The sequence below is a fragment of the Triturus cristatus genome, chromosome 7 (genome assembly GCF_964204655.1).
Source record: "Triturus cristatus chromosome 7, aTriCri1.1, whole genome shotgun sequence".
NCBI lineage: Eukaryota > Metazoa > Chordata > Amphibia > Caudata > Salamandridae > Triturus > Triturus cristatus.
This window is the reverse complement of record NC_140590.1, coordinates 1,173,365,391-1,173,509,569: the sequence shown is the minus strand read 5'-3', so window position 1 is coordinate 1,173,509,569 and position 144,179 is coordinate 1,173,365,391. Positions and strand designations below refer to the sequence as shown.

At 47.4% G+C, this 144,179-nt stretch overlaps 1 protein-coding gene across 2 annotated transcripts; it reads left to right on the top strand.

Moving 5' to 3' along the window:
• The first annotated feature begins 35,684 nt into the window (after positions 1-35,684).
• LOC146811362 (uncharacterized) lies at positions 35,685-106,478 on the top strand. 2 transcript variants are annotated; one of them, XM_085618478.1, is made up of 5 exons: positions 35,685-35,813; positions 62,165-62,226; positions 102,520-102,537; positions 105,123-105,281; positions 106,171-106,478. In XM_085618478.1, the coding sequence occupies exons 2-5, from the start codon at positions 62,178-62,180 to the stop codon at positions 106,269-106,271; spliced, it is 327 nt and encodes a 108-aa protein (XP_085474604.1). In that variant the 5' UTR covers positions 35,685-35,813; positions 62,165-62,177; the 3' UTR covers positions 106,272-106,478. The 2 variants fall into 2 exon arrangements, with proteins under 2 accessions (XP_085474604.1, XP_085474603.1); XM_085618477.1 differs by having other exon boundaries at positions 102,520-102,546.
• Positions 106,479-144,179: the final 37,701 nt, after the last annotated feature.

Sequence of the window (144,179 nt, the reverse complement as noted above, 5' to 3'; positions counted from 1 at the left end):
TAAGGAAGATACAGAAATACTTATAGTTTGCTAGGAAATCTGACATTTACGAGACACACATAAATGAAACTTGACGTGAAAGCCTAGAGCCCGGTGTTAGCAATTTGAAGTAGAAAGCCTCACTTTGCATGACAATTTGTTTTGGTTACGAGAAAGAGGTGTGGCGCAGGGGCCAGGGCGACTGACTCCCGGGCACGAGGCTCCCGGTTCGATCGCCGGCGACATCTCAGCCCAGCAGACTGTGACTCCGGGCAATAACTTGTTTAATTTAGAGAGGAGTACCACTGGAAGAACAGTGGGTGTGTGCATAAAATAATAGCTGCCATTAATGTGTGGATGGCTTCCAAGCGCTCAAGCGGACAATCTCATAGAGTGGTCTTCTAGCAGCTAGCTGGTCTTAATGGTTTTGTGCAAGCCTAGCATAATGTATAGGTGATTTTATTGCCTGCCGCTGGGCAGCAACGAGTGCAGATGAGGGCTGGCCTTCGGAGATGAATTGTCAGTTGGTTTGGGTGTCTGGGTGTCTGGGTGTCTGGGTGTCTGGGTGTCTGGATGCCCCCCCCCCCCCCCCCAGCTTGGGTGTGTTGCAGCGTCGCTTACAATGTTGGTTGCCTGGTTGCAGGCAGGCACCGAGCCGTTCCGGAATCTGGGGCCCGCACTGGGCAGAGAATGGGCGTGGACGCAGAACAGTCTTTGGTGCTCGTGGGGAGGCCTCACTGACGCTGTCCCTGCTGTGAGGGGTCTCGCACCAGGGTCTATTGCTGTTGACAGGGTGGCATGGTAAATTTTCTGTGCACCATGCCATGTTTTGAACGCCGGAACTAGAGGCCAACCTCCCTACTCGCGTTTCTTTTGCCACTGCCAATCCAGACGCTGCTCTCTTGATCTTCATAGTAGTGAACAAAGTAACAGCAGCGTGCGGATTGGCTTGGGCAGAAAAACCAAGCACTCCTTAGGAGACTGGGGGGCTGCTGTTCTGATTCCCGGCTCCTAACAGTGTGCAGATAGGAGAGGCCTGAAATGCGCATGTCAGGCTGGATACAGGACGGTACTCGCCCAACCATACGTGGGCACTTCAAGACTAGATGTCTTATGTCAATCATTTAAGCCCCACCTCCGCCCTCATGCAGAGAGGCACCAAGTCTGCCATTTAAAAGCAATGCAGACAGAAAAAAACATTAATGTAATTTAATATGGGGGCAAAAAATACAGAGGGGTAACACAACAACGCTCCAATAAAGGAACCCCCCCTGGTGACATTGTGCTGTAGCTTTTGTGCAGGTAAGTGCAGATGTATTAATCCCTACGCAAATGATGGACTGAGAACACCTCAGAAGGCCCATGTTCAATGTCTCTTATTTTGCTTTACGAAAAAAGAGGGTGTCCAAGTGCACACCAGTCTTCCAGTTTTCTTTTTCAGCAAAAGTTTATCCTTTTAATCCTTATGCGTGCAGCCCGGACCATGCTCTGTCCTGCTACCACGTGTTACGAAACATCATCAAAAGCTGGAGTGGACTCCAGTGCTGGACACACAGCTGAGCGCCAAAATCATTCAAGATTTTAAACACATTTATCTTCTTTCAGTTAATTTTATTCTTAGTATTCCACATTGATATATTCCACTTCTTCAATTTTTGTCCTGTCACATGAAAGATAATCTGTATTATATATCTAATGCTGCAGATATGCCACTCCAGGCCTTTTTCTGCAGCAAGACTGAATGCAAGTAGTCATCATGATAAGTGTAATTCCCAATGCATTTTGGGCTACAATACCGCCCTTCCTCAGGGGTACACTACAGATTGAAAAAACATCAACTTTAGTTGGTGTGTTCAGGTCATAATGCAAGTTCAACATTACCAGTGCATCGCTTAGTGCGTACCTCATTTTTAGAAAAAACAACCCCCGTACTTGACGTGTTCCCTCTAAGAACGTGATTTGACACTAACAACAGGGTGCCCAAACAAGCTTCTCATCACCATTCTGGTCTTCCCACAATTTAACTACACCTTTCGTTAATCCCTCATCCAGAACATTCCATCAAGAACATTCCCCATTAAGTATGTTTAAATTTAACAGAACGTCACTGACTACCTCCCGCCTTGAACCATTTGGCGACATACTCTCCCTTTGCGCCCGCCAGTAACCCTCTTGCCAGCACCCATGTCCCCTCTGTGACTCATCACCCCCTTTCTTCGGTCCAATCAACCCTGTTAAACTCTCTCCATCCTCTGTATTTGACAACTCGTTAATTTTGCTTTGCCAGAGCTCGGTCCTGCAAGCCCAGGCCACATTAGAGCCCTGCTTCAGCCTCGGACAACTGATAGTAACAGTTGGGCAAACCAGGGCTGGATAAGCCAGCCTTATCCGCTTAGGCCCTGATCTCCAGCTCACAGAGTCCAAACACATGAATGGCACACGAAAATATGCCTTTTCACTGACTGATGAGTTTGTATTGGGAACCGTCTACATACATTGGTGGGTGAATGTGAGAATGAACCAATTGTTGGATAGTTGGGTGAAAGAAAGTATGTGTGAGTGTGTGAATGGATGCATTAGTGACTGACTGTCTAACAGACAAATGGAAGAATGTGAGAGTGCCTAGCTGAATAAATGGATATGTGAGGGAAGGCATGGATGGATGATGAGGGGAAACATTGTTTACAACGCATGCGATACATCGCATGCCATTACAATGCGGTCATTACAACAACCGCGTTGTTACATCGCAAACCATTACAACGCAAGTGATTTTAAATCCAACACCTTCCCTACTGTTGCACAGACTGGAGTTGGAATAGTAAATGATACTATTCCAAAATCCAGCATGCCTCCTGCAGCAATTCGTTGTAACGACTTGCGTCGTAATGGTATGCGATGTAACATCGCGGTCGTTGTAATGACCACATTGTAATGGCATGCGATATAACGTGGCCTATTCATGATGAATCAACAGATGAGTGATGCATGATTGATAGAGTGCATGGATAGATGAACGGGATATCCATCCTTACGTACCCAAGCATTCCTCTTCTAATCGTTGATCCACTCACTCCACATGCTCATTCCTCCATCCCTGGCTTTTTAATCAAGAGCAAACTCCCAGCATGCAAAGTGTTGCAGGTAAAGGAGTCTGAGCTAGCCCAAAGGCTTACTTAGGACATTGATCCTCTTGCCGGCTGTGCATGTGTATCCACATCATACAATTTTTTCTGACACAAATTTTGCTAGGGTTCTTCTTTTTTTATAAATCAAATTCCTGCCCTTCTATCAAATTAACCTTGATTAAATAGTGTGTTTGCCTTCATTTTTTCCAAGGCACGCATGAGTGGCTGACCCAGCTTGGGCATCCCTTTTGAATTCTGTGACTGTCTGTTCCGTTATCTGCTTTTGCAAATGTATATTCACCTTAGATCTCCATCCCCTGGGGGTGGGCAGTGCCTCAGAGATCGTCTCATGCACATTGCTGGAGTGGTGCTACGGCTGCAGAGGCAGCTCCGGTTCTGTGTAGATGCTGTGTTGCTACCTGACAAAAACTGCCCCTAGGATGAAGAACTGAAGTTGTGTTTGCAGGACCCAGAGACAACAGCTTGGCAACCGCCAGTGTAGTGCTCCTGCCTCGGGTTCTCTAGCGGCGGCTCCTCCGCACCTCCCGCCAACAGCCACAAAACTCGAAAATAAAACAATAATAACACGCTTTTTTTTACACGTCTTGGGGGCGAGGCCAGATGATGACAGGCTAGAGGGGAAGTGTCAATGCGCGTGTTGGTTTTGCCGGCCGTGTCAGGACGGCCAAGCCGACATGTCTCCAACCCGAGGTGCATTGCCTGGTTGGAAACATGCAGGCACAGACACCCAGTCTCTCTTGGCTACAAATTCGAGGGCACCCAAGCCAATCCTGATGCTACTGTCATGCATGAGAGCAGGGAAATCTAGCAGCCCATGCAGTGCAGCAGAAGAGTACCGAGTTGGCGATGCGGCAAGCACAAGGTAAGCGGTTTTCTTTTCTTTTTTTTGTCTCGCCATCGTCAGTCATCGTCCTCCCCTCCGCCCCTCTGACCTGAAACCAGCTGCCACTGAGGTTATCACCAACATATTGTAGCTGGAATATCATTTGACATAAAGTTTGTGTACTAAATATGGTCAACAAAAAATAGCAAACAATTTGAATTAATATCACAAAATTGGCACCAAATGGGATGATATTTTTGTAAATTATATTTTGACATACTGCCCCCACCAGTATGACGTGAGACCTGCCTTTCGTGGATAGTATCACCACAGTTACACAACTTCAGAGCCTGCTGTCCTCCGACCTCAACAGAAGATCAGCCTCAGTTGTACTCACGGTTGGGGCAGGTGGCATTGAATATTACATTCCATCGGCATCAGCGCTTCCCACTTTCCTGCCACTACAGGGGTGGCAGGTCTTGGTTACACTATTGCATCAAGCTCCTACCTGAATGATGGAGAAAAACAATGAGTCTCTCTCTAAACAAGCATGCTCAACTTGAAATTGCTCTGGCAAGACTCCATGAATCATGAATAGGGCTCCCAGTTTTATGGTATTTATTTTTGTAACATTTGCATCTGTATTTACCCATATTTATTTTCTGGGCATTTTATTGCTATTTATCTATATTTATTTTATGTTTTGACAATAAATGGTGTCATAAAATGGCTTATTTCTAAGTCTGGGAGGTGAACTCTGCTCTGCTCGCAGAGTTTGCGGAGTTTTACGCACTCTGCATTATGCGGTGCTCGCAGAGTTCCACAAAACTTATTTACTCGCTGGCGTTCATCAACATCATGTTGGCGAGTGCGAGCGAGGAAAATCCACCACCCGGCGAGATTTGTCCTCGTTCGCGATCGTCATTATCAATGCGGAGCTCGCAGAGTTCCAAAAACCGTATTTACTCGCTCGCGTTCGTCAACATCATGTTGGCAAGTGCGAGCGAGGAAAATCAACCTCCCGGCGAGATTTCTCAGCACGGGCAGCCAAATTTCTCATTGCGAGTGGGTCACGTATGCTCGCGACAGCTTGCGTTGAGAAACCGTCCATTCGCGTTGAGAAAGCTCCGCTCGAGTAAAAATCTACTTGAGCGGCAGAAAGGAAGCAGCGCTCACTTACGCTGTGCATGGTGCCGTTTGCAATTATTTCACAGTGCGGACAAGCACCTGACACTGAAAATCACTGCAAACTGGCATTTATCTAATGCACTCCCCTGCTCGCGGAGCTCCGTGTAGCGTGGCGGACTTTTTTTTGCACTTCGCTGAGTTCCGCATAGCAGAACTCCGCAAACTACGCCCAAGCTTACTTATTTCCACATTTATTTAAGTGAGCAGCATGCACTCATACCTTGATGCCAGTGGCATTTTAGCAAATTAGGCAGTCAGATTTAATAAAACACTACACTGAGAAGTAAATATTAGCATTATCTAAAATATATGTTAACATATGCCTCTATTTAAGGGAATCTCATCCTGTTTTTAAATGTCCATTGTGTCTATCTGCTCAGCAGTTGGTCTGGAATTCATGAAGGACAAAAAGGAAAGTCGATCACAAGAAACACAATTTTCTGTATTTTTCTACTTTTATTATTATAACATGAAATACATTGTTTTCTGTCTGTGTTTATTTGTAAAAATCAGTAAAAATGGAAAACTGGAAGCCCTAATCATGAATGACTGTCACTATCAACCCATGTCTGACTAACATGAGCTTTGTATGAATTACCTTTTGTTCCTTACAAAGCTGCCTCTCGCCAGACCGGAAATTCAAGGCAAGTCCATCATTTCAGCCTCTAGTGTGATTCAGAGAGACACAATAGAAACTCTACTATCTAGCCCAGTTCAGCAGTTTAGCAGGCCATGCCCTCCAAGGAGCGGCTTGACAGGTGTGCTGACCGCCGGAGGCACAGTAACTGCATTAAGGGTCTTCTAATTCGAAGAATAGACATTATGAAGCAGCAGTGGGCCAGCAATTATTTTATCTTGAGTGCCCTCAGGTAACACTGGTAAGAGATGCATAGAAAGTGGTGGAAAGGAGAAGTGCAGAAAAGAGGTGGAGCAGAGACAAGAAAAAAAGAGGGTGCAAGGAGAGTTGGACTGGGACAGAAAATAGACCCAGGCATCAAAAGTAAAGTGGTCCTCATTGGTGAATTAGATAGCTTGAAAAATGGCCCACGTTTGCAAATCAGGGCAGCTCTGACCATGTAAAGATACGCTGTATAGGTATTTTGCAAGGTATGGGAGACTACATGCATTGGTGCTTGCTGCAGGCAATGTTTGTGATTATATAAGGGAAACCAATAGTAAGAACCGTCCCCACCAGACCATACAATTGGTCCACAAACAGCCGAAAAACAACTTATATACAGATCTATCAGCCTTTGGGCACTGCCAGATTGCTGTTTAGGCCAGTCCGATCCTGGGTGCAAGGGGGATGCAGCCGATGGAAACTCTGAGGTGAGAGGTGTGAGAGGGAGATGCAGGGGATACGAACAGGAGAGAAGTCTAGAGATAACAGTGGTGGCAAAGAAAGATAGAGAAAGTGCAAGGGAGTGAAGACAGCAGGTGTGAAGTGGGAGGGGCTCATAAATTACATGAGAAGAGGAACAGAATGGATGCACTTGAAGGAAACACAGAGGGACAGAGCAGGTAAAGTAAGATGGACATCGGCGGCTCCTCCGCTAAGGCAAAGGAGCATCGCTCCATTTCTTTTCAACAGTAAAAAATGAAAAATAAATGATAATAATGATTATTATAATTTTATTGTTCCTTGCCGGCAGCCAACCTGAGAGTGGGGCAGTGCCGTCCATTCTGACACGACACAGCTGCAGGAAGGAGGAGGAGTGGTGGCACTGCTTCAAGTGCGCATGACAGTTTGGCCAGCTGTCTAAGGCCGGCCAAGCCATCATGGCCACCCGAGCTATGCTGTACAGCCAGGTGGAGAGCAAGCACAGGTTCGTAGTCCTTTAGTGAGTGCCTAACTAGGGCACTCACACCAATCACTGCGCTGCTCCCATGTTGGTAATACCAGCATGAGACCAACATCTGGATTGACATAGGGGAGCCTGTGGCGTGCCGGGAATCGAGGAGCAGAGGCCAGAAGAGCACCGACACAGCAGATGGCAGGTAAGCATTTTTTTCCCGCACGCTGACCCTGTGCTGCCTCCCCCACGCTGCTCACCACTTTAATGCCCCAGCAGCCACCACCGAAGATGGAGATGAGTGATGCCAAGAAAGGGAGCAATCCGCATTCAGGTTATGTCATCTATTCGGGGAACTGGGTTCTGAGTCGCCCTGAGAAAATTGTACTTGTTGTGTCAGTGTGTGGAAGAAAGAACACCTGCACTAACATAAATGTGCATTGTGTATGCTTCACCAGGTAAACAACAGCCTATAGTGTGTCAGGCGGCTCAGTTTCCTCATTCACCTTCTAAAGCCTCACTTCATGGACAATCACTAATCCTTTCACCTGAATTTGGTACCCGGTTGGTAGTAGTTGGAGGTCTTCCCTCCAGCCACACTCAGCAGCCTAACAAGGAAACTAAACGTGTCGTGTTACAAGATCGGAAGATGTAAACTCAAATTTGAAAGTGTTCTATGTAAACATCTGATACATCTATGTATCTCTTATTACATTTATAATAACCTCATATAAGACATAATTAACAATGTTTTTGGCACTGGGTAATTACAGTTTGTTACTATTCAATAGAAGGTTTAACAAACTTACAATAATGAATGATTGCCAATCCAATCCAATCCAAAAAAGCTTTATTCGACAATTGTCATAAAAGCGATACAAAACAAGTGCACAGTCCATAATAGGAATATAAAATGGTATACACTTAAATTGATTACTTAAATAGAATTAAAAACTAGGCTCTAAAATTTATAAAAAGAAACATATTTCAACATACTCAAGAATAATACAGGTACACATCAGAATCAGCTAGGACATCACTCTCTAATGTTCCGGTTTCTTATTATCCACGCCCAGCCTAAGAATTTTGCCACAGCCACAACAATGACTGGTTCTGTACTAGTACACAGAATCCTTATCGCCTCGCCACTATGTCTAGTACCCAATAGTTGACAAATTGGTCTCAGCCAGACATGCCTCGGAGATAAGTAGGGAGGACATACAAAAAACATGGGAGTTATCGTTTCTTCATGGGATTTGCAAAAAGGGCATAGATTATTTACATTATTAGACCACCGGGCAGTGAATGAATTCAAGGGCAATGATCCCACCCATAGCTGGAAGTACAATTTCCTCTCTAATGGTTTAGTGATAAGGTCCCAAAAAGGCTCAAGCCTTGGGACAGATTTTATATTAAAAAAACCATCCGTTAGGGAAAGGGTGTTACAATCGGTCATTGTCTTTATATTGGTCCACTCCCAGTAATTTTCTTTTAGCAGGTTTTTTGATGGAAAGGAAGCACCCAAGGGCTTCATCCCTAGATCGCTCAGACCTAGAGCCTCAAAAGTTTTTCGAAGATCTTTAAACCACCCAATTTTGTGGGATCCCGCCATAGACAAAACGTCCAGGAACCCCGCTGCATACTGAGCTAATTCCGGGGTTGACCACAATCTCCGCCAATATAGAATTGGACGTAGTCTAGCTATATCTGCAATAGAACTCTTTCCCAGATCATACCTAAGGGGAACTAAGGGCGTACTCTGAGGCAATGATGTGATGCCTCGAAAGAACTTGTGCTCAGAAACAGTAAGGGAGGACAAGTTCTCGAAGCCCCACAATTCAGCTCCATACAATTCTGTACTCACAGCTTTAGCACTATAGACCTGGAGCACAGGTTTGATTGGTTTTGTTAGAGATTTCTTGAATTCACCACTTATAACTCCAGTGAGCTGTCTATGTTTTAAAGCTGCCAGTTCTTTCTGGTGCGTTCACTTAAGGTTATTTTGTATAATAACCCCTAGATAAGTAAAAGCCTGTACTTGTTCAAGGGATTGGTTAAACAATAAAAACTTATTTTTAAAATGTCTATGAGTGTTAAAAGCCATGAACTTTGTTTTCTTTACATTTACTTCAAGTCCACGGTCCGTACAAAAAATCTCAAAAATGCCTAATGCCCGCTGTAAACCGCTAGGAGTCTTGGCAATTAGAAGCGTGTCATCCGCGAACATTAGGATCGGGACTTTCACGCCTGCAAGGGAGGGGGCATCAGTGCTTACTTCTAAAAGACGTTCGGCTATTCCATTAATGTAAAGGGAAAATAAAGTGGGGGCCATTCCACAACCCTGGCGAACACCCCGTTCTACCGGGAAGGCCTCGGTTGTCTCGCCCTGCCCTCCCAATCTGATTCTGGTGGTATTATCATCGTGGAGCCTCTGTATTAAGGACAATAGCCCTTGGTGCAGTCCCAGATCCTTCAGCACCCTCCATAGTTTAGGACGAGGGACTAAATCAAAGTCTGCCCTTAGGTCCACAAAGACCGCATAAAGACTCCCTTTACTCAATGTCACAAATTTCCAATATAGAAGGACAAAGCTGAATACCTGATCAACCGTGCTGATATGCTGACGAAATCCCGCCTGAAATGGAGACAAAATGCTTTTTGAGGCTGACCACAGAAGGACACGATTTAAGATCAGCCTACCTATGATTTTCTGGGTAGCGTCGATCAAACTAATGGGCCTGTAGTTTTCCGGAAGCGACCGGTCCCCCTTTTTGAATACCGGAATTATCTCAGCCAATTGCCACGTGCCGGGGATAGGGGCACCACGCGCCAGGGCATTAGCAACCAATTGAATGTATCTCCCCATTTAACCTTATCACTCAAAAGGAGGTCCACTGGAACCCCATCAGCGCCAGGAATTATTGAATTAAGACCATCAAGGATTCAAACTTTTGTATTGCATGTTACAAGTAGCTGCTTGCTGCAGGTTCATGACTGAATTGTATATTCTGACGTGCAGTTTACACAAGGGCTCTTGTTTGAAATGGTAGTCTCTAGTTGGCAGTGGTTTGCACCTTTGTCCAAGTAGGGACCCTTGCTTCTAGTCAGGGTAAGGGAGTTATGCCCTAGACAACCCCTGCTCACTCCCTTGGTAGCTTGGCATGAGCAGACTGGCTTATCTCAGAGGCAGTGTAAAGCATTTGTACATAACACACAGTAACACAGTGACAACAATACAAATGGACACCACACAAGTTTAGAACAATAGGAAATCTTTATCTAAACAAAACAAGACCAAAATGACAAAAATCCACCATACATATATCAAGATATCCCCAAAAATATGTTATTCATAAAAATAAAGCTTGTAGCAATAAATAGCTCCAACGGGGGCTATTACGACATCGTAACAGATAGAGATCCCAAAGTACGGTGCCGTCTGAAAGGTGTGCGGTGTCCGGCCTGGAGTCACACGGACCCCCAAAGCACCGTACCATGGCAAACAATGAAAATAAAGATGTGCACAGCATCTGGAAGGTCATGTTGGTGCCGGGTGGCGTTGGTTCCTTATGATCACAGGGGAGGTGAAACATTGGTTCCTTACTGCGATGCAGGGGAGGTGAAGAATAGGTTCCTTACTGTTGCCAGGGAGGTGACGTCACGATGGCATCAAGACGTGGGTTCCTTACGACGAGGCAGGCTAAATGAATTCACGAGGTCACCCATGTCAGGTATTTTCTCTGCGAGGATGAGGCACCGGCGTCGATGAGATCGAGGCTGTGATGCGAGTTGGGGCAGTGTGTCGTGTGTGTCACGAGAGGTGCCCTCGGCTCCGGTGCAGGCAGCGGCTTCGGTGACGGTGTCAGAGTCGGTACGGTGCAATCAGCAGGCATCAAGGCTACAGTGTAAGTCGGGGCAGTGCGTTGTGCACTTCACGAATAGTGCACACAGCTTTGTTGTAGGTCGCTGCATCGCTCGCTGGAGTCCCTTTTTTCTTCTTACGCAGCTGATACAGCCGTTCCAGGTGGAGGAGGACAGAGGGAATTAAGTCTTAGTTCCCTGAAACTTCAGAATAGGAGGCAAGCTGTGGACCAAGCCCTTGGAGATCTTCTTCAAGCAGGATACACAGCACAGTTCAGTCTTTGTCCTCTCCGTGGCAGAAACAGCCACTGCAAGCGAACCCCACACAGCCCAGAGGCAGTTCTTCTCATTCAGCTTTCCCAGCTTTTCTCCTTGGCATAGGTTCCTCTTTAGTCCAGAAGTAATCTAATGTTCTGGGTCTGTGCCCCAATATTTATACCACATTTTCCTTTGGTCTCTTGTGGCAAAGTGTCTCTTAGATCAGTCCAAACCAGTTCTGCCCTCTCTGGTCCAGCTTCCTGGCAGGAGGTGGAGACACCATTGTACACAGGAGACAGGGCCCATTCAGGTGCAGTGGCATCTCCTCCCACAACTCTAAATGCAGACCAGGTCTATTCAGCTCAGCTCTGAGTCATCCAGGGAAGGCAGGAACCACCTCAACCCCCCCCCCCCAACTCCATTTCTCTATCTTGTCCCAATTGAAAGTTATACTTGTCAGATGTAACAAATAAACTCCCATGTTACCCTATGGGACAGATAGACTTTCCATTGTGAAAACCAAAATGCACAGCATTTCACTATCAGGAAATGTCACACACCCAGTACATGTCCTACCTTTCACATACACTGCACCCTGCCCATGTGAGTACCTTGGGCCTACCTTAAGGGTGTCTTACATGTAAGAAAAGCGAACGCTAGGGGCTGGCAAATCTGTGCTCTCGCCAGGTCGACATTGTAGTTTAAAAACTGCACACAGACACCGCAGTGGCAGGTCTGAGAACCCTTTGAAATGCGGCTTGTGTGGTTGGCACAATCAGTGCTGGAGGCCCACAAGCAGCATTTGAATTACAGGCCCAAGGCACACACAGTTCACTGTACTAGAGACTTATCAGCAAATCAGATAGGCCAATCATGGAAACACCAATCCATAAACACAATTTACATAAGGAGCACTTTCATTTTGGCACTGATCAGCAGTGGCAAAGTGCCCAAAGCATCTAGTTCAGCAAAAAGGAAATCCAGCACACAGCAAAAATACAGGAGGCAGAGACAAAAAGACAGGGGAAACCACACCAAGGATGCCAAGTATAACAGTTCTCAACAGAAAAACATTACACCACTAAACAATAGTACCTACAATCCAAATGTATGCCATACATATTGCACAAGGCACACTGAAGCAATCCCATTTAACCCACTGAGCTATTTTATGAGGATTCAAAACTGGGAGCAGAAATCACACACAGGTGTCTCCAGGAATGAAGCTAACCACTTGAGTTATTTTACCAATATAGCCTGAAAGTTACTGAATATTCATGGGCCTTTTCTGGGGGTGCCTTAAACACAAAACTACCTTACAGTGTAGTCTGTTTCTGACCTATTGTGCAAACAAGAATATCTTTACTGCTGCATTCTTTTTCATGTTGCTAATTTGTATGCGGGAAGAGCATGTAAATACATGTTTTTACATAGTAACGCTTAGGCAGACAGTCGTGGATTTTGCTCCGCAGGACTTCACCTACAATGACGTGGTCCCCTCTGACTCCTAATTTGTGCGTAAACCAAGTATTTTTTGTTTTCATTTTTAACGCAGAGGGGGATAAAATAACAAAAACTTGGAAGAAAAGGCTGGCTCACCAAGTTAGAGAAGCAGCACACATGCACTGCCAGAAATGGGGGAAAGACAAAGATTAAAATTAAACATACGCAGTCCTGCCAATTTAAGAATCATTTTCACTATGTGAATGTACAGGGGAGAGCTGAGCGTGGCCTTGATGTGAGGGCTGGACTATGACAAATGGCGTTTAGACCCTCCATTTCTGTATAAATAGCCCCCTCCCCTTTGAACAACAACAATAAGTAACTCATCTGGCACCACCTCCCGAGTCTTGGGGAATTTTAACTGCAGCCCAGTTGTGTGGAGCGTTTATACCTGGACTGGAAACCCCTTCTGTGCAAGGGTTTCCAGCTCATTGTTAGAATGCGTCTCTTAACCAAGTGGCCCTGTGATGTGGTATGATTAAAGTGCTTTAAATGGGCCGGTACTGTCTAGTACAGAGTACCGGCACTTTTTAGGTCGAGCCTAGAACAGCGCATGCGCTGTTGCTCGACTTTTAGTAAGGGGATTTTCATAGTGCTGCCAGCCGCTGGCCTCAAGCTTGCGTGCATGTGCACGTAAAAGCACGCAGCCGCCATCTGTCTTTTCTTCGTCACGGGTAATGCTTTTCGTTTTTTTTTTACTTCACACATCCTTACTAAGGAACTAACTTGCATTCCCTTTCTATTCGATCGCTTTACCTTTTCAGGCCAGCAAGAACGCAAGCATGCCTAATGTTTAGAAGCATCATGTTGTGAATGTTTTAATTTCAACTTCGCCCTCCTGTGGCCCCTGTACAAAAAAAATATGTTTCTCGGACATATTACGACTAGGGCGTATTTCCCCCCTTCTTTTACACGTTTAGAGTGAAGAGATATGTATGGCAAAAAAAACTACAGTATGGAATACCTAACACAGAGTTTCTTCAGCAAAGCAATACATTAATCTGCAGCCAGGCTGTACCTCTGTGTTTTACTCTACAATATGCGTCTCGTATGCAGAGGAGCAGGCCCAGCTCTGTTCATATTTTATTTACAGCCGGACAGAATCCTCAAGGATCTCTCTGACAAGCGGAATTACAGTGTGCTGTATTTGTGGGCTTTGGTGTGTTTTCCCCGGACGTGCAGTTCCCAGCTCTACGCCTGTGTCCAGAGGGTTATACAACTCTGTTTTACACGCCAGATGTGTCCTAAGGGAGGCAGGGGTAGCATGAGCTTCTTCTGTGAATGCAGTCACGGGCAAACCCTGACATTGGACATGCAAGCAGAACATGTGGGCTTCGTATCACCAAGTGAATATAAAAAGATCAATAAAGACACAGGGGTCTTCCTCATATTACTGGCTACTGCTGTAGCAATACAGTCACTCACATCACACTGCACACACTGTTTTACATTAAAACCTGCGCAGTGCTAGTGCGGCTGCAGCAGCCCCTAGAACTTGTTAATTTCTACTATCATGTTTTTCATGACGTCAGGTCGTTTTTCGGCGATGGGGCTGCAGCTACAATACTGTGTTCTTTCTGCCGCACACGTCTGTGCTCTTGTTATCAGGGAGTTCCGTTTTCCATTTTTGTTTCAATTGACATAATATAAGATGCAGAACTGATATTTATATATCTAACTTGTCAGTGTTCACTATCGTTTATCTTCCCAGCTCAACCCCAGGCCCACTTTGTTCGTCGAAGGCCAGGCTTTTGTTTATAGGTTCCAGGGATGCTGTCGAGATTTAATGCCATGCCTGGTCAGCCTGAGTTGTTTTTGATCTGTCGGGTGGTTTCTCATCTGGCGTTTTCTGTGCTGTTCCTCTCGTGAACAAGTGCTGTATCTGTGACTTTCGGTGAATAAATATTAAATACAGATATTTCACAAAAATCTCTGTTTATGTGATTCTTTTCGCCAGCTTTGCTGTCCTGGGCAATATTTATGATCAGTTGATCAGATATATAATGAATAAATTGGTTGTTCAGAAACATAATAATACATTTTTAGGTAGCTGCCCGTTACCATAATTGCCTTATAATGGTTAAGATAAGCTCTTTAAGAGAGCTTATAAATTTCACTTCAAAGGACATTTCACTGCAACGGCGTTTAACCTTTGACTTGGGAAAGAATATGTAGCCAAGAACTGCTTGTATATTGTTTTAGTGTGGAATAAATGAGCTGTTTACAGTTAAAATAGGACCTTGTTCAGAAACTGACACAGAAAGATAGTTAATGCATTTGTAAGTACATTTTCTGTGTATTTAGTAACCAACAACACTCAGATAAGAAAATACAAAAATCACATCCCTTGTTATAGGCCCTTGCCTCTCGCTCAGAGTTGGAACACTACAGCAAGTCTTTAACGTCGGATGTAGATCTTTACAGCGGACTGTAATATTTTTTTCCAATAAAAACAGGAATGACAAACGAGTAAAAGCGGTTCTCAAAAGAAACTTTTTTCTGTTTTTTTGTTAACGATTTTACCGTTTTTATTGTCAAACATATCTAAAATAAAGACGAATTCCATTTTGGACACATTATTTTTTCTGCAATTTTGGCTGATGAGAACTTGATTTTTTTTTTGCTTGATTACTGGGCTCACCCAGACTAATAACTTTATGGTTGAGTAAAAAGTGAAGGCACAGTGGCAAAACAGGGATCTGAGTATTCTTCTCACTCTGGAGAACAGATTATGGTACAATGGCTTGAGGAAGTATTGCTTCCTACTAGGGTGCAGATGACATGGAGGCCCACTTGCCCTCGTACCGGCATCTTTTGGCAGCATTAAACTCTGGGTGCCATGCTTTCTGATGCCTATGCATCCCTAAGGTGCTGGAGTAGGATTTTCTGTACTGCGGCGGAAGGTTTTCTTGCATAAGTTGCAAGGCGCAGTCTTGGCCAGTACCTTGTTATCTCAATCTCCGACACAGAATGACTGCCACACAATGGACTTCTATAGCCCCCTTGTTTCCTCCTGTGTCTCCTCATGCTATTGCTTCTCACTCCCTGAGTCAGTTTTTTTAGGCTTTGCCCACAAAACCAAACAAGCATTGGCATAGCCAAATAGGTCTCGCCTTTGGGACCTTATTAGGGTTTAGCCATGCCACAGTTGATGTTGTTGCACCAAGGATATTGTGTTGCATAACTAAATACTTATAAGGTCCCAAAAGAGAGACCTTTTGGCTATGCCAATGCTTGTTTATTTTGAGAGGGAGAGTACCAGCACTTCTCAGGAGAAATGTAATAGTTTTAATTGGAAAGTACCGGCACTTCTCAGAAAGAAGCAGGTGCTCTGGTACAAGGTACCTGCTGTTTTATTTTTCAATCTCAAGCACTGGGTATGAAAACCGTGTGTGTCACACAGCCACACGTAGGAGTTGACAGGCCTGCACACGGTACATCAGGGAACAACCCTCCTCCGCTGTCACGTGACAGGATTCCCCAGGGGGTTGTAACATACTAATCGCTCTGATGTCGACAGTTGAGGGATTATTTTTCTTAATTTTCTTGACAGAACAACGCCTCGGAAAAAAAACAAGAAACATGGAAGCCAAAGCCATTTACACAGCAGGCGTGCCTCACTCTCCCACGGCCTCACATGCAGCGCAGATATGGGCTCACGCGTTCACCTGCGGCCTACTTTGTGTGTCGAGCTCCTCAGGTATGAAACACGCTCGGTTACACGCAGCAGAGTGCACGCTGGCACGCGCACGCTCACAACGGTTTCAGGCAGGCCCGGTTCTTGCGGGTTATTGGGGGGGGGGGGGGCGGGGCGGTCAGCGCGCAACGCCAAAGGGCTTCAACACCCCCCCCGTCCCCCACCCTCCCACCTCCCGTCATGCCTGTCAGCCGGGCTGAGACAGCTTCCTGGGCTCTCACACAGACGCACCCGAGTACTTCACAGGTCTTTAAAGGACCATTTACTTGGATCACTCATTCTGGAGATTAGTCCGGTTGTTTGCCACTAGAGTTACTGGCAGCGGTGGTGCAGAATGATTGAATCCCTGACAGTCCCCTTAGAGATAAGAAATTATCTGCAGAGTCTGAAATACTGCACCCAAATCCCCTGGTTGGTCCTCATTTCCTTCCTTTATTTCACAGGCAGTTTTCTACTGCTCTTAGCGGTGCTCCCACAGATCTTACATTCGAGATGGGTCCGAAATTGCTGGTAACGGCCCCTTCGAAATTAAGAGGCACTCATAATGCGGCCCTTAATGATTTGTCTCCAGGAGTGCAGCCATCCATTTAATCAGCTTTGGGATCCAGCAACCACAACCCTTAGACTCGAAGGCTGAAGGTGGCTGACATTTTCGAACTTCAACCATATGAAGAAGTCAATTAAGGCATGAGAATCCATGCCTCATGCTTTTGAAAGAAAATGGAGGATATCCCTGGCTTGCTGCCCCATAACATAAGAAACAAGCATTGGCATATCCAATAGGTCTCGCTTTTGGGACCATATAAGTATTTAGTTATGCAGCACAATATCCTTGGTGCAACAACATCAGCTGTTGCAGGGCTAAACACTGATAAGATCCCAAAGGCGAGACCTATTGGCTATGCCAATGCTTGTTTGTTACGGTTGGCGATTTTATCTGAATAGCCTATTTTCAATGAGGTTAGATGTGAATGTATGCATTTTCAGAAAGTTTATCAGTAAGAGTCTTTGTCAAAGACGTCTGCCTCGCTTGTGGAAAAGCAGCACGTAGTCACGGCTGGCCTCTGGGAGCACAGTTCTAGTCATTGATTGAAATGCCATACTTTTGAAATGTCACCTGTTGCTATGACTGATCCATGCACAGCATGCCACTGAGCGTTCCTAGCCTTGTATCCTCAAATTGCAAATGTCTAGTTATTTCTTTAGCGCTTCAGGCATTAGTCAGTTTTGATATATTTTTACATTTTGACAGATAGGTTGATGTGCTTAGGATCCCACCACGTGTCACATGTAGAAATCATGGATGATATGTGACTCACCTTGTAGTCTTCTGGCTTATGTAACATTTCCTATACACTGATTTACACACATATGATTGATTAATGTGTGTGTGATGTAAAGTGCTCCGACATCCTAAACTGGTATAAGTGGATCTATATAACTAATCAAACACATTTGCTAGAGAGAGTGGTTATGGAGACTTGAGGGGGCACTGTTAAAGGGTGGTAGTGAGGGAGTCTGTGGGGGGCGCCAACAAACATTGTCGCATAGGGCGCCACCAGTGCTAAAGCCGGCCCTGCCTGGCGCTACACAATGTCAATTGCCAGATCTAATGGCAGCCCTTCTGGAGGGAAGAAAGGAATGCTCACACCTCGTTCAGACAACTTCCACCAGTCCATCGCCCCTGTATGGTATTTTCGAGATAAGAAAGCCCGGCTTCTGTGTACGCGCCAAGCAGCTGGTGTGTTTTCAAGAGCCCCGTACAGCTGCTCCCAGCCTGCAAGGCTTCACCTGCCAGTCTGGCCATGTGTGGCTCGGATCCTGCCTCCGGGGCTCAGGTAGCAGCAGGGATGTGATTGTGAAAAACGGACTCCCGAACTGCTCTGGAAATTACAGTCACAAAAGAAACGCCTTAACATGCGAAAGCACCAAGTGGGACCAAAAAAACAAAAAGCATGCAAGCTTTCCTGAAGGCATTGAACCAAAACTCAAGCAGATGTAGAATATGAGGGAACAAAGGCATGCGCTCGGAAGGTGCTGCTCACCTCGAATCATGTGCAGCAGAAACGAGCACTAATCGTAGGGAAAGGGCATTGAGGAAAGAGCGCTGGGGGGGGCGGGTGGGGGGGCAGGGAGAGGCAAGTCATTCAGTAAGTTGGGGGGGCGGTGGGGTTTTTTCTTTTAAATACACGGCTACCGTTTCTGTTAAATATTATTCGGCACCACGTTTGCCTGATACCAGACATAACGAGGATCGAGTGTTCAGGGAAAGGAAACAGAGGTAAATGTCATTAGTTTGGTCATTCCCTTTGACTAGGGCGGGGGCAGTATGACACTGGCTGCAATCCAATGGTATCCAAGGGTATAGAGCTCAACCTTGTGCACAGCGTGAGTCACACATCACAAGACAGGGCAGCTACAAGCGGGGAGAGCTCTTCGAGGTTTCCACTCTTCCGCTCGAAATTCCCAAGCTATGTATGTGCCTAAGCGAGGCGCTTGGGAGAGCGAGGCTGACCAGGAGGGAGGGGGGAAAGGGAGGTGGTAGTGCAAGCAGAGGAGCCTGATTACAGCAATAAAAAGACAGATGGCAGCTGTGCACGTGTACGCTCTCGTGAACACAAGTTGCAGGCCAGCCAAAGCCTCTGGTGGCACTTTTAAATGAGACTTAATAACAAGCATTGGCATAGCCAATAGGTCTCGCTTTTGGGACCTTTTAAGTGTTTAGCCATGCAACAGTTGGTGTTGTTGCACCAAGGATATTCTGATGCATAACTAAATACTTATAAGGTGTTTCTTATGTTATGGGGCAGCAAGCCAGGGATATCTTCCATTTTCTTAGTTATACGGTCCAAAAAGCGAGACCTATTGGCTATGCCAATGCTTGTTGATAATATTCACCGTCACATAGCCAGCTGTTTTCACCAACAGCACTTTGGATTTTTGGTTTTGTAGGTTTGCTTTTCTTATTGCAACGCTAAAGTGCATTGCATGATGTCTGCGGTGGTAACGTGCAGCACAACGCATGACTATGTCGGTCCCTTGAAAGTAAATAAAACCAATCCATGCATTGCGGTGCTGGAAGGGGTGAGGGTTTTTTTGGTTTTTAATCTGACTTCAGTTGCTTGTTTGTTTTCTGTTTACTTATAAGCATTATAGGCAATGTGGGGATGGCATGCCACAGTGCTTCAAGGTTAGCTGGAACAAATATAACACCGGACATATCACACTGGCCGAAATTGAAGGCAGTGTGAATATTCATTCACAGCAACGACTTGTGAGCAGAAATTAGCGATGCTGTGAAAAATTTACCAAAGTGATACGCAAGATACAATTAAAACAGTGCGATGAAATCTTAAGAACTCCACATAAAAAAAGACTGCCCGACACGATTAGAAGGAGTAAGCAAACAATGACCTAGAGGCAGGACAGGCTGAAAGGAAATGCTGAGATTACGCAATTCGGCAGTAGGGCTGGGGCACAGCCAATCAATCAAGTCCTCACTCATTGCCGGTCTCTGAAAGCTGAGGGGGCACTTTCCCCAAACATATTTGTCGCTCTGTAACAATTGCAAAACAAGCATTGGCCGCGCGGCCGTGAAATTAACGCCGCGCGGCCATGAAAGAGAAAGTGAGCCACACGGATAACATGGAAGGGGGGGGGGGCGGTGAGTGCTAAAGCAACACAGGGAAGGCTGGCATATGGTGAGCACTTTCGCGGCCGCTTTGATGTTCTCAGTGGCCGCGCGGCTCACTGAGAACATCAAAGCGGCCGTGAAAGTGATCAGCAGGCTGACAAATGGTGCGCGCACCCACCGCACATGCACTGTATTTGGAGGCCTGAAAAGCACTAGTTTGCACTTCCAAATCACCTGTTTACTAATCCTATCGCCAGAGCGCTGGCTCAGGCGAGACCTAAAAACAGGGTTCTTTGTCGAAGGCATAATGGGAGAGGGATGTTGTGACAGAATGTACACTGCGCCGTCTGTCAAGTTTGCCATATTAATGTATTAAACTTGAGAATTCTTTCTAGTAAAGACCCAGAGAATAGGAATATACACTGACGAATTCCCCTAAACTACTACTTTAGAAGCCGTTATACAGTCTACTAAATCTTTTTCTGGTGCATTATGAATTACTCTATCTGATCCTTTGAGCATGAGCATTTAAGTCAAGGGCCCCAGGAATAATTAGAGAACCAGGAATGGCTGTACTCAAAGGTTTTGCACTTTGATGTTTGAAACACAGTAAACTCTTGAGAAATCTATTTCGCTGTAATGCATAAAAGGGTACTGATGTCTCCTTAGGAGTCAGTTTGCTTGTCTTTGGACCCGTATTCTGTCTGGACACCAATACCCCTGTCCATCCGCTCGTCTTTGCCTACTGCCACATCTGTTGTATTGTTTGCCTATTTCACATCCCTGTTTGTCTGTTTACCTGACTGTTCTGACAACACTTGTGTGTCCATGTGTTAGCGTCTGCTTATGTAATTGGGTGTTTGTTAGTAGTAATTTTGTATCTGTTTTTGTCACCACTTCGCCTTAGGTTCTGAAGAGAGCATGCATAGGGGACGGTGTGCTCACCCACATTTTGTGTGCCTGAGATAATGTGTACATAAACAGCATAGTCCAAATAACTGACTAACATGTCCAGCACTTAAATTACTTTCAGATTTCACTATACTAATTCAACACTAATCCTTTATGGGTTACGGAGTAGCTTGCTACTCGCCGAAAAAGCGCTTCGACGCCTCGTCGGGGGTAGTAAGCGCTATATAAATGCAATTACAATACAATACAATTTACTTGCCTACGAAGCTTTGTTGTGTTTTCACCCCTTCTTAGAGCCCCTGCATCTCCACTCTGCATAATACTGGAGGAATTAGCCCCCCTCCCGAAATCTTTGGTAGCCCCCGAAATCTGGCTCTAGTTGCGCCTCTGGGGGGGGGGGTAGGAGCATTATTTACCATGTTTTGCCCTTCGTCAGCCAGGATCCATTCCTATCTTACACTTAAAACTCAGAAACTCTCCAGTGACAGTAAGTCGTGCATGTGCAATGCCCGGTCTCCCAACGATTTCTCTCAGGCTTTGCTGAAGTGAAGTATTCTACCATTTTAGATTTAATGCCAAGTTGATGTTATTGGGCACATTCAGAGGTCATCCAAGCAGCCTGGATGCAGCAGAGATTCCTCTGCTGTTTAAAATGCGGGAGGCAGTTGTTTACCCACATTCGGTGAGGACATTTTCCTCAAGGTGGGAAGTGGCATCTTTTCAGTAGATGCTTAAGATCTTCACAAGGATTTTCCTTTAATTACGAACCGTGGTTTGTGCCCACTCTGCTGTAGCAAATGCTCAGCTCTTAATGACGTTTAAACAGACTTGCTTTATTTAATTTCAGCCAATCACTCGGTGAAAAGTGGAATAGTCTGTGATCTGCGTGTGGAAACCAAAACTGAATGTGCTCTCCTTGTGTACTGTAACTGGTGCTCAGGCAAAGCACTCGAATAATATGGCAACATTAAACGTGAAATGTGGCAGACAGCGCCTTATAAATCAGATCACTCAAGATTCCAGGCACCGGTCCTTTGGATCGAGTCGCACCAGCAGCGCTATGTGTTTATGCCAGAATTGAGAGCTCTGGAGCGGAGACTGAGGGCACTGCACGTTTCTCATAGTGCCTGCAGTCAGTCAAAAATGTGTTCGGAATACATGGCCATCCATCCTTGGCCTCTCGGCAGAGAGCACAAAGTGGTCACCTACTCCTGTTGTAATTATGATTCTGTTGAAATGGGTGTGATGGGACCCTTTTGATGGGGCTAAAAAGTCTTCAAAATAATAAGGCTAAAGTGGAGTAAAAGAAAATGCAGTGCTCGCTTGCTACTTAAGTCATCCCTAACTTTACAACCTCACCACTATCAAATGTCACTAGCCGCCACTGGCAGCGACATTAAGAAGGCCAACAGAAAATGGCCACTGAAATTTAAAACATTCCTCTGAACGTTATTTTTCTTCTTCTAGGAGTTGCGTGCTTGGCCCTGGGCTCTTTCTCATAGCCCCCTCAATCACACATCTCATTTTAGAAAGGTGGACTGTGCCCCCACCCACTCGTGCAGGTAGTATAGGGGCATGGCGAAGGGATAAATCCTTTCTTTGACACGAATGCAAGACAACAGTAAAAATGTCCAGATAACTCTGGTGATTAATTATTCTGCTGGAGAGCAATCCGTTGTCTGTTGGTAGTTTTGAAATGCAGATAAACTGTAGTTTATGTAGACAGCACAGTGGGTTACTGCCTTGCTTACAGAGATTCTTTTGTTACTTGCAGTTCAGAAGTTACAATCCTAACAGGACAGTGACCTATGAACTGTCATCAAAGAGCCGCATACAAACCTGAAAGGTATAATTAGAACTTCTTTTTTTGTGTAGTTAATATTACCCCGGTCTTTCATTATTCTAATGTTGCTATAAAGAGTTTGTAAGGGCAGATATACATTTTAATCAGTAAAGCCCCCCCCCCCCACACCACCACTGTGGTATGCTTTAAATCCTATGTTTGTGCTTCTCCAGACCAAACTCTCCTAAAACATACTGCCCACCAGTATGGATGACATGTGATTCCTACTATTGGTAATCCTCATTGGCTCATGTGACATTCCTTATAGGCTGATTTACATACTTGTATGATTCATTGTCTCATAATGTGGGCACGATGTAAAGTACTGTAACACCCTACACTATGAGTAGCGCTATACAACCAATGAAGTGCATATGAGAGAGGGGCTACAGAGATATGAAGGGCACTGGTGGAGGGTGGTAGTTAGGGAGTCTGAGGAGTAGGTCATGAGTTGGAAGGGCTATGGAGAGATGAGGGGCACTGGTGGAGCGTGGCAGTGAGGGCATCCGAGGAGGAGTTAATGGGGGGAGGGGCCATCGAGCGGTAAGGAGCACTGGTGGAGGGTGGCTATGACGGAATCCAAGGAGTTGGTCTTGGGGTGTAGTGGGGCTACAGAGAGATGAGGGGCACTGATGGAGGGTGGTAGTGAGGGAGTCTGAAGAGGAGGCCATGAGGGGGAGAGGCAACATAGAGATGTGGGGCACTGTTGGAGAGTGGCAGTGAGGACATTCGAGGAGGAGGGCATGAGCGGGAGGGGCTATGGAGAGATGAAGGGCACTGCTATAGGGTGGTAGTAAAAGTATCTACGGAGAAAGAGGTCAGTGGTGGGGCACCAATAAAGACTTTTGCACCAGTGGTAAAGCCACTAAAGCCGGCCCTGTCATAGCCTTTCTGTTTTTGTTTATTTAATTAGCAGTTGGGTCATTAGGGCCACTGTGGAATATATTTAAAAGTGTGTGCTAATTTTTTTTCCTGCTATATATTCAACGATTTAAGTTTGAGGGTCATTTTCCTAATGTTTTTTACCGAGAATAATGAAAGTGGAGTCGGATGGTGGCTGATATGGGACTGGGGCCCAAGGTTAGCTGTGAGCTAAGGTGCACAGGAGATGGATGGTAGAAAATGGATAATCAGGCCGGGAAGGGAGTGTGCTGCAGAGTCCGGGGTCTCTGCAGGTAGTAATGAAGAGAGAGTTTCTCTGAAGACTGGCAATGAGGGAGGCTGAGTAGTGTTACTTGCCTTATACTCCCACCTCAGAAACCACCTCTTCCCATCAAAGGGACCGTACATGGGATACATTTCAAAAAGAAAAAGCAAACGTTTGATGAATTTTTAAGAGCAGGCAGTGGTCTGTGGGACCACTGCCTGCTCTTAAAAAATATTTTAGCATCCATTCACAAAGAGGAAGGGGTCCCCTGGCAACTCCTTCCTCTTTACGAGCGGGTCACCGCCTACTTGAAGTAGGTTGTAAACTGCGAGTGTTTTGCAGCTGCAATTGCGGTTGCAAAACAATGGTACAAACAACAGCGGCTCGCTATTAGGAAGGGACGCCCTTGGAACACCCCTTCCTAATACAGTCTTGCACAATAGCGTTTGTACATACCAACACCCTTTTTTGCAGTCGCAAATGGGCCAATTTCCGGTTTGCGACTGCAAAAAATGGTTGTACATCTGGCCCTTACTAAGCTAAAAGGCAAGTCTGTTGTTATGTGCGCCTTACTTCGGGCTGAGATTCTTAGTGCAGATGAAGCACTATTATAGTAGACTAAATCAAACAGAAAATGTGTTTTTAAATAAACTCCGTGTTGGGTGATATGGCCCTGTGTGGTGTTGGTGCTCACTCTTAGCGGTATTATCCTAATTCGTAAATAGTTGCTATAGTGCTCAAGGGAGGGGGGAAACCCCCACACCCCTGATATGTGACCCCTAGGGATCTACCTTACAAGTGAGAACAAGCCCGAGCACTCATACATGAAATGATGTAAAAGGGGTCGGGCTTGTTCTCACAGAAAATGTGTTTTGTACAGTGTACATCTAGAACACATGTATTTGAAGTTGCCCTCTTATGTGATGATGAATAAAGGAGGCTCAAGGAAATAAGGGTTTGGCTAGGATCACACAATTTGGTCAAGCATGGAAGCCAGGATTGATCCCAGGATTTCTAGTTTCATATTGTGCAAGTCAGCAACTAGATGGGTGTCTCATTCTCCTGTTTTGCATTACAGATTAATGCTTTATCTTTCATAATTTGACTATTTTAGCACATGAGAAAGGAGCTCACCGAAACCTATGTATGGATGAGTTTATAAGGGAGTCTCCAAAGAATAATAGAAGGTTAGACTGGACTGGACTGCTAGTTTTGAAATGGTCGATGTGAAAACTGCTGGCAGTTTTTATAAAATACTCCTTTCTCTTTTTTCAAATGCATTACTGTTTTTCAAGAATTTGTATCTTTGAAAGTACATCGCAAAAGAATGACAAGAAAGTAAAATGTATCAAGTAAAATTTGTGCAGAAAAATGAGTGTTGGACAAATTGCAACAAGTAAATAGCCAGCCGTATTAATTCAATGATGTCAAGGCCTTCGTGTGGTAATAGGGACTTCCTTAATCTTGAACTGTTAGAATATGCTTGGTATTCAAGTACTTGTATTGAAGCCTGGCCTGCTGGAATTAGAGGGTTTGCAGTTAGGTCCAGATATTGCTCTTACTTTCAAATAACTCTCCACATGCTTTGTATACACACAAAAGCAATCCGTTGCATCATGGTGACTGTTTGCAAGTAGATATGATGGTATCTAGGGCTTGTAGGCTACCTTCAGAAGCAACAAATTGGGCACGCAGTGCAGGAGCGGCTCCTACAGTGGGGCGGAGGAGCGTTGCCCCACTGCTTTCTCGCAGTGCGAGAAGTAGAAACATAAAATGGTAATAACATTCAGTTATTACCATTTTATGTTTGGTTGCGGGTGGACGGGGCTGCACTGCGAGCAGGGCAGGGGAGGAGTGGTGTGCCCACTCCTGAGTGCGTAAAGACTGCTTGGCCCCCTCAAGTCATGCCGGCCGTGACTGCTGCAGTGGCCCACCTGAAAGCACCCATGGCCCACCCAAATAAAAATTCCTGGAGCCGGGCCTGGGTTCAAGGCTGGCTGCTCTGGAGCAAGGATCCCTCCCACAAAGAGCAACTGCAAACTGTCTCAAGAAGCAGCGATGGTCACAGAAACAAAGATGCAGAGTTAGCAGTAGTGCAAGATGCAATCACACCAAGAAAACAGAAGCCAGCAACGGTGCACGACTCCCTTGTGGCCAGAGACAGGCACAGCAGGGACTGCAACAGGGCAAGCTTCCCTACTGCAAAGAGAACAGGTGCAGCACAGGCAGCAACACAGCTTAAAATAAACAGTGCTTAAAATAAAAACATAGAAATGCAGTTACTTGCTCTCTAGAGCAGCGGTCAAAGCAGTGGCGTCATAGGGATTCTGAAAAATCCAAGAATCACACAGAGAACAAGTGTAGCAAATTCAGCAGGAGGTTAGTAAGGGGTATGTAGCTGGTGTTTGGTTTTTGGAGAACACTGTTGCAAATACATTACTAAAGAGTGTGGTAGTTCAGTATCATTACCAGACAACACATTTGCACTTGAAATGGCCATTAAAGTTGCGGAGGCTTTCTGCCCGATATCGTAATGAGCCCCTAGGTGAAGCGTATGTAACTGTGGATTGGCCCTGAAGAAGCAACATGTGTGTCATGAAACACGTTGGCCCTTCTTGTTTATATACATTTCTTGAAAAATAAAGTAAAGAGAATTTTGACTCTTCATTACGACTCATTAATCAACTTTTTTTTACGAGGAAGACCTCAAAATCGAGTCTTATTTGTGTATATATATGTGGACCTGAAGGTTTGATCCTGCAGTTATTTTTGAGGTCGTGTCCCACCTTTGAAGAGCCTCTGTTTCCCTCAAGATTGCCACATAGTTCACTTTGCAGAATCATCTAACTTTGCTGTCACATAAAGTAAAGACCAATTTCCATGTTAAAAAATGAACAGCCATTTGCCTGACATTTGACCTCTGTATTTGATGCACAGCAAATGTTACCAGATAGAAACAAAATGTAAAGGCGTCTTTATTGCTCATTCACCTTCTGAACTCTAGCATGGTATTTTGGGGGTGCTGCAGCATCTAAGGGTCAAACTTCTTAAAGAAAAGTGTGGGAGCTGTGATTCCGAGTACAGTGGGGGTGGGCAGAGAGCGTTGGGGGCAGGTTCAAATACATGGCTAAAAAGAACAAAATATTATTTTGTTTGCCTTGTATACAAAATATAATGCCCACACGCTAAATGAAAAATAAATGCAACTTAAATTAATCTGTGGGGAAATGCATTTGTCGGGTAGGAAACATTGGTTGGTTATTGCGTTTACTTCAGATACTTGTGGGTGTCAGGGGCGTAACAAACACCCCCGCAGCCCCCGCGGTGCGGGGGGGCCCCCACTCTTCAGTAAATGAAGGGGGCCCCCTCAGCTCTTCGGTAGAGAGCTGTGAGAGAGAGGCTTGCTCTAAATCAAGCCTCTCTCTCTAACTAAAGCAGCCTGCACGGAGCTCCTGCGCTGACCCAGGACTGAAGAGAAACAATGTAACAAGTAACAAGTTACATTGTTTCTCTTCAGTCAGAGGCACCAGCCAGTCCCGGAACAAGGATGGGGTTGGGGACCCCAGAGAGAGCAGGAGGCAGCACAGCATTCCCCACAGGGCACTGCCTCTGAGAAGGGAGAGGACAAGGATGGGGGTGGGGTGGGGGCCCCAGAGACAGCAGGCAGGAGGCATCACAGAGAGCTGACAGGGGAATGGATGGGGGTGGGGGCCCCAGAGACAGCATTCACCACAGGGCACTGCTCCCCTGAGGCAGCACAGAGCTGACTTCAGCCAGCAAGTTTGCAGCTCCAGAAACAGGATCTGCTGGGACACATCAGAAGATGAGAGTTAGAGCTATTGATGTTGTAATGGACAATGTATTTTACCTATGCGTTTTCTGTTTGGAGTGGAGGGAATGTGTGTGGTGTCAATTGGACATATATGGTTTGGATTGGAATTGTTGGTTGTGGAATTGTGTTGCGTGGATTGGATCTGTGTAGTGAAATAATGTGGCATGGTGTGCAGTGCAATTATGTGGTATTGAGTGGAGTGGGATTGTGTGTCTTGGAGTGGGATTATCTGGAATGGTATTTTGTGTTGTGGAGTGGTATGTAGTGGAGTTTCCTTATGTGGTGTGCTGTTAAATATTATAGCATGATGTGGAATTTGTGGTGTAGATTGGATGTATGTGGTGTTTTGTGCATTTGTGGTGTTAGTCTGAATTATGTAGTTTGTTGTGAATTATGTGGTGTGGAATGGAAATGTGTAGAGTTGAATTGTGTGACGTGGAAGTTGCGGTGTTGAGTGAAATTATGTTGAGTGGTATTATGAGGCATTGTGTGAAGTGTAGCTATGTGGAGTGTTGCTACGTGGCATAGACTGGATTTATGTGGAGTGTATGTATGCAGTATGGAGTAGAGCATAATTATGTGGAGGTTAATTATGTGGAGCTGAGTGGTATTATGTGGAGTGTTATTATGCTGTGTGATAAATTGTGTGGGGATGAATTGTGGAATTGTGTGACGTGTGGAATTAAGAGGCATGGTGTGATGTATAATTATGCGCAGTGGAATTATGCAACATGTTGCAGAGTTGTATTTTGTGGAGGGTAATTATGTGTTTTAGAGTTGAGTGTAAATATGTTGTGTGGAGTGTAATTATGTGGTTAGGAGTGGTATTAAGTTGTGTGGGATGTGATTCTGTGATGTGGAATTATGTGGTATGGAGTGAAGTGGAAATATGTGTATTTTTTGGATTGTAATTATGTGGTATGGAATGTTGTAGGGTTAAATTATTTATAGTTGAATTGTGCAGTGTGAATTTATAAGCAGGGGCGTAACACAGGCCCCAGGGGCGTAACACAGGCCCCCACAGCTCCCGTGTTGCGGGGGGGCCCCAGCGCTCCAGAGGCCCCCTCAGCGGTGCCAGCAAGCACCACAAATCCGTGACTGTCTGGGATAGGTAATTAATTAATATAGGTAGGTTATGTAACTTACGCTTGCTCTAGACTTTTCTTTATAAATTAAATGGTAACATTTAAAAAAATGGTAATGGTGCACACTGCGCAGCGTGCAGATGTCTCCGTCGCCGCGTCTGCGCGGTCTTACTCTTCATCCTTAGGGTGGGGCTGGTGACCAATTGTCATGCGCATTGCTGACTGGTGAAGCGAGGAGGCATCCCAGAGGCCAGAGTGGAGACAATTGAGAGGTAACGTGCGGCGGCGACTACCTGCCATAATTTAATTATTTCTCTGGCTAGCCTTGTTTGCCCTGTCTTCTGTGGCTCGCGCAGGTGAGTCTGTCTGTTCGCCCAGTCTATGCTACCCCCCCGCAGACAAGTGCACACCACCCAAAATTAATTGCGACGACCACTTGTGTGCGTAAGGTCCCCAGTTTAGTGTGAAGGCATTTAGTAAAAGAAAGGCGCCTTTGGTACATGAAGGTTGTTTGGAAAATATGGGGGGGGGTTATGTTACACATTAAATATTAAAAGTGCGTGTCATCAGTTTCACCTGCGATTTATATTGATTTGCGGATTTTACAGAAAACACAAAAATCGTCATTGAAGTTTGTGGGTGCAAGAAAATATACCCTTCACCTATGAATTTACACCTTAGTCTGTGACTTTGGGAGAAGTTTCCCGGTTTCGCCCGACTTGTCAAGGCAAAGTGATACCCACTTCCCCCCAAAACTCACCCGATTTCTTGTCGCTGATTTCTAGTTGTCAAGTGATGTCGGTTCTGAAGGGGCAGGTCCAGCTGAACTGGACATCAGGGTGTGAGTGAGGCAGAGAGGGGGAGGATTGGGGCTGTGGTGGCAGTGGTGCTACATAAATTGCAGCTTGCAGATAAAATGGTTTCTAGCTGAAACAGTTAAAAGTTACTAAAATACAGCAACATGCATTGCTGCACAGTCGAATGCCCTTCGCTAAAATTGACAGCCCATCTTTCAGTTACTCTTTGTTGTTTGGTTGTTAAACTGAGACTGAGGTGAAACATTTGCCAGAACAGTCTTAAAAGGTACAAAAATTACAAAAAATTAAGTATAAGTATCACAAAATGTGCGGCATTAGACCGCATAATTTGTCTTTTCCTGCTGCATAATTGAGTACCTGCAGCATAATTCTCATGGCACTGCATACCATGTACTTCCCCTCTGTTTACTGCTGTCGCAAACAGCCACCAATCCTACCCCATTGATATGAAAGGAAAAAAATAACATTTACAGCCTTTCTGTTACGAAGCATGTTCTACCAGAGGTTGCACGTGACTTTCGTGGAAACAGGCACCAGCGTGTGTAACTCTCTTCTCTTTCTGGACTTTTTTTTTAACACCAGCACAACCTACCTCACTTGCGACCTTTGAACTGTGGGGCGCTCCATGCACTTTCCCGCTCTGAAGCCGTCGTACTCCACTCAGTAGCAGTAAAAGGATCAATGTTTCTGGTCCATAAATGGCTCCAAATCCCTGACTCTGTGGGTGTGACAAGATCACCCAGCATCCTGCCCCAAACACCTGCCAGCCCCACAGACCTCTCCAGGCAGAGAAACCTGCCAGCCCCACAGACCTCTCCGGCCACAGAAACCTGCCAGCCCCACAGACCTCTCCGGGCACAGAAACCTGCCAGCCCCACAGACCTCTCCGGGCACAGAAACCTGCCAGACTCACAGACCTCCCCAAGCAGAGCAACCAGCCAGGCCCACAGACCTCCCCAGGCACAGAGACCTGCCAGTCCCACAGACCTCTCCGGGCACAGAAACCTGTCAGCCCCACTGACCTCTCCAGGCACAGAATCTGTCATCCCCACAGACCACTCCAGGCAGAGAAACCTGCCAGCCGCACAGACCTCCTCAAACACAGAAACCTGCCAGCTTCACAGACCTCCCCAAGCACAGAAACCTGCCAGTCCCACAGAACTCAAGCAGAGAAACATGCCAGTCCCACAGACCTCCCCAGGCAGAGAATCCTGGCAGTCCCACATACCTCTACAGGCATAGAATCCTGCCAGACCCACAAACCTCCCCGGGCAGAGAAACCTGCCAGCCCCACTGACCTCTCCAGGCACAGAATCTGCCATCCCCACAGACCACTCCAGGCAGAGAAACCTGCCAGCACCACAGACCTCCCCAGAGACAGAATCCAGCCAGTCCCACAGATCTCCCCAGGCACAGAAACTTGCTAGCCCCACAGACCTCCCCGGGCACAGAAACCTGCCAGTCTCACAGACCTCCCCGGGCATAGAAACCTGCCAGCCCCACAGACCTCCCCAAGCACAGAAACCAGCCAGTCCCACAGACCTAAACAGGCAGAGAAACCTGCCATCCCCACAGACCTCCCCAGATAGAGAAACCTGTTAGCCCCACAGACCTCCCAGGGCACAGAAACCTGCCAGTCCCACTGACCTCCCCAGGCACAGAAACCTGTTAGCCCCACAGACCTCCCATGGCACAGAAACCTGCCAGTCCCACCGACCCCCCCGGGCACAGAAACCTACCAGCCCGACAGACCTCACCAAGCGGAAAAACCTGCCAGCCCCACAGACATCCCCAAGCACAGACACCTGCCAGTCCCACAGACCTCCACAGGCACAGAATCTGCCAGCCCCACAGACCTCCCCCGGCACAGAAACTTGGCAGTCCCACAGACCTCCACAGGCACAGAATCTGCCAGCCCCACAGACCTCACCAAGCATAGAAACCTGCCAGCCCCACAGACCTCCCCAGGCACAGAAACCTGCAGCCCCACAGACCTCACCTAGCACAGAAACCTGCCAGCCCCACAGACCTCCCCAAGCACAGAATCCTGCCAGCCCCACAGACCTCCCCAGGCAGAGAAACCTGCCAGTCCAGCAGACCTCCCCAGGCAGAGAAACCTTACAGTGCCATAGACCTCCCCATGCACAAAAACCAGCCAGTCCCACAGACCTCCCCAGGCACAGAAACCTGTTAGCCCCACAGACCTCCCAGGGTACAGAAACCTGCCAGTCCCACAGACCTCCCCGGGCACAGAAACCTGCAAGCCCCAGAGACCTCCCCGAGCACAGAAACTTGCCAGTCCCACAGACCTCCACAGGCACAGAATCTGCCATCTCCACAGACCACTCCAGGCAGAGAAACCTGCCAGCCCCACAGACCTCCCCAAGCACAGAATCTTGCCAGCCCCACAGACCTCCCCAAGCACAGAATCTTGCCAGCCCCACAGACCTCCCCAGGCAGAGAAACCTGCCAGTCCCACAGACCTCCACAGGCAGAGAAACCTGCCAGCCACACAGACCTCCCCAGGCACAGAATCCTGCCAGTCCCACAGACCTCCCCAAGCACAGAAACCTGCCAGTTCCATTGACCTCCCCGGGCACAGAAACCTGCCAGCCCCACAGACCTCCCCGGGCACAGAAACCTGCCAGCCCCACAGACCTCCCCAAGCACAGAAACCTGCCAGTCCCACAGACCTCCCCAGGCAGAGAAACCTGCCAGCCCCACAGATCTCCCCAGGCAGAGAAACCTGCCAGTCCCACAGACCTCTCCGGGCACAGAAACCTGCCAGTCCCACAGACCTCTCTGGGCTCAGATACCTGCCAGTCCCACAGACCTCCCCGGGCACAGAAACCAGCCAGTCCCACTGACCTCCCCAAGCACAGAATCCTGCCAGTCCCACTGACCTCTCCAGGCAGAGAAACCTGTTACCCCACAGACCTCCCAGGGCACAGAAACCTGCCAGTCCCACTGACCTCCCCAGGCACAGAAACCTGTTAGCCCCACAGACCTCCCAGGGCACAGAAACCTGCCAGTCCCACAGACCTCCCCGGGCACAGAAACCTACCAGCCCCACAGACCCCACCAAGCAGAAAAACCTGCCAGCCCCACAGACATCCCCAAGCACAGACACCTGCCAGTCCCACAGACCTCCACAGGCACAGAATCTGCCAGCCCTACAGACCTCCCCCAGCACAGAAACCTGGCAGTCCCACAGACCTCCACAGGCACAGAATCTGCCAGCCCCACAGACCTCACCAAGCATAGAAACCTGCCAGCCCCACAGACCTCCCCCAGGCACAGAAACCTGCAGCCCCACAGACCTCACCTAGCACAGAAACCTGCCAGCCCCACAGACCTCTCCAGGCAGAGAAACCTGACAGCCCCACAGACCTCCCCAAGCACAGAAACCTGCCAGTCCCACAGACCTCCCCAGGCAGAGAAACCTGCCAGTGCCATAGACCTCCCCAGGCACAAAAACCAGCCAGTCCCACAGACCTCCCCAGGCACAGAGACCTGTTAGCCCCACAGACCTCCCAGGGTATAGAAACCTGCCAGTCCCACAGACCTCCCCGGGCACAGAAACCTGCCAGCCCCAGAGACCTCCCCGAGCACAGAAACCTGCCAGTCCCACAGACCTCCACAGGCACAGAATCTGCCATCTCCACAGACCACTCCAGGCAGAGAAACCTGCCAGCCCCACAGACCTCCGCAAGCACAGAATCTTGCCAGCCCCACAGACCTCCCCAGGCAGAGAAACCTGCCAGTCCCACAGACCTCCACAGGCAGAGAAACCTGCCTGCCACACAGACCTCCCCAGGCACAGAATCCTGCCAGTCCCACAGACCTCCCCAAGCACAGAAACCTGCCAGCCCCACAGACCTCCCCGGGCACAGAAACCTCCCAGTCCCACAGACCTCCCCAAGCACAGAAACCTGCCAGTCCCACAGACCTCCACAGGCAGAGAAACCTGCTAGACCCACAGACCTCCCCAGGCAGAGACACCTGCCAGTCCCACAGACCTCTCCGGGCACAGAAACCTGCCAGTCCCACAGATCTCTCTGTGCACAGATACCTGCCAGTCCCACAAACCTCCCCGGGCACAGAAACATGCCAGTCTCACAGACCTCTCTGGGCACAGAAACCTGCCAGTCCGAAAGACCTCCCCAGGCAGAGAAACCTGCCAGTCCCCACAGACCTCCCCGGGCACAGAAACCTGCTAGTCCCACAGACCTCACTGCCAGGGCATATGAGAACGTTTTTCTATTTTTGGTCTGTGGCCAAAATAGAATAATCTTACTAGGGGCTAATTATTGTTGCTATGTCAGTGCAAAATGAATTTGTTCTGTTTTTTACCTGGTGTTAAAGTGGATGTTTTATGGCCCGAAGTTGTAGGTCTGTTGTTTTTCTAATGAGATAGGTCCATAACTGAAATAAGAGGCATGTGTGGCATCTTCACAGTAGCGTAAGATAAGCCCCCGCAGCCCCCTCGGTGCAGGGTGGGCCCTCAAGCTCCAGGGGACCTCCTCTGCAAAAGTGGTAGGTGGTGGCCTGGGGAGGGGGCCCCCTCCGTGTACTTTGCAGGGGGGCCCCCTCAACTTTCGTTACGCCACTGGTGGGTGTAACCTGGCGGACACTGATTTGAATCTCGTTCGGTGCACTGTGGAAATAGTGACAAGTAATTATAGTGCTAGGAGGTCTAAGCCTGTGACAGAAAGCACTGCCAATATGTCATTATTAAAAAAATATATTACGCACAGTACAAGGCTGCACACAGTATAAATACACTGTGCTAAAATGTGCAAAACGATTGGTTAAAAGTTTACTGTGCTTTGGTAAGAGGCTAACTGTACAGTGTATATTTGATAGGTTTCCTAGCAAAGGACCAATCACAGATTCTATGAGTCAAGGCCTACACTGGCTCCTGGTATCCTGTAACTTTGCTGATTAACCAATTACACATATTTGCATTTCTTTCAGGGAGCAGGAATCCTGGAGGGAAGGCGAGTTCAGCTGACTCTCCTTTTTTTCATTCACAGTACAGGCGATGCTGCTTCTCGCCTCTCGACCGTTCAGGGTCGATTGTTTTTTAACGACTGTTTTGTTCGAATAAATAAAGCTTGGGAGCATTGTTCCCCTTCGGCCTCTGCTTTAGAGTACCTGAATGCTCCTGAGAAGGGCTGGTTATCTTCGGCTAAACGTATTGTAGCAGTGCTGCGAAATGCAGGTACTCTCCCTCAGTGGTTAATTTGTAAAATAAACATAAGTGTTGGGGCTCTTGTCAGGATGCAGCTCATTTCTCCTGTTAGCGTCGCCTAAAACAGAACCATGAAAGTGGGGCAAGGATGTAGCGTAATGGCCAGAGCTTCGACTTAGGAGCTGGGGAACCAGGTTCGAGTCTCAGTGTAAGGCTCAACATCCTGTGATTCTGGGCAAATCACGTAATATCCCCATGCCCATGAAAAGCGCTGGTGTTGGTGATTAGGTGCTTTGTACTCAGAGAATCAACACACGCAACAATACTGCAATCGCCCCACAAGCACAACAGAAGCAACGCAGAGGCAATGCACATTTTCACTGTGCATAAAAACAGCTCCAGGTCGGAATTCAACAGTGCACGCTTCGTTAGTGCCGAGAACATGTACAGCAGGGGCAGCAGCACTGCAGGCTTCTAGGGTGAGACCGGCCTAGAGAGCAAATAGGCAGGGCCTGAAGGGAGGATCAGGCACATTTTTGGGCTGTTTTGGGGTCTGTTTTATAGTCTGCTGGGCAGGTTTTCACTGTTGATTTCCCTGAGATCAGAACAAACTTTGCCTGCAGCAAGCTCAAATCCATGCAGTCTTCCATATTCTGCTAAAACAGCAAGTTCAAAACTTCCCCAAGTTGAAAATATGGCCCCCTTTTGTTAACCATCACTAAATAGGGCAACTTTTATTTTGAGGCTGGGGCCTATTTTCTGTTCCCGTCCGACACTGCAGGCTTGCAGTAGGCACAGAGTAGGGCCATGGCAGGCAGCATCAGCACTGTATACCTCATCCACACCCTGAACATGCACAGCACGAGCAGCAGTGGCGTGGGTTTCCCTTACAGGGAGTAGGCGGGGCAAGGGCAGCAACGCAATCGTCAAAAAACAAACACTGCAGTGGAGAAGGAGGAGGGCGGGGAGGGAAGGCGTGATGCAGGGAGGAAAACGTGGGTGAAAGGAGTGAGTGCTTTCACTATATAAAAGGCGCTGGGAGCACCAAGCATCACCTGAGTGCAGGAACCAGAGAACAGCACAGGTACACCTTGCAGGTAAAATACCTTATCGCTCCTACTCTGAGTAATACATGACTTGATCGGGGGCAGCCCAGGGCCGGATGTTCAGTCTGAGAGGCCAGTGAGCGGGATTTGTGGCTGTGTGTGTGCCAGTTTCGTGGGCTGGTGCTGTAAACATCTTTAACCCCTTTGCTGCCAGGCCTTTTACCCCTCCTGTGCCACGCCCTGTTTTGGCTATTTGGGGTAGTGCGCGCTGAGGCCCCTGTAACTTTTTGACCACATAAGGTATCCACACCAAATTTACGTCCTTTTCTTCCAACATCATGGGGATTCTGAAGGTAGTCAGGGTTTGTGGATTCCCCTGGAGGGGTCACAGAAATGAGCCAAAATCCAGCAAAATTTAGTTTTTTGGAGGGAAAATGGGAAAAACGGGCTGCAAATGAAAGCATCTGGGTTTTTCCCTGCACATGTTATCAAAAAAGGGTTTGTGGGGCTGAAATCACCATTTTCCCAGCTTTTAGGAGATACCAGACTTTTGTCAGAAACCCAAAAAGTTTTACACAGTTTTGGCATTTTTCTGGGACATAGCCTATTTTTGCTATTTTTTGTGCTTTCAACCTCTTTCCAGTTAATGGTAGAAATGGGTACAAAAGCAATAATGGATCCTGGAAAGCTATACATTTTAGAGAAGTAGACAAAATTCTGACTTCAGCAAGGGGTCATTTGTGTAGATCCATCAAGGTTTCTTTATAGAAACTAACAGTTAAATATAGGATAAATTGAAAATTTGTTGAAAAAAAGCGCCTTTTGTGTCAACGTTTTCACCTGTAACTTCTTATAATTTTGACAGCTCTTTGAAAGCAATATACCGTTACATCCGCTGGACATTACTGGTTGTGGGGATATATAGGACCCGACGAACCCAGAGCCAAAAACTGAGCAGCAACTTGCAATGGTTTTTTTATTATGTACCAGGTATATAGAGATTATTCTGTAAAAATGTGTACATGGAAAAATCGGTATGAAAGACACCTATGTATTTCTGAAATGGGAACAAAATATAGAGTTTAGAAACAGTGATATTTGCACATTTCCGAAATTGGGATACTCATAGTAGCATGAGAATTATCAGTCATTTTTTAGAATGACTTATTTTTTACACAATGTCTTTCATTTGGAAGGCAGAAATGCATCGAAAGTCAATAGGTAATAACAGTTCCTTTACAAATCTCAATTACCCTAAGTCTCCCGATAAAAATGGTACCTCACTTGTAGGGGTAGGCATAGTGCCCACGACAGGAAATGGCTCAAACCCCAACGTGAACACACCACATTTTCACAATGCAAAATTACCCTTTTTTAGCAAAGTGCCTAGCTGTAGTTTTTTAACCCTAGCTCTGCCGGCACCTAGGGAAACCTAGCAAACCTATACATTTTTGAAAACTAGACACCCAGGGGAATCCAGGATGGGGTGACTTGACTGCCTCCCGCCAGGTTCTGTTACCCAGAATCCCTTGCAAACCTAATAAATTGCCAAAAAAACACCTTTTCCCCACATTTCTCTGGTGCAAAGTTCTGGAATCTACTTGGATCCACAAATTTCCACCCACCCCGCGTTCCCCAAAGTCTTCCGAGAAAAATGGTACCTCACTTGTGTGGGTCAGCCTAGTGCCCGCGACAGGAAACGGCGCAAAACGTAACGTGAACACACCTCAATTTTGTAGCGAAATATGACCCTTTTTAGGCAAAGTGCCTAGCTGTAGTTTTTGAACCATAGCTCTGCCGGCACCTAGGGAAACCAAGCAAACCTATACATTTTTGAAAACTAGACACCCAGGGGAATCCAGGATGGGGTGACTTGACTGCCTCCCACCAGGTTCTGTTACCCAGAATCCCTTGCAAACCTAAAAAATTGCCAAAAAAAACACATTTCCCCCACATTTCTCTGGTGGAAAGTTCTGGAATCTGCGTGGATCCACAAATTTCCACCCACGCCGCGTTCCCCAAAATCTTCCGAGAAAAATGGTACCTCACTTGTGTGGGTCAGCCTAGTGCCCGCGACAGGAAACGGCGCAAAACGTAAGGTGGACACACCTCAATTTCGCAGTGAAAAATGAACCTTTTTTGGCAAAGTGCCTAGCTGTAGTTTTTGAACCATAGCTCTGCCGGCACCTAGGGAAACCTAGCAAACCTATACATTTTTTAAAACTAGACACCCAGGGAATCCAGGATGGGGTGAATTGACTGCCTCCCACCAGGTTCTGTTACCCAGAATCCCTTGCAAACCTAAAAAAATTGCAAAAAAAACGCATTTTCCCCACATTTCTCTGGTGGAAAGTTCTGGAATCTGCGTGGATCCACAAATTTCCACCCACCCCGCATTCCCCAAAGTCTTCCGAGAAAAATGGTACCTCACCTGTGTGGGTCGGCCTAGTGCCCGCGACAGGAAACGGCACAAAACGCAATGTGGACACACCTCAATTTCGCAGTGAAAAATGAACCTTTTTTGGCAAAGTGCCTATCTGTAGTTTTTGAACCATAGCTCTGCCGTCACCTAGGGAAACCTAGCAAACCTATACATTTTTGAAAACTAGACACCCAAGGGAATCCAGGGTGGGGTGACTTGACTGCCTCCCACCAGGTTCTGTTACCCAGAATCCCTTGTAATCCTAAAAAATTGCCAAAAAAAACACATTTTCTCCACATTTCTCTGGTGGAAAGTTCTGGAATCTGCGTGGATCCACAAATTTCCACCCACCACGCATTCCCCAAAGTCTTCCGAGAAAAATGGTACCTCACTTGTGTGGGTCGGCCTAGTGCCCGCGACAGGAAACGGCACAAAACGCAATGTGGACACACCTCAATTTCGCAGTGAAAAATGAACCTTTTTTGGCAAAGTGCCTATCTGTAGTTTTTGAACCATAGCTCTGCCGTCACCTAGGGAAACCTAGCAAACCTATACATTTTTGAAAACTAGACACCCAAGGGAATCCAGGGTGGGGTGACATGACTGCCTACCACCAGGTTCTGTTACCCAGAATCCCTTGTAATCCTAAAAAATTGCCAAAAAAAACACATTTTCTCCACATTTCTCTGGTGGAAAGTTCTGGAATCTGCGTGGATCCACAAATTTCCACCCACCACGCATTCCCCAAAGTCTTCCGAGAAAAATGGTACCTCACTTGTGTGGGTCGGCCTAGTGCCCGCGACAGGAAACGGCACAAAATGCAATGTGGACACACCTCAATTTCGCAGTGAAAAATGAACCTTTTTTTGGCAAAGTGCCTATCTGTAGTTTTTGAACCATAGCTCTGCCGTCACCTAGGAAAACCTAGCAAACCTATACATTTTTGAAAACTAGACACCCAAGGGAATCCAGGGTGGGGTGACTTGACTGCCTCCCACCAGGTTCTGTTACCCAGAATCCCTTGTAAACCTAAAAAATTGCCAAAAAAAACACATTTTCCCCACATTTCTCTGGTGCAAAGTTATGGAATGTGCGTGGATCCACAAATTTCCACACACCCCGCGTTCCCCAAAGTCTTCCGAGAAAAATGGCACCTCACGTGTGTGGTTCAGCCTAGTGCTCGCGACAGGAAATGGCGCAAAACGTAACGTGGACACACCTCAATTTCACAGCGAAAAATGACCCTTTTTTGGCAAAGTGCCTAGCTGTAGTTTTTGAACCATAGCTCTGCCGTCACATAGGGAAACCTAGCAAACCTATACATTTTTGAAAACTAGACACCCAGGGGAATCCAGGGTGGGGTGACTTGACTGCCTCCCACCAGGTTCTGTTACCCAGAATCCCTTGTAATCCTAAAAAATTGCCAAAAAAAACACATTTTCTCCACATTTCTCTGGTGGAAAGTTCTGGAATCTGCGTGGATCCACAAATTTCCACCCACCACGCATTTCCCAAAGTCTCCCGAGAAAAATGGTACCTCACTTGTGTGGGTCGGCCTAGTGCCCGCGACAGGAAACGGCGCAAAACGCAATGTGGACACACCTCAATTTTGCAGTGAAAAATGAACCTTTTTTGGCAAAGTGCCTAGCTGTAGTTTTTGAACCATAGCTCTGCCGGCACCAAGGAAAACCTAGCAAACCTATACATTTTTGAAAACTAGACACCCAGGGGAATCCAGGATGGGGTGTCTTGACTGCCTGCCACCAGGTTCTGTTACCCAGAATCCCTTGCAAACATAAAAAAATTGCAAAAAAAACGCATTTTCCCCACATTTCTCTGGTGGAAAGTTCTGGAATCTGCGTGGATCCACAAATTTCCACGCACCCCGCGTTCCCCAAAGTCTTCCAAGAAAAATGGTACCTCACTTGTGTGGGTCGGCCTAGTGCCCGCGACAGGAAACGGCGCAAAACGCAATGTGGACACACCTCAATTTCGCAGTGAAAAATGAACCTTTTTTGGCAAAGTGCCTAGCTGTAGTTTTTGAACCATAGCTCTGCCGGCACCTAGGGAAACCTAGCAAACCTATATATTTTTGAAAACTAGACACCCAGGGGAATCCAGGATGGGGTGACTTGACTGCCTGCCACCAGGTTCTGTTACCCAGAATCCCTTGCAAACCTAAAAAAATTGCAAACAAAACGCATTTTCCCCACATTTCTCTGGTGGAAAGTTCTGGAATCTGCGTGGATCCACAAATTTCCACGCACCCCGCGTTCTCCAAAGTGTTCCGAGAAAAATGGTACCTCACTTGTGTGGGTCAGCCTAGTGCCCGCGACAGGAAACGGCGCAAAACGTAACGTGAACACACCTCAATTTTGTAGCAAAAAATGACCCTTTTTAGGCAAAGTGCCTAGCTGTAGTTTTTTAACCATAGCTCTGCCGGCACCTAGGGAAACCTAGCAAACCTATTCTTTTTTGAAAACTAGACACCCAGGGGAATCCAGGATGGGGTGACTTGACTGCCTCCCACCAGGGTCTGTTACCCAGAATCCCTTGCAAACCTAAAAAATGGCCAAGAAAAACACATTTTCCCCACATTTCTCTGGTGGAAAGTTCTGGAATGTGCGTGGATCCACAAATTTCCAACCACCCCGCATTCCCCAAAGTCTTCCGAGAAAAATTGTACCTCACGTGTGTGGGTCGGCCTAGTGCCCGCGACAGGAAACGGCGCAAAACGTAACGTGGACACACCTCAATTTCACAGCGAAAAATGACCCTTTTTTGGCAAAGTGCCTAGCTGTAGTTTTTGAACCATAGCTCTGCCGTCACCTAGGGAAATGTTAGACCCGGCATTGTGGCATGGCCATCCCTGACCCCTAGCCACACCCCCTGACCATTGCACCTCATTCAGCCCCCAGGTAGACGGCCTAGCCGGTCCTTCCCGCCAGGACCCACACACACCCGACCCAGACTTCCCCGTCCGTGCCCTCTATCTTCCCAGCACCACAGGGCCCGCGTGCCCACTTCATGCACCTACGATGGCCGCCCGGCTCCAGCGCAACCCAGGCCTAGAGGCGCCGCCCCGGCTGGAGGACATCGCGCTCCTACGGAGTGAGAGAGGGAGGAGCAGTTTCCATCGCACCTCTGACCTCCCCTTGGGAGATGGGTTTCGATCGGCCTTCCGGCCTCCCTGAGGGCTGGCTCCACGCCTGCTGTGTGTCTGGGACTCCTCCCGACCCGGCCCTGAAAGGATCAAAGGACAACATGGCAGGAAACTCCAACAAGCAGCCCCCAGGTGCTAAGACCCCTGCCTACACAGACTCCGGACATCAAAGAGGAGTTGACCTATAACAAGGGGTGCTCTGGGACTATCTGGCAGATTCGACTCTGGAACGACGAGAGCCCTGCTGACGTGGTCGCAGCTCCCTTGCAACCTTGGAACACCTGAGCCCTGCAGAGTGACTCGCGGCTCCCCTGAAGATCGTAAGACCTCCGACCTTGTGCTTGAGCCCTGCTGAGTGACTCGCGGCTCCCCTGAAGATCGTAAGACCTCCGACCTTGTGCTTGAGCCCTGCTGAGTGACTCGCGGCTCCCCTGAAGATCGTAAGACCTCCGACCTTGTGCTTGAGCCCTGCTGAGTGACTCGCGGCTCCCCTGAAGATCGTAAGACCTCCGACCTTGTGCTTGAGCCCTGCTGAGTGACTCGCGGCTCCCCTGAAGATCATAAGACCTCCGACCTTGTGCTTGAGCCCTGCTGAGCGACTCGCGGCTCCTAAAGACTCCCTTGGTCCGGCTGGACCCCAATGACCACAGCGTATCCCCCAGCTCGAGGATTGTGAGCTGTGCGCCGGGTACGTCCCTGCATTGATCCGGATCCCCAAAGACTGTCCCGCTACCCCCTATCCCTACCGAGACTCTTTGAGCCCGTGCTCTATTTGTAAATATCCGCCTTGTTGATCATAAAGATCCTACGAAGCTGATTAGATAAAGATCTGTTTCCAAGAACATACAGTGTGGTGTCTCTTTGTCGTGTGGTGCAGTGTGTACGATCCTAGACATAAGACTCTTCCCCTGAGGAGTCTCCTGCCAGTGCCCGGCTACGATACCCCGAGGGTAGGTCTCAGGGTGCTCAGGTACCCTCCCTGTCGCCTCTGAGGTCGCCTTCTAACAGGAAACCTAGCAAACCTATACATTTTTGAAAACTAGACACGCAGGGGAATCCAGGGTGGGGTGACTTGACTGCCTCCCACCAGGTTCTGTTACCCAGAATCCCTTGTAAACCTAAAACATTGCCAAAAAAACCACATTTTAAAGACATTTCTGTGGTGGAAAGTTCTGGAATCTGCGTGGATCCACAAATTTCCACCCACCCCGTGTTCCCCAAAGTCTTCCGATAGAAATGGTACCTCACTTGTGTGGTTCGGCCTAGTTCCCGCGACAGGAAACGGCGCAAAACGCATCGTGGACACACCTCAATTTCGCAGTGAAAAATGAACCTTTTTTGGCAAAGTGCCTAGCTGTAGTTTTTGAACCCTAGCTCTGCCGGCATCTACGGAAACCTACCAAACCCACACATTTCTGAAAACTAGACACCCGGGGGATTCCAGGGAGGTATGGCTTGCGTGTATCCCCCAACGTTTCCTTACCCAGAATGCCCTGCAAACCTCAAATTTAACTGAAAAAATCACCTTTTTCACACATTTTTGTGTGGGAAAGTTGTGGCATCACCGGGCTGACACAAATTTTCCACCACCCAGCATTCCCCCGGGTCTCCCAAAAAAAACGGTGCCTCACTCGTGTGGGAGGGCCAAGTACCCACGACAGGCAAGTGCCCAAAACCTATTGAGGCGACATGAAAATTGCCTACCTCAAGACGACCTGGTGTTGCAAGGGGGGTCACCTGGGTTTTTGGCCCAGTGTTCGGCGGCCACCTAGGGGAACCTACTAAACCCACACATTTCTGAAAACTAGACACCCGGGGGATTCCAGGGAGGTATGGCTTGCGTGGATCCCCCAACGTTTCCTTACCCAGAATGCCCTGCAAACCTCAAATTTAGCTGAAAAAATCACCTTTTTCACACATTCTTGTGTGGGAAAGTTGTGGCATCACTGGACTGACACGAATTTCCTACCACCCAGCGTTCCCCCGGGTCTCCCGATAAAAACGGTGCCTCACTCGTGTGGGAGGCCCAAGTACCTGCGACAGGCAAAGGCCCAAAACGTATTGAGGCGACATGAAAATTGCCTACCTCAAAACGACCTGGTATTGCAAGGGGGGTCACCTGGGTTTTTGGCCAGGTGCTCGGTGGCCACCTAGGGGAACCTACTAAACCCACACATTTCTGAAAACTAGACACACGGGGGATTCCAGGGAGGTATGGCTTGCGTGGATCCCCCAACGTTTCCTTACCCAGAATGCCCTGCAACTCTCAAATTTAACTGAAAAAATCACCTTTTTCACACATTTTTGTGTGGGAAAGTTGTGGCATCACCGGGCTGACACAAATTTTCCACCACCCAGCATTCCCCCGGGTCTCCCGATAAAAACGGTGCCTCACTTGTGTGGGAGGCCCAAGTACCCACGACAGGCAAGTGCCCAAAACCTATTGAGGCGACATGAAAATTGCCTACCTCAAGACGACCTGGTGTTGCAAGGGGGGTCACCTGGGTTTTTGGCCCAGTGCTCGGCGGCCACCTAGGGGAACCTACTAAACCCACACATTTCTGAAAACTAGAGACCCGGAGGATTCTAGGGAGGTATGGCTTGCGTGGATCCCCCAGCGTTTCCTTACCCAGAATGCCCTGCAAACCTCAAATTTAGCTGAAAAAATCACCTTTTTCACACATTTTTGTGTGGGAAAGTTGTGGCATCACTGGACTGACACGAATTTCCTACCACCCAGCGTTCCCCCGGGTCTCCCGATAAAAACGGTGCCTCACTCGTGTGGGAGGCCCGAGTACCCGCGACAGGCATGGGCCCAAAACGTATTGAGGCGACATGAAAATTGCCTACCTCAAAACGACCTGGTTTTGCAAGGGGGGTCACCTGGGTTTTTGGCCAGGTGCTCGGCGGCCACCTAGGGGAACCTACCAAACCCACACATTTCTGAAAACTAGACACACGGGGGATTCCAGGGAGGTATGGCTTGCGTGGATCCCCCAACGTTTCCTTACCCAGAATGCCCTGCAAACCTCAAATTTAGCTGAAAAAAATCACCTTTTTCACAAATTTTTGTGTGGGAAAGTTGTGGCATCACCGGGCTGACACAAATTTCCTACCACCCAGCCTTCCCCCGGGTCTCCCGATAAAAACTGTGCCTCACTCGTGTGGGAGGCCCAAGTACCCGCGACAGGCAAGGGCCCAAAACGTATTGAGGCGACATGAAAATTGCCTACCTCAAGACGACCTGGTTTTGCAAGGGGGGTCACCTGGGTTTTTGGCCCGGTGCTCGGCGGCCACCTAGGGGAACCTACCAAACCCACACATTTCTGAAAACTAGAGACCCGGGGGATTCCAGGGAGGTATGGCTTGCGTGGATCCCCCAACGTTTCCTTACCCAGAATGCCCTGCAAACCTCAAATTTAGCTGAAAAAAATCACCTTTTTCACACATTTTTGTGTGGGAAAGTTGTGACATCACTGGGCTGACACAAATTTCCTACCACCCAGCGTTTCCCCGGGTCTCCCGATAAAAACGGTGCCTCACTCGTGTGGGAGGCCCAAGTACCCACGACAGGCAAGGGCCCAAAACGTATTGAGGCGACATGAAAATTGCCTACCTCAAAATGACCTGGTTTGGCAAGGGGGTCACCTGGGTTTTTGGCCCCGTGCTCGGCGGCCACCTAGGGGAACCTACCAAACCCACACATTTCTGAAAACTAGATACCCGGGGGATTCCAGGGAGGTATGGCTTGCGTGGATCCCCCAACGTTTCCTTACCCAGAATGCCATGCAAACCTCAACTTTAGCTGAAAAAATCACCTTATTCACACATTTTTGTGTGGGAAAGTTGTGGCATCACCGGGCTGACACAAATTTCCTACCACCCAGCGTTCCCCCGTGTCTCCCGATAAAAACGGTGCCTCACTTGTGTGGGAGGCCCAAGTACCCGCGACAGGCAAGGGCCCAAAACGTATTGAGGCGACATGAAAATTGCCTACCTCAAAACGACCTGGTTTTGCAAGGGGGGTCACCTGGGTTTTTGGCCCGGTGCTCGGCGGCCACCTAGGGGAATCTACCAAACCCACACTTTTCTGAAAACTAGACACCCGGGGGATTCTAGGGAGGTATGGCTTGCGTGGATCCCCCAACGTTTCCTTACCCAGAATGCCATGCAAACCTCAAATTTAGCTGAAAAAATCACCTTTTTCACACATTTTTGTGTGGGAAAGTTGTGGCATCACCGGGCTGACACAAATTTCCTACCACCCAGCGTTCCCCCGGGTCTCCAGATAAAAACGGTGCCTCACTTGTGTGGGAGGCCCAAGTACCCGCGACAGGCAAGGGCCCAAAACGTATTGAGGCGACATGAAAATTGCCTACCTCAAAACGACCTGGTTTTGCAAGGGGGGTCACCTGGGTTTTTGGCCCGGTGCTCGGCGGCCACCTAGGGGAACCGACCAAACCCACACATTTCTGAAAACTAGACACCCGGGGGATTCCTGGGAGGTATGGCTTGCGTGGATCCCCCAAAGTTTCCTTACCCAGAATGCCCTGCAAACCTCAAATTTAGCTGAAAAAATCACCTTTTTCACACATTTTTGTGTTGGAAAGTTGTGGCATCACTGGACTGACACGAATTTCCTACCACCCAGCGTTCCCCCGGGTCTCCCGATAAAAACGGTGCCTCACTCGTGTGGGAGGCCCGAGTACCCGCGACAGGCATGGGCCCAAAACGTATTGAGGCGACATGAAAATTGCCTACCTCAAAACGACCTGGTTTTGCAAGGGGGGTCACCTGGGTTTTTGGCCAGGTGCTCGGCGGCCACCTAGGGGAACCTACCAAACCCACACATTTCTGAAAACTAGACACACGGGGATTCCAGGGAGGTATGGCTTGCGTGGATCCCCCAACGTTTCCTTACCCAGAATGCCCTGCAAACCTCAAATTTAGCTGAAAAAAATCACCTTTTTCACAAATTTTTGTGTGGGAAAGTTGTGGCATCACCGGGCTGACACAAATTTCCTACCACCCAGCGTTCCCCCGGGTCTCCCGATAAAAACGGTGCCTCACTCGTGTGGGAGGCCCAAGTACCCGCGACAGGCAAGGGCCCAAAACGTATTGAGGCGACATGAAAATTGCCTACCTCAAGACGACCTGGTTTTGCAAGGGGGGTCACCTGGGTTTTTGGCCCGGTGCTCGGCGGCCACCTAGGGGAACCTACCAAACCCACACATTTCTGAAAACTAGAGACCCGGGGGATTCCAGGGAGGTATGGCTTGCGTGGATCCCCCAACGTTTCCTTACCCAGAATGCCCTGCAAACCTCAAATTTAGCTGAAAAAAATCACCTTTTTCACACATTTTTGTGTGGGAAAGTTGTGACATCACTGGGCTGACACAAATTTCCTACCACCCAGCGTTTCCCCGGGTCTCCCGATAAAAACGGTGCCTCACTCATGTGGGAGGCCCAAGTACCCGCGACAGGCAAGGGCCCAAAACGTATTGAGGCGACATGAAAATTGCCTACCTCAAAATGACCTGGTTTGGCAAGGGGGTCACCTGGGTTTTTGGCCCCGTGCTCGGCGGCCACCTAGGGGAACCTACCAAACCCACACATTTCTGAAAACTAGATACCTGGGGGATTCCAGGGAGGTATGGCTTGCGTGGATCCCCCAACGTTTCCTTACCCAGAATGCCATGCAAACCTCAACTTTAGCTGAAAAAATCACCTTATTCACACATTTTTGTGTGGGAAAGTTGTGGCATCACCGGGCTGACACAAATTTCCTACCACCCAGCGTTCCCCCGTGTCTCCCGATAAAAACGGTGCCTCACTTGTGTGGGAGGCCCAAGTACCCGCGACAGGCAAGGGCCCAAAACGTATTGAGGCGACATGAAAATTGCCTACCTCAAAACGACCTGGTTTTGCAAGGGGGGGTCACCTGGGTTTTTGGCCCGGTGCTCGGCGGCCACCTAGGGGAATCTACCAAACCCACACTTTTCTGAAAACTAGACACCCGGGGGATTCTAGGGAGGTATGGCTTGCGTGGATCCCCCAACGTTTCCTTACCCAGAATGCCATGCAAACCTCAAATTTAGCTGAAAAAATCACCTTTTTCACACATTTTTGTGTGGGAAAGTTGTGGCATCACCGGGCTGACACAAATTTCCTACCACCCAGCGTTCCCCCGGGTCTCCAGATAAAAACGGTGCCTCACTTGTGTGGGAGGCCCAAGTACCCGCGACAGGCAAGGGCCCAAAACGTATTGAGGCGACATGAAAATTGCCTACCTCAAAACGACCTGGTTTTGCAAGGGGGGTCACCTGGGTTTTTGGCCCGGTGCTCGGCGGCCACCTAGGGGAACCGACCAAACCCACACATTTCTGAAAACTAGACACCCGGGGGATTCCTGGGAGGTATGGCTTGCGTGGATCCCCCAAAGTTTCCTTACCCAGAATGCCCTGCAAACCTCAAATTTAGCTGAAAAAATCACCTTTTTCACACATTTTTGTGTGGGAAAGTGGTGGCATCACCGGGCTGACACAAATTTCCTACCACCCAGCGTTTCCCCGGGTCTCCCGATAAAAACGGTGCCTCACTCGTGTGGGAGGCCCAAGGACCCGCCACGGACAAGGGCCCAAAACGTAGTGAGGTGCACTACGTTTAGGACCCTTGCCTGTTGAGGCGCACTACGTTTTGGACCCTTGCCTGTGGCGGGTACTTGGGCCTCCCACACGAGTTAGTATTTACTTGCTTAGCCATTTCAGTCCGCCTCTGCTGTGTGTGTGTGTGTTCTGCCTAGTTACAGTGAGGGGCAGGGCTGGGGAATTCCAGGAGACAGGCTGACTGCCAGGTGGCGGGTAGAGAGATTACAACAGGATGGGTGGGAGGAGTACACCTTGACTCTGAATAGACCTGTGCTCTGTCACCACAATGCTGGTTCCGCCCCCTGTGGAGCGGCTGATGTCTCTGCCCTCTGCGCTGAAAAGAAAGAGCAGAGTCACGACAACAAAGTGCTCCAGAACCGGACTAAGCCAGGCACAGGCCCCCTGGCGACAGAGAACAAAAGAAACTTGCTATAAAAGAAGGAGCCCTGCTCCTAAGAAATCAGATCCTGCTGAAACAAGAAGAACCTCTGCCTGAGGAGAAGGAACTGGGAAAGCTGTAGGAGGAGTACTGTCCCTGACCTGGGGGATTGGCCTGCAGTGGTTGCCTTGCTGCTGAAGGAGAGGAGAAAGACTACTAAAGACTTTGCTTCAACTGGTGCTTTGAAAAGATCTCCAAGGGCTTGAACTGAGCTTGCCCCCTGAACGAAGTCTCAGGACCAGTGGACTTCACCCCCAGCTCCCCAGAGTCTTTTGGAATTGCCTGCTGCTGTTGTTGGGCCTTCTGAGGGACTGCTTGTCGCAAGGAGCTGGGAGCGCGACACAAGGAAGAGAAGCGTGCCGCCGTCGGAGCTGTTGCCGTCGCATCTCGCAGCGAGTGTCGCCGCTGCAGCATCGCATCGAGCGGTAGCATCTCACATCATTCCGGAAGTGTCTCGCAACGCTGAAGAAGCATGTCGCCATCGTAGCCATCGTAGCTGTCGCATTGCACCGCATCGAGACGAGAGTCTCGCATCGAAGAGGAAGCGTGTCGCCATCGCAGCCATCGTAGTTGTCGCATCGCACCGCATCCAGAAAAGCGCCTCGCATCCACGGAGAAGCGTGCCGCCGTCGGAGCTGCTGTTGTCGCATCTCGCAGAAGGGGTGTCGCCGCTGCAGCATCACATCGACCGGAAGCGTCTCGCACCGTCGGAGAAGAGTGCCGCTTCTGTCGCATCTCGCCAAAGGTGACGCCGCTGTAGCTGACGCATCGAGTCGAGCCTTCTCGCAACATCGGAGAAGCGTAACGCATCTGGAAGATCCCGTCTTTATTTTTTTTGCACCCAGAACTTCAACGCATCTGCATCACTGCAACACTTTCGTTGCCCTGCGTGTCGCATCTAAGGTACATTGACTTAAAGTGTCGCATTTAAGAACTTAAGAGAAACTAAGCAATCTTCTACCAACTAAGCAACCGTATTGTGTATTTTTAATCGTTTAATGGTCTTGTGTTAATCCTATATAAAGAATCTTTATTCCTGTGTGGTGTCCATTTGTAGTGTTGTCACTTGGTTACTGTATGTGTTCACAAATGCTTACCCTATAACGCTCTGAGATAAGCCTTGTCTGCTCGCGCCAAGCTACCTAGAGGGTGAGCAGGGGTTATTTTAGGAGTGTAACCCCTTACCCTGACTAGAGGAAAGGTTCCCTGCTTGTCACAAGTACCTACTTGTGCCAACCAGAGAACCCGGATTCTAACATTCCCCTAGGTGTCCGCCGAGCACCGGGCCAAAAACCCAGGTGACCACCCTTGCAAAACCAGGTTGTTTTGAGGTAGGCAATTTTCATGTCGCCTCAATACGTTTTGGGCCCTTGCCTGTCGCGGGTACTTGGGCCTCCCACACGAGTGAGGCACTGTTTTTATCGGGAGACCCGGGGGAATGCTGGGTGGTAGGAAATTTGTGTCAGCCCGGTGATGCCACAACTTTCCCACACAAAAATGTGTGAAAAAGGGGATTTTTTCAGCTAAATTTGAGGTTTGCAGGGCATTCTGGGTAAGGAAACGTTGGGGGATCCATGCAAGCCATACCTCCCTGGAATCCCCCGGGTGTCTAGTTTTCAGAAATGTGTAGGTTTGGTAGGTTCCCCTAGGTGGCCGCCGAGCACCGGGCAAAAAATCCAGGTGACCCCCCTTGCAAAACCAGGTCGTTTTGAGGTAGGCAATTTTCATGTCGCCTCAATACTTTTTGGGCCCTTGCCAGTCGCGGGTACTTGGGCCTCCCACACGAGTGAGGCACTGTTTTTATCGGGAGACCCGGGGGAACGCTGGGTGGTAGGAAATTTGTGTCAGCCCGGTGATGCCACAACTTTCCCACACAAAAATGTGTGAAAAAGGTGATTTTTTCAGCTAAATATGAGGTTTGCAGGGCATTCTGGGTAAGGAAACGTTGGGGGATCCACGCAAGCCATACCTCCCTTGAATCCCCCGGGTGTCTAGTTTTCAGAAATGTGTGGGTTTGGTAGGTTCCCCTAGGTGGCCACCGAGCACCGGGCCAAAAACCCAGGTGACCCCCCTTGCAAAACCAGGTCGTTTTGAGGTAGGCAATTTTTATGTCGCCTCAATACGTTTTGGGCCCTTGCCTGTCGCGGGTACTTGGGCCTCCCACACGAGTGAGGCACCGTTTTTATCGGGAGACCCGGGTGAACGCTGGGTGGTAGGAAATTTGTGTCAGCCCGGTGATGCCACAACTTTCCCACACAAAACTTTGTGAAAAAGGTGATTTTTTTCAGCTAAATTTGAGGTTTGCAGGGCATTCTGGGTAAGGAAACGTTGGGGGATCCACGCAAGCCATACCTCCCTGGAATCCCCTGGGTGTCTAGTTTTCAGAAATGTGTGGGTTTGGTAGGTTCCTCTAGGTGGCCGCCGAGCACCGGGCCAAAAACCCAGGTGACCCCCCTTGCAAAACCAGGTCGTTTGGAGGTAGGCAATTTTCATGTCGCCTCAATACGTTTTGGGCCCTTGCCTGTCGCGGGTACTTGGGCCTCCCACACGAGTGAGGCACCGTTTTTATCGGGAGACCCGGGTGAACGCTGGGTGGTAGGAAATTTGTGTCAGCCCGGTGATACCACAACTTTCCCACACAAAAATTTGTGAAAAAGGTGATTTTTTCAGCTAAATTTGAGGTTTGCAGGGCATTCTGGGTAAGAAAACGTTGGGGGATCCACGCAAGCCATACCTCCCTGGAATCCTCTGGGTGTCTAGTTTTCAGAAATGTGTGGGATTGGTAGGTTCCTCTAGGTGGCCGCCGAGCACCGGGCCAAAAACCCAGGTGACTCCCCTTGCAAAACCAGGTCGTTTGGAGGTAGGCAATTTTTATGTCGCCTCAATACGTTTTGGGCCCTTGCCTGTCGCGGGTACTTGGGCCTCCCACACGAGTGAGGCCCCGTTTTTATCGGGAGACCCGGGGAAACGCTGGGTGGTAGGAAATTTGTGTCAGCCCGGTGATGCCACAACTTTCCCACACAAAAATATGTGAAAAAGGTGATTTTTCAGCTAAATTTGAGGTTTGCAGGGCATTCTGGGTAAGGAAACGTTGGGGGATCCATGCAAGCCATACCTCCCTGGAATCCCCCGGGTGTCTAGTTTTCAGAAATGTGTGGGTTTGGTAAGTTCCCCTAGGTGGCCGCTGAGCACCGGGCCAAAAACCCAGGTGACCCCCCTTGCAAAACCAGGTCGTTTCAAGGTAGGCAATTTTCATGTCGCCTCAATACGTTTTGGGCCCTTGGCTGTCGCGGGTACTTGGGCCTCCCACACGAGTGAGGCACCGTTTTTATCGGGAGACTCGGGGGAACGCTGGGTGGTAGGAAATTTGTGTCAGCCCGGTGATGCCACAACTTTCCCACACAAAAATATGTGAAAAAGGTGATTTTTTCAGCTAAATTTGAGGTTTGCAGGGCATTCTGGGTAAGGAAACGTTGGGGGATCCACGCAAGCCATACCTCCCTGGAATCCCCCGGGTGTCTAGTTTTCAGAACTGTGTAGGTTTGGTAGGTTCCCCTAGGTGGCCGCCGAGCACCGGGCCAAAAACCCAGGTGACCCCCCTTGCAAAACCAGGTCGTTTTGAGGTAGGCAATTTTCATATCGCCTCAATACGTTTTGGGCCCTTGCCAGTCGCGGGTACTTGGGCCTCCCACACGAGTGAGGCACCGTTTTTATCGGGAGACCCGGGGGAACGCTGGGTGGTAGGAAATTTGTGTCAGCCCGGTGATGCCACAACTTTCCCACACAAAAATGTGTGAAAAAGGTGATTTTTTCAGCTAAATATGAGGTTTGCAGGGCATTCTGGGTAAGGAAACGTTGGGGGATCCACGCAAGCCATACCTCCCTAGAATCCCCTGGGTGTCTAGTTTTCAGAAATGTGTGGGTTTGGTAGGTTCCTCTAGGTGGCCGCCGAGCACCGGGCCAAAAACCCAGGTGACCCCCCTTGCAAAACCAGGTCGTTTGGAGGTAGGCAATTTTCATGTCGCCTCAATACGTTTTGGGCCCTTGCCTGTCGCGGGTACTTGGGCCTCCCACACGCGTGAGGCACCGTTTTTATCGGGAGACCCGGGGGAACGCTGGGTGGTAGGAAATTTGTGTCAGCCCGGTGATGCCACAACTTTCCCACACAAAAATATGTGAAAAAGGTGATTTTTCAGCTAAATTTGAGGTTTGCAGGGCATTCTGGGTAAGGAAACGTTGGGGGATCCACGCAAGCCATACCTCCCTGGAATTCCCCGGGTGTCTAGTTTTCAGAAATGTGTGGATTTGGTAGGTTCCCCTAGGTGGCCGCTGAGCACCGGGCCAAAAACCCAGGTAACCCCCCTTGCAAAACCAGGTCATTTTGAGGTAGGCAATTTTCATGTCGCCTCAATACGTTTTGGGCCCTTGCCTGTCGTGGGTACTAGGGCCTCCCACACGAGTGAGGCACCGTTTTTATCGGGAGACCCGGGGGAACGCTGGGTGGTAGGAAATTTGTGTCAGCCCGGTGATGCCACAACTTTCCCACACAAAAATATGTGAAAAAGGTGATTTTTTCAGCAAAATTTGAGGTTTGCAGGGCATTCTGGGTAAGGAAACTTTGGGAGATCCACGCAAGCCATACCTCCCTGGAATCCCCCGGGTGTCTAGTTTTCCGAAATGTGTGGGTTTGGTAGGTTTCCCTAGGTGGCTGCCAAGCACCGGGCCAAAAACCCAAGTGACCCCCCTTGCAAAACCAGGTCGTTTTGAGATAGGCAATTTTCATGTCGCCTCACTACGTTGTGTGCCCTTGCCGGTCGCGGGAACTTGGGCCTCCCACACGAGTGAGGCATCGTTTTTATCAGGAGACCCGGAGAAACGCTGGGTGGTAGGAAATTTGTGTCAGCCCGGTGATGCCACAACTTTCCCACACAAAAATTTGTGAAAAAGGTGATTTTTTTCAGCTAAATTTGAGGTTTGCAGGGCATTCTGGGTAAGGAAACGTTGGGGGATCCATGCAAGCCATACCTCCCTTGAATCCCCCGGGTGTCTAGTTTTCAGAAATGTGTGGGTTTGGTAGGTTTCCCTCGATAGCCGCCAAGCCCGGGGCCAAAAACTCATGGGACCCCCTTTGCAAAACCAGGTTGTTTTGTGATAGGTAATTTTGATGTCTCCTCAATTGGTTTTGGGCCCTTGCCTGACGCGGGCCCTAGGCCAACCCACGCTAGTGAGGTACCATTTTTCTCGGAAGACTTTGGGGAATGCAGGGTGGGTGGAATTTTGTGGACCCACGCAGATTCTAGAACTTTCCACCACAGAAATTTGAGGAAAATTTGTTATTTTGGACACATTTTTAGGTTTGCAATGGATCCTGGGTAACAGAACCTGGTGAGAGCCAGTTAAGTCACCCCATCCTGGATTCCCCTCGGTGTCTAGTTTTAAAAAATTTACAGGTTTGCTAGGTTTGCCTATGTGCCAACTGCGCCAGGGGCCCAAAATCCACAGGTATTCACATTGCTAAAAAAAAGTCAGAGCCCAGGGGATTTCTGCCGCCCTGGGGGGGAATCGGGAAAGGGGGTTTCATCCCGATATGCCCCTAAAGGGGCAGAAAGACTGTGGCTATTTTTTGTGGGGGTGAGGGCATTGGTATGACCATTTTGGTTAGCCCCCACGCTTAAAAAAAGCCTGCATACTCGCTGGCGCCTAGTGGGCTTTCTGCCCCCCCCCCAGGGGGCAGATCAGGGGCCACTGCCGCCATCTGCCCTCCCGGGGGGGCGGAGAGACTGGAATTTCTCTGGGGGTGTGGTGGGGGTATTGTCATGCCCATTTTGGGGAGCCCCTACCCGTACACTAATAAAACCAAAAAATCCATGGTTTCCTGTGGGCTTTCTGTGCCCACCAGGGGGGCCAGATTGGGGGCTACAGTGGGGGGGAGGGTGGGGGCATTGGCGTGCCCGTTTCGGGCAGCCCACACCCTAAAAGCAATTGCGCAAAAAAAATCCCTGGTGGATAGTGGGCTTTCTGCCCCTCTGGGGGGGGCAGATTGGGGCCTACTGCCCCATCTGCCCCCCAGGTGTGGGCAGAAAGGCTGTAATGGTGGCGGGAGTGGGGGCATTGGCATGCCCGTTTCAGGCAGCCTAAACCCTAAATAAAATCCATCACCCTAAAAAAAATGCGCGAAAAAAATCCCTGGCGTCAAGTGGGCTTTCCACCCCCGAAGGGGCAGATTAGGGGCCAATGCCCCATCTGCCCCCCAGGGGGGGTAGAAAGGCTGTAATGATGGGGGTGGGTGGGGTGGGGGCATGGGCCTGCCCGTTTTGGGCAGCCCCCACCCCTATTTTTTTTTTTTTTAAATTACCTGGTGTCTAGTGGGCTTTTTGCCCCCCGGGGGGACAGATTGGGGGCCAATGCCCCATCTGCCCCCCAGGGGGGGGCACAAAGGCTATAATGGTGGCAGGTGGGTGGGGGCATTGGCAAAAAAACTAAAAACGAATCCCTGGTTTTTAGTGGGCTTTCTGCCCCCCGAAGGGGCAGATTAGGGGCCAATGCCCCATCTGCCCCACGGGGGGGGCAGGAAGACTGTAATAATTAGGGGGGTGGGGTGGGGGCATGGGCCTGCCTGTTTTGTGCAGCCCCCACCCCTATTTACTATTTATTTATTTTTATTTCCTGGTGTCTAGTGAGTGTTTTGCCCCCCTGGGGGGGCAGATAGGGGGCAATGCCCCATCTGCACCCCGGGGGGGCCGAAAGACTGTAGTAATTGGGGGATGGAGTGGGGGCATGGGCCTGCCCGTTTTGGGTAGCCCCCACCCTATTGTTTTTTTTTTTTATTCCCTGGTGTCTAGTGGGCTTTTTGCCCCCCCCCGGGGGGACTGATTGGGGGCCGATGCCCCATCTGGCGGAAAGGCTGTAATGGTGGCGGGTGGGTGGGGGCATTGGCGTGCCCATTTCGGGCAGCCCCCACCCTAAAAAAAACCTAAAAACTAATCCCTGGTATTTAGTGGGCTTTCTGCCCCCCCCCCCGAAGGGGCAGATTAGGGGCCAATACCCCATCTGCCCCCCAGGGGGGGCAGAAAGACTGTAGTAATTGGGGGATGGGGAGGGGGCATGGGCCTGCCCGTTGTGGGCAGCCCCCACCCTTTTTTTTTTTTTATTCCCTGGTGTCTAGTGGGCTTTTTGCCCCCCCGGGGGGACAGATTGGTGGCCAATGCCTCATCTGCCCCCCAGGGGGGGCAGAGAGGCTGTAAAGGTGGCGGGTGGGTGGGGGCATTGGCGTGCCCATTTCGGGCAGCCCCCACCCTAAAAAAAAAACTAAAAACTAATCCCTGGTGTTTAGTGGGCTTTCTGCCCCCCCCAAAGGGGCAGATTAGGGGCCAATGCCACATCTGCCCCCGGGGGGGCAGAAAGACTTTAAGACTTTAAAAATTCCGTGGTGTCTAGTGGGCTTTTTGCCCCCCCGGGGGGGGGCAGATTGGGGGCTACTGCCCCATCTGCCCCCCAGGGGGGGCAAAAAGGCAAAATAATGCCAATTTTTTATAGGGGGAGCAAAGGCCCTTGCCCAAGTGGCCGCTCCCCCCTCCCTGGTGTCTAGTGGGTGGATCCCTGCTTGGGGATCGCCCTCCTGTGGCGATCCCCAAGCAGGGATCCACTGGGGAGGGGTACCATTCGAAAGGGGAGATTCTCCCCTTTCCAACGATACCTCTCCCGTCTTTCTATGTGTTCAGGGGGCTGAGAAAGCCCCCTGAGCACGTAGAAAGTGAAACTGAAATGAGCCTCTTGGCTCATTTCAGTTTCACTTTCAGTGTAATGACGTCGGCGCGACGTGCGCGTCGATCATCATTACAGGGAAAGCAGGGGGGGGGCCTCGGGAGCTAGGGAAGCTCTTCTCCAGCTCCCGAGGCTATTTTTAATTAAAGGGAATCCCTCTGGTGCCCGCACCAGAGGGATTCCCCAGGGAATGCCTCATGATGAGCTGGACTCGTCATGGGCACAGCGCGACTGTGCTGCATGACGAGTCCAGCTCGTCATGGGCACAGAAAGGGTTAAATAAAGTCTAGGCGGCGGTAGCAGGCAGCACAGTGCAGGCGGTGGATGCTGTCATCTCACTGCATGCAGCCTCGGGATGCGTCAGCGTTTTTATCTTTTTAACAGGAGATGCGCGTTGTAAATGCCATTGCCACCTGTATTTAAAGTTGCCACCCACACTGACTACAGCAAGCTCTGCAGCCGAGGTTTCCCACCACTCAGAGACCTCCCAGACAGCAGGCCTTACAAAGGCCAAAGTTGCTCCGTTTACAAAGGGCCACTATTTTTACCACCCACTTCACAAATGTGGAGCACTTTCATTTTGGGACCCAGGATTGTTTTCTGCCTCAGCCCGTACCCGGGACAGCCCAACCGGGGAAGACAGAGCCTGACCCTGGGAGGTAAGAGACAGCCTGACTAACCCTCCCTGGTAAACACAGACCAACCCTAGTAGGTAAGAGACAGCCTGACCCTCCAAGGTAAAGGGAGCCCAACCCCAGGAGTTAAGAGACAGCCTGACCCTCCCTGGTAAAGAGAGTCCGACCCTGGGAGGTAAGAGACAGCCTGACTAACCCTCCCTGGTAAACACAGACCGACCCTAGTAGGTAAGAGACAGCTTGACCCTCCCTGGTAAAGAGAGCCCGACCCTGGGAGGTAAGAAACAGCCTGACCCTCTCTGGTAAAGAGAGCCTGACCCTAGGTGTTAAGAGACATTCTGGCCCCTCCTGGTAAAGAGAGCCTGACATTGGGAGGTAAGCAACAGCCTGACCCTCCCTGGTAATGAGAGACTGGCACTGGGAGGTAAGAGACACTCTGGCCCTCCCTGGTCAAGAGAGCCTGGCACTGGGGGGTAAGAGACAGCCTGACCCTCCCTGGTAAAGAGAGCCTGACCCAGGGAGGTAAGAGACAGAATAATCCTCCCTGGTTAAAGACAGCTTGACAATGGGAGGTAAGAGACAGAATAACCCTCCCTGGTAAAGAGAGCCTGACACTGCCAAGAAAGAGACAGCCTGACCCTGGGAGGTAAGAGACAGTCCGACCCTCCATGGTAATGTGAGCCTGACACTGGGAGGTAAGAGACAGCCTCGCCATCTCTGGTAAATGTGAGCCTGACCTTGGGAGGTAAGAGACAGCCTGACCTTGGGAGGTAAGAGACAGCCTGACCCTACCTGGTAAAGAGCCTGACCCTGCCATGTAAGAGACAGCCTGACCCTCCCTGGTAAAGAGCCTGACCCTATCTGGTAAAGAGAGCCTGACCCTGGGAGGTAAGAGACAGCCTTATCCCCTGGTAACGACGAACACAGACAGCTAAACCCTCATGGTGAGTTTGAGAAACAAACATCCTTGAGCGTCTCCAGCACAGACAGCTTAATGTCCCTTAGCCCCCGGCTTACCCATCAAAGCTGGAAGAGACAGCCTGACCCTCCAAGGCAAGAAAGACTACTTTTTCAATGCAGGGTGCAGGTTCACCCTCCCAGGTCAGCCTGAGCAGAGAGACAGTCTGAGACTCCGCCCCAAGTACGATGCAGCCTCATTTAGGAAAAGAGGGGGTTTGACTCATTTAGTCCTAGGTTAGACCCTGATGGTAGAAACACACAAAAAGAGGTAGATTGACTGATAGACGTCCTATTTATGTTTTCCGAATGTAGTTTCAGGAAAGGAACAGAACTACTTTGTAAAAACTGCCCCCACCCACAACAAGTTGTGGCATGCTTCATCATAGGGCTGCTACTGACGCCTCTGCGCCAACCAACGCTAGAGGCGGAGCAATAGGGAGGGGTAAACAATACAAACTGTGAAAAGAGAAGGGAAAATACAGGATCCTAGTAAAGTGCAGACATATAATGAGTTAAAACTGGCTATGGGACATCTTCCTAATATTTTTATTCCTCGACACCCGGAGAGACTGACTCGTCATTGTTATGATTAGTGGGGTGAGCAGATGCGGGCATACATGAGCATACCCACTTCCACTCATCCACTCACCAGTGCGCACACTCTCTGACATCCATCCACTCACCAGCGAGCACACTCTGACATGCATCCACTCACCAGCGCGCACACTCTGACATGCATCCACTCACCAGCGCACACACTCTTTGAAATCCACCCACTCACCAACGCGCACACTCTCTGACACCCATCCACTCACCAACGCGCACACTCTCTGACACCCATCCACTCACCAGCGCGCACATTCTCTGACACCCATCCACTCACCAGTGGGCACACTCTCCAACACCCATCCACTCACTAACGTGCACACTTTCTGACATCCATCCATTCACCAGAGCGCCCTCTGTCTGACACCCATCCACTCACCAGCGTGCACTCTCTCTGACACCCATCCACTCACCAGCGTGCACGCTCTCTGACACCAATCCACTCACCAGAGCGCGCACTCTCTGACACCCATCCACTCACCAACGCGCACACTCTCTGACACCCATTAACTCACCAAAGCGCACACTCTCTGTCACCCATCCACTCACCAGTGCACACACTCTCCAACACCCATCCACTCACCAACACGCACACTTTCTCTAATCCATCCACTCACCAGAGCGCACACTGTCTGACACCCATCCACTCACCAGCGTGCACACTCTCTGACACCCATCCACTCACCAGCGCGCACACTCTGACATGCATCCACTCACCAGCACGCACACCGTTTGAAATCCACCCACTCATCAGAGCGCGCACTCTCTGACACCCATCCACTCACCAACGCGCACACTCTCTGACACCCATCCACTCACCAGCACGCACACTCTCTGACACCCATCCACTCACCAGCGTGCACATTCTCTGACACCCATCCACTTCCCAGTGCGCACACTCTCCAACACCCATCCACTCACCAACGCGCACACTTTCTGACATCCATCCACTCACCAGAGTGCACACTGTCTGACACCCATCCACTCACCAGCGTGCACACTCTTTGACATCCGCGCACTGAACAGAGAATGCACTCTCTGACACCCATCCACTCACCAGCGTGCACACTCTCTGACACCCATTCACTCACCAGAGTGCACACCCTCTGACATCCGTTCACTCGCCAGCGCGCACACTCTCTGACATCCATCCACTCACCAGTGCACACACTCTCACATCCATCCACTCATCAGCGCGCACACTCTTTGACATCCACCCACTCACCAGAGGGCGCACTCTCTGACACCCATCCACTCACCAGCGCGCACACTCTCTGACATCCGTCCACTCACCAGCGCGCACACTCTTTGACATCCACCCACTCACCAGAGCGCGCACTCTCTGACACCCATCCACTCTTCAGTGTGCACACTCTTTGACATCCACCCACTCACCAGATCACGCACTCTCTGACACCCATCCATTCACCAGCGTGCACACTCTGTGACACCCATCCACTCACAAGCATGTACACCCTCTGACATCCATCCACACACCAGCGCGTACACTCTCTGACATCCATCCACTCACCAGCATGTACACTCTCTGACATTCATTCACTCACCTGCCGCACACTCTGACATACATCCACTCACCAGCCTCACACTCTCTGACATCTATCCATTCACCAGCGCACACACTTTCTGACATTAATCCACTCACCAGCACGCACACTCTCTGACATCCATCCACTCACCAGCACGCACACCTACTCACACCCAGCCATGCACAAGCACACTCACTCACAGTCGTCTGTTCACAAATGCACACACTCACACACCCCAGTCACAAGCACAAAAACGGACACACTTGCTCACACCCATTCACTCACACACAAATACACATACATTCATAGATACACGCTTACACCCAAACATTCAACAAGCATTTGCAATGCAATAGGTCTCGCATTTATAAGAGTTTGAGCTATTGGCATTGTAAAATTACAATGCCTTTTATTTATGTTTTGGTTTTAAAACAAATAAAAGGCATTGTCATTTACAATGTCAGTAGCATAAACTCGCATAAAAGCAGTGTGTGGAGTGCAACAGTGTGTGGTGTGCAGCAGTGTGCGGCGTGCAGCAGTGTGTGGTGTGCAGCAGTGTGAGGCATGCAGCAGTGTGCGGCGTGCAGCAGTGTGTGGCGTGCAGCAGTGTGTGGCGTGCAGCAGTGTGTGGCATGCAGCAGTGTGTGGCGTGCAGCAGTGTTTCGTGTAGCAGTGTGAGGCATGCAGCAGTGTGTGGCGTGCAGCGGCATGCAGCAGTGTGTGGCGTGCAGCAGTGTGTGGCGTGCAGCAGTGTGCGGCGTGCAGCAGTGTGAGGCGTGCAGCAGTGTGAGGCGTGCAGCAGTGTGTGGCGTGCAGCAGTGTGTGGCGTTCAGCAGTGTGCGGCGTGCAGAAGTGTGTGGCGTGCAGCAGTGTGAGGCATGCAGCAGTGTTTCGTGTAGCAGTGTGAGGCGTGCAGCAGTGTGCGGCGTGCAGCAGTGTGCAGCGTGCAGCAGTATGTAATGCAGCAGTGTGCGCAGCAGTGTGTGGCGTGCGGTAGTATGCGGCGTGCAGCAGTGTGCAGCATGCAGCAGTGTGTGGCGTGCAGCAGTGTGTGGCGTGCAGCAGTGTGAGGCGTGCAGCAGTGTGTGGCTTGGTTTGTAAACAACAAGAAAAGCGGACATCAAAGGAAGGGTGGGAGGGAACGAGCATATGGGGTGTGAGTTATAACGAAAGTTAATTGTTGTAAGAGGGGATGCAGGAAGTGAGGCAGAGCGCGCGCTGGCGAAAGCAGTCTGCTGCTTTCAAGTCCGATGCCAGATGCCAGCTTCACGCTTGAATGCCTCACATGCACTGGCCATAAACCGCACTCCTAAGGTCTTGTGCCCCTTACTAAATCTCTCTGAATGTGTGAGGCGGCGCACGCGCAGGAAGTAGCTGTTGGCAAATGGAATGCGCGTGGTTGTGTGCTGACCACCACCCGATCCGCCTGGGAAGCCTTTGGGAGCCTTTTCTGAAGCCCCTACATAAGTCTCGCCTTGCGATCGCTTACGCGAAAGCCAGGCGAGACCTAAAAAGCACTTACCGGGCTGCAGCGAAGACAACGGGACCAGCAAGGGGGGGCGGGAGAGTACAAAGGCACTATAAGGCGCTGGAGGCATAAAGGAGGGAAGGGGAACATAGAAGATCCGCTGCCTCCTCTCATTGGTTAACATGGTATTGGTTCAGCCCTAGGAGGGACGGACCTTCCCTTACAGACTGGGGTGGGGCCAGTGATACTTGTTGACCCCACGCCACTCCGTGACGAGGGGTCATTGATAGACAGTCATCCCAGGGCACTTCAGCGCTTAAACCTGATGCACTAAGGGCTGACTGTTTGTGACAATCCCTCTCATCAGAAGGGGGAGGACCTCACAGGGCTTTGCTGGACTGATGAGGTCACTGCACTAAGTACTGTGAAATCTTCAGTCCAGCAAAGGATGGCTCAGGTTTTCAGGTGCCTGTGAAGGCGCATGTAAAGCACTTGACTGCCTGACCCTGACATAGTGAGTGTGTCTCAGGTTGACCTTTGGTCAGACTGACCAACATAAATCATTTTTTAAAAAACGGAGGTGGGGGGAGCCCTGCTGCCCACAATGAAGGGCCACGCCTGGTGTCCACCACCTGCAAATAAAAGCACAAATTAAGTACTGGGGAAGCTCCTTACGTTGCCAAATCTTTTTCTAATGATGATATTCTAGTAACTCAGGCACTAACACCAGCTTCTACCTACTCACTCCTAGGACTGAGGACAAAATGAGGGCCCTGCTGATCTGTGTGGTGGCTGCCGTCTTTTTCTTCCAAGGTGAGTAGGTCTCCTACATTAAGGGGAAATGGGGTGGAAATGGGGGCAAGGGATTGGAATGAAGTATGGTAAGTGTTGTTTGTAGAAGGCAACTTGCCTCTGCACCCCCTGAATGTAAACACATGGGGCCACTTCTATATTACAGGCCCATTGCTTTGTGAAATTGTAGACCCCTCAACTATACAAGTATATTGGGGCGTGGCTTGGCTGCAGGGCGGAATGGCTGCCTGAAACCGCAGCTCCGCCGATCGAGCTCATTAATTCGTCATTTATTTGCTGCACTGGTGTCTGGACTCGGACCCCTCGACCCTGGTGAGGCGCACAGAGTATGCGCTCTGCCCGATGCGACTCCTGGTCTCGCGCTTGGAGCAGAAGCGGTGCTTGGCCTGGCAGGCAGCGAGCGGAGAGGCGGCCTGTAGCACTCGCGAAAGCCGGGGTCTAGCGTAAGGCCGGGCTCATGGGGGTGCCGCATCGCGGAACGGAGATCTCCCGCTCCGACTGGCCCTGGAGCTACGGACTGAACAACGCATACGCCCGATCGTGGAGCCATAGTACAGGAGCAGCGGGACTGGCACTGCGGCTCGTTGCTATCTGTTTGGCGGTAGGGTGAAGAGAGAGCCCTGCACGTCGTCGCGCTCCGAGGTCTAGGAGGGCGCTGAGGAGACGTGGGGCTGGAGCCTGTGCCGGTGATCGTGGGACACTGCCGAGCCGCGGCCGGCGTGGTCGCTGGGCCCTGACCCGCGGGGAGAGTTATCGCTTCGCGCCTGCGGAGCGCCCGCGATCCCCCTGGATCTTTGGTGCCTGGGTCGGGCCCCGCGGTGAAAAACGGAAGATGGCCATTTTATCCGAGGAAGCTGCGCTGCTGGCGGCTGACATTATGGGCCCCGACAATGAGGACTGATACAACTGGTCGGCTGAGGAGGCTTCCCATTGCCTTGCGGTGGAGCCGGTGACGACGCGCTGAGGTGCTGCGGCCCCTGGTGAGGTAGGGGGGCAGCTCATGGTGGAGGGGCTAGTTTAACCTTCGGCGCCTGGATCGTGAGGCGCGAGCCGCCATTTTGACGGGCGCCCTACCCGGCGGGAGTGTAAGCTGAGGCCGGGAGCACTGCTGTGGCCCAAGGGGCGAAATACGCGGCCTTGCCCTGGGGGGCTGGAGCGGAGCTGCGGTGCGGGGGGTGCCCTGAGTCGGGGGGTCCGCGCTGCGGCGGTCCCGTGCCGGCGGCTGTAGTTGCTGCACTGAGGTCATACCCTGGTGCGGAGGACGTTGCCCCCCCGGGCTGTTGGCGACGATTGTCCATCTTGCTGCCGGCCGCGGGCACCTGGCGCTGGGTGCCTGGAGACGTGAGCGGAAACTGAGGTGGGACTGCCCCTGTCAGCGGATTGAGTTGGGTCACGGACATGGGTAAACCCGACACGAGGCAGCCGAGGCTCACGTTCGACAAATCCAAACAGAAAACGTCGGACCAAGATCACCGAGATGCTGACGCTGCGAGGGACGAACGCAGTGGCTCTCAAGATGCGGACATCAAATCGATGTTCCAAGAATTAAAGGCGAGCCTGCAGGGCATAGACAGCAAAATGGATGCGCTGGCTGCACGAATGGACAGCATCACGACACGGATGGACAAACAAGAGGGCAGAGTAGAGGTCCTGGAAACACGGGTAGCCGACACGGAGGAGAGCCAGACTGACCTCGTCAAAAAAATGTGTGGTATGGATAAGGTCCTAGCTCTCATACAACAAAAGAATGAGGACTTGGAAGCGCGCTCGAGACGCAACAACATCCGCATCACGGGTGTGGTGGAAACTACGGATATTACTAACATGGAACAATATGTCGAACAGATGATGAAAGATTTGTTTAGGTCGGGACTATCGTCGATGTTCCTCGTAGAAAGGGCGCATAGAACTTTGGGACCAAAGCCCAAGCCGGGAGCACCATGTAGGCCCATCATTGCACGCGTCTTAAATTACAGGGACAGAGACACGATATTGCGTATGGCAATGGACATCAAAGACGTGCAGTACAAAGGCAACCACATTGCAATATACCCGGATTACACTATGCCAGACCGCTCGCAGAGAATTCCTGCCAGCGAAAAAGGTCTTCCAACAAACGGGCACGAAATATTCCCTAATCTACCCTGCGAAACTCAGGGTACAGGGCCCCGGTAAACCATCGTTCTTTTTGGACGCGAAAGCGACTTTGCAGTACGCGAAACAACTGGCAAGAGACCAAAAGAACCAAACACCCACAGAGGGGCCGGACCTGCAGGACAGGCTGAGTGATGTTGAGTGATCAATACTGTTCGTTATTTGATATACTGTTGTGGCTTACCTGTCTAGGCCGGCCTGGGGCCTAGTGTTTACCTGCTGCAGAGGGGGTTACCTTATCGGGTTGAGTAGGGTGTATTTATGACTGCAGTTTCGGGGGAGGGGGGTCCTCGAGCCGACACGCTAGGCCAGCGCTCGATCGCCCTGTCATGAGTACGGGGTTAGTAGGTGGCCAACCTGCGCACCTCAGGGGACGATTCCCACACATTGGTTACTGCCTATGGCCTTAGTTACAGTTGTTATGGTGGGGGGGTGGCCTGGGGGGCTATTGCACAACCTAATTGGGGGGTTGGAGCGGGTGGGGAATATGTTACCTTGAGTTTGGGGGACGATGAGGTTGTGTGTTTGTTTAGGAGTGTTGAGTCAAGGGAGGCGAGATTTGGTGATGCATCGACTGCTGTAGAACGTCCACCGCCCTGTGGGCAGCCACTATACTCACTGTGTTATGCCCATCTTCGCGCGCTATGGCCCGCTTGGCCGTTGGTCTCAGATTCGCACTTCTTCTGTAGGTGACCGCGTGATGTGTTGTTTGGGAATGGCCCGCTGTTGGAATGTGGTTTTTTCAGGTCCCTGACGCCGTGCAGCACATAAGGTGTCTTACTTGGAATGTTCGGGGCATGAATGATAGATGCAAGGTCCGGCTGGTTCAGGCCTTCTTACTCAGAAAAGATGTAGACATATGCCTCCTGCAGGAGACCCATTTGACAGCTAATGCTGCACAGCTGCTCCGGCATACTCGATGGGGTGAGATAGTACACGCCTCTTATTCTAACTACTCCAGAGGGGTGGCGGTACTGATTAGAAGGGGTCTTCAATGGACGACACACGAGGAAATCAGGGATACTGGAGGCAGGTACATACTGCTCGTGGGGACGCTGTGCGGCATGAGAATGGTGCTGGTGAATGTGTATGGCCCGAATGATGACAACCCTGCCTTCTACGAGGATTTGTGGTATAAGGTGAAGGCTTGTGGCCCGGCAGCGATTCTGTGGGGTGGAGACTACAATGTTGTTCTTTCCAACACTCTGGATAGACAGGGCGCAGCCAGAGAGCATCACCCTAGAGCGTCAGAGGCACTCGGATGTATTATCCAGGATGCGGAGCTGGTAGATTCCTGGAGGCTACTTCACCCCGGGGACCGCGCGGGTACATGCATAACAGCGCATAGAGCGGCCTGGTCCAGGCTGGACTACTGGCTGCTGTCCAGAGATTTACACACCTCGGTTCTTGAGGTGACACACCTGCCGAGATCGCTATCTGACCATGCCCCGGTATACTTGTCCTTGTCCACACCAACACAATATGTACAACCGTTTAGTTGGCGGTTTCCCTCCCGTGCGCTGCGCGACCAGGTATTCCAGCAGGAATTGCGCGATAAGCTAGAGGAGTACTTTGAGATCAATGAGGGTACTGTGGGATCGCCGGGCACGCTCTGGGAGGCCTGTAAGGTAGTCACGAGAGGATATTGTATGTCGTTAAAAACAGGAGTACTGAGATCCATAAGAGATACACTTAGTAAATTAGAAACGGAACTTGCACAGCTTGAGACTGCCTTGCTAGATGCGCCGACGGATAGATTGCGTGCAGAATTTAGATCGAAGCTTACTAGATATCAGCAGGAGGCGGACAGAGAAGTAGCGTATTTGTCTAAAGACTGCCAAGCCAGACGGTATGGTGAAGGAGATCGCGCCGGACGCACGCTAGCTAACATGCTGCGGCCGCCACGAGGGTCGGCTCATATCCTGGAACCACAGGGGGCAGAGGGTAACATAGTACGGGAACCACCAGCTGTACTTGCAAACATGACAGATTACTATAGGGCCTTATACACTTCCAGGGTGACGCCTGAGGACAAGGTGCTCAGCGACTACCTGGACACCATAGCTTTAGCGTGGTTCAATGATAGTGCCCGGCAATACATGGACTTACCGTTCACGCCCGACGATATAAGAGCGATAATAGCTGGTTTGCCACCTTGTAAAGCACCGGGCCCTGACGGGCTGACTGCAGCCTTCTATAAAGAATATGCAGACATCCTGGTCCCGAGATTGCATAAGGTTTTTGAGGAGGCAGTAGAGAGTGGCGTTCTCCCGCAGTCGATGCGTGAAGCCTTGATTATCACACTGCTTAAGCCTGGTAAAAACCCCATAAGCCCAGACTCCTATCGCCCGCTATCACTCATAAACCTTGACGCCAAAATTTACGCGAAGTTGCTCGCCGACCGCTTAAAATATATGTTGCCGCAGATAGCGCTCTCCGACCAGTCGGGATTTGTAATGGGGCGGTCCACTTCGCATAACCTGAGAGTGCTGTTCAGTCTTCTGCATTATCTGGATCCAAAGGTGCAGGCCACGGCGGCGCTGTTGGATGCGACCAAGGCATTCGACTCTCTAGAGTGGAAATTCCTACGGACACTTTTCACCCAAATGGGGTTCAGCCCGCCATTTGCCAGGCGAATTGGCATTCTTTATAATGATCCGTCGGCCAGGGTGCGGGTAAATGGTCAGACATCTGCCCCTTTCTCCATTACCAGAGGGACCCGGCAGGGATGCCCACTGTCGCCGTTGCTATTTGCTATCGCAACGGAACCCCTGGCGGCTCGCATGAGACAACACCATACTCAGCGTAGCATCGGCTTCACGTCGCGCGGTCTGCTCATATCGATGTATGCCGACGACATCACCATATACATGTTGAATCCGCTGGAGAACTTTGACCCGCTAATGAGAGAGGTGGTGCGTTATAGTGGCCTTACTGGCATAGATATAAATTGGTCGAAGTCAGTGATGTTGCCACTGACGGATGGCACAACCAAGTGCCACACGGAATTCCCGATCGCCTGGGCTACGGACGAGGTCAAGTACCTGGGCGTAAGGATGAGCCGCTCTGTTCAGGACATTTGGCTGTCCAATTTTGGGGTGGCCATGGAGTGGCTAGAGTGCAAAGTAAAGAGATGGAAATCACTGCCGCTATCTTTGACGGGTCGCATAGCCATTGCAAAAATGGTTGTGGTGCCTAAATTTCTCTATCTATTTGTGAACGTCCCCTTGCCATTACCGAAGGTTTTCTTTCGCCGACTCCGATCGGCCATGATTGAACTGGTCTGGGCGGGCAAGCAGCCCAGAGTAGCCTGGAATCTCCTCACGCTTCCCTTCAGTCAGGGGGGCCTGGCAGCCCCGGACTTTGAGCTGTATGCATATAGTGCACAGGCCCAATACCTGCACTACTGGCATCACCCGATCCCTTACCAACCTCACGTGGCGATAGAGATGGACGTGGCGGCGCCCTGCCCACTGAGGACAGCGGTGTACCAGAGATACAAACGGTCCCAGGACGACATTGACACCGTTGAAATGGTGCGTTGGGCTTGGTCGAACATTGCGAAGCGCACGGGCACGTCTGACTTATATGCCCCGAGTATGCCGCTGGAGGGCAACCCACTACTAGGCCCACTGACAGACGCGGCAGTGGTGCGTCGGGCGCATGACTGCGGTCTGAAGGTGGCGGGCGACTTGTACCCGGATGATACTTTTCTTACAGTGCAGAGCATGGTCGCTGCGCCCGCACCGACGGCATCGGAGCCATTACTGTACTATCAATTGTGGTCGGCCTGTAAACACAGGTACCCTACGTTCCCGAAGGCTCCGCCGACGCTGGCAGCACTGGAGGACGTACTATCGAACTCCTCCTCGCGTAAACTGATCACACGCATCTATAGGGTTACTCAAAATACAACACCTGTTGCGCACGTGGACTCCAGGGCATTGTGGGAGGGTGAAGCTGGCATAAATATCACGGAGAAACAGTGGGAATTTTGTTGCACCCAGCTTGAACACCTGTCACCTAATTATAGACTGCGACTGATACACTTTAACTATTTGCATAGGACATATCGCACACCCATTCAACTCTTTAAGATGGGATTACAGGCTGACACAAAGTGTTGGCGTTGTGGTGAGAGGGAGGCTACGTTCTTTCACCTTGTATGGGTGTGTGGCTCAGTACATAGCTTTTGGGCTGCAGTCTTCCATACAATAGGGAGGATAGTGGGCACAACCATGGATCCGGACCCACTTATGGCCCTCCTCGGATTCGTGAAGAATGTACCTAATACGTCGCGTAGGCTTGTGGCCCTTCTGTTATTGCTTGCCAAGCGACAAATAGCGATACACTGGAAGAAAAAGGCTCCCCCGAAAATATCTGGTTGGGTGGGATCAGCGGTGTACTGTAAGGAACAACTAACTGCCTACTGGGACCAGATGCCGCAGCGCTCACGGCCTGTGGATATATGGCAGCCGCTGGTGGACTGGCTGGCAGGGGCGGAAGCGAATGACGAGGACTGAGGAACTGAGTTGGATGACTGGTGCTGTGGCGCAGCTGGCGTGGGGCTGCGTAGTGGGGCAGAAGTATGGGGGGGGTGCTCACCCCGATACAAGTGATCTGGCGGCTGGACTGTGTTTTTACATGGGCGGCATTGTTCTGTGCTTGCACAGGCTTGGCACTATATGTTCACAGTGTGGTAACTGCAAGGATATTGATTCTTGATATTTGTCGCTTCCCGTTGACTCACGCTTACAGTTGTTGTTGTTGAGTATCAAGTAATGTAATCTTCTTGGTATTTTGATCTGGTGTACGACATGGATCCGCTCTGGTGGGGTACCGCTACGTAACCACGCTGCCTGCCTCCGGGTTGTTGGCTGAATAGCAGTGTACACTCTGTTGGAACAGTAAAGGTTTTTAAAAAAAAAACTATGCAAGTATATTAAACTTCATCAGCTTTACGATCTATTAATAAATGCTACTTAACAGTGCTTAATATGTAAAAGAATAGGTGCTGGTGTCCAAGTTTTGCTCCACAGTCCTTCTTGTATTGCTTCAAGCTTTGTGAAACTCAAAAAAGACTGCTCTGTATGTCCTGCTACTCTGTGAACTAAGGAAGCATCAGTATGGACCAGGACAGTGAGAGAGAATGGAAATTCTTGGTCCCCAGAAATAAGTGCTGGTAGAGCCCACTGGTGACCACCGGCACAAATTAAGTAAGGATTACATTCCCTTACATATTTTTGCGGTGCCTTTTCAATGGACCAGGGCTTGCCAACCCCTCCTATGAAATCTATTGATCAAAACTACCCGTGTTCGAAACCACTACTATTTTATATCAACCAAGCATCTCAACATGTTTTGAAAGGAAAACCCCTTGGAGGCCAGCACAAGGTAATTTTCTCCTCTGTGCATCACCAACAACCCAGCACAATGCCTGCCATGCTTCACCTCCACCGATATTAGTGTTAGCTGACTCTACTACAAATACCGCTACTCGACTTTCGAAATTGTGTGTCGGCATACATTCTGTCCTAATGCCTCTCCAAAGGCTTTTTTCTGACTACAATCAAAACAACGAAAGAGTGTGCCTAGGAATTATTGGTAGAGCACAACTGCAGAAACCAACTAGGTTTCTTAATAAAGCCCTCACTCACCAACCTGGTTGATGACATGCTTCATCATTGGGCCCCACCAGGAGAGGCCGAGTGCCACCCCGGTGTGCTTCGACGCCAGAATTACTGCGGAGCTGGTTGTGTGTGTGGTGGGTAGTGGAAGTGATTGTTAAAAATGTCTGGTCTGTGTCAAAAAATAAACTTTATTAGAGGCCAAAAAGACAAGTATAAAAACAAAGTGTGGGACGTAAGAGCTGAATAAAATGTTCAGCCAGGTCCCTTATGATATGGTCAACATGTTTCTGCCTATGTGTTAATTATAAACTGGCATTCGTCAGGACCAAAAGTGGGGGGGGGGGGCATGAGAACCTCGGCGGTATGGGCGCGCTAAGGCCCACCCTGACCTGAGGCTATAAGTGTGAAAAGAATATAAAAATTATTTATATATCAAAAAATAAAAATTACTATTAGGTGGCTCCCGCAGTGGAGAGGAACCGAGTTTATTATGGGGTGTAGTCAGGATCTACACCATGGGTTTCGGGAGGGGAGTGGAAGCTACAATGGCACACCGCCCGCTCAGCTAGACACCCACTTGGCACCTATGAGATCCCTCAGTAACCGGACCCCGATGTAGCTTCCACCCCCCTCCCGAGACCCATGTGTAGATCCTGACTACACCCCATAATAAACTCGGTTCCTCTCCACTGCGGGAGTCACCTAATAATAATTTTTATTTTTGATATATAAATCATTTTTATATTCTTTTCACACTTATAGCCTCAGGTCAGGGTGGGCCTTAGCGCACCCATACCGCCGAGGTTCTCATGCCCCCCCCTTCCTTTTTGGTCCTGACGAAGGCCAGTTTATAATTAACACATAGGCAGAAACATGTTGACCATATCATAAGGGACCTGGCTGAACATTTTATTCAGCTCTTACGTCCCACACTTTGTTTTTATACATGTCTGATTGGCTTCTAATAAAGTTTATTTTTTGACACAAACCAGACATTTTTAACAATCACTTCCACTACCCATCACACACACAACCAGCTCCTCAGTAATTCTGGCGTCGAAGCACAATGGGGTGGCACTCGGCCTCTCCCGGTGGGGCCCAATGATGAAGTATGTCACCAACCAGGTTGGTGAGTGAGGGCTTTATAAAGAAACCTATTTGGTTTCTGCAGTTGTGCTCTACCAATAATTCCTAGGAACACTCTTTCGTAGTTTTGATTATGATGACTTTGGGGGACTTAGAGTGGCCCATTTTGTTGTTTTTTCCCTCACTCTCTTGTTGTTTTCAGCAGCTTTTTTCTGACCACTTCAAAGCCAATTATATCAAAGAATTGACACGTTTCCAAATCTGCATCTCCTTGTGGATCATACCATCTCTGCTATCTGCTGAATTAAGCGCTAATTAGAATAAAGAGACAAGGTGCATAGAAATTAAATGAAATACCAGCATTTGTAAAGCACACAGTTACCTCCGGAGAGGTGTCCCGGCGCTGGGGGCCGTTGGGAAGATTAAGTGAGCTATTACCCAGAGTCACAAGGTGCTGGGCTAACCTGCCGCCGGCGATCGAACCATGAGCCCCCGTGTTCCGGAGTCAGCCTCCCTGGCTGCTGCATCACACCTCTTCCCAGACAGAATAGGAGAAGAAGTTGTGGGAAGAGTCAGAACAGAAATTGCTCTTAGTCCAACACCCACATTGCACATTATGAGTACATATAACCTTTATAAGGCTCTGCAACCTCCTCATTCTCATCGGCTATTTTGCATTTTTTCCATTTTTGCAATACTTTTGTATGAGTGAAGAGTCTGAAAGATTGGCCGTGCACTCCACCGGTGGTAGCCGTAACTCCATTGGGCACTTAGGGCAGATTTACAAGCCCCTAGCGCTGCCAGTACATCACTTTTTGTGACGCACTGGTAGCGCATTACACTGCTCCATATTTACAAGGACAGGAAAAGCCACCCTGCGTGGCTTTTCCTGTCCTTCTAAATATGGCCCCTTCACACACAGCACTCTGTGTGAAAGGGGCGGTCCATGGGTGTTGCTGTTGGTGTTCCCACGCAACACCCATGGAACCAGACACATTTCCAGATTTACGAAGAATCGTAAATCTGGAAATGCGTCAGTATGCTACGCCACCCTAGGGGTGGCGTAGCGGGAAGCAACGAGCAGAAATGTTTTAATTTCTCCTCGTTTTTTTCCTCTTTCAATGCGTGCTGCATTCTACAGCATGCATTGGAAGAGGAAAATTCCTGTAGTGATTGTTTTTATGCAGGAAGGTGCGCCTTCCTGCACAAAACAATCTCTCCATTACGCAAGCATCCCTGCACCATGGTGCAAGGGCACCTGCGCATGGCAGCTGTTTGTGCTCCAGCGCAGGGAAGAGCACAGGAATGTGACATATTATTGTAAATATGTCGCATTCCTGTGCTCTGAAAGTGCCGCAGCGTGGCGCAGCCAAAGTCCTTGCGCTGCCACGCTGCTGAACCTTCTTGTAAATCTGCCCCTTGGTATTCCTCTAAAGGTTCTTTCTTCCTGATACCTTAAGAGGCCTTGAAACCTAATCTGCCACCGAAGTGAAATGTAAAGAGTCCCCTCAAGAACATAAAGCCAGGCTCTCTGATGTCATCTGAATCACCCCAGGAATCCCCTCTGGTCAGTGTTTCACTAACATAGCCAGATCTGTGTCATTCTCAGACATCCCAACACCTCTTCTCTGCAGTCCTGATAAACCTCTAAAAGAAACTCTAAAGGCCAGAAAAATATCCAAGATAATAAACACTCTTCCCAAACCTACGACCAGAGCAGGCCGTTGCTAAGAGAGCACCCTGTGCGAAACCACATTTGGCGTCCCCTCCAAACGTTTCCTTTGACCAAAGTCATCATAGGGAGACCCTATGGAGGTCTGTGCCCTGCGCCTGGGCCTAGCAGGCACGTGCCAACGGTCGGCCCTGCGTTCGGCCAGTGCTTTACGTCGCTGAAAATGGCGAGGGGCGTCTCTGAAAGTGGGGGGGGGTCTAAGAGGCATAACTAAGAGTCACATATAACAAACAGCCTCTGTGACTGAGGGTGTGTCCTAATACACGTAGCCTAGAATCACTCCTGATAACTCCTAGCCCAGTTGGTGCAGTTTCACAGCCCTAATGTGACAATAAAAGCATCCAAAGCGAGGACGCTCAGCACAGTCCAGAGCTTTTAGTTTTAGTTTTTAAAATACAGTTAAGGCCGGGGCTCGTGTTGGCAGAACCCCCCTCTCAACATGGAACACTCCAGGGCACAGATGCACATTTCAGCATCCATATGCTGAGCACCCTAGCTAAGCTTTGCCAGGGGCGGCTGGTGGAATTTGAAACTGGTGAGGCGTATGCAAAACGAATCAACATATGCGAGCGCAGCGAGTGAGGCAGACGGCAGAAAGTGGGGTCTGGGGGGGGTTCTCCCCCCGTGAAGACATTTTTTAAAAATTGGCATCTTTTTGGTGCGATTTTCAGCACAATTTCTGTGATAAATGAACTAAAAATTCAGTTCTTCTAGGCATTCATAAAAGAGAACTCATACATTATTTCAGAGAATTTCTGGGTTGCCAAGCAAGTCTTACTTTTGAAGAGGGCTAGGGTACTAAGCAAGACTGCAATGGTTCTACCCTTTCCTATAGAAACCACTAGTTAGCGATATGAACAAGTTCACTGGACAAACCTGGGGTCTAGGGAGAGTCCCTCTCCTGAGAAAGAAATTTAAAAATATTGGCAAATGGTGCATTTTAAAGCAAATGAATGCAGCGATAAAGCAAGGCTTATTAAGGAGTTTGAACATATAGTCTTGAAATAAACACATTAAAAACTGCCCCGTATCTTCTTGCATTCATTTGTTCAACAGTTACTGTAATATGTAAATTGTTCTGCATGACAACTTTAGCCCTTTAAAATTTATGCTTGCCCAGTGTCTTGCACTGCATGCAGCATTAAGTTTGGAAAAATATGCTCTAACAAGACTTCGGGAAGCACCCACAGCTGCCCCAATATCACCAAACACCCGCAGGCAAGTAATGTCAGTTCCCTTTCAAACTATCCACAGCCACCACATATGACCCTTGTATATGTTAATCCAACGAACAGACTCGCATCGCACCAGAGTACAGGACTGGAAAAAACAGTCAGTCTCTTGAGCGCGACTGAAAACTCGAAAGCGATCACACAAGTCCACACAGTTACACACTGGTTCTTCTCGCCATCAGAGTTCCATTTCGATAAACACACATATTGGTTTCACAGATGGGTAAATTCATATTTTCGGACAACTAAGTACATCCTGACAGACACTGTAGATTATTCATCACAGGTACTCGAGTTCATCAGTAGACACACTATGCAGTCATCACCGGCACATTCGACACACAACTGCAATGGTTGCAGCAGGCCAACATAACATCTAATTAAAAGGCCGTGGAGATAAGTAACCAATCATCCACAACAAGGTAAAACACAAAACCACTCAAGGAGACAAACAGCCATTGATAAAGTGCTCGTGCTTAGTCATCGGTTGGCTCTAAAGTGCTAGCGTTCACAATAAATGCATTGGTTGCGGCTGGCCAACATAACATCTAATTAAAAGGCTGTAGAGAGATGCAACAAATCATCCACAACAAGTTAAAACACAAGACTGCTCTGGGAGATAAACAGCCTTTGATAAAGTACTCATGCTAAGTCATCGGTCGGCTCTAAAGTGCTAGCGTTCACAATGAATGCATTGGTTGCGGCTGGCCAACATAACATCTAGTTGAAAGGCTGTAGAGAGACGCAACAAATCATCCACAACAAGTTAAAACACAAGACCGCTCTAGGAGATAAAGAGCCTTTGATAAAGTGCGTGTGCTTACGTGGATAGGCTGCCGCCACGGAATGAGGCACGAAGGTGGGTGCAGTGCGGCGTGAAATCCGACAGTCCTAATAACACATGGTAGAGCCACACCAGGTGAGTTGCCCTTGGCCCCATTTACCAAAGGCTGTGGGCTGCCCTGTTTTTGTGTGCATGGCTGAAACATCTGGCAAGGCTGAGGGATTGCGGGTGCCTCGATACACCACAGCACATTGGACAAGCTCTTATGGAGGCCATCTGCATCAAATAATGGCTACCTTTGGATAAAGTGCCAAAACTGTAAGTGGGGTGCTTCAGAGCACTATTTGTAAGACTGGGCGTTTATATACAGTGCATACCAGAAACAGAAAAGCTTTAAGATAATATGTTACTTCTGTCTAAACCAATTTCAAAAAGATGAAGGCTGTGTAATCCTTGCGAGGATTAGAACCTGGGAATTGCTGGTTATGTACACAAGAGCAAGTGTGTTCAACTCACTGTGACATCACACCAGCTGACGACGCTGTGAATAAGGAACTCGTGTAAAATGGAATACACAAAAACAATGTAAACTCAAGATGCATGTACAGAGTGATCTGTCAGTTGCAGAATGAGGAATGTGTTGAATGTTGTAAGTGGAAAGTATATGTTTATTCAGAATATTGTTTCAAAGTGCCTAGCTTTAGGCAGGTGTGGCCTGCCTGACCTATACACTACCTGCTCACCATGCAGCAATCTACTATGCTCTCGGTTTTACCAGTGGTTCCCCCTCTATCGACTCTTCCCTGAGTCTGCCTCGGGCCTTCTTCCATGGATTCAGTGCAGTAGATGTTTTCTGGTGACTACATTAATATCAATGTCTCTGGACCATGCAGGCCTGGAAACTAGTCCCGGCTGCCTCACTCTACACAGTAATGTGTCATCCTGTGCAGATTACGTTATCATTCTGAGCCTGGATTCTCTTGTCTGTTCAAATCGTAGCACGTGGAACTGGCTGGAGGCCAGCACTAGGCGCTTCTTATGCTCAACTTGCAGGTGCCCAGAGGTGATTCTGATCGCAGTGTTGTGATACACAAGTCTCCGTTTCTCTCACATCAGTGATGGACACATATTAACTGTGTCTACAATCACATTTATTTATGGGTTCTATAATGCGCCAAGCAGCAAGCTGAGATGTACAGCGGCTCGGTGAGGCCAACCGTGTCATTAGAACTATACATGAATTTACTCAAAAGCTAGGCTTTCAGGCAGCTTCTGCAAGCTGGAATTGTCGGGGAGAAGTGTACAGGATAAAATCGTCAGCATAGAGCCCACCCCCCCACCCCCCCCACCCCACCCCAATGACGGGACTACCAATGAACCACCAGCACATGGCACGTAGAGGAGCAAAATCACCAAATGTTAAATTGTGTGCTCAGAGGCCAGACTCAGCCCTGGCTACCACAGCAGACCACCACGCGCTTCCAGTGACAAGGCCAGCAATCATGACAGCCAACTCCACAAGTGCCTTAGACGGAGGCAGAGGTGTGTTGTTATGGGAAAGCTCAAGATGTGTGTTGGTACACATACATTGCATTGATGGAAAGCACAATTCGTTAAATGTTCTGCTTACCGTATGTTTAATAAACTGGCCGTAAAGATGATAAAACACATAGCCGTCGCCAAGGTAATTTAGCAGAAATCGCTCGACTGCTGACAGTTCCTGATCGTTCGCGGCTCCTTTTTACAAGTCCCTGGCCTGCTTACGGGCTTGGTACGGCTCGGGTCCACGCAGCAGAAGACCACGATTGAATCTGTGCACGTGGAGGACGAGTCTCAGTACCAAGGGCTGGGTAGCTGTGGGGTTCCTCGAAAAGCCCCTCGGAGACAGCGGCGTAGCTCGAAATGACGCAGCCTCTCCCGCAAAATAGAGAAAGGGGCCCAGAGTCTCCTATATGTAAGAAATTTGCCTTCGGCTGAATAGAGGGTCCCTTAAGGTTTGGGGTCCACCTGCACTATGCACCTGCTCTGAGGCCCAGGGCTCTATCACATAGTATGGAATGTTCACCCTAAGTCACTAGGCCTATAGTCTTTATACATGTGAACTCACAGCATAGTGCCTGAACTCCTATGATAATGTACCTGGAAGTATAGTGCCTAGTCCTCTCATGATGCCCTTTTAGCACAGTGCCTGCAGTCGGTGGGGGGTGTCGCGCGAGGGTGGGGGCCGGGGGGAGGGGGAGTGTTAAAATAAATTTAAAAAATCCTACCTGAGGTCCTACTCCTGAGCAGGTCCGCGCCGCCTCGGGTCCGTTGGCGCCTACAGCCCCTCTCAGCCAATCCTGGCGCTGCTTTCAGTGCCAGGATTGGCTTAGGGCACGGTTACTGCTCGCCAACCTGCCCATTAGGAGACCGAGGTTTGAGCCTTTTCTCAACCCTCGCTCTCCTAATGGGCATGCGCCAGCCAGAGCAGACACTAATGTTGCAGCGCGGAATGTAAAATCCCTCCCTCTGTCACAGATCAATTGATTTTCTCAATCACACTCAATCAACACATTCGCTGGTGGGGCCCATAATACCAACATTCACTCATCAACGATCCGTACTACTCGGGAGGTGATTGGTTTTACCACGCTGACATGGAAGGAAATACCTCTACTCAACCTTCTTTAACTCACTAGACACTTCTCTTCACCTTTGGTATTCCTCCCATAAATGGCCTATGGATCAGTTAGTTGTGGGCTTGGTGACTTCTATCACCATTCAATTATCTTCAATCAATACATTTTCAATGAATAAACAACCCGACACATTTAGTAAATCAATCAATAGATCTTTATCTAATTAATTCAATTCAATTCTCTGTTATTCAAGTCACAAATCATCATATTTACCTATTCTGGCTAATTGTCGTTCTGTAAGTCAAAGTATGGCCATCAGTTCAGTCTGTCAGAGTTTCAGGGAAACAGCTGTCCTGCAGTGTCACCGTCCTCTCCGTCAGCGTAACGTCAAGAAATGGGAAAACGACCTCCCCACCTCACTATTCTACCATATTTTATAGTAAAATCACATTCCAAAAGTATCGAATATTATTTTTGAAAGTCTCTAATTGGTCAGTCAAATTTGTTCAACTGGTTCCCAAACGGGAAAAGTCTATTTATATGTATTATTTTAATTTGTCGGTCCGATGTATCTTTTCATTGTTCTTTCAGGGGAGCTGGCTTGTAGCCCAGAACGTCCTTGGTGGGTACAGATGGGTTAGGGTCACGAAGAGGCCACTGTTGCTGAAGTTAGCGCAGGCGCACTTCTCCCTGGACCAGAAATGATGTCATTTCCAATGTCAGCTACAGGAGGCAGCCATTTTGTGGCAGGCCCAAATGGTCAACTTAAGTAAAAGAAACACAAAACATAATTAATACATCGAAATGATTAACAAAATGTTATTCCCTCACTAATTCCCATATGTGTGTGCATTTATCTAGCAGGAGCAACCAGTGGCGTCACTAGGGGGGTGCGGGGGGTGCGGACCGCACCGGGTGACACCCTCACGGGGGTGACACCAAAGGGCCGGTCCGGTCGGTGTGTCACTGTCTGTCTGTGGTGCACTGCAACCGTCCGTCCGTGCACAAACAAAAAGACATAAGAGCAGTTGGCGTTGCCGGGCTGGGAAAGTCCCCGGGCACGAGTGCTTCGTGTGTAGGCCCGTATTGGGACTCCGTAGATGGAGCTCAGTACAGCAGATGCCCTACACGGACTCTCTGATGAAAGGCTGGATGTGGGGCAAGATGAGAAAGCCAGAAAGGGAGACACGGACACACCTCTCACCTTCAACCATGGGGCCGTAAGGCGCACTGAGTATAACCGAGGCACTGAGTTATGGGGTCGACTCTTTATTATTCTTTAGAACAATTGCGGGGCCGGAGCTCTCACCAGGTAGCGTTCTCTCTCTCTATCTCTCTCTCTGACGCTTTCTCTCTCTTTCTCTCCCCCTCTCTCTCTTTCTCACTCTTTCCCTTAAGCTCTCCTCTCTTTCTCTCTCCCTCCTTTCTCTTTCTCCCTCCCTCTCTCTCCTCCCTCTCTCTCTTTCTCTATCTTTCTGTCTCTCCTGTCTCTCTCTCTCTCTTTCTCACTTTCACTCTCTCCTCTCTTCTTTCTATTTCTGTCTCTCCCCCTCCCTGTCTCTTTCCCTCCCTCTCTCTTTATCTCTCCTCTCTCTCACTCTTTCTAACCCTCTCTCTCCCCCTCTCTTTCTCTATCTTTCTCTACCTCCCTCTCTCTCGTTATCCCTCTTCCCTCTCTCACTCTCGCTCTCCCCTTTCTCTCTACATCTGTTTATCGTCCTCCCCCTCTTTCTTGCCCCCACCCCTTCATGTCTTTATGTCTCTTTTTATCTTTCTATCGCTTTCTCAATTCTGTTCAATGCTGCTTTATTGATGTGTTTTTTAGATAAATCCACTGGAATTATGCGGCAAAGGACAACATTAAATGGTAGGGTTGAGTTGTTTATGCAGCAAAAAAAAAACAAATTATGCTGCAATCATGTGGCATCTCTGGCAGTTTAAAAACAGTGTAAAACAGCATATCACATTTCATGTGTCTCACTCGGCGCAGAGGTTTAAAATCCCCGCCAATAAAAACACGCGACAAGGCTTTGCACATCTGCCAACAGGTTTGCAACTGGAATCCTAAAGCAGCAATACCAGCAGATTTAGTTTGAACCCTACTGAAAGGACTGGGGCTGTACGGAGGCCGGTGAGGGACAGCGGACCCCCGCCCTTGCAGACACAGTCGCAAATTGCTGTTTTATTTTATGGATTTCAGCCTCTGCCCCAGGTTACTAATTGATTTTAACGCGCCGCCCTGCTTTTTTTTTTAAACGCTTGTCCAGTCGTGGCATGGGGCGCTGCAAAATACCTCCACTCGACCTTGCTTAACCCTGCGAAAGGAAACAAGATGCCCCAGCACTCCTGGCAGCGCCACTACAGCTATACAGGGGCTTAATTTCAGCGGGTACCTGCCGGTATGCTCATGAGCAAAAGCTATTAAAAGATGAAAAATTGCGGCTAATACATATGCCATGCCATGCCATAGGGCGGTTGTGCAGCTCACCACTCTCTGTTGAAGTGTAATTTAATGACTTAGCAGAGGCATAGTAATAGTGCCAACTGGGCTTGGAACTAGTGCACCAATCCTGGAGGTACTGCAATGTGAGGATTGAAAAACAAAATTTGTACTGCTGCTCTGTATCTAGGGATGTTGTCTTTTTTTACCATACTGCTTACGTTTTGTAAGGATATAAGCAATGGTCATTGAAATGGGTCCATTCAGGGCCCTTTTGTCATGTCCTTAACTTTTCAGGCAAAAGCACTCACTGATTTCTGAACAGTGAGTGTAAAGCGTTAAGGTAACCATGTTATTCCTGCTTACATTTCACATGGTTTGCTAAATTTTGCATTCCCTATGATTGTTTGCTCCAGGATGCTGTCACTTTTTTTTGTAGACCACATATTGCTCTTGCCCAGCGCGTAATTTAAATTGAGCCGCATCCAGGTGTTTATAGCTGGCAACAATTGGGTTGTAGTTGAAGGCAGTCTGAGTTTTTCTCAGTGGGGCAGTATGGTGTTCAGTGGGGGAGAGGATGTGGCACTATGGCCAGAGCTGCTGAATTTGGAACTGGGGAACCAGGTTCAGCCTTAATAACTAGTCCGCCAGGCCACTCTCCTGAGAGAGCACTATCCCATGCTAGACCTTAGAAGGCTGCGCAAGACCTTAGAAGCCGTGGTGTCTTACCACCAGCAGGTGGACCCAAGCATGACAAGTGTAGGTTAACCTTCAAGGCTTGTCCACCACAATCCATACTGAAGTTCACCTCCAGTCTTGCGGGCAGGCCTATGAAGCAGTACACCCTAGAACAGTGACCCTGTCACTGAGATCACAGGACCCTTGAGAAGGGCCAGCTCTAGGGCAGTGCAACCGGTGTGACCGCACCAGGTGCTCACTTTAGGTGGAGGCATCATTTTTGCCAGTATATTATGGTTTTAAAAGTGCTTGCTGCCTCCTTCCTGGCCTCCAGTAATTATCGGTAACAATAAAAATGTCATGATGACTCTGGTGATTAATGTTCTTTCTAGAGAGAGATCGGAATTTTGTCTAATGGAAGATTTGACTCATGGAAAGGTAGCTCAGAGGGTTAATGTACCTGCTGCAAAGAACATGTACCATGCAGATCACAAAGTGCACATAATGTAAATAGGCCAGTGGGCTACTGCTTTTGTCAGAGAGATCCTTTTGTTACTTGCAGTTTATAAGTTAAAATCCTAACATAGAACAGTGAGCTATTAACTGTCATCTACTCCGCAGGAACACAAGTCACATTTTTTATTAACTTTTGATACGTTTGAGCTACACACAATTTATTAGTTTAAATGGTCAGATCATGCTGCAGATCTTGCATTATGAGGCAAATATGGCAGAGCCATTATTATTTAGAAAACATTTGCAAACTAGGATTTTTAGCCATTCATGTTTGAACTGCTGTTTTGGAAAAGGGAGAAGTGCTGATGACAGAAACTCCATGGTTTCGGAGACAAATGGCTTGTGCTTCCACATTTTATCGTATTTGGGGACATTCTGTGATCAGAAGCATATCCCACTTTGTGAACACATTTTACTGTCAATAACTCATTATAACCTTAAATAATCATGTGTATCCATTGGTTGATAAAACTGGGCAGTGAAACCAAACAAATACAAAAAATTGGGATGTTTGCGCATTCTGGCCACGCCTCTGGCTCTGCCCACTGATCTAATCCTTGGGTTATTCCCGCCCTCTGATTCTCCGCCTACAGTTCCCCTACTTTTTTCCCCCCACTTTGACCACTGATATATCGTGTTGCTGAATAGTGGGAACACCACACCAGTAAAAAGTACCACACCTATGATATTATAAATTCCAATAAACTGTTGACTAGCAGGAAGCCCACTGTACAACCTGATTAATGAATCATTATCACACTGTTGTTAACCGGCACATTTTGTAAATATAGTACCTACATTTACAAACGTTACTAAGGATTCTGTATGGTCCCGTTATTTGCCAACTGTGTCCACTGGCGGACTCGGGGCGGAGGAGGTCCATGCGGTAAGTCATGAGGGGGTGACACCATGAGTTACCTGCACCGGGTGACACCAACCCTAGTGACGCCACTGGGAGCAACACTTAATGCAGTTTTATACTCACTTAATAAAGCACGAATCACGAATACATCACAAAAGCAGTGTTTATAACATTAGTATGCGTACGTACTTAGTTCACATATTATTTTAGCCATGCAAATGCGTTCCCACGTGTATTTCATCTGTTAATACGGTTGATTAGTTATCGCACATCAAACTATTAATGAAATTATAATTAATCGATTATTCATCTTAATATAAACATGCAAAAATGAAGAGGGTAGACTAAAAAAAAAAAACTTTACCCGCTCCAGCAATCCCCCCTTTGGTGATTTTATCACCATAAAACCCACAAATTTTGTTCTTTCATTACGGAATTTTAAAATGTTTTCTTGCTCAATTCATAGTTCAGTTTCACCTTCATCTTCTCTTTTTACTGATTCATATATGTTCTCCTTCCACTCCTCCAATTCTATCTCCTCAAATTCTCTTTCTTGTTTCTTGTCTTTTCCTTTTAGTTTTTCTCTTTTTAGTTTCTTCTTGTATTTATTATGTCTACAACACATACATCCTAATCTAATTACTAATATTATGAAAATCACACATGTTAGTGGAAACAATATCCTACCTATAAAAGTACTACCTATTTTGAATAAAAAATTCTTAATAGCAGCTATCTTGGTTCCAATCTTTTCCCAAACACTTTCAACCTCCAGTGGTACTATTTCGTCATGCAATTCTGTAATATTTGTAATATAAATTTTCAGATCTTTACTTTCATCAGGAATGTAAGTGCAACAATGTTGGACTTTCAGTATTCCACAGACTCCACCCTCTTTTGCCAATAAGATATCAAGGGCAAGTCGATTTTGCATTACCATAGCACGCATGGCAACCATTTCAGTATTTACCAATAAGAATCCTCCAGCGGTGCTTGTTGACAAGCGATCCACTACTGTTGATAGTTTTCTAATGTTATTTGCATTCAAAGATATTCCCACTGCTGATATCAATGCTCCAAAAATATCACCTATAATTTCTGCCCAAGATTCTCTTTTACTACGTACTAAATGATTACTAAGTACACTATCTTCTACTCTATCCATATGAAAGATTTTCGGAAAGACCAGGCCAACATAACATGTGCCATACCAATGGTCTGGCAAACGATAATATGCCCTGTTCCCACAAATAAAATACAATCCAGGAAAGACTGGATCATTTCCACCTTTAAATCCCCATCCACCCATGATTCGGTATGTATCATGGCACTCACTGTTACCTACAAAATAATTATCATACGCAGTCTGATTCCTTCTAATGCATAATTTCCCTTTCTGAGGCCTATCTAAAGCCATAGTTGGACTAGCTTCACCTCTCAAATGCTTTTCCTTTTCTATATCCCAGACTGTTTTATCCATCTTTCCTTCTGAGGCCTTTCTTTGCATTTTCTGTCTCCTTTCTTCAACCATGTCTAAAAATGTATTTTCTTCTTTCTTCAAACTGCAAGTTAAATTGTTTCTAAAAATGTCTTCTAATATAAGTTCGTTAGTTTCTAAGAAAAATTCACCTAGTACCCTAGCAGGTTTCACTTTGTTTAGTTTGTGGCACTTGTCCAAAAATGTTATCTACATCTGAAAAATAATACTCTAATTTACCTGTCTAGCTATTACACTACATGATATGCCATACGTTGCTGGAAGGTGATGATAAGTCACCCTTCTGAAACAGAGGCAGGTAACTGCATGCATACGTAGCAGTCCCTTACATCCATTGTCTTTACATATTCATACAATAACTTTGAAAACACATTGTTAGAAAAATCAGTTATAGACCTATCTTTATGTAAATGATCATTGCTTATTCTAGTTGGAACTACTTTTTGAGGAACTACCTTTTGAATTTTCCCTATATTAGTTGTATTTTCTGTATGTCCTTCTAATGTATCTATAGTTACCTTGAAAGAGATCAGAAGAGCAAGTTTGCTCCATAGAAGCATTAATAATCCTGTACAACAACACATTTTGCACCATCTTTTCATAAAAGTACATCTACCTTTGTTACCATCTATGTTAGCCATCTTGTTAAAATGGACCGTGTCTTTTGACTTAGCCTCTTCTACTTCACAACTAGTTTCTACCTTAAGGCACTAAGCCCCTACTTGGTTCTACCAGTTTCTATCTTCTGTTTAATCTCTTTTATTTCTTCATCAACAGCTTTCTCGATCTTATTCAGTTTGGCATCTCATCATTTTTCACTTTCTTCTTGTCATCGAAATACAGAATTTCCTGAATTTCCGTTTCTTCTTCTCCGATGTCGGACAAGATAACTCTCAGGATTCCTGCTTCTTCTTCTTCTTCAACCACTTTCAGTAAAGTCTCCTCTGGATTTCCTTGACTATCTACCTCTTCACTTTCAGGCAGCGCCACGTACGTCCATTCTGGCGACTTATACTTCTGGTTAGGGGTCCTTGTCCTTCTGCTTTCTTCAGACACTCTTTTCTCTTCCTTTTTAGGTCTCGCATAGGCAGCGCATGCGCTGCCTCTACGAGGCATTAAGTAATTTGTATACTTGGGTGAAACTCCGCCTCTTGCCGGTAGTTTCTCCCGCCGCTTGCCATTCGTTAACTGTGGCATTCATTTTGTTAGCGGGCTTATGGTTGGCTTGCGGTCCAATGCGGCACTTCCGTTTTGCTTCCGTACGGCCGGAAGCAGCAGCGACCAACTACGGTTTTGTTCCGCTGCTCCACGTTATCTACTCGTGTAGGGACTACTTCCTTGTTTTCCCCATGATGCAGTCTCTGCTGGGAATCCTGTCGCACCCATATCCCTGTTTGCGACCTGGGGAGCAGTGCTTGTGCTGACGCTGCTCCTACTACACCCGACAAGACCTCCTGCCGCTGCCCCGTGGCTGTTCCGCAGCTCCTGGGTGGCGCGAGACCAGCTTCTTCCCCCTGTCTGCCTGTGCAGCGAGGTACTCTTTCATAATGCCCTGCCACCTGGGGAGCAGCAATTGTGCTGACGCTGCTCCCACTACACCCGAGAAGACCTCCTACCGCGGCTTTCCCCGCTCTGCCTGTGCGGCGAGATACTCCTCCATAGCCTCCGGGATCGGACTTGGAGCTGGCGACTCCATGAAGCACATACGGTACAGGTAGGTGGGGGGCTGGGGGTCATTAAATGTCTGCGGTGGTGGTGCACTTCAGTTTTCTAAGTACTGCACGTCTCAGCGAATGGGCTGAGACACTAACCTCACTGACCCCGCTCAGACCTTCCAGCTCTGCGCTCAGTTGGTCCACTGATGTGGAATCTGCTTGCTGTCACTCACCATCTTCTCCAGGCCCCAGGTCCTCTTAGCACGTCAAAGCACATGAGCCAGCTGGCATCCCCTACCACCTTTCCCTGCCCCCAGGTCACAACTCGGCACCACCACCCACGCCTCAGTTTTGTCCAAGCGTCCCAACAGCATGCACTAGCAGTCACCATCTTGGGAAGTTTTAGGAAATTGGAAGCCTTGCCCTTGCCTGCACCAAACACGAGAAAATTAGGAGAAATTCGTCAATCAGACACAACTACTCGGAGAAAAAGTTCTGTGAGTCTGGGTCCGAAAGTTCACCATTTTGGAGTGCTTGCTTCTCATATAAAAAGATAATATGTTTTTGATAGTGGCTGTATCGCACGCTGAGAGAAGACATTTGTGTGTACTTTTGCGATAGGCTGGGTCTGATAGCTTTGAAAACAGCCCCCCGTGTACGCAACGATGTGAATCTTATTGCAGCCGCTCCTCGATTAGCAGATGTCACCATTGAATTTATTCGTCCGGCTTCCCTATGCAGCCTCGGTGCTATTGCATGGTGCAATCTGATGGAATGGTTCATGGATAATGAACTTGCTGACCGCTGTGACTCAAATGGGATGTTCTATCAATAGCGAATGGCAATGTATGCAATCAGATATTTGCATGTATAAAGGCTGTGCCAGTGGCAGCAGTTAAAAGCACTGCCAAATGTCCCAGATAACAGACCAACAAAAACAGAATGAACTGCAGTGATGCTCTTGCTTTTGCATAAGGTCATTTCTCACCTACCGATACTGACTGCATCAGGGACGGACGGGCGTTTGCGGGCATCGGGCGCTTCCCCGGGAGGCTGGAAAGGTTGGGGGCCGGTTTTGGCAGCAGTGGGGGCCAGTTTTGGTACTGGGGTCGGTTTTGCAGCTGCAATATCGCCCCCAGTAAGAAAAGCAGTAATGCATCACACCTACATCCCCCACTCCAACCCACCCCCACCCCAAGGCTGCTTTTGGTCCCAGTCCAGCCCTGGACTGCATCCTTTTATAGCATCCAGAATCATAGCTTAAACTCTTGCAAATGCGAGACCTAATGCATTGCAAATGCTTGTTTGATTTCTCTTGACTTGACACTTCATTCACTTGTTCAGCTCTTGGTGAATTCACTCGTGTCAATCGATATCTCAATCTCTTTATTTGGCCAAACGTCGTCTTTAGCAATTCTTTTCGATTTACCTCATTTGTTGTTTTTCTCATTTATTCAAGTTCTCTTTCTCAGAACTCGACCTTCAGGTATCTCATTTTCGCTTTCTTCAGACTCTGTCTCAACTTGTTTTTTCTTTTCAACAGTTTCTTTTTTCACCACTTGTTGTGTTTTCCCTACTTCTGTCCCTCCTCGGGTCTCCGGCACGCAATCTTCCTGCTGACTACTTGTCCCTTCACCTAGCTGGATGTTGGTGTTCCCTACACCTCCTAGGGGGTCTTCCGCAGAAATCTGTCCCTCTCTCTCTGTACCTGTCCCTTGTTCACTTACAATTGTTATTTCAGGTGGAATTTCTCTCAATCTTTCATCTGGTACTTCATCTACACGAGTCTCTTCTATTGGTTTCTCTTTATCTTTTCTTTTCTTCTTTTTGTGTTCCTTGTTAGAACTTTGTGTCTCTTGCTCGTTTCCAGAGTCTGAACTTTTATCAGAGATCTGTAACCTTCTTCTCAGGGAGATGCTTCGAGGGACTAAAGTCAGTCTCGGCTCTGTCTCCCCCTTTCAAGGTTTTCTTCTGTTTTTGACTCTTCGTCATCTGACTCTGTACTTGATTCTGAGTCATCAAAGTATTCTTTATCAGTGCTGTCCACTGGATTTGGAATTCTCAATGTATGACTTGCATGGATCCAGTTTTTCAGTCCAGCACACTTCCCAGCTGTTGTTGTGGTCAAGATGACTTGTCTTGACTTTCCCCACCTGGGAACCAAACAATTTCTTCTTCTGTGGACCTTTATCCTCACCCAATCCCCTCGGCTCAGATCATGGGCTGGCTTCCTCTCAAGAGTGGTGGCATCCGCACCAACCCGATGAAACACAGAATGAACTGCGTCAGCCAGGCCTTTACAGTAATCCAAAACCATGTCATCAGTTATAGTCATCAACTTGTTGGCTGGTATAAACACGTGTCTCATGGCGCGTCCCATGATTATCTCATGTGGACTTAACCCTGTGGTTCTGTCTGGAGTTGATCTGATCGTCATGAGCACTAGAGGCAAGACATCGGGCCATTTCATACCTGTGGCCAAACACCTTTTCCCATCCTGTTTTTGATAGTACCATTCATTTGTTCAACCACACCAGAAGCCTCTGGCCGGTAGGCACAATGTAGTTTCTGTTGTACATTCAATGCTTCACAGATCAATTTTATAATCTCATTATGAAAATGTCCTCCTCTGTCTGATTCAATTCTGTCACTGGGAACCCAAACCTAGGGATAAACTCTCTCAACAGTAGCTTGGCTACCGTCATCCCATCATTTCTTCTTGTTGGAAATGCTTTCACCCATCTGGAGAATAGGCAGACCATAACCAAGACATACCTCAATCTGTTACAGGGTGGCATCTCAATGAAATCCACTTGCATTCTGGTAAAAGGCCCTCCTTCTCGGCCTATTGTTCCTAGGCTCACCACTGTCTTTCTCCCAGGATTGTATTGCTGACATATCAAGCATCTTTGACAAAGACTTTCTGCTACAAGTCTGAACTTTGCATTGTACCAGGTCTGCTTAAACGACCTGATCATGGCATCTCTCCCTATGTGTCCCTGGCCATGATACATCCGTGCCATGGTAGACATCATGCTATCAGGCATTACTGGCCTTCCATCTCGATAAACCCACACATGGTCCTTCTCTCTTGGTGCACATCCTGCTTTTACCCACTGTTTCATTTCCTCATCTCCTGCTTCATCTTGCAACTGTCTTACTTCTTCCCAAGTTCCCACAATGTTAGTAAACATTAAGGAGCAAGAAGACATTTCCTTTTCCTTTGCCCGATTGACTGAATTCTGATTCCGTGCGCAATATTGTGCCATGTCATTGGCATAGCGGTTGCCAGTAGTGATATAATCACTACCTTGACCATGAGCAGCACATTTCACCACAGCCAACTGTCTAGGCAGCTGTATCGCCTCCAGCAATTTTCCAACCACTTCAGCATTCTTAATAGGAGTTCCACTTGAGGTTAGGAAACCTCTTTGCAGCCATAGTTGGCCGAAATCGTGGACAACTCCGAAGCCATACTGGCTGTCAGTTATCACAGTCACTCTCACATTTTTCCCAATTTTGCACGCTTTAGTCAAAGCCACAAGTTCTGCTACTTGTGCTGATCTTATTCCTTTCAAATATGATGCTTCCAGTACTGTTGCGACTGTGCACACTGCATATGCCGCACTCAGTACTCCATCATCTGTTCTCAAACAAGACCCATCCACAAACATCACATAATCACTTTCTGGCAAAGGTAGGTCTTTTATATCTGGTCGTGGTTTTGTGCAAAAATCAAGTACATCCAAGCAATCATGATCAGCTTCGTCTCTTACTTCCACATTCTCCACGTCAGGCAACAATGTTGCAGGATTCACATTTACACATCTCGCAAGACTCACATTGGTTGCACCTAATATGACCTTTTCATACTTAGTCAGCCGACTGTGTGTCATATACTGAGTACAATTCCTTGTTAATAGAATCGCTACGTCATGAGGTACAAACACTTTCAATGGGTAACCCATCACAATCCCTTCACTTTGCTCCAAACTGCGACATGTAGCAGCTACTGCTTTCAGACATCCAGGCAGGCCCACAGCTACTGGGTCAAGCATTGATGAAAAATATGCAATTGGTCTTCTCAGTTTTCCATGTTTCTGTATCAACACTGAAAGTGCACATCCATTTCTTTCACTGCAATACAACTCAAACTCTTTCTCATAGTCAGGCATACCTAATGCAGGCGTCTCACACAATCCATCTCTCAATCGTTTGAATGCTGCCAATTCTTCCTTGTTTAGTTCAATGGGGTCTTTTACATCACTTCTCGTCAGACGTACCAAAGGTTTTGCAATCAGCGAAAAGTTGCTGATCCACTGACGACAATAACCACCCATTCCCAAAAACATTCTCACTTCTCTTTGAGTCATAGGAGCTCTCATTCCTTTTATGATTCTGATTCTGTCTATTGTTATTTTTCTCAGTCCTTTCTCAATGTTGTGGCCTAAATACTGTACTTCCTTTTTACAAAACTGTAATTTCGCTGGTGACACTTTTAATCCTCCATCTGCCAGATGATTCAGTAAGGCTATTGTGTCTACCTCACAAGCTTCACGCGTTTTTGATGCCACAAGAAGGTCATCGATATACTGAACTAATACAGAATTTTCGGGCATTGCTAGACTTTCCAAAGACTTCTTCAATAGCTGCTTGAATATTGAGGGGCTTTCTGTATACCCCTGTGGGATTCGGCACCATGCCAAAATACGCTCGCCAAAACGAAACGCAAACATTCGCTGACTGTCGTGGTGCAATGGAATGGAAAAGAAAGCATGGCACAGATCAATCACTGTATACCATTCTGCATCATGGGGAATCTGATACAGGATCACTGATGGATTTGGTACAATGAGACAACATGATACAACAATTTTATTTACCTTTCTCAAATCTTGTACTATTCTGAATTTCCCATTAGGCTTTTTCAGTCCCATTATGGGTGAATTACATGGACTGCTCATTACTTCTCTCAAAATTCCTTGTCTGATCATTTTCTCTATTATTGGGGTTACTCCTTCAATTATTTCAGGTGTCAATTTGTATTGTGGGACGTTTGGATACGTTACTCCTTCTTTTACAGTTATTTTTACTGGGTCTACATTTCACATTAGTCCTACATCTTCTCCAGTTAAATCCCAAACTTCTGCTTTTACTGATTGTTTCAATTCTTTTGGTAATTCATCAGGGTTGAATACAGCATATGTTTCAGTAACCTCATTTTCTCTGTTAGCTATGGTCATTTTATACAGTACATCGTCATCTGGTGTTTCAAATGCTATTCCATCCGGAGTTCAAAATATGGTGCAATTCATCTTGCACAACAAATCTCTACCTAATAAATTCACAGGACTGGTGTCACACACCACAAAGCGGTGCATTTCTGAAAATTTCCCTATTCTAACTTTTACTGGTTCTGTAAGGTAGGTTCTAATCTGTTTGTTGGATACACCAACTACTTGGATCGTTTCATCCGAGAGAGGAAGATTCTTTACATCAGCTGACCTAACAGTTGATCGAGTAGCTCCAGTATCGACTAGGAAAGTAATATTTTCATCATTAACCTTCCAATCTACAAATGGTCCTGTCTGGTCTACTTCTAGAGTTGCGCCAAGTATGCACTCTTCTTCCTCCCTTCGGCACCGTCAATAACTTTCCTCTGAATCACTCTCATCGCGTTGCCGCCAATACTGCGAAACAGCGCTTGCGCGTGGCAGTTTATTTACCTGTTCTTCATTGTAGAATGCCGATTCGTTACTATACTTGTGTGTGTTTCTGCTCTGTGGAAAAGGCGGTTTTGGCACCTGATTCTGTGGATTAACAGCCTGCTGCTGTTGCTGCTGTTGACCACTCACCTCATGCTGCACCTGTTGGTTCAAGGATGGATTTTCATTGTTAGTGCTTGGGGGAAATTTACACTCGGATTTCCAATGCCCTATCCTACCGCAATTATGGCATGGGAACTTCTTTTTAGCTTCTTCTATATTACCCTTTCCTTTTCCAGGCCCAAATCTTGGTCTCATTCCTGTGTCTTTAGCTTGTTCCACTAATGGAGCTTCCTGTCTCTCTGCTAATTTTACTTGTGCCCACATTGCCTTTTCTTTCAGTTTTCGCTGCTTTGCCTCAATCTCATCACTAAAATATTTAGCATGTCTCAATATCTCATCGATTTTCTTGCTTTGCCAATCAACAGTATGCTGTTTAATCATGTCACTAATTTCAGGGCGTTAACCATATACAAATCTGTATACAAAATGACTCAAATCCTTCTCACCCAGGTTCTCATCTCCACTAAACTGCTTAAAAGCTAGTATTAGTCTCTCGTAATAAGCATGTACTGACTCTTTTCCTTCCTGATGTGTTCGATTAATTTTTACCCAGTCTGTCTCTTTGGGAGGTACCTTATTTTTCAAAAATACCATAACATGTTCATATTTCTTCATTACTTCAGGGTCTGGTGCTCCAGTTTTAGGATCCCTAGGGTATTCCTTAGTTGGCCAATCTATTAATATTTTGCACTCTGTCCATATGTCTGCTGGTACTATTATGTCAAATAGGCTATTCAAATCAATCCATAATACTTTGGATAATTTAACGAATCTGTCTACTTGTCTGTACCACTCGACGGGCTTTTCCCGTAGTCGAGGGAAATCATTTGTGAAAGACAAAATATCCTGTCTTGTCCATGGGACATGCACATAGCCTCCTCCTGGAATCTCTCTCATGGGGCATTCTATCACTATTTTTTCTTTTTCTCTTACAGGGGATGCTGAAAATGTTTTATCTGAGGCATCATCACGTTTTCTATACCACCTACTTCTCCATTTGTCCACATCTCCCCATTTTCTCAATAAAGTGATTATGTCCTTAATCTGACCTATCCGTCCTGTGGTATTCATGTTTTCAATATCTTTTTTGGTGAAATCTACTCGATAAGGTTTCTGTAAAGCTTTTACCTTGTCCATGTCAATTCCCATCTCATTTGCTATTTCTTCTAACCTCTCATGTAGGTTTTTCGCTCTCCGTGTGACACTTTTACACAAAAACAGTAATTCCTCATCCTGGTAATTTTTCAACTTTTCTGTGGGGAAAGTCCCTACTATTAATTCTTCTAGTACCATACGCAGTTTAGCCACATTGATTGATTGGGATTCTTTGTCTTTTCTCTGCAAGCTTCTCAACCATTCGCTTAATTCATCTGTTGATGGTCCTACTGGTTTCTCTACACTACCTTGTTCTGAAATTCTTTGCGGTTCTAATATTGATTCTACTGTCATTCTGCTTCTTTCAGAGGATTCTTGGCTTATAAATGGATTATTTGAAACATTCGGTTCGATCATACTTATCGTGTGTCTCCATGGATTCTCATTAGCGCTCATTTGTGGTTGATCAGCCTGTTTATTGCTCGTATAAGGTACTGTCAAACAGTGTTCACCATCCTTTTGCTTCTCAAAAATGGGCACTTCTGGACCTGTTGTTACGGGAACAGTCACTGCTTCTAGGTTCTTGGTCAATTCTCTAATTTTCTCAGTTAGTTCTAGTGTCGTTTCTGATAATTCCACAGAATTGTCACTATTTGTTTTATTTTCTGATCTTTTCTCTCCTTCTCTAATGGAGTTGCTTCCTTCTAAATCTTGTGAGCCAGGTTCTGTCTTTATAATTCGGACTGTTTCTCTCATTGGGGCACTTGGTGTTAAAATATCTGGTTCTGGTCGATACGGTGGTGGATTTTTATAAAACATGTCATCAAGAACATCATCCTCTGATTCATTCGCTCTATACCTTCTTGACTCATATGTCTCTTTTCTACACACTTTCTTCCTTCATTCTCTCCTGTGTTTCTTACGGGGAACAGTCCTTCAGTCATATTTGCGTCTCGCCATCTTCTCATTCGATCATTATGATTTTCACGGTCATACTGTCGCCCAAACATATACCTATATCTTCCGCCACTTCTCTGTTTTTCTCGCTCATGCATTTCATCTTCCTATTCTGTCAATGCCTCAAACTGCATCGGTCTAGGTCTTGGCTCTAAACTCATCATCTTCTCTCTCAAGTTTCTTAAAATTGCCAAATTAAAGGAACCATGTTCTGGGAAAGCTAGGACTCCATCGTCCCTTGTATATTTCACCCAATTGTCTAACCAGATACAAGTATGATATCCGTATTTTGCAACCATGAAGGATGCAGGTGTTTTCGTCGGAGGAAGTAACTGTCCTTCTCTTGGCACAATCGGTTTGTCCTTTTTAAACAACACGTTTATTTTACTGAACAAAGACTTCTCCTTCTTTTCTACTGAATGGTAATACATTTTCCTGTCTTCCGTGAATCCCTAGTCTCTTCTTACAACTGTACGATTTTCTGTCCAATTGCAGCACGACTCACACTAACGCACCAATCCGGAGCGTCTACGTCACTGTCACAATTCTCAAATCCCAGCGCGACTCACACTAACGCACCAATCCTGGAGCGTTTACGTCACCCTGTATTTCTTCAATCCTAGCGCGGCGCACACTAACGCTCCAATCAGGGCGTTTTACTGTTCTGACCCACTGACCAATCCCAGCGCGGTCGTTCTGACGTCAGCAGTCGCTGCGGCAGCTCCTGCTCCTCTCTACCCCTCCTTCACAAAACCACTCGGTAGGTTTTTGTTTCAATTTCTACAGTTCTGTTAGTAACAACATAGAAACATCTCCATTGTCCGCTTCTCTAACCAAAGAATAGCAATAGACCTTTCTCACGAGAATTCCGTCTTTCCCGAGAGCAGCGCTTACCTCTGCCCTACTACGGAATCGTTACTTCCGTTGATAAAGTAGCACATCCTTCTACTTTACCCTTCTATCAAGCATCAATTAACCACTTCTCTAGAATTAAGACACCTGGTTGGAGACCCAATGCTCCTGAGAAATAAAACCAGAGTTTCGGAATTAATCGGAATGCCTTTTCATACACACACTTTTCATACAGAAAATGTAGTACATTCACACTGAATTCTGCCTTTCCCGAGAACAGCGAACAGTCTGTCCTACTACAGAATTATGACACTCGTTAACAAAGCAGCGCTTACCTCTACTTTGTCCTTCTAACAAGCTCAGAGAGTACCTCTTACCTTTACAGTGATAAGCGTTATCGGAATGCCAATTGGATCCCTGGTACCTAAGACCAGAATTTCACAGGTAATCTTCGCTATCATACACTCCTTTCTCATACAGAACTTTTTCTAATGGTAACACACGGCGATGTCACCGAATCGAACCCAGACAATGCATTGTGCAACTTCAATCGCTACACGTTTCCCCTGTGCGCATACAGGGCCAACAGTCCCGTCTTTCCCGAGAGCAGCACTTACCTCTACTCTACTACAGAACTGTTACAAACTTCCGACTTCCTACATCCCAGAAACCATGCAAACAACATGGAACTCAACGTAACTCAACATAGAGTGTTAGTACATATACCAATACAAATCAATAATCAATAACCAATAAGCTATGTACAAGCAATAATCACCAAACCAAAACAATAACAACCATCATCTTGCTACCAGAAAACTGTTGCAGCGCGGAATGCAAAATCCCTCCCTCCGTCACAGATCAATTGATTTTCTCAATCACACTCAATCAACACATTCGCTGGTGGGGCCCATAACACCAACATTCACTCATCAACGATCCGTACTACTCGGGAGATGATTGGTTCTACCATGCTGACATGGAAGGAAATACCTCTACTCAACCTTCTTTAACTCACTAGACACTTCTCTTCACCTTTGGTATTCCTCCCATAAATGGCCTATGGATCAGTTAGTTGTGGGCTTGGTGACTTCTATCACCATTCAATTATCTTCAATCAATACATTTTCAATGAATAAACAACCCGACACATTTAGTAAATCAATCAATAGATCTTTATCTAATTAATTCAATTAAATTCTCTGTTATTCAAGTCACAAATCATCATATTTACCTATTCTGGCTAATTGTCGTTCTCTAAGTCAAAGTATGGCCATCGGTTCAGTCTGTCAGAGTTTCAGGGAAACAGCTGTCCTGTAGTGTCACTGTCCTCTCCATCAGCGTAACGTCAAGAAATGGGAAAACGACCTCCCCACCTCACTATTCTACCATATTTTATAGTAAAATCACATTCCAAAAGTATCGAATATTATTTTTGAAAGTCTCTAATTGGTCAGTCAAATTTGTTCAACTGGTTCCCATACGGAAAAAGTCTCTTTATATGTAATATTTTAATTTGTCGGTCCGATGTATCTTTTCATTGTTCTTTCAGGGGAGCTGGCTTGTAACCCAGAACGTCCTTGGTGGGTACAGATGGGTTAGGGTCACGAAGAGGCCACTGTTGCTGAAGTTAGCGCAGGCGCACTTCTCCATGGACCAGAAATGATGTCATTTCCAATGTCAGCTACAGGAGGCAGCCATTTTGTGGCAGGCCCAAATGGTCAACTTAAGTAAAAGAAACACAAAACATAATTAATACATCGAAATGATTAACAAAATGTTATTCCCTCACTAATTCCCATATGTGTGTGCATTTATCTAGCAGGAGCAACACTTAATGCAGTCAGTTTTATACTCACTTCATAAAGCTTGAATCACGAATACATCACAAAAGCAACGTTTATAACATTAGTATGCGTACGTACTTAGTTCACATATTATTTTAGCCATGCAAATGCGTTCCCACGTGTATTTCATCTGTTAATACGGTTGATTAGTTATCGCACATCAAACTATTAATGAAATTATAATTAATCGATTATTCATCTTAATATAAACATGCAAAAATTAAGAGGGTATACTAAAAAAAAAACTTTACCCGCTCCAGCACGCATGACTGGCACGGCGTGAAAATTCGTGCACCTTTCCCACTCATGTGCACTTGTGCTGCTGCCTGTTGTGTTGCCCCTGGTCCGTCTGACAATCATGTCAGTCAACATGACGCCGGACCGCCCACCCCCTTCAGACTCTGAAGGGGGTGGGCGGTCCGACGTCATGCTGACTGACATGATTGTCAGTTCTCCCTCGGCGTCTTTGAACTTAAGTAAACTGATTCAGTTTACTTAAGTTCAAAGACGCCGAGGGAGCTGCGGGCAGGGGGTGCTACGCCCCAACGCCCTAATGGACGCACCGCGGCTGCTTGATACTGTAACTGGGTGTTTGTGTGTGTGTGTGTGTGCACGCACACGTTGCTCTGTGCATGAAGGGTGCATGCACTGTCGTGCCTGTGCTAAGCCTGCAAGTACACCGTGGTATAATATTTTCACTGCACAAAAGCCATCAAGTTTTGCAATGTCTCAAAAAGAGAACATTCCTTTTGTGCACTTCTTGTAAAGCACTTTCAGAAAATGCATCTGTCCCATGATCTATCAAAACGAACGTGCAACTCTTCAGGGCTACAGGCAGGGCTTTAAGTGGATAAAAAAAACTAGGGGCGGGGGCCTATGGGGGTGGAGTATCTCAAAAGGGCGTGGCCGATATAATTGAGCGTTACAACAAACAAATGATGGACGGAATGCTGACAATGCAGACATTCTCCCCCAGTCAAGAGATCTGGGTTAAATCCATCGTTCTTTTGCCCACTACGTCACCCCAGTTTAGACATGGCCATATGCAAATCAGTCTTGACCCTGTGCCTCATGGGAACAGTCCAGCCCGAACTGCCAAGCCATGTCTTCCCTGGACCGGAATCAAGCATCCTAGGACCGGTTTCTGGCTATCAGCCGTCATCAGCCAGGATAGCTTGACTCCAGTGGCGTAGTGAGCACGGGTCCCACGTCTGGGAATACCCATCCCACTTAGGGCGAAAAGCGTTACAACAAACAAATGATGGGCGGAATGCTGACAATGCAGACATTCTCCCCCAGTCAAGAGATCTGGGTTAAATCCATCGTTCTTTTGCCCACTACGTCACCCCAGTTTAGACATGGCCATATGCAAATCAGTCTTGACCCTGTGCCTCATGGGAACAGTCCAGCCCGAACTGCCAAGCCATGTCTTCCCTGGACCGGAATCAAGCATCCTAGGACCGGTTTCTGGCTATCAGCCGTCATCAGCCAGGATAGCTTGACTCCAGTGGCGTAGTGAGCACGGGTCCCACGTCTGGGAATACCCATCCCACTTAGGGCGAAAAGCGTTCCAACAAACAAATGATGGACGGAATGCTGACAATGCAGACATTCTCCCCCAGTCAAGAGATCTGGGTTAAATCCATCGTTCTTTTGCCCACTACGTCACCCCAGTTTAGACATGGCCATATGCAAATCAGTCTTGACCCTGTGCCTCATGGGAACAGTCCAGCCCGAACTGCCAAGCCATGTCTTCCCTGGACCGGAATCAAGCATCCTAGGACCGGTTTCTGGCTATCAGCCGTCATCAGCCAGGATAGCTTGACTCCAGTGGCGTAGTGAGCACGGGAGTATCTCAAAAGGGCGTGGCCGATATAATTGAGGGCGTGGCTCAAAAACATGGAAGCTAAAAATCTGTGCTTAACATAGTGTGCTGCCCGAATGGTATTTTGCTGCTTCTGTCACTGCATCCAGATATACAATACAAGTAACATTACACCTCCAAGAAGTCAGGACTGTTGGCTTTGCCAGTGGTTGTTAGCTGCATGAGATAAATAACCAACAACTACAGCTTCGTTGTATATAATATTGAAAATGCTTCAGTTCTGACATGATAAAACTGAAAGAGCTATACCTAGTCTCATTGAAGTCACAGGCAGTGAAGGGTGGTACTGCCCCAGAGTCAGGCGTGCAACGCCCATTGGGCTCAAATGGCTTCAGCACCCCCCTCCTCTCGTCGTGTGTGGGAGCCAGGGCTGAGACAGCTTCCCGGGCACACAGACTGCCGCACCCGCGTACTTCACAGGTCTTTAAAAGACCATTTGCATGTTAATGAGGCGTTGTCTTTTTTCACCCCTTCTTAGAGCCTCTGCATCTCCGCACTTCCTAATGCTGGAAGAATTTGCCCCGCCCGAAATGTTTTCTTACCGCCCCCCCCCCCCGAATTTGGCTCTAGTTGCGTCTCTGCCCAGAGTTAAGATTTATTTTTTCGCCCTGAGGCTGAGAGCAAAAAAACGGAGACCCCAATGGGGACCGGTCTAAAGCAACTGCCTCAGAAATTGCGGTGCTGAGCCCCAGCAGGACCCAGCCCACTTAAAGCACTGGCTACAGGAGCAAATTTCACACATGCCAACCCTCCCGATTCAGGCGGGAGACTACCGATTTGAAGGCTAGTCTCCCGCCTCCCGGTTCCTGCATCTAGAAACCCGATGCCAACACTAATTAGCTTACCTGCTTCTCTAATGTGCGTCTTCATGCGAGGAAGTTATTTAGAAGAGCAATGTTAGACGGACCGGGAGGGTCGGCCGAGGACAAGGGGAGAGGTCTCCGGGGAGAGCCGTCTCCAGTGATCGTACAGACAAGTAACTCCCCCCCCACAGATGCACACCACACAAGGATAGGATTTAACGTTCTTTATAAGCGATTTCTTAAGGTACGATGGAATGGTACAAGGAGGTCTGGACTCAGGGGTCCCCTCGATTCTAGTCTCTTGGTTTGGGGAAGGGGGTAGCGGGACAGTCTGGTTACCAATCTGGTAGATGCGATGATGGATAGCTCACAATCCTCGAGCTCGGTGTTCTAGCTGGGATGGGCCGCGGCAGCGCCAGCAGGTCCCGGTGAAGATGGTCGTTACACGGTCCGCGGCAGCGCCAGCAGGTCCCGATGAAGGTGGTGGTTACAACGGTCCGCGGCAGCGCCAGCAGGTCCCGACAAAGGTAGTAGTTTACACGGGCCGCGGCAGCGCCAGCAGGTCCCAACGAGGATGTAGGATGTAGAAGGCCGCGGCAGCGCCAGCAGGCAGGACGACAGTTTCACAAGGCAGGGCTACGGCAGCGCCGGTAGTCCGTCAAGGATGAGTTCTTCTCGGAGTCTCTCGACTCCAGGATACAACTGCCTTCCTGTTCTGGAGCTGCCCTAGTTATAGGTCTGGCGCCCTTTGATGTCCGGACCCTCGCACTTGGAGGTCGGGAGGTCGGGAGGTCCGGGATGAGGGAGTCCAGACACCCAGCAGCGGGGTGGAGCCAGCGCCCGGGGGAGCTGGAGGGCGATCGGCACCTGGCGGGGGAGAGCCATCGACACTTCTTTCTCCCATCGACCTGCCAAGTGGTCCGTTCACCTCCTGGGTGGATGGTGGTGCCGGGATGTCGGGGCCTGGCCAGGCCCAGGGTTAGGGTCGAGCTGAGGCCATGCGGCCTCGTGGTGCAGTGTCCAATATGGCGGCTGGTCCGGCCGGGGAAGCCGGTAGTGGTTCGGCCCCATGATACATAGATGTCCGGGGGCAGGAGTTCCGTCGGGAGACGGGGTGCGGGTGATTTCTGTGGGTCACACCTGGAGGGCCGGGGCTTGGGCCCTGTCATGCGGGGAGGGAGCAAGCTCTTCATGTGGCCTGTCCAACAAGCAATATGCCCAAACAGCCTTCTCCTCTGATATAGTCCTTGCTTCCTCTACTGACCCGTCACCATTGCTCCCCACTGTGCAGAGAGCAGGGAGGAAAGGAAGCAGAAACCTAGGGCAGCGTGAAGGTGAATGTGACAGAAAGTGCAGGAGGCAGAGAGCACGTGAAGGGACAGTGCACATGAAGGAACAGTGCACAGTGAACCCCGAGAGTATAAAGGGTAGAAACATAGTGCCGCGGGGTAGAGAGGAGAGGTGGAAGAGACCCCAAGGGTAGAACCGGCACGGAGTACAGCGGAAGGGCAGACAGGACAGGGACAGTGAGCAGAGGCAGAGAGCATGTGAGGGACAGTGCACAATGAACCCTGAGGGTATAAAGGGTAGAGGCAGAGAGCCGTGGGGCATTGAGGAGAGGTGGAAGAGACCCCAAGGGTAGAACAGGCACGGAGGACAGGGGGAGGGCAGACAGGACAGGGACGGTGAGCAGAGGCAGAGAGCATGTGATGGGACAGTGTACAGTGAACCCCGAGGGTATAAAGGGTGAAGGCTGAGAGCCAAGGGGCAGAGAGGAGAGGTGGAACAGACCCCAAGGGTAGAACTGGCATGGAGGACAGGGGGAGGGCAGACAGGACAGGGACAGTGATTAGAGACAGAGAGAACGTGAAGGGACAGTGCACAGTGAACCCTGAGGGTATAAAGGGTGGAGGCAGAGAGGAGAGGTGGAAGAGACCCCAAGGGTAGATCAGGCATGGAGGACAGGGGGAGGGCAGACAGGACAGGCACAGTGAACAGAGAGAGAAGATGCGAGAGTCCGAGGGCAGAATAAACAAGGAGAACAGGGAGGAGCGGGCAGTGAGCAGAGGGCAGAGATTGAAGGAGACAGATGGTGCAAGGGTGAATGTGACAGTAGGCAAGTAGCAGAGGGGGCACAAAGGATAAAGGGCAGGTAGCACAGGGCCAGTGAGCACAAGAGTACTGTCAGAAGTGAGGATAGGGCACAGAGCACAAGAGTACGGCAAGAAGTCAGGATAGGGCAGAGAGCACGAGAGTAAAGTCCGAAGTTAGGATAGGGCAGAGAGCACGAGAGTACTGTCAGAAGTCAGGATAGGAAAGAGAGAGCACAAGAGTACAGTCAGAAGTCAGGATAGGGCAGAGAGCACAAGGGTGCAGTCAGAAGTCAGGATAGGGCAGAGAGTACGAGCGTACTGTGAGAATTCAGGATAGGGCAGAGAGCACAGAAAAGTGAGAGGTAGAAGTGAACGTGGGTGGAGAGGGAGAGCACAAAGGACAGAAGACTGTGGGTAGACAGGGTGGAAGCAGTATCGGAGCACAGGATGGACAGAGACGAGTGGGGGCAGAGGTGACAACAGTAGGGGGCACAATAATTGGGGCAGAGAGCCCCTCACTGCTCACCCGCTCCTGCCCCGGGGTATCTATAGTCCCTCACTGCTTACCAGCTCCTGCCCTGGGGTATCTACAGCCCATCACTGCTCACCAGCTCCTGCCTCCTGGGCTTCGCGGCGTTTGATGGCTGAAGGGGAAACCCAAGGCGGGCAGAGGAGCGGAGAGGGAAGAGAGTAGGTCTACGTGTGCCTGAGTTCTACTTGTAGTGGTAGGAGCCCTCCGAGGGGAAAATCTACAGTGTGGATTTTGGCAAGTAGCACTTAGTTATTTGAGACGTAGTACTACAATAGTGTTATTCTGAAACTTGCAAATTGCCTTGTAAATCGAGCCTATTGTTTATAGTTTCAACAGTCGTAGCCTCTATGGCCCAAACGTACATTTTATCATTGACCGCCAGAGGCAATTGGAACAATTAAAGGACAGTCGCACAAAGCAAATGTGCGCCTTCATCAAAGCAGTTCTGAATTACCTTTGGGTCGCGTTCCCCCTCTAAACACTAACACTCTTTGAAGTGCAGAGTGACTCTGCACTTCAAAGAGTGTTAGTGTTCATAGAGCGAGAACGCAGACTGGTACAGAAAATGTTTCTCATTCTGAAGTTACAGGCCCTGCCACGCGTGATGCACCTCTGAGAAGCATACACGCTGATTGTCAGCACTGGGCCTAGCTTAAAAAACATAACAATAGAAATGTTTCTCAGGCTAGGCCCTGCTGGCACACAGCGTGTATATTGCTCAGAGGTGCGTGGCACTGGCAGGGCCTAGCTTCAGAAATATTTCTATCTACATGTTGTTATATGACATCTCTTTATTAATGTAATAACTGCACTTTCACAATTGCTTTATTAACCTTCTTGCTTCTCAAATTTGCTTGAAAATACACCATTTACCCACTCTTTTTTCAAAACTTTCTCAGGGGGTGAACCCACCCAGACCCCCCTTAAGATGTTCGGTCTCGCTCGATGCGCTCGCTCGCCACGGTGCACTCCGACAGAAAGTTTAGGCTCCACCACTTTCAAATGTCACCAGCCACCACTGCCTGCGATCCATTTTGTGTTACGTCTGACCCGTTTCGTGTTACGCGTTATTCGGGTCTTTCCACACACACATATTTTTCCCTCTTATCGAAGTTGAAATGCTGGCATGTATGAATTATCATAACAATTACTTAGCAAGCAGGCTCGTCAGAATGAGGGCAAAGGAGGCGTTGTTCCTGAATCTCGCATTCACGGCTCCCTTGCTGCAAAATCTTTTTAGTGATTTCAAAGAACATTTGTTAATGGTGAGGCAGCCAACATGGCTAGAATCACAAGATGGCGTCATATGTTGTAGCTGCTTGTTTTGTCTTTCACGGGGGGATTTTTATATGATTTAGGAATAGTTGTGAGACGTGTGGGACCTAGCAAGATGTTTTTAACTCAAGGGCCCATAAAAACTTGTGAAGTGCATGTGTACAGATTTTGTAAAGTAGTGAGGGGTAACCTTGGTGGCAGGTTGTCTTGTAATATATCCTTTTTCTTCTTCTTTCCACAGATGCTGAATCAGATAAAGGTAAATCCGGTGAGTGTACCAGGTGGCGGATGGTCATTTAATTGCACCATAAAATGGGTTGAAGCTGGTACTCCACTACTCCACTGCAATGTATAACATCTTACTTCTGGCTACTTGGCAGGATGTTTTAAATTGTTCATGCCAGTTGGAGGAAGTTTATAGCTTCCAGTTTTGTTTGCTGTCTGTTGTGTGCAGTGTTGTGCGTTCAAGTAAAAATGCAAAACCTCCAATACCTGAATGCAAAGGAAATCCAGGACTGGCTGTGTTAGCCAAATCTGACTTGGGCCAAGTTGAAATCCTCATTCTTCAGCTCTCTCTTCCTCCTCATTCCTTGTTTTTCATCCCGCTCCCCTCGCCCTTGGAACTCTCCTCCTTTCCTTTGACATTTCTCCTACTTCCCCTTCCCTCTGTCTCTGTTCTTCATTTCTACCACCCTATTTCCGCCTCCTCCTTTAGTCCCAATGTCACATTTTTTTTTTGCAAGGTGAGTGGTGAGCATAAAAAAAAGAAATGACCACTGACCTTGCTTGCTGCACGACGTCTGACGTCCTCCTCGCTGCTGTCCTGTTCTGCTCTGTCTCCTACAGGCTCCAACAAGTCCTCCTAACCAATCCTGGTGCTCCTCTCATGCTGGAAACCAGCTTCAGCTCAGTGCCAGGATTGGATGGAGAGGCCTCTCTCAACACTCTCCAGAGCACTGGAGGCCTGTGCTTTCTCTAAATCAACTGTCTAAGACAGCGGGGTTAGAGAGGTTTAAAATGCACATGTCTGGCTGGCTATTGCTGTCTGGCAAAACCAAGTGCACAGCCAGCCCACCAATCTTCCATGCTGCAGCAATGACCCGCTCCGTCCTGACATACGGTTTCGGGATAGGTGGCTGAAAAATAAAATGGTAATAAATTAACGTTATTATCATTTCATTTTTTATTCCTTGGGCTTTCCTGGGAGGCAGTTTTGGCAGTGGGACGACGCTCCTCCATTCTAATGGAGGAGCCTCTCCTGGTTGAGCCTACCAGACCACGCAAACTGTCTGTTTGCAAAAGACCTACTGTGGACTTATTGTGGGCTTGCCAATCTCTTACAGGGGCAGCTAGCCCTCCCACAGAAGAGCAGTGGTTGAATCTATTGTTTCTATTCTATTCTTGCCTGCTCATTTAATGGCTTTCCTTGCCCCAGCCTGTCCATCTTGTGTTTGTCACACCCCTGGAGCATAGCTTCTATACCCTCTCTCTCTCTGACTGGCTGGCTTCTATCCTTCCACCACTAACTTCAAGGGAACTACATTTCTCTTCTTCGTTAAGCACTCAATGAGAGTGCATGTGCTCCCCATCTCTCTCCCTCGTGTGCTCCTCCCTTCACCAAATACCCCTGCTGTGCTCCATGATGCTTCCTCCCTTGTGTTGCAAGCTCTCTCCTTTGGGCTTCTCTCCCGCCAAACTCTCTGCCTCCCCTACTCTCTGTGTTGCTTTCTTGCTCGTGCGCCTCTTTTCCTTGGCCCCTTTGCTCTTCCTTTTGTGCAGCTTTACCCCTCCCCAGCGCACTCCTGTTTCCCCCCCCAACCTGCTCCTCCTTTTCACTCATTTTTCTCCTTTATTTGACAATCCATGTTGGATCAGAGGAAGAAAAATAATCGGGCCCGCTTCATGTTGTTGGTGAGCATGTGTGATGACACATGCCATCACACATGCGGCCACCTACAAATGAAGCCTACACTGCAGCGCCATTATTGCCCCTTTTTTGCATGTTTGCCCATGCTACACTTCATCCTGCTAATCTTGTGGTGTTTGAGTGCGCCCTTGCACCTCCATTACAATACACGAGGGACTGTTTAACAGGTAGTGAGCAGCCCAGCAGCAGCGGGGAGCAAGCACCGATAACAGCATCTGAAAAGTGGATGCTTTGAAAAACCAAGCAACTTTTTTTTCTGTAGCATCCATTTTTCAGTTTTTTTTTTGTTTGTGCTTGCTCCCTAGCACAGCAACAAGAATTGGTAAAGCCAATAGCACTTCATGCAAACGTCAGCCTTATTGGTTTTCCTAAATGTAGGAGTATCCTCCGACGATAAACTTCACAATGCACTTAAAATACAAAAGGGCCTACTGGACACCCCAATGCACTTTAAGTGCAGCAGTCTCCAATGAACCTCTTCTGCTTTGATTCATTGTTGGAAAGATCAGTAACTCTCCCTCTCCACAACCACTGTAGAGGCTGGAGGAGACAGTGAGTCCACGAATGCACCCAATAATTCATGATGTACCAGGAAGCGAAGCTTTAGAACCAGGCCCAAGGGTGGACATTCAAGTCAAAGGATGGTAATTAGGAGGTCAACTGGAGGCCATATCGTGCCAGAGGAGGGTGGCGGTGCCAGGCACGGGTAAAGTTGCACTAGTCTCAGGTGGAAGGGAGTATGAGGCCCAAAGCTGGGAGTATTAGAACCAGGGGTGGCCAGGTCTGTGGGTGGCGGAGCCAGGTCCTGAAGAGGGGGTGGCTTGGCCTACTGGAGGTCACACCTGGTCTGGGGAATGGGTTGGTGATATCAGGTCTCCGGGTAGTGATGCAACCACCTCTTTCATGCTCCTACGCAGGACTGGAGTGCTACGAGTGTAATTCCCAGTCTGACTGTCTGAAGAAGAAGATAAAGACCTGCCAAGTGGGAGAAGTGTGCCAGCGGGCACAAAGGAAGGCCCACGAGGCATCCACCACGCCAGAGCCTGGGGATGAATTTGGGACAATCGGTGGAGCTGGTGAGTAACGAGTGGCCAGGCGTGACATTCGCCATCTCAGACTTCACCCTTAATGACATCACAGTTTCACCAGCAGAGACATTCAACATCTCACCCTGTGAATCAGTCACCACCGCCCCAGCTGTAACATTCGCCATCTCTAAGGCAGAGAAATGTACCCTCCAATCCTCAGCTCTAGGATCATTTCCCATCTCACCTACATTCGCTCTGACAATAACATTCAGCATGTCAGGCCTCACCCACTGCAATTTTCTCCGTCTCACCAGCCCCACGTCACCTGCAGTAACAATCACCATCTCTATGGCAGTAACATTTACTAGGACAACCTCAACCGCAGCATCAATTCCCATCTGACCACCAGTGACATTCACATCACCAGCTCACCAGTCGTAACATTAAATATCACTGACGCTAATATTGACCATGTCACACCTCACCCTCAGTAACATTCGCCATCTCACCCTCAGTAACATTCGCCATCTCACCCTCAGTAACATTCGCCATCTCACCCGCAGGAGCATCCAGCCCTGTCAAGATTCTCCTGTGCTGCTCTAGTCCAGGGTCTTGTAGTCTTGATTATCCCATAACAAAACAGGACTTCAAATCCCAGAATTCAAAGGGCAAAAAAAACAGGCTGGAGCAGCATATCATGCAGGGAACCTTGGCAGCTATAAACATCACCTGCAGTAATATTCACCATCTCACCAGCCACAACATTCACTATCTCTGTGGAAATAGTCCTCATTTCAGCCTCAGGCGCATTCATCCTCTCACAAATGGCTGCCAAACTCTGGCTCTAATACACTGAAGCCTGTGCCAGGGCAATGCTTAGCGCATTTTAAATGAAATCCTTAAACAGTTCCTTTCCTCTTCCCTTCTCCTTCTGCAGTCATGCATCGCAAGTGCAACATAGAGGACGTTTGCCAGAAAGAAACAAATAACGAGCTGTCAGACGTGACCTGCTGCAACTACCACCGTTGCAACCAATAGGGGCTGACTTCCCCATGCTGCCGACCCATATCCCCGCACAGAAGCATGGACCCCCCTCCCAGCTCACCTGCTTTTGGTTTAGCCCGTGGTCTCCAGGACACGTCGCCACTGGTCCCAACATGCGAAGGACGTCTTATGTTCACTGTTTATGTTTTTTTTGTAAAAAAATAAACGTTTCTGGGGCCAGAGAACAGCTCCTTTCTCATACCTCACATGTGTCTTATTTGCTACGTCAGTACTCTTGAAACAAGCATTTGCAATGCAATAGGTCTAGCATTTCTGAGAGTTAGAGCTATGACATCATAAATGTAGGCTCATGTAATCACCTACCCTTTCACCTATATTCTCCGTACCATTACACTACATAACGGTTCTTAGTACTGACCTTTTACCTAGTCACGGTAAAGTCCAGAGATGACATGGGGTTTTCTCCGAAAAGCTTAAGGCTCATTCAATCAATCAATCAATCAGTCATTTGTAAAGCACACTACATACCCGCGAGGGTCTCAAGGCGCTGGGGGCGCTACTGATCGAACAGCCTGGTCTTGAGCAACCTCCTGAAGGTCAGCAGGTTTTGGGTCTGTCGTAGGCTCAGTGGGCGGGTGTTCCATGTCTTGGCGGCGAGGTGGGAGAAGGATCTCCCTCCGGTGGTTGTTCTTCGGATGCGCGGGTTGGTGGCGAGTGAGAGGTCGGCGGAGCATAGCTGGCGGTTAGGGATGTAGAAGGAGAGCCGTCTGTTGAGGTAGGCTGGGCCGGTCTTGTGGAGTGCCTTGTGTGCGTGGATGAGGAGCTTGAAGGATATCCTCTTGCTGACGGGGAGCCAGTGCAGGTCCCTCAGGGGGGGGGTGATGTGGCCGTGGCGTGGTACGTTGAGGATCAGTCGTGCCGAGGCGTTTTGGATGCTTTGTAGTCGTTTGATGAGCTTGGTCGGGGCTCCCGCGTAGAGGGTGTTTCCATAGTCGAGTTTGCTACTGACGAGGGCCTGGGTGACTGTCTTTCTTGTATCTGTCGGGATCCATCTGTAGATCTTGCGGAGCATGCGGAGGGTGTTGATGCAGGGGGAGGAGACAGCGTTGACCTGCTTGGTCATTAAGAGCGTTGAGTCGAGGATGATTCCCAGGTTGGTGGGTGTCGGGGCTGCTCCCAGTGCCGTCGACCACCAGGAATCGTCCCAGGCTGAAAGGTTGGAGCCGAGAATGAGGACCTCCGTCTTGTCCGAGTTCAGCTTCAGACGGCTGGTCTTCATCCAGTCGGCAGTTGGCTTTGGTGGTGATATTGTCCTTGGTGAGGGAGAGGATCAGTTAAGTGTCGTCGGCGTAGGAGATTATGTTGAAGTCGTGCTGTCGGGAGACGTGTGCGAGCGGGGGCCATGTAAATGTTGAACAGTGTCGGGCTGAGGGACGATCCCTGGGGTACGCCGCAGATGATCTCTGAGGCTTCGGACCAGAATGGGGGGAAGCGGATGCTCTGGGTTCTGCCGGGGAGAGGAAAGAGGTGGTCCATTCCAGCGCATTGTCTCGGATCCCTGCGGTGTGGAGGCGTGCGCGTAGTGTGCGGTGGCAGACAGTGTTGAAGGCAGCATAGAGGTCTAGGAGGATTAGTGCTGCTGTCACGCCGTTTTCCAGCAGGGTCCTGATGTCGTCGGTGGCGGCGATGAGGGCGGTCTCCATGCTGTGGTTGCTGCGGAACCCTGACTGGGGAGGGTCGAGGATTCTGTTTTCTTCGAGGTATCGGGTTAGCTGTCTGTTGACGATTTTCTCAATGACCTTGGCTGGGAAGGGGAGTAGAGAGATGGGCCGGAAGTTCTTGAGGTCTCTTGGGTCAGCCTTGGGTTATTTCAGTAGGGCGTTGATCTCGGCGTGTTTCCAGCTCTCTGGGAAGGTCGCGGTCTTGAGGGAGAGATTGATGACGTTGCTCAGGTGGGGTGCGATGGAGCTGCTTGCTTTGTTGAAGACGTGGTGCGGGAAGGGATCTGACAGAGAGCCAGAGTGCATTGTGCTCATTGTCTTGATGGTGTCATCGATGCTCACGTTGGCCCTGGCTAGCAGGGGGTCGTGGTCGATGGTGTGCGGAGGGTCTGTTGTGTTGCTGTCTGTTGGGTCTGTCTGGGTGTTGAAGCTGTCATGGATGTCTGCTATCTTGCGGTGGAAGAAGGTGGCGAGGGAGTCGCACAGGGCTTGTGATGGCGGGATGTCGTTGGTGTTGGAGCTGGGGTTGGAGAGTTCCTTCATGATGTTGAAGAGCTCCTTGCTATTGTGTGCATTGTTGTCGAGGCGGTCTTTGAACGAGGTTCTCTTGGCGGCCCTGATTAGGTGGTGGTGGTGGTTGCAGATGGCGTCCTTGTGTGCTGCGCGGTTGTCTGGAGTTTGTTCGCTGTGCCCTTTCTTCTCTAGTTTCCGTCAGGCTTGCTTGGAGGCTAGGAGTTCTGGGGTGAACCAGCTGGCCCTCTTGCTGGTGTCTCTGTGGGGGGGTTTCTTCAGCGGGGCGAGGGTGTTGGCGCAGACTTCGATCCAGCGTCTAAGGCTGTGGGCAGCGTCGTCGGTGTTGGAGTGTTCGGTGGGTGGGCTGAGAGTGAGGTTTGCATGTAGTTGGTCTTCGGTGATTTTGCTCCAGCAGCGGCGGGGCATCTGTTGGGTGCGGTGGTGTGTGGTGGGTTTCTGGAAGGTGAAGTGGATGCAGTGGTGGTCGGTCCAGAGGAGTTTGGTGGGGTGCATAAGGATTCTTGGAATCCCAGCAGGACAGCAGGCCTACCATCTCCTGCATAATAACTATGTATAAAGGCCAGTCCTTCCATCATCCTAGTCTGACACGACACAGCAAGGTATATCCCCAGGGGGTACCACTATGGGGGCCTCATTTACGAGAAGTGGCACATTGCTGCGTGAAAGCAGCGATGCGCCATTTCTCAGTGCACCCTCCTTGCGACACCAATGATGAGTCATGTTTACAATATGACGCATCATGTCGCAAGGAAGGACAGATACATCAGTATAACTGACGAATCTGTCAGTGCAAAAACTGGCGCATTGCTGGAGTTGTGCCGGAAGCCTGACGCAACTCCAGCAATGATCCTTTCACATTGGGCAAGTCCCATGTGCAAGGGCCTGCGTCACCCTTACGCCTGCCATGAGGCAGGCATAAGGTGGTGACGCATTGGCGTCCTAGAAGTGGCGCAGTGATCTCATAGATTTTGCTGCACCACTCCTACGACCTTTTCTTGCGGGGGTACGCCCACCCTGCATACATTATACCTGGATCAGGTATAATGTAGCGCAGAGGTTTACGAAGTGACGCATCTACCTAGATGCGTTACTTCGGAAATATGGCGCAACATGGTGCATGTTTTACGTCACTGGTGCGTCACAAAAAGTGATGCACCGGTAGTACAGAAGTGACGCAGGGACTCATAAATGAGCCCCTGGGTATTTATAAATCATCTCTTGCTGAGATAGTCAGAGGAGAAAAGGACGCCGACACACTGTCGCGAGATGCTGAGGTTCCTGCACGCAGATACTCCAGCTCGCAGTGAACTGACATCTCTTGCGGGTGTCTATCTTGAGATCAAGACGGGGTCCCACAATCTAATTAAACACAAAAACCATACTCTACCCTTTATACTTGAACATGTACAGTGTATCATATACTTAAATACAAGCTAAAGACTGATGACGTTGCTCAGGTGGGGTGCGATGGAGCTGCTTGCTTTGTTGAAGACGTGGTGCGGGAAGGGATCTGACAGAGAGCCAGAGTGGATTGTGCTCATTGTCTTGATGGTGTCATCGATGCTCACGTTGGCCCTGGCTAGCAGGGGGTCGTGGTCGATGGTGTGCGGAGGGTCTGTTGTGTTGCTGTCTGTTGGGTCTGTCTGGGTGTTGAAGCTGTCATGGATGTCTGCTATCTTGCGGTGGAAGAAGGTGGTGAGGGAGTCGCACAGGGCTTGTGATGGCGGGATGTCGTTGGTGTTGGAGCTGGGGTTGGAGAGTTCCTTCATGATGTTGAAGGGCTCCTTGCTATTGTGTGCGTTGTTGTCGAGGCGGTCTTTGAACGAGGTTCTCTTGGCGGCCCTGATTAGGTGGTGGTGGTGGTTGCAGATGGCGTCCTTGTGTGCTGCGCGGTTGTCCGGAGTTTGTTCGCTGTGCCCTTTCTTCTCTAGTTTCCGGCAGGCTTGCTTGGAGGCTAGGAGTTCTGGGGTGAACCAGCTGGCCCTCTTGCTGGTGTCTCTGTGGGGGGGTTTCTTCAGCGGGGCGAGGGTGTTGGCGCAGACTTCGATCCAGTGTCTAAGGCTGTGGGCAGCGTCGTCGGTGTTGGAGTGTTCGGTGGGTGGGCTGAGAGTGAGGTTTGCATGTAGTTGGTCTTCGGTGATTTTGCTCCAGCAGCGGCGGGGCATCTGTTGGGTGCGGTGGTGTGTGGTGGGTTTCTGGAAGGTGAAGTGGATGCAGCGGTGGTCGGTCCAGAGGAGTTTGGTGGGGTGCATAAGGATTCTTGGAATCCCAGCAGGACAGCAGGCCTACCATCTCCCGCATAATAACTATGTATAAGGGCCAGTCCTTCCATCATCCCAGTCTGACACGACACAGCAAGGTATATCCCCAGGGGGTACCACTATGGGGGCCTCCTTTACGAGAAGTGGCACATTGCTGTGTGAAAGCAGCGATGCGCCATTTCTCAGTGCACCCTCCTTGCGACACCAATGATGAGTCATGTTTACAATATGACGCATCATGTCGCAAGGAAGGACAGATACATCAGTACAACTGACGAATCTGTCAGTGCAAAAACTGGCGCATTGCTGGAGTTGTGCCGGAAGCCTGACGCAACTCCAGCAATGATCCTTTCACATGGGGCAAGTCCCATGTGCAAGGGCCTGCGTCACCCTTACGCCTGCCATGAGGCAGGCGTAAGGTGGTGACGCATTGGCGTCCTAGAAGTGGCGCAGTGATCTCATAGATTTTGCTGCACCACTCCTACGACCTTTTCTTGCGGGGGTACGCCCACCCTGCATACATTATACCTGGATCAGGTATAATGTAGCGCAGAGGTTTACGAAGTGACGCATCTACCTAGATGCGTTACTTCGGAAATATGGCGCAACATGGTGCATGTTTTACGTCACTGGTGCGTCACAAAAAGTGACGCACCGGTAGTACAGAAGTGACGCAGGGGCTCATAAATGAGCCCCTGGGTATTTATAAATCATCTCTTGCTGAGATAGTCAGAGGAGAAAAGGACGCCGACACACTGTCGCGAGATGCTGAGGTTCCTGCACGCAGATACTCCAGCTCGCAGTGAACTGACATCTCTTGCGGGTGTCTATCTTGAGATCAAGACGGGGTCCCACAATCTAATTAAACACAAAAACCATACTCTACCCTTTATACTTGAACATGTACAGTGTATCATATACTTAAATACAAGCTAAAGACACTCTGGCTGGATCAAACACAGAACAATATATACACACATATATAGACACGTATTGGGAATTAAGAAAAGATCAGGGGGAATAATATCACATACTTTTTTCTCCTTTTTCATTGTTATTATTGGATTCTTTCCGACATGATCAAAATATACAGATCACATTTTCAAACATGTAATATATTTAAAGAAGCAATTCACATGAAATAAATAACTCAGACAAATGCAGTTGATGTACAACAAAAAATAAGTGAATCACAGAATACAACTAAAGTGCAAAAAAAGGGAGAGAGAAAGAGCGACAGGTTCCCAATCAGGAAAAAGGCTTAATCAAAAAACCACTCATTCGTATCCAAAACACATTCATACAACATCACACGACCACACTATGCATCATGGTGCGGACCGACAACACATATGGGCCCCACCCGACCAAAAACTCAGAAAGAACCCTTGTGAATATTCAAATAGATATATAGAGATGGTATCCAGGGTTTCTGAGAAGCACAGTTTAAAAGTTCAATCGGGTAGAGGGAAGAATGAGGCCCTGTTCAAAGCGCCGACGCGCGTTTCGGTGAAACAACTCCTAATAGGGAGTACCACCTTCTTCAGGGCGCAACAAACAGCACAAATGAGAACGGGACCTGTCATAAGATCAGAAAGCTAAAAGATGTATTTATTTCTGGTATTTATAAAGCGCGACACTCATCCCATAGGATATCACGGCACTATAAGAAAAAGGGGGACTATTGAGATTTATGCAGAGGGAGTTAGTTTTTTGGAAAGAGGTGGGTTTTTAGTTTTTGCCGGAACTGTAGAAGGTTTGTAGTGTGTCTAAGATCCATGGGTAGCTCGTTCCATCTTTTGGCCGCCAGATGTGAAAAGGCTCGTCCACCTGTCCTTGCCCTGAAAATGCGCTTAGGTTTTGCCAAGGCTGAGTTATTGGACCTTAGGTTCCTGTTTGGAATATAGAATTCGATTTTACCTTGCAGGATTGTAGGGCCTGTTTTGTGGAGGGCTTTATGCGCGTGACAAAGTATTTTGAAGGTGGCTCGTTGACGCATTGGTAGCCAGTGGAGTTTTCTTAGGCATGCGGATGCCGAATCTCGTTTGCCTTTGTTGCATACCAATTTGGCTTCCTGGTTTTGTAAGACCTGTAGGCGGGAGAACAGTTGATCATTCATCCCTTCGAATAAGGCATTGCCATAATCCAGGCGGCTAACCAGAAGGGCCTGGGTGATTGTGCGCCGGCAGTCCAATGGGATCCAAGAGAAGATTTTGGCCAGGAGTTTCAAGATTGCAAAGCCTTTGCCCCAGAGTATGCGTACGTGGTCTTTCATGGACAGTGCGTCGTCCATCATGATGCCAAGGTTTCTGGCGTACTGTTTTGGGGTGGGGGCTGTTCCCAGTGACGATGGCCACCACGTATCGTTCCATGATAGTTTGGCTCCTCCGAACAGTAATATTTCAGATTTTCCAGCATTGAGTTTAAGGCAATGGTTGCTCATCCATTCTGCCATTTCGGAGAGACAACTATGTAGTTTTTTCTTAGTTGTTTCCAACCCTTCGTCCATAGTCACTATCAGCTGTGTGTCGTCGGCATATGAACATATGCCGATGCCCCACTTTCTTCCAATGTCGGCTAGAGATGAGACATAGACATTAAAGTGAGTGGGGCTTAGTGAGGACCCTTGTGGGACCCCACAGCCAATGGGACGGGGTTGTGAATGGAATTGACCCATATGCACTGCTTGGGTGCGGTTACTTAAAAATGATTTGATCCATTTTAACGCTGTGGCTTGTATTCCTTTATTCTGGAGGGTTTTTAGTAGGCATTCGTGCGATACCGTGTCAAATGCCGCTGACAGGTCTAGCAGTATCAGAGCCACAGATCCTCCTTGGTCTGTGATGCATCTGACACTGTCCGACACTGCCAGCAACGTTGCTTCGGTGCTGTTGTTTGCTCTAAAGCCAGTTTGGGTGGGGTCCAGGAGTGAGTTGTCCTCCAAGTATTTGGACAGTTGTGAGTTGACCATTTTCTCCAAAGCCTTGGAGAGGTAGGGGAGCTGGGAAATTGGCCTGTAGTTCTCTGGGTTAAGGATGTCGGATCCGGCTTTCTTCAAGAGGGGGGTTACAGATGCGTGTTTCCAGGATTCTGGAAAGGACGCAGAGGTGAGGGACTGATTAAAAAGTTTGGTGATGAGGGGGCAGAGTGTTGGTACGATTTCTGAAAATACAAAATGTGGGCAGGGGTCTGCAGGAGAACCGGATTTAATTGTTTTGAGAACCGCTAACACCTCCTCTTCGGAGAGTGGTTGGAAGTTGGTTAGGCATGGGGAGTTGCCTGCGTCTAGATAGACGTTATCTTTGTCGGATGTAGGCGAGTTTTCGTCAGGGCTGTCGGATGGGGTAATGATATGGGAGGAGGTAAAGGTAGAATACATTTTGTTGATCTTTTCAGAAAAGAAGGTGCTAATCCGTTCGCATGCCTCAGTTGAGGGGGTGAGGGTTTGTGAGGTACTGGATGGATTGCTAAGCTCTTTTACGATTTTGAACAGCTCTTTAGCGGAGTTGTGATTATCGTAAATTCGTTGTGTGAAGAATGCTTTTTTTGCATCTCGAATGGCAGAGATGTATTGTCTCCGCTTAGTGATGTAGTTAGCTCTGGTTTCGGAGTCTTTAGTTTGTCTCCATTGGTGTTCTATTTTTTGACATTCCCTTTTAAGGCTTTTGAGGATGGGGGTGTACCATTTTTCATTGGTGGATGTTTTTGTCCTTATTTCCCGCGGGGGTGCTAGTTTGTCCAGCGTTTGGCGGATGCCGGTTTCTAGCAAAACGACGTTGTTACAAATAGGTGAATCGTCTGGTAGGGAGACTTCTATTTCACAGAAGTGATTTTGGAAGTTGGAGTCGTTGATCAGTCACCAGGCTCTGTTGGTGGTGATGGGGGTAAGTCTAGTCTTTGCGGGTTTACCGGGGAGTTTAAAAGAGAATGAAAGCATGGAGTGATCGGACCAGGACAGGGGGAGGATTTCTTTAATGCAGGTCGACTCAATGTTAGTAAAAAGGAGATCCAAGGTATGCCCTGCTATGTGCGTAGGGCCCTCGACCAGCTGTTTAAGTTGCAGGATTTCCATGTCGTACTTTAGCTGTGTTGATCCAGGGGCATCGGTGTTTTCGTAATGGACGTTAAAGTCCCCAATGACCATGTAATTTTTGTGTTTCAAGCACAATGGGAGCAGCTGGTTCAGTAATTTGGCGCTAACGCTGGTTTGTTGTCCTGGCGGATTATAGACGACTGCACCTGCTAATATGATAAAATTCTCTGCGAGAATTTTAAATGATAGTAGCTCATGTTCGGGATAGACAGTAATTGTATCCGTGAGACATGTTAGGTGGTCCCTGAAAATCACGGCGACTCCACCTCCTTTCTTTTTGCCTTGTCTGTTTTGTGTGATTATTTTATATTCAGGGGGGAGGGCGTTGGCCAGGTCTGGAGCACTGGCGTCGGTTAGCCATGTTTCAGTGACAAAAACCAGATCCGGGCTCTTAGATGTTAATATGTCCCAGATGTCTAAAGCATGTTTGGGTAGAGATCTGGCATTGAAATATAGGCATTTTAGTTCCCGCTGGTAACTGGTGGAGAGTGTGTGATGATCCGTTGGGAGTTGGCCCATGCTAGCCCATCGGCATGAGCGGCATGAGATAGGTCCATAGGATAGACCAGGGCCAGTTTGAATGCATGGGAGCGGTTTGACCGCTATGGTTGTTTTGTTAAGAGCTAGCAGTTCGTTGCGGTTATAGCGAATGGTATCAGCCATGGCTGGGCTGGAACCTGTAGGGGGTATAGCCCCTAGTCCCGTCCGGTCGCGGACGGGCGCAGACGGGCTTGCCTTAGGCGCGCCTTCGGCGCGCAATCGTCGCGCCCGCTGCGCTTGCCCGCTGCGCGACCGGGGGTTGCACATACTTTATAGTGCCCTGGAGTTGTGGGATAGAGGGCGTGGCCTGAAAAAGGGGCGTGGCCTCCGCTCGTGGCGGGAGGTCGCGAGGGGGAGAACGCATGTGACGTCAGCGCTGGCTCCGCTGAGTGCACGGCAGTTCTGTCCGGTAAGTGGTTTGGACACACAAGTAATCAGTGACAGTAATTTTAAAATAAACAAGTTATTCAGTGACACACAAGTTTTAAAAATGCAAATGATCTTTCTCCCGGCTTCCGCCTCAGGAGTCGACCCTTAGTCTTTGCGAGAGCTCAAATCACGGCGCTTTTATGTGCGCGAGTGTTTGTTTGTTGGGGGCGTGGCCTGAAAAAGGGGCGTGGCCTCCGCTCGTGGCGGGAGGTCGCGAAGGGGAGAACGCGTGTGACGTCAGCGCTGGCTCCGCTGAGTGCACGGCAGTTCTGTCCGGTAAGTGGTTTGGACACACAAGTAATCAGTGACAGTAATTTTAAAATAAACAAGTTATTCAGTGACACACAAGTTTTAAAAATGCAAATGATCTTTCTCCCGGCTTCCGCCTCAGGAGTCGACCCTTAGTCTTTGCGAGAGCTCAAATCACGGCGCTTTTATGTGCGCGAGTGTTTGTTTGTTGGGGGTGTGGCCTGAAAAAGGGGCGTGGCCTCCGCTCGTGGCGGGAGGTCGCGAGGGGGAGAACGCGTGTGACGTCAGCGCTGGCTCCGCTGAGTGCACGGCAGTTCTGTCCGGTAAGTGGTTTGGACACACAAGTAATCAGTGACAGTAATTTTAAAATAAACAAGTTATTCAGTGACACACAAGTTTTAAAAATGCAGATGATCTTTCTCCCGGCTTCCGCCTCAGGAGTCGACCCTTAGTATATATATGTATATGTATATATAAAAGAGAACATATTATGTATATTGTCCATACAGAGTGTCACAAGCATAGCCAATTAAGATAAAACTTTCAATTATTATTTGCAAGCACTAGAAGCCAAAGTTAGGACTGAGGAAAAAAGGAAGATAAATACCAAACAAAACAACTCAAAAACATACAAAGACCATATTAGTGGTCACAATAAGACAATATCGCCCTCTATAAGCAACGACATCTAAAAGAAGCGCTTACCTGTATCGATAAAGAGGGACTATTCAAGGCATGTATTTCCGAAATGAAGCTCCACGGAGAGCAAGGAAATAACTCTAATCAAAATCAAGAGATAAAATATCCATATGAATTCAAATCAAAGGGGGAAATAATCAGCAGCCAAAAGCATTAAACGAAGACAGATGTTCAATTTAACGCTGCTAGAGAAAGGCCCTACAGCTACATAGAGAAAAAAGAATTACCTAAATGTATCAAGGAGCCAAATCATCAGAGCTCATTGGTAGGGGAACCTTTAGGCAGGTTCAATCTTTTAGAGAAAAAAATCGTTTCAGCGGACTCAACTCTAGTGCGGAAAGAACGAACAAGAAATGAGGGAGCCGTTACAGAGTATCCAAAAGCATAGCACCATAGTTTGCGAGTTCGCGTCAGGGTGCAACATATGTAACAGGCAAATCCAACAGATAACAAAGAATATGTAAGCGGCTCACCTGATATCAAAGCAGAACACAATACACAGCAAAATTGTCAGCTTACGAGTTTAATTCAGATCAGGTCAGCGGTAAAGATAATATACGCTAAAAAGAAAATAACAAAAAATTCAATGTAACGTAACACTAGAGCAGCTTAGAGTAGACATATTCTGCGCGCCCCACGGTAATGGAAGACATGCTATCAAAGGAGGGCTGAATTAAAAAATTATAAGATTTTTAAGATAGCAATGAGCGCCAAAAATAACGGAGATAGAAGGGGCTGCACGGAGATATGGGAGACATCGTACCTTGAAGAATAGAAGCAGCGTCGAAAATGGTCGATCGGCGTCTTGACAAAAAATGGTCATAGGAAGTGATCTCAAACAGAGGAGGTCAGGCAGAGGTGAGGCTATTTAAATCCTCCTATCCAGCATTGTCCAAATCAGGGCTGGGGCGGGGCGTGTCAAAAACACGGCATGATCCGGGGAGGGGGAGCCGTAATCAATTAAAGGGGCCAAAACACAAATAGAGAGAAAAAGAGAAAAAGGCCCGATAGATATTCAGAGATAATGATACTACAACGACAAATGAGAAAAAATGGATAGAAGCCAAAAGCAAAAACAGAGCCTTTAGCCAAAGGAATTACATTTACAATTTAAAATAGAAATACAACAAAAAAAGGCAAACAATGCCATAATACATGAACAATAAAAAAAGGTTTAGGCACAAGATGGATATACAGACAAAATACGGCTAGAAGTGGCCAATCATTTGAGGCATAGCGTAAAACGGCTAAAACTCATAGTACAGAGAGATCCTACAAAATCGCATTTTCCCAAGGAAGGTATTCATTTAAACCCTTGTCCTTGGTGTTAAGGACAAAAATCCAAAAGACTTCGCGTTTTTTGCGTATATTGTCAGGATCAGAGCCCTTCTGAAGTCGAATCTTTTCAAGGATTGTCCAACGTAGCTCATCCTCTTTGTGATTTTTTTCAATCCAGTGACCCACAAGGGGTGCTCCATGTTTAGACCGTCTAATATTGGACTTATGCTCTCCAATCCGAACTCTAACCTCTCTCGAGGTTTCACCTACATAGGTGAATAGACAGGGACATTGTATAGCATAAATACAGTTAGAAGTCCTACAATTAGTCATCTCTCTCAGTTCGGCAGTAAAACCATTAATGCAGATAGAACCACCAACAATGGCATTGGCACATGCATGGCACGTGCCACATTTATGGTTTCCTCTAACAGGAGAGGAACCTTCGATTGATTTTTGTAACCAGGTTTTCTGGTCCGAATTTTTTGCTCTTACCAACAGATTCCTAAGATTTTTATTCCTGCGGAACGCAAAGACTGGTTTAGGCAAAAAAGATGCTTGTTCGCCTAGATTCAACAAATGCCACTCTGAATTGATGATTTGTCTGATCTTGTTATTAAATGGCGAATGCTTAGTGACACAAACGAGTTTTTCTGTTTGTTCCTAGGGCCTTGGTTGGAACATAGAATCGCGGTTGTAGAAGCGCGCCCTTTTAAGCGCGTCCCTCACCATCCTGGGTGGGTATCCCCTGTTGATAAATTTCAACTTCATAGTCTCAGCATTGCGGAGATAGTCCTTAATAGAAGTACAATTCCTACGCAATCGTAGGAATTGGCTGAAAGGAATCCCATCCTTCTGGCTTCTAGGATGGAAGCTCTCAAAATGGAGCAGCGTGTTTCTAGCGGTGGGTTTCGTATACAGGGACACCATAAGCTTAGAGTCATGATGTTCCACCCAAACATCGAGAAACTCAAGTTTAACGATACTAAAATGGGCAGTAAATCTGATATTGCAATCAGCCGCATTCAGCCATTCAATGTAATCATTCAGAGTTATTTGGTCGCCAGTCCAGATGAAAAAAACATCATCAATATAGCGCGACCAATGTCGGACATTCTCAAAAAAAGGCGCGACCTCATTGAAGATATTGTGTTTTTCATAGTCGCCCATGTATAGACAGGCAATGCTCGGCGCACAGGCCGCCCCCATGCTAACTCCTTGCACTTGTTGATAAAGTTGTCCGTCAAATTCGAAAAAGTTTTCTTCTAGGACAATCTCAAGACATTGGATCAATAATCTACCATTAGATAAAAATTGATCAGAATCAATGATGTTGCTTACTACCCTACAGGCCTCTGTCTGGGGGATATTAGAATAGAGTGATTCAACATCAAGAGTTACCAGAATCTCACGCTCAAAGTCATAGTTAAGGCCTTCAATCTTGGAGATAAAATGTCCCGTGTCCTTCACATAAGATAACAGATTGCCCACAATGGGCTGAAGGAACCTATCGAGATATTTAGATAAGGGTTCCGTAGCCGAGCCAATGGTTGAAACAATAGGCCTCAGGGGTGGATCAAACTGATCCTTATGAGTCTTTGGCAAACCGTAAATTATAGGAATGCGAGTGTGTGTAGGTGTGAGAAAGTGGGCTTCTGACGGGCATATGTCTCCCCTCTCAACTGCCTGTTCTACCTCGCGGAGGATCCGGCGTTTAATTCTAGGTTCGGGATTAGACATTATTTTACAATAATGCCTAGGAGACCCAAGTAAGTCAAGCATTTTTTCTCTATACCTGTTAGTGTCAAAAATGACAATGCCCCCACCCTTGTCACAGGGTTTAATCGTTAGGCCATTGTCATTCTTGAGAGCCATGAGTGCAGAGTTCTCCTCCTTTGTGATATTATACGTTGGAGCAGGAACAAATTTAATAGACCTCTGGATTTTATTGAGAACAGCTTTCTCGAATAAATTAACTTCCATGCCTAGCATATCCAAACCAGGAGTAAAGCTAAAAGGGGGTCTCAGGCCCGATAGATTGTCATTGTTAGTATTAGGGTCTTTATCTAGGAAAAACGTTTTTAGTCTCACTTTACGAAAGAAGGCATGTAGGTCTTTGAAGAGTTCAAATTTGTTAATCCTGGTAGATGAAACAAAGGATAGACCCTTAGTGAGTAGTGTAACAGTAGAGCAATCCATTTTGTGCTTCGATAAATTGAAGACAGGGATCGTATTCATGTCCTCCAATACTGATGTTGACGGGTTTGGATATACCTCTGTGGTTGAGTTGGGTCCTGATACTGACCCCTGTGCTGGAAACTCTGGGATCGATTCTGAAAACTATTTTGATATCTTGGGCGATAATTGCCACGTCGATTGCCTAAAAAACGATTTTCCGGTGCTGATCTGTCAAAAGTCTGTCCCTGTGGTGGATTGCCGTATGGAGAGCCCTCACTATCTGAATCTGTAGTGTCAGAAACAGTTGTAACCCGTTTGTTACCCCAGTTAGAATAATTGATATTTGAAGAATTTTCACTGTTGTTAGCATAGAAATTTTCTATCAGAAATGGATAAACACGCTCTTGAGAAAAATTTCTGATATCCTTCTAAGTTTATCAGTTTTCCTCTTGAGGAGATATTCACTGAAGGAATCAAGTTCAGTGACAATGTCTTCCAGTTTCTTTTTGCAATCTTCTACACTGTGAGATTGTTTCAATTTTTCTTCTAGCTCTTGGATTTCCTTATTAAGGAGTTGCATGACCTCTCTTGCTGTCTCAATAATGAGAATCATCCAATCTCTGGAACATCTGTTTGAAATAAGAGCCCATTTTTCCAGAACTTTTCTAATGTCTACAAATAGGCCCGGTATATTTTTAACACGGAGTCCAATAGGAATGGTTCCTGCCCTAAGATATTCGAGCATAAAATTAGCATGTGATTCCGTTCGTTTAGTCTTCTTTTTCAAATTGAAAAGTTTAGACCAATCCTCATTTAGACCTTTAGGAAAAGAAAAGGGGCGGTCACCCTCAGTGCTTTGGCCTAAAAGGCGGGCAAAGTCCTCATCAGTAAACCCAAATGTCTTAATACTGTCCATGGACAGGCTGAGACAACTGAAGGGATCTAGTTGGAGTGATTCCGACGTAAAGAGTATAAGCCTGCAGAATAAGAAAAACAGAAAAAAGAAGGAAACCAAAAAGGACGAAAAAATGAAGGATAAATTGGAAAAGAAGGAAAAATACCGTCCACAAGCGGCACTAGTGCTTACAAGTCAGATATGTTGGCAACACAAATAAAAATGAACACCCCACGGCACTGGGCCGGGAAACAACACCAATAAACAAAGGGGACCACATATAAACTTATATAGGTTGAGAGTCAGAGGAAAATCAAATTAAACACAAAAACCATACTCTACCCTTTATACTTGAACATGTACAGTGTATCAAATCCTTAAATACAAGCTAAAGACACTCTGGCTGGATCAAACACAGAACAATATATACACACATATATAGACACGTATTGGGAATTAAGAAAAGATCAGGGGGAATAATATCACATATTTTGTTCTCCTTTTTTATTGTTATTATTGGATTCTTTCCGACATGATCAAAATATACAGATCACATTTTCATACATGTAATAAATTTAAAGAAGCAATTCACATGAAAGAAATAACTCAGACAAATGCAGTTGATGTACAACAAAAAATAAGTGAATTACAGAATACAACTAAAGTGCAAAAAAAGGGAGAGAGAAAGAGCGACAGGTTCCCAATCAGGAAAAAGGCTTAATCAAACAACCACTCATTCGTATCCAAAACACATTCATACAACATCACACGACCACACTATGCATCATGGTGCGGACCGACAACACATATGGGCCCCACCCAACCAAAAACTCAGAAAGAACCCTTGTGAATATTCAAATAGATATATAGAGATGGTATCCAGGGTTTCTGAGAAGCACAGTTTAAAAGTTCAATCGGGTAGAGGGAAGAATGGGGCCCTGTTCAAAGCGCCGACGCGCGTTTCGGTGAAACAACTCCTAATAGGGAGTACCACCTTCTTCAGGACGCAACAAACAGCACAAATGAGAACGGGACCTGTCATAAGATAAGAAAGATAAAATATGTATATATGTGCATATGTATATATAAAAGAGAACATATTATGTATATTGTCCATACAGAGTGTCACAAGCATAGCCAATTAAGATAAAACTTTCAATTATTATTTGCAAGCACTAGAAACCAAAGTTAGGACTGAGGAAAAAAGGAAGATAAATACCAAACAAAACAACTCAACAACATACAAAGACCATATTAGTGGTCACAAAAAGACAATATCGCCCTCTATAAGCAACGACATCTAAAAGAAGCGCTTACCTGTATCAATAAAGAGGGACTGTTCAAGGCATGTATTTCCAAAATGAAGCTCCACGGAGAGCAAGGAAATAACTCTAATCAAAATCAAGAGATAAAATATCCATATGAATACAAATCAAAGGGGGAAATAATCAGCAGCCAAAAGCATTAAACGAAGACAGATGTTCAATTTAACGCTGCTAGAGAAAGGCCCTACAGCTACAAAGAGAAAAAAGAATTACCTAAATGTATCGAGGAGTCAAATCATCAGAGCTCATTGGTAGGGGAACCTTTAGGCAGGTTCAATCATTTAGAGAAAAAACCGTTTCAGCGGACTCGACTCTAGTGCGGAAAGAACGAACAAGAAATGAGGGAGCCGTTACAGAGTATCCAAAAGCATAGCACCATAGTTTGCGAGTTCGCGTCAGGGTGCAACATATGTATCAGGCAAATCCAACAGATAACAAAGAATATGTAAGCGGCTCACCTGATATCAAAGCAGAACACAATATACAGCAAAATTGTCAGCTTACGAGTTTAATTCAGATCAGGTCAGCTGTAAAGATAACATACGCTAAATGGGAAATAACAAAAAATTCAATGTAACGTAACACTAGAGCAGCTTAAAGTAGACATATTCTGCACGCCCCGCGGTAACGGAAGACATGCTATCAAAGGAGGGCTGAATTAAAAAATTATAAGATTTTTAAGATAGCAATGAGCACCAAAAATAACGGAGATAGAAGGGGCTGCACGGAGATATGGGAGACATCATACCTTGAAGAATAGAAGCAGCATCGAAAATGGTCGATCGGCGTCTTGACAAAAAATGGTCATAGGAAGTGATCTCAAACTGAGGAGGTCAGGCAGAGGTGAGGCTATTTAAATTCTCCAATCCAGCATTGCCCAAATCAGGGCTGGGGCGGGGCGTGTCAAAAACACGGCATGATCCGGGGAGGGGGAGCCGTAATCAATTAAAGGGGCCAAAACACAAATAGAGAGAAAAAGAGAAAAAGGCCCGATAGCAAGAGAAAACGGACCAAAATTCAGAGATAATGATACTACAACGACAAATGAGAAAAAATGGATAGAAGCCAAAAGCAAAAACAGAGCCTTTAGCCAAAGGAATTACATTTACAATTTAAAATAGAAATACAACAAAAAAAGGCAAACAACGCCATAATACATGAACAATAAAAAAAGGTTTAGGCACAATCTGTCACTTCAGGTAATGGGGTTGACTTTATCCAAGAGGGATTCTTTGCTTTATACCCACATACATGCTAGGTACATTCAGGTACATCTAGTTAGGGACGCATCGTAGGAGTACACATTTTTACTGTCATGTATTTTATATACTTGCCTGTATTCATTGTTTTAGCATGATGGTAGAATCCTACCATCCTTTTACTCTGTTACTGCTTATAATCATTTATATCTGTTACTGTCTAATGGTTGTTTCAGCACACCTATTTTACACTAGAATGACGCTGGTTCAATAAATGCTTATTGAGAAATGTCCCCACTGTTCATTCTGTGTATCTCTCTAAAACAAAGTGAGCACGAGTGACTGAGCGACAAGTAGCACTGTTTCCACGATTCTGAGGGATCAGGGTTGTCATGTTCGATAGTTGCCAATAACTATTCTCTCCTTGGTGGTATACAGGCTAACACACGTGGTACTTTTTTTTGCTTCTATCCTTCCGCTATCCTTCCAAATAATTCACTAACCTATCCACCACTTTAATTACTTTCATATTTCACTATACTAATTCAACACTAATCCTTTATGGGTCCCAGAGTAGCGTGTTACTCGCCGGTAAAGTGCTTTGACGCCTCATCAGGGGTAGTAAGCGCTATATAAATGAAATTACAATACAATACAATACATGATAGCTTCAAAACACTTTCAGACATGCGTAAATGTACGCAATCTGGTGATCCCTGTTATAGCGGGTCAATCCGGGTACACTTACTTCACCTTCATTGAAGGACAAACAGTACCCATAGCATACAAATCACATTTGTACACAAACGCTGAAATGCGCTTTGCTTCTACAGAGAAAATACTGACAGCAGTACAGACCGCGGTAGTAAGAGAAAGAGCACTGGCTCACGGGAAATGAATAATAGTACTAACTACGGTACCAGCCTTAGAGGCTGCTACAAAGTCAAGCATTCCAAATGCTAAAGCCTTACATCCAAGATGGAAACAATGGGCTAATTCTCTTACTGCAACAGATGTAGAGTACAGATATGATCCAAGGCTAAAAACACAAGCATTCCTGCAATATGAACAAGAATGTCCTCTCCCAAACAAAATAATGCCTCTAGATAAGTATGAATATATCATTTACACGGACGGATCTGCTCAGCCGGCCATAGGAAGTAAACAGCAATATAGCGCTGCTTGTGCGATTTTAAACGGTCGTATGATGCATGGCAAGTTCCATCCCAGCGATACGAAGACAGAGTCTCTAGGAGACTGCACGGGTCTGCTGGCAGAACTAAAAGCCCTATTACTGGCATTAATAAATACGGATCAGGAATTCCCCACACTTATAGTGTGCGATTCTTTTCACTGTGTCCAGTCATACAACGAATATCTTCACTACTGGGGTCAAAGTGGGTTTAAGGACTCAAAAGGTGGCACAATTAAGCACAAAATGTTTTGGGAATAAGTAGCTGAGTTGAAAAATTAACTACCAAGAGCTCATGTGATACACATGCTGAGTCATCAACGTGATGGTGTTCACGTTGAAGGGAATTCATTAGCCAGTGAAGCCGGAAAGGGGGCAGTACGAACTGCTGCCGTCGCTGCAATCACTCATTCAAAAATGAGAATAGACGGACAGAAGGAGTTTTGTCTAGTGGAAATTTTAACTCATTGTATGGTAGCACAGAGGGTTCACATGCCTGCTGCCAAGAATGTGTACCATGCAGATCAGAAAGTGCATATATTTTAAATCAGTCAGTGCTTTTGTCACAGCGATTCTTTTGTTACTGGCAGTGTCGATGTTAAAATCCTAACATGGAACAGTGAGCTAATAACTGTCAAAGAGCTGCATGCAAACTGAAAGATATAGATTAGAGCATTATAATTTTTCCTCTGTCTTTCATTATTCTAATGTTTCAAAAAGGGTTCATTTTGGTAAGAATAAAAAATACCTATTATTCAATGTAACCCCAAACCATGGGGTTTTGTTTTCAATTCTGAGTCTGTGCTTCTCCAGACCAAGCACTCTTAAACTAAAATGTCTACCAGTATGTGTGTCATGTGACTCCTACACCTTGTAGTTTTCTGGCTTATGTAACATTTCCTATACACTGATTTACACACCTGTGATTGATTGTCTCTGTGTAGTGTGTGTGTGATGGAAAGTGCTCTGACACCCTACACTGGTATTGGAGGTGCTATACAACTAATTAAATACATGTGAGAGAGAGTGATTATGGAGACTTGAGAGGGCACTGTGAAAGGGTGGTAGTGAGGGAGTCTGTGGGGGGCGCCAACAAACATTGTCGCACAGGGCGCCACCAGTGCTAAAGCCAGCCCTGCCCAAAGGGAGAAACAGTAATTTGACCAGCTTTTTCTGACCACGTTCCAATATACTTAAAACATACATACGCACAGGAGTGGGAGGTAGCCCTTGCTCCAGCACTATATCGCAACCATGTTGGGTGGGATACTGAGTCATCTCACCATATAATCCCAATAAAAACTAGTCCAACTCCACAGAGACAGTACCCAATAAAACAAGAAGCAAAAAAACTCAGGGTCAGGGAGATCTTAGATCAAATTGAATACCTGGTGTGTAATAGAACCTTGCACCTCTGCAATAAATAATCCTTTGTTCCCCGTAATGAAACCCAACCATTCATATACTTTTAGACTATAGACATCTGAACAGATGCACTAAAATATTTGCAGTACAGAATGCACACAGTGCCGCATAAATGAATAACATTGTGCGGAAAAAATACAAAACAACACTAGATATCTCAAATGGATTTTTCTGTCAAACTATAGCACCTGAAAGCAGGTATTTAACAGCATTTCCCATGCTAGATTCCCAGAGTCAATTTTGTAGACTCCCCCAAAGGTATAAGAAGAGCCCTGGGTTGTTCAGCGCTAGGGTAACTGAATTACTTCAAATTTTGGATGAAGAAGCATTGTCCTATGTAGATGATATTTATCTGACGAATGATGATTTACAGGATCACTTGACCAGAAAGAGCATCATCATTTTGGGATTCGCCTCTGAGGGCTACAAATTGAAGCCTGGCAGCTAACTTTTTAGAAAAGCGTGCACTGCTCCAACCTCCCAAATCTTTAAAAAACTTACAATCCATATTGCGATTTTTAAATGTTGGCAGAACATACATTTTGGATGACGCAGAAAGAAAAAAACCTTTCTACGACTTAATAAGACCTGATCTTTCAGTTAGGCATTGGGCAAAGGAACATACCGATATCCTTCGTTCCCTACAAGCTGACATCCCTTTCTCTATCCAACTGAATAACACATCCACCACTCAAACTACTTTCATATTTCACTATACTAATTTTCAACACTAATCCATTATGGGTTCCGGAGTAGCGTGCTACTCACCAATAAAGCGCTTCAACACCCCATCAGGGTTACAAGCGCTATATAAATGCAAACCTTTTCCCTTTTCTACCCCTCCCCAACTCTTCTCAATCCAAATAACTGACTAACATATCCACCACTCAAATTACTTTCATATTTCACTATACTAATTCAACACAAATTCTTATGGGTTCCAAAGTAGCATTCTACTCACCCCCAAAAAAAAGAAAAGCACTTCAAACCCCATCAGGGGTGGCAAGCGCTATATAAATACAAACCTCTTACCCTCTTCTATTCTGCCGCTACCCTTCTCTATCCAAATAACTGAATAACATATCCACCACTAAAATTACTTCATATTTCACTATACTAATTTTCAACACTAATCTTTTTATGGGTTCCGGAGTAGCGTGCTACTCGCCAGAAAAGCGCTTCAAAACCCCTTCAGGGGTAGCAAGCGTTATATGAATGCAAACCTTTCTCCCCCTTCTATCCCTCCGCTATCCTTCTCACTCCAAATAACTGACTAATATCCACCGCTCAAATTACTTTCATATTTCACCATACTAATTCACCACTAATCCTTTATGGGTTTCCGGAGTAGCATGCTACTGCCCATCAGGGGTAACAGGCGCTATATAAATATAATTTTTTTTATATACACCCCCACGAGAAGCGACCGATGATGAAGCATGACACTCGCAAGATTGTATGAGGGCACTATTTCTTAAAGGAGAAATTCCCCCAGCTTCATCTGATCTCAACCTGATCACTTAGAGACATTTCTTTTCTCACTTTCTCGCCTTCACAGCCTTGACTCGCAAAGTTTGGTTGCAGACTCTACTCTTTTGGAAACTGTTACCCCTTGTGATACATAGTGACTCCTGGGAGCCTTGGTACTGGACCCGTTTATTTTTTTCTAAACGCTCCCTGTCCCCCCTTCTTCTTGTGTTTAGAGTATTTAGTACGGCAGCCAGCCGTGGGACAAACTTCTATTTTTCCTCTTCATCTTATGCCCATACAATCTGGGCTACACGTACTCTCATTCTTCACAAACACAGATTTAGACCTTCCCACACACACTCAGGATGGATATCCCTGGTCTAAGCTTTGATGACGACACAGTGGCAGAGACACTTAGGGCTCCCTCACTTCTGGGCGATTATGGCCATGTAGCAACAGGGAGTAGGAATGACGATTGGAAGACACAACAATCATTTAGAAAACTGCAGATTAAGACAGCCCTACATGGCACGATAATGACGGAATACCTAAGGGCCAATATAGCACCTAATAGCCTACTGGTCACACTCACCCGCATCTTCCTTGAGGATCTCACTTTCCGGAGGGAACGGTCAAGGATTGCTTGGAAATGTACCAGAGACTGGCTAGTACTTATAATCAATACAGCCAAGCGCCTTTCTGATGACTTACTGATCAAAATAACCTTAGCAGAAAATGGCCTAAAAGCAGGTATCTCGATCACAGCCTTTAAGACACGACTGGCAGAGGTTAACGAAGAAATGACAGAACATAAGGATTTCCTTTTGAAACAAAAGATAACGAAAATGCAGAAGGACATAAAGCGATTTGATAAAGAAAAAGTGTACCCTTACACAAAGGATGACTATGTCTATGAAGGCCATGACACCTCATCGGATGAGATGAGCACCAACAACTCCAGGCGATCTGGATCAACAAGCAGTGATTCTAGTTATGAAGGGAGAAATTACACTCCACCAACAAGGGGTTCATGGAGACAACAACCACCCCCTTTATTTCAAAATTTCCCACCAGCTCAATTTCAACCACGACCATTCCTAGGTCAATGGATGGGCCCCCAACCTATGTGGAATTTCCCACCAGGACACCCCCCTAGGCCACAATATCAACAATTCCCGAATTCCCCTTTTCACAACAGAGGAAGGGGCAGAGGAAGAGGCAGGCGGAGAGGCAGACAACAAAAAAACGTACATTGGCAGGACCCGGAGCCAATGAAACTACGGAGCAAGACAGCAGGCGCGAAACACTTGTGGTCAACTTATCCTCCAGGTCACAGTCTACGGATGAATCCAGGCTCTTGGAGAAGGGACTGGGTTTTGTCCCTACACGTCGTGAGGATGAGTTTAGACTACATCAGGAACTTCACCAGTTCTTTCGTAAAGTCCGATTGAAGGCTTTCTTTCAGGACAAACCAGATACTTCACATCCAGGATCTGGACTAAAGAAGAGATCCAGATTCACACCCACTGCCGCCATGACACACAATGAGGTACTCACCTTTGAGCAGGCTGTTGTGAAGGATGTCGCCAGTCTGACCCAGAAACGCCCGTTTGACAATATGTCCATAGAAGAAAGGGCTCTACTCAAAGATATCACGGAAGATCCATTGATCATCATAAAACCAGCCGACAAAGGCAGAGCCACAGTGATTCAAGATGTGGGAATGTACAATGCGGAGTGCCAGCGGCCAACTTACAGACACCTGGTATTACCTCCCGATTGAAGATGATCCAACGCCACGACTGATAACCAAGATCAAAAGTCTGGTCACAGAAGCCACAACTGAGGGATGGATTACATCCCAGGAAGCGTCCTTCCTCATTAATGAGCATCCACGGATCCCCTACTACTACACTCTCCCCAAGATACACAAAGGGACCAATCCCCCCCCCACGGACAACCAATTGTGTCGGGGATCGACTCAGTATTGGAGCCACTAAGCAAGTTTTGCGACTTCTTTCTCCACCCCATTGTCGCTGAGACACCACCCTATCTCAGAGACACTACGGAGGTCCTTAACCTCATAGAGACCTTCCCTGAACCGGCCACCATCAATCTGCTGGTCACACTGGTCATGGAGGCATTATACACAAACATTCCCCAAGATGCCACCCTTGAGGTCGTGGAAACCGTGTTGCACAACATCAACCCATGGCCCCATGAAACACCAACATCTTTTATCTGTGAATGTGCTTCCCTGGCACTGAAAGAAAACTTCTTTGCCTTCAAGAGCCAACAGTATCATCAAATTCAGGGGACAAGCATGGGAAGCACATTCGCGCCAAGCCTGGTGTGTCTGTATATGGCCAACTTTGAGGATAAATATATCCTGGGAGATAACAACCCATACAGACCTAACATTTTGATATGGCGACGCTACATAAACGATATTCTTCTCTTCTGGCGAGGTGAAGAAGCACTATGTAAAACCTTCTTTGAATGGCTTAAAACACTCGACCCTTTCTTAAAATTTACAGGGTCAGTGTCGAGTGAGAGCATTGCCTTCCTGGACTTATGGATCACCTTACGTGGAGGGACCATACTAACGACTAACTATCAGAAATCAACGGATCGCAACAGCCTTCTCCTATATGAGAGCCATCATCCCAAATCACTAAGGGATAATCTCCTGGTGGGACAATTCCTGCACCTCCTCCGCAACTGTAACACTATGTGTGAATTCACAAACAAATCTGAGATTTTGGCCACTAACTTACAAGAAAAACATTACCCCAAGAGGGTAATAGGACAAGCACAGAAACGGGCCAAGAATAATCACAGGGAAGCGCTCCTGGAAATAAAGGATAAACCCAAAACAGATGCCCTTACATGCGTCACCACGTTTACTCTCAGTTCCAACAAACTCCAGAAACTGGTCAGAAAACACTGGGGTATCTTAGAGACAGGGAATTTCAGACCAGGACCTCCCCCCGTACTCATTTAAGAGGACAAAAAACTTTAAAGACATACTGGTTCATACACGACCTAGGTCAACACCAATGTCGTAGGCCACTACCCTTGTGGCACATGCGCAGTCTGCCCACTCACGACAACGTCAAAACAAATTGACCTGGGTCTGGCTAGACCCTGGGTCCAAAAGAGGCACACGAATTGTAATACCAAGAACTGTGTCTACTTAATAAAATGCCCATGTGATAAGAAATATGTGGGTATGACGACAAGACCCATTAAGATTCGTATAGGCGAGCTTAGGAGCACTACACGGTGCAAAAAGACAAGCACCAAACTACTGAATCATTTTCTTGAGCTGAATCACCCCCCGAAAGCTTAAAATGGAATATCATTGAATCCAATCCTGTTTGGACCCCCGCACTCTGTTCCGTCAGGAGCAAAGGTGGGTTTTCCGTCTGAAAAGCAATACCATGGGTTTAAACGATGAGATTCCGTGGTCTGAACTAAGTGTCTGACATCGCCCTCTGTTTCGCACTCGACACCTGTTTAATGTGACCACTGTGCTTCTGAACACCTGTTTGTGGCCGTCCTTGGGCTATAAAAAACACCATGGCTTTGAGCATATGAGCATTGTCATGTTGGGCTCCCATGACGTCTAGGGTCGCACCCACACTGGCCATCATACGGCAATGTAACAGACTCCGCCATACGCACAGCATATCATGTATCATACCCATTGACATGCTACCTCCATAAATACAAATTTTGTTCTGTACATGGAGCCATACTCCTCATCCCACCGCAATATACCATGTGGTTACAATCACAGTTACCCCTTTGATATTGGTTTCTTTTTTCTCTTCACCTCGAGACAAGAAGACCCTTCTCCTAGTATAATATCCTGGCAGGTTACATATGCACACACCCTAATGAATTTCCATTAAATAACAAACACACGATCGTGTGTCAGTGTGATTATGTACCCCGCTGTTTACACTCTAATATACAGCCATTTGAGAATAACAGTGTATTTCTAGGACGTAAACTTGATTATAACCTTTTATGTAATATGATCCCAATGGAAATTGATACCCATTTGCATTAGCACTTAACCATTCTAATATGGCCGCGCCATTCCCGCTGCCTTTAGCCAGCGATATCCCTAGTCCCACTATGCAATATGGTGTTGACCTTTCGGAGCACTTCCGCCTTTCAATCCAACTCCGTTCCCGCCAGCCGCACATCAGTGTTATTTAAATGGAGATTTTCTCCATGCCTGTGTCCCGCAGTCCATGTGCGGTGGGGCAGTTAATAGGCTGCTACACAAAGCTACAACTGGTGGCTTCTGTGACCGCGGACATGGCGCTCCATTACTTTCTAAGGGATTGATCATAGGAACATACAGTTGATGTTCCATTGTGCGATTTAGATGCATCACCACCTTAGTATAGGTACCATAGGGCTATAGGGTGTCGCCGTTACCGAACCCTATTTTTACTATTTTATTCCACTTCATACGGTCCTAAAGAAGCGCACCAGGATCCTCTAGGGACCGACACTGTGCGAAACAGGTCGACCACACCTTCACATACACACATGGAATTTTAAAGGAAGCAGCAGAGCAATACTCTCCCCTCCATTATATTTGTTTTATGGAGGTGCTTTATATCCAGCGTGGTACGCACACACCACTCTTTACCTCCTGGACCCCTGAATAAAGTGTGTTCTCTAGGTACCAGTTAGGTCATTTTAAATCACTTTCACACTTTTTTAAGGACCACACACCCACATGCCCAACTGGGGCATCTCCTAAAAAGATCTCCGATAAAGAGCCCTCTCGCAGGGCCCATGGAGGACTGCAGCGCCACCCCCATGAGGAGCAACACCCGAGGATGAAGCATGACACTCGCAAGAGTGTGTGAGGGCACTATTTCTTAAAGGAGAAATTCCCATGGCTTCATCTGATCTCAACCTGATCACTTAGAGACATTTCTTTTCTCACTTTCTCGCCTTCTTGGCCTTGACTCCCAACCAAAGATTGGCTGCAGACTCTACTCTTTTGGGAACTGTTACCCCTTGTGATTCTTAGTGACTCTTGGAGCGTTGGTACTGGACCCGTTTATTTTTTTCTAAACGCTCCCTGTCCCCACTTCTTCTTGTTTTTAGGCTATATAAATACAAACTTTTTCCGCCATCCTCCCGAATCCAAATAATTCACTAAGCTATCCACCACTTTAATTACTTTCATATTTCACTATACTAATTCAACACTAATCCTTTATGGGTCCCGGAGTAGTGTGCTACTCACCGGTAAAGTGCTTCGACGCCTCATCAGGGGTAGTAAGTGCTATATAAATTATATTACAATACAATACAATACAATACAATACAATACAATACATGATAGCTTCAAAACACTTTCAGACATGCGTAAATGTAAGCAATCTGGTGATCCCTGTTATAGCGGGTCAATCCGGGTACACTTACTTCACCTTCATTGAAGGAGAAACAGTACCCTTAGCATAAAAATCACATTTGTACACAAACGCTGAAATACGCTTTGCTTCTACAGAGAAAATACTGACAGCAGTACAGACCGCTGTATTATGAGAAAGAGCACTGGCTCACGGGAAACGAATAATAGTACTAACTCTGGTACTAGCCTTAAAGGCTGCTACAAAGTCAAGAGTTCCAAATGCTAAAGCCTTACATCCAAGATGGAAACAATGGGCTAATTCTCTTACTGCAACGGATGTAGAGTACAGATACGATCCAAGGCTAAAAACACAAGCATTCCTGCAATATGAACAAGAATATCCTCTCCCAAATGAAATAACGCCTCTAGATCAATATGAATATATCATATACACTGACGGATCTGCTCAGCCAGCCATAGGAAGTAAACAGCAATATAGAGCTGCTTGTGGGATTGTAAAAGGTCGTATGAGGGATGGCAAGTTCCATCCCAGCGATACAAAGACAGAGTCTCTAGGAGACTGCACGGCTCAGCTGACAGAACTAAAAGCCCTAATACTGGCACTAATAATTACGGATCAGGAATTCCCCACCCTTATAGTGTGAGATTCTTTTCACTGTGTCCAGTCATACAATGAATATCTTCACTACTGGGGTCAAAGTGGGTTTAAGGACTCAAAAGGTGGCACAATTAGGCACAAAATGCTTTGGGAACAAGTAGCTGAGTTGAAAAATCAACTACCAAGAGCTCACGTGATACACATGCTGAGTCATTAGCGTGATGGTGTTCACATTGAAGGGAATTCATTAGCCGGTGATGCCGGAAAGGGGGCAGTACGAACTGCTGCCGTAGCTGCAATCACTCATTCAAAAACGAGAATAGACGGACAGATAATGGTAGCTGTCATTGCTTCACGCAAAAACAGCAAAGCCTTACTGAAAGGCTTTCCACTCAAATACTCCTACAAGTTAGATGCAAACAACATTCTGTATGCTCAGATTCCTGGAGTGGGGGATAGAGTAATACCAAACATGGATCGCAATACTAGCTGCACACAAGAGTCTAGATTCTGAACATGCAGTGATAACTGCGACGGTGTCATTATTGAAACAGCGCTATTCGTGGTCTCGGGTTACAAAACAGACAAAGAATTTTGTCTTAAAATGCGACATAAGTCAGCAGATGAAGGGTTACACTGTGGCGCGTCCAGCGTAGACACCTTTACTAATATCAGACAGACAACTTGTGTGTATCTATTTGGATCACCAGGGCCCCTCACAATCAGATGGGGCTTACAAGTATATCTTGGAGGCAGTAGATTCATGCTCCAGATTCCTATGGGTATATCCTCAGCGCTCGGCTGATGCTCGAACTGTTATAAAAGATTTGCGAGTCTTTATTGGGACATACCCAGTTGGCACATTACATTCTGACTGTGGCCCCGCGTTTAGCTCTAGAGCTTACAAGGAAGCCATGGAAGGTTTGGCTGTAGCATTGCAGTACTCCTCTCCATACCATCCCGAGGGAAATTAAGTTGTGGAGAGGAAAAACCAGGACATAAAGCAATCTTTAACAGCAAGAGTATTAGGTTCAAGGGGTAGTTGGGTCAATAATTTATATGGAGTACGGTGGGCCCTCAATAACATGCTAAGAAGTTCTCTAGGGCGTGTCACTCTTTATGAAGTCCTTTTTGGGACGAGAATATGGGTCCTGATCTCGATTTTGAAGGCACAGTGGCGGATGAAAAACCATTTGACATCAATAAATGTTTGGCTGTTTTACAGGATCTGAATGAAGCCAGAGCAGTACAAAGCAACGTGCACTGTAAAGGGAGATTTACGGACCTTTGCCTAACACTAATTTTTAACTTGCTTAATTTGTTTTAAATCTTTGTACTACTATCTAATCATTACTATCTAACCACTGCTTCTTACCTGCACACCTCTGATCGCTTGTAATTTTGCATCACTCCCCCCTCCACCACGGGATTTCCCGCTTGTTGTGGAGGGCGTTCAGCGGTAACATCCATTTCCGGGCAGGAGGAGGGGGAAGGCGGTGACGTACTTTCAGCCCATCAGCTGCTGAAAATATTTAAAGCAATGCTAGACGCTCCGCGCAGCGGGCACACAGGCGGCACGCCAAAGGCAAGCCCGTCTGCGCCTGTCCGTGCCAAGACGGGGCCAGGGGCCATGACCCCTACACCTTTTACAAGGGACCAAATGATTTATTCGTCAAAAATATTATACGAACTCCGGCCTAAGCCACAGCAGGAATGTATCACCTTACAACCAGATACTCTTTATCTTACCTGCGCCTGCTGTGGGTTTGCTGCCACTGGACTACCCAGTGGGGAGCTTACTTTCAATACCATTGCGTCCACAAACCACAGTACACAGCCACCTCTCCCTGCTAAAAGTAAGGTTACTCCTTCAAAGGAATTTACCTTTTATAACATAAACTGTAGGTCGCTCCCCAAGCATAAGGATGACATCTTTGACCTTCTGCTCACTACACAACCTGATGCTATTATCCTTACGGAAACTTGGCTTCATGAGAGCTCTGGCCCCAATGTTGCGTCCGCACTGCCCCCTAACTATACGATAATTAGAAAGGATCGCGGTATTAAAACGGGAGGTGGTATTGCGAAGCTGGCTCCTTTAAACTCTCCCTTACATCACAATTCACTTTCTCTGGGATTTTGATTTATCGCATGCCAGGACCAGCAGGGTCATGGGAGGAGTAGTTTCCCAAATTCATAGTCCCTTTTTTGCTCGATGCCGCAAATTTCACCATTTTGGGATATTTAAATATTAATTTTAATGACCCGACGTGCACTACAAGTGCTTCTCTGATGGCTGATTTAGCAGCTATGAACATCTTACTCTGCAATTCAGGTCCTACTCATAGGGCGGGCCACTTGCTAGACCCCATTTTCTCCAATCTAGGTAGTATCTCATGCCAGGCAGCCCTCCCTATACTCTGGTCCGATCATCAGGTCGAGAAATTGGAAGAAATTAGATATAGACTGTTTTAACCAACATCTCGTGAACAACAAGCCTGCCATCACGCCTATTAACTTAGCAGATTCGAACATCATCCATACCTGGATTTTGTCATCTATTGATGTGTGTCTTCCAATTTCCATCAATAAAACAAACAATCATCGACCTCCTGCCCCCTGGTTCTCGGATAGACTAAAAACAGAGAAAACCAAATGCAAAGTATTGGAAAGACGTTGGAGGAAGGACTATGCGCCTGAATCCAGACATATATATATAAACTGGCAAAAAGGGAATACCATTCTCTCTGTAAAACGGCCCGAGCTGAATACGTAAACAACACTATTACATCGGCCTATAGCAGCCCCAAGGTCCTGTTTAAATTAGTCGAAGACCTTTCAGGAGCAGCATGCCAACCTTCTTCCCCCGTACTTAATGAAGCTCAATGCGAGGACGTAGTCAAGTTTTTTATTAGCAAAGTGGAGAAAATTTACACAGAAATGAATGTGGCAACAACTAATGGGGGCAGCAAATGTGGAGCTCTCTCTCCACATCAGGCTATGTTGCTCCAAAGGCAAACCATATCATCGCGCCTACCAATATGCTAGACAACTGTCAGCCTTTGGACTTCATCTCTTTCAGACACATTTTAAATAGCCTTAAATCCGGCTCACCCAGAGATCTCCTCCCCATCCCCAGTTTTCAAAAACTGGAACCATCTGCACTCAAATTCATTATGGAATTGCTTAATGCGTCTTTGCAAGAAGCAGTCGTCCCAGCAGCATGGAAGCATGCCATGGTGCATCCACTCCTGAAAAAAACAGGCTCTGATCCGTGGGAATTATCTAACTTCCGTCCAATCTCTTTACTGCCAGCTTTTTCAAAAATCTTAGAAAAACATATAAATCGACAATTGACACAATATGTTGATTCCCAAAAAATTCTGCATGCATCTCAATCGGGTTTTAGAGCTGGGTTCTCAACAGAAACCACGCTCTTCGGAGTTACAGAAACTCTGCGTCAACGGCTTGTTATGGGTGAAACTGTGGCACTCATATTGGATTTGAGTGCCGCCTTCGACACTGTGTCACATACTGCCCTACTTAAAGCTCTTCAATCTGTGGGCATTGTTGGGAAAGCACTCAAATGGCTTGCAGACTTTCTTACTGACCGGACTTTTCAGGTCTTTTCATCGTCAGCAAGCTCTAAGTCACATACCTCTCCCTATGGAGTGCCACAGGGGTCCATCCTCAGCCCAATATTATTCACCATCTACGTTAGACCCCTGGCCACTATAGCAGAAGAGGCTGGGTTATCTATCTACTCATATGCGGATGATACCCAGCTAATCTTCTCTCCGTCCAAGAATGAGGCATCTAAAGTTTCTTCTCTTCAGGCAGGGCTGCAAAATATAGCTGGTTGGATGCATGCCAACATGTTAAAACTTAATGGGGGAAAAACAGAGGTCTTAATTCTCTGTAAAAACATAGACCTTTGGGGCCCCCGACATTGGCCTCCTCAAATGGGTGACCTTCCCCAGCCGATAGAACGAGTCCCTAATCTAGGCATAATCATTGATTACCAGCTATCAATGAGACAGCAAGCAGTCAGGGTCGCCTCAATCTGCTTCACCATCCTAAAATGGCTCAAAAAATACTTTGGATGTTGCCTGATCCCACTTAAAGAACTGTGGTTCAGGCCCTGATTACCTCGAGGCTGGACTATGGCAACATCCTGTATTCAGGAGCTAATAAGGAGGTGGTTTGAAAACTGCAGATAGTACAGAACTTGGCGACAAGACTGTTTAGCCAGGTGCCTAGAAAGACACCTATTTCAGGCTACCTCTGCGACCTCCACTGGCTTAGGATGGAGAACCGCATCAAATTCAAGGCCCTGTGTTATATGCATAAAATTAAAATGGTCACAGCTCCACAGTATTTGAGTGCCTTAGTTCATCCCTATATCCCAACACGTCTTCTCCGATCTTCTACTCAGGCCAAATTCTCAGTAACCAGGATTAGATGGTCACGTATAGGTGGCCGGTCCTTTTCTTATATGGCCCCCTCACTGCCCATGCCACTTCGACATGAAAATATCTACCCAACTTTTTGCAAAGGTCTCAACACGTGGTTATTTAATCAATAATGTTTTCCCTCTCTTGTTGCATTAGTCCGATGGTGCCGGGAAACCTCTGGGTAGCTGTGCGCCTTATAAGATTAAATTAATAATAATAATAATAAGTAAAACGGACCACCACTGGGGAAGTCAAATCAGTCACGGCAAGAACTGTCTGGATCCCAAAAGTTGGGGATCTGGTCAAAGAAAAGATAAAGGACTAGAAAGAATTCGGGCTAACCTACAGAGAGCCTGTACCTCCACTGGCTGTCGAAGGAAAAAGAACAGTACTTCTGCCGCCTCTTTACGGTAAAAAGAAAAGAGATTGGTCTCCATTGATCTGATCAAACCACACTATGTGGCCGATACTGAAAACTAGGCCTCGTGGGCTCCTGGGTAGCCAATGCACTCCTCTCACTACCATACAGGAAGTTCAGACAGACTCATAACATTTGAAGAGTCACCAATTTGAAGTGATGGAATCTACAACAATGAAATGGAACTCGTTCCTCTGGAAACAGAACTTCAAATTACAAATGAAAGACAAATAGTAATTCGACCTAACACCAATGTCTCCATCAATATACCTCAACAAGAGACACCTGCTAGTTCAACACAACATGCTTTGCTACCAAAGATAGCTCGAACTGCATCTGGCTAGTTCATCAATTTTGATACCTTCTCTCTTGATCTCAGTGAACCTGAGACACCTCCGGCTCCAGTTTCCCATAAGCAACAAATTTGTGAATTCAACACTTTTCTGAAAAAAATGTACTTAGTATCACCTTGGCTCCAGCTCTGGATCATAACTGGATTATTGTTTTTTCTGTGACTGTTTACTGCTTACTCGTGAATGAAAATGATCTCCCAGAACGCTCTGCAGTTTCCAATGTGAACTTGGTCTTGAAACCTCGTACATCATCTCATCATGAACAAAGAGACTTGTTTTCTGTGAACATTACAGCTGTTCCAATTCCTGATGGTATAGTTTGGGACAAGGTTGACTGTGATGTATTTGGCCCTACTGAACTTTTGAAAATACCACATGTATTTAAAATATCTCTCAATGATATCATTACCTCCAGTACATTTTCTGATGATAGGAACTTTGAAACTGTAAGTAATATGTTGTCTGATTTGGAGAAATCCCCTGCATTTTTAAACAATGAAATGTTAGAGGACACATCTGACTTTGATAGTATGTATTGTTACCAACACTATGGTGTCAGGTTGTCATTAGCACAAGATAGAAAAACAAGCCACTAACCTCTTCTCAGCAGCCAGCGGGGACGATAGCCTGTAGAGGAGCCTCCCTATTCTCCAGAGCGCAACTCCCCACAGTGTAGTAAACACAACTATTGAAAACAGCACCCCGGGGAAAAGGGAAGGGGATAAAATAACAAAGTGTACAGCCGGGAATGCTTGCTTCCTAGGTCTGGTCTAGGTGTCTGTATTTCTCCTTTTAATGTAAAGAACTGCATAAAGAAATAAAAGAGAGAGACAAACATGATATGACCAACCACTAAACACGTACAGAGCCAGCCAATAATTACAAACACATCAATCACTCACAAGGAGCCCAGCAGCCATTATCCTGAAATTATAGGCTTATTATTTCCTTCAGACAATGAAGACGTGCAGGTCACTAAAGGATCAGGGACTTCCAAAATAGAACGTAAAATAAGAACAGCAGACAACCAAGGAGATGTTCAGTCAAGCTGTTAACATCACAGCTAGCGTTGTAAGTCACAAAGAAAATGGTTTCCCAAGCTGCTTTCAATTAGTGCCACGGTAAAGTCCTGCAACAGCACCTTCGCGGAAAACACTGTGCCGCGGTAGGAAGTGCCAGAAAGACGCGCTGTGTATTACAACAGCGCGAGTCAAGTACTGAGAAGAAACGCTCCAGCGCTTCTTCCTTTTTAAATTTTTTTTAATTCATTTTTGCCAAAAGAGAGAAAACGTACATAACATTAGTTCAAAAAACACAGTACGTGAGCACAATAGCCAAGCACAAAAAAGAGAGAGAGGGGGGATGGGAGGGGGAATGAAAAGAAGAATCAATATCACTTAGTCCCAGTGTAAACAGAGCCAAATTCGTTCTATTCTGACTCGAGAGGAGGGGCCCCTGACCTTAGCAAGAGCCATCTCCATCTCATACACCCCTCTCAATAACTGCCAGAACTCCGCAAGTGTTGGAGGTTTTGACTCAATCCAGACCCTGGCAATGCATAAGCGACAGCAAGCCATAATAGAAAATAAAGCAACAGAGATTAAGCCGGGGTCCTCTATTAATCCCATCAGTATCTCTTTCTCAGAAATAATAATATTACTGCCTGCCAAGTTACACAACTCCTTAGTAATCAGCGTCCAAAAAACAGAGAGTTCCGGGCAAGTTATAAACATATGTCTAATGTCTGCAGCAAAAAGTGAGCATTTAGGACAGCAGGTTTTTGGTGTCAAATTGGGCGTAGCCCACTTAGAGATAATTTCAGGCGTGTAATACAAGAGAAATAACATGCAGTGTTGCTGAAGTTTTAGATTAATAGAAGTAACAGAAGAATTGATAGTCAATAATGACCTATGCAAGTCTGCTGTATTTACACAAGTTCCAAAATAACGATTTAATTTTTCTACAGCCTGAGCGTCGTCGTCTGCTACACCTGTAAGAAAATGTTCATAGATTTTTCCTATACAACCCCTGCCTCTAATCTGTAGTAGTGAGCTAACGGGCTCCCCCAGTGCATTAGCAGTCACTAGACCTTCCCCATTGATAAAAAAATCTCTAATTTGCAAATTTTTTTAAAAAGAGTTGTTCGGGACCCCAAATTCGTCTCTAAGAGAAGAAAATGATCTAAAACCGTCCTGATCGTACAATTGCCCTAACTGTAGTACACCGCACCGTTGCCAGATCTTCCAAGCAAAATCACCAAATAGGGCCCCCAAACGGGGATTCCCCCTTAGATAAGTGCTTGCATGTAATTCAGGAATATTGTACGACTTTACTATGTCCCGCCAGATCCAAGTAGCGTGTCTCACTATCTTGAAGCGGACGCGTTTGAAGTAATTCGGGTCAGACATCCTGGAGAGTTCGAACCTATACTCCGGTCCGCATACTAACTGATATGCTAGCCACATTTGTGACATGCCAAAACCTTCCATCAGGCTCTGTAAATGCCTTGCAAAAGAAGCCCAAAAGTATAACTTAAAATCCGGCAGTCCAAAACGCCCCCTTTCATATGGCAGTTTAAGAAATTTAATAGCCCGCCTGGCCCTTTTATACCCCAAATAAAACTGCCTATAATGCCATCCAGTCTTTTAAAAAATGAAAATGGAACCCGCAGAGGGATGCTCCTAAAAAGATACAAGAACTTTGGGAGGACGTTCATCTTGATAATATTACAACGCCCCCAGATGTTTAAAGGCAATTGGTGCCATTTGTGCAAATCCGTAGCAACTTTCTTGAATAATGGTTCATAATTAAGTTTCACTATTTCTTCCGTGTGGCTGTTAAGACTAACTCCTAAATAAGTAGCTTTTTTAGTAACACCCAAAGCGGGTGCAAGAGGGATAACTCCAATATTAGTTATTGTTTGAGTTTTATTAGTATTAAGCTTATACCCTGAAAATAATCCTAATCGCTGCGCTTCCGAGACAATCTCCCCCAAAGCTTGAACCGGGTCTGTAGTAAAGACAGCTATGTCGTCTGCGTAAGCAGTTATTTTAATATGAATATGATTATAAGAAACCGGACTGATATGCTGATTTCGTAGCAGATGGCGGATAAAAGGTTCGATGTATATTGCAAATAGCAAAGGTGAGAGGGGACACCCCTGCCGGGTGCCCCTCTGAGTGTGAAATGGATCCGATATCAATCCATTAAGCCGAATAACAGCCTGCAAATTCATATATATTTTCTGAATAGCCGAGACAAACTTGCGACCGATTCCTACTTCCAACATTATAGCCCAAAGTGCCCCCCAAGTAACTCGGTCGAAAGCCTTCTCGGCATCAAGCATTAGCATCGCTACTTTACCTCCCAAACAATGGGCAGCGTCAAACACGGCTATAGCGGTATTAATATGCGTTGTAGTATCCCGCCCAAGAACAAAGCCGTGCTGTTGGTCAGACACTATTAAGTGTATGGATGGTGCAAGACGAGAAGACAGAATTTTAGAAAAGATCTTAGCATCGTGATTGATGAGAGAGATTGGGCGATAAGAACCTCTCTCAGTTGGGACACGACTGGGTTAAGGAGGGATATTGGTTAGGAATTATAACTGGAAGACAATGTCTAGAATTCATATAATGGGTTGGAACGTAGCTGGTTTGAACTCTTCTACTAAGCGCCGATTAGTGTCGGAAGAACTGAAAGCATATAGACCACAGATTGTTGGATTATCAGAGACTCATTTGGCTTTTAAGGATCGCAGCCTTTTTAAGCAAATGGGGTTTGAGTTAATAACGTGTACTACCCAGACTGTGTCAATACGTGGTGTTGCCCTCCTGCAAGCGCGAACTTCTAAATTTACGGTACTCCGTTCACTTAGCGACAGCAAAGGCCGCTGGGTAATCGCTCAACTCCTGGCCTTTGGTCAGAAGCTCACGATTTGTGTGGTCTACGGCCCAAATAATGACTGTCCAGAGGATATCTCTTTTTTAAATTCAGAGTTGCTGGACTGGGATGGCGAACTCACAGTCATGGGAGACTTTAATTGTTTACTAGATCAGAAGTTAGATACTACAAACACTACGGGTAGGGCTAGAATGATACATACTAGGACGGCCATTAAGGATTTATTGCGTATACATCAGTTGGTTGACTTATGGCGGGGGGCTTATCCACTAGTTAATGGCTTCACGTATTTCTCGCAACCACATCGACAATATTCCAGGATAGATATGGTGTTCACAAATCAATCTAGAATTTTAGATTCTAACATTGAGATATGTCAGAAAATCACATCGGATCATAATCCCCTATTGTTTAGAATACTCTTAGGATCAACACCACTGCGGACTGTAAGGGGTTTTACGTTACACAAATATTTGCTCAAAAGCCATGATTATATTCAATATATGCAAGGGCTATTAGTGGATTTTATAGATATTAATGTCCATACTGCTTCATGGTCTATAGTGTGGGACAGTCTTAAGGCATATGTTAGGGGCACCACTCAACAGTATCTGTTTTGACAGAATCAGGCTAAATCACGGCTGGCAGCGGCCGGACGAAGGGAATACTTGGTACTAGAGCAGCGGCATATTAACTTAATATTAACTAAGGATGCCCGGGAAGCTGAGATCTCTAGGCAACTTATAATAGTGAGAGCTAAGATTACTCGTGAGAAAGTTGCCAATCAATACCATAAATTTAGAGCTCAACAATAAGAATATGGGGAGAGGATTGGACGGGTACTAGCCTATCAATTGGCGGACTTCAGGGCCAACATCCAAATTAAGAGCATTATTGGTGGTGATGGCCTAATGTATCATCAATCTATAGAGATTCTGGAGCAATTTAGGCAATTTTACATAGGCCTTTATAGCGATAATATGGCTTGTGATCAACAAGCGACGGCAGCTTATTTACAGGAGAGTGGTATGAATGTATTAAATTTTCCTACCACGGTCTCAATGGATAGGGACGTGGATAGAGCTAAAATTTCGGAAGCAATCAAGGCTCTCCCCCTTGGGAAAGCCGTTGGGGGGATGCTCTACCCCTGGAGTTCTATAGAACCTTTATAGGAACCCTTGGTCCGGTCTTTTTGAAGGTGGCGAACGATATATTGGATGGTGGGGACGCTCCCCCATCTTGGAAACGGACTAATACAATTGTGTTTCCAGCGCTTCTTCCAAAAGAAAAAACAAACTCGCACACGATACCTGAATA

What these genes read in the sequence shown, in the direction of transcription:
- LOC146811362 (XM_085618477.1), top strand. Translation starts at nt 62,178, where the DNA reads ATGAGGGCCCTGCTGATCTGTGTGGTGGCTGCCGTCTTTTTCTTCCAA. An exon ending in ATCAGATAAAGGTAAATCCG is followed by an intron (nt 102,547 to 105,122) that starts GTGAGTGTACCA and finishes GCTCCTACGCAG; the next exon opens with GACTGGAGTGCTACGAGTGT. An exon ending in TGGGACAATCGGTGGAGCTG is followed by an intron (nt 105,282 to 106,170) that starts GTGAGTAACGAG and finishes CTCCTTCTGCAG; the next exon opens with TCATGCATCGCAAGTGCAAC.